At 50.0% G+C, this 115,551-nt stretch overlaps 2 protein-coding genes, 1 long non-coding RNA gene and 1 pseudogene across 3 annotated transcripts; 1 reads left to right on the top strand and 3 right to left on the bottom strand.

The window, feature by feature from the left end:
- Positions 1-15,807: 15,807 nt before the first annotated feature.
- LOC111768827 (platelet endothelial aggregation receptor 1-like) lies at positions 15,808-27,007 on the bottom strand. The gene is made up of 13 exons (XM_023622600.2): positions 26,083-27,007; positions 24,580-24,783; positions 23,808-23,957; positions 23,442-23,621; positions 22,678-22,794; positions 22,008-22,157; positions 21,618-21,770; positions 21,063-21,167; positions 20,312-20,453; positions 19,107-19,325; positions 17,629-17,735; positions 16,337-16,490; positions 15,808-16,129 (listed from the first exon to the last, which is right to left on the bottom strand). Exons 1-10 carry the CDS (start codon positions 26,219-26,221, stop codon positions 19,310-19,312), a joined length of 1,356 nt encoding a protein of 451 aa, XP_023478368.2. The 5' UTR covers positions 26,222-27,007; the 3' UTR covers positions 15,808-16,129; positions 16,337-16,490; positions 17,629-17,735; positions 19,107-19,309.
- Positions 27,008-32,983: 5,976 nt separating this feature from the next.
- Positions 32,984-50,087, bottom strand: LOC138918732 (uncharacterized). Its single transcript, XM_070241715.1, has 6 exons — positions 50,015-50,087; positions 44,352-44,469; positions 43,372-43,462; positions 42,467-42,575; positions 35,140-35,332; positions 32,984-34,732 (listed from the first exon to the last, which is right to left on the bottom strand). The coding sequence occupies exons 2-6, from the start codon at positions 44,465-44,467 to the stop codon at positions 34,591-34,593; spliced, it is 651 nt and encodes a 216-aa protein (XP_070097816.1). The 5' UTR covers positions 44,468-44,469; positions 50,015-50,087; the 3' UTR covers positions 32,984-34,590.
- Positions 50,088-51,690: 1,603 nt separating this feature from the next.
- LOC111768853 (uncharacterized) lies at positions 51,691-81,918 on the top strand. The gene is made up of 14 exons (XR_002801437.2): positions 51,691-52,394; positions 53,811-53,995; positions 55,801-55,905; positions 62,651-62,938; positions 63,054-63,294; positions 66,761-66,924; positions 67,006-67,085; positions 69,682-69,734; positions 70,493-70,580; positions 71,248-73,788; positions 75,574-76,476; positions 76,595-76,750; positions 78,161-78,278; positions 79,247-81,918. It is a non-coding gene; the product is annotated as an uncharacterized lncRNA (long non-coding RNA).
- OR7A215BP (olfactory receptor family 7 subfamily A member 215B, pseudogene) lies at positions 94,327-95,236 on the bottom strand (annotated as a pseudogene).

Raw genomic sequence — 115,551 nt, 5'->3', positions numbered from 1 at the left:
GGGTAGGTCCTGTGGTGACAGCTGGGCAGCCTTGGCCTCCGCCTCTTTTACACCCCAAGGATGAGGAACGGGCTGTTACCTGGTGGGCACTGCTGGGCACACAGCTGTCCCTGGAGACAAAGTGTCTGGGACTCCTTGGGACCTGGTGTCATCAGTTCAGAGGTCCCAGGTGGGCAGAAATAACCAGCAGGACATTTTCCCCACACCTGTCCACCTCTAGCAGCCAGAGAGAGGGGAGAAGAGTGAGAAGACCGGATGGACGGCTCCTCTGAGCCCAGGGCCCCAGCACCAGAGGGGCACCAGGCCCTGTGTTCAGAGTCTCCTTGTGACCCACAGTGTGACCTCTGCCCCGGGGGAGCACATAAATATATCCACGTACACGATCGAAGCAGGATGTTACACTTCACCCAGCAATAAAGCAGACGGGTGTGAGGCTCAGCCCCAGGGGTCCTGGGGCCAGTGCAGCGCCGAAGCCCCGGCCTGCATTCTCCAGGAAGAGCTGGGTTCCTGGGAGTCTTTCCTCCGCTGAGTTTGTGGAGCTCAGTGGATAAAGAGTAGGACTCAGGGCTGCCAACAGCAGGACAAGCCCCTCCTGGAGAAGGCGGGGGTGGGGGGGGGGTGGTGCGGGGGGCCCAGGCCACCCTGCTGCTCTCACTGTGGGAATGGGGAAGGAGGGGCTGGCAGGTCTTCCACCAGCTTCCTGCACGGCCTCCAGTGGATGCCTGCGCTTGCTGGGCCTGCCAGGTCCCTGGGCCTGGGCTCCGACAGCCCAGTCTGATCTCCATCTCCGCAGCAGGAGGAAGTAGGCTAGACCTAAGGATGGACTTCCTGAGCACAGGGAGACCAACCTCCAGAGGGAGCATCTGAGGAACCTCTGCTGTCACTTTTCGGGTAGAAAAGGATCTGCTCTGAAGCAGTTTTACCTCTGTGTGAAATGCAGAGCGACCCTTCTTTGACCCCCATTCCCCGTCTCAGGAAATTGTAGCTGTGCACCTTCAGCAAATCCTGGGAGCTGTCCCTGGACCACAGACCGCAGCGTGCTTTCATTTGGTCTGGCTACTCTGGGGCAGTCGGGCCCAGGGCCTGCCCCTAAGTTCTCAGAGGAGGCTCTGAGTCTCTGAATCCCAAATACAACATTCTTCCGGTGACTTCTGTTGCTCCAGTGAGCATGTCCCAATAGCACAGAAGCGGAAGCGGGGCACAAAGCACGTGTCTCATACACCCGAGTGGAATCTGGGCGCTCCGAGACCTGTTCTCTGATCATTCTGTTTATAGGTACCATTTATTGTCTTTGCAGCCCAATCGTTTACCAAGGCTATTCGTACTGTGGAAAGTTCAGGAAGACAGGGAGAAGGGAGGGTTGTCCATCTCCCCCAAGTGTGTATGGACCTTGGGGATTGCCCAGAGGCACAGAGGATCTTGCGTCTAAGGAACTTCCCTGCATTTTTAGGTGGGGACTGAGCAGAGTTTTTGTCACCTCAAACTGATGCTCTCTCTGTTTGAATGTATCTTGTTTATTTATTTTTAGATCTAAGTCTGTGCTGACTGTCCTGGCTCTCTTCACCTAATTGTCAGGCTTTTCCCTCCCTCTTCAGGCCTGTGCTGCTGGGTGGGGCTGTGGTCTGACAGGCGGCCCCTCACACCTTCGCTCCCCCAACATGGTGCGGGGCCTTGGGACAGGCCAGGGGGTCCGTGGGGCCTCATCACCCGCAGGGTGCACTTTGATGGCAGCGGCAGGAGGTGAATGACTGGGCTGTTACTAACCTGCAGTAGTGACCGGGGGGACAGACGGAGCAGTCACCCTCTTCCTGGAGGCCTGATGCATCCTGGGGAGTGAAGGTTCCTGGGGGACACAGACGAGGGGACCACGTTCCTGGAGGATGGGAGCAGTTAGTGAAGATGAGTGACTGGCCAGTGCCTGTGGACCCGCCTCCGCTATACCTGGACTGATGCAGAACGGGTTTCTGTGCTGGGCTCCCCACCCATCAGCATCCTGCTACCCCCGATGGTGCAGAGTTTTGTGATGCTTTCTCAGAGCCGAAGTAGTGATGAAATGGTAGTGGCTTCAGTCTCTCTCCCTAGGATTACTGTCCCTTTACAGCAGAGTAGCTCCCTCCTGGAGGATTCCCAGATAGCAGGGAAGCTACATGGGGCAAAGGCCATTCATCTGGCCAGTGAGGTGCCTATTGGGTGCCAGACACTGTGGGCTCTCTGGCACTAAGTTGGAACCATGTTGATCCACACCAAGCACGTCTCACGTGGGAGCCCCCTGGCCCCCTGCGCTGGCTGCCCTGCCTGGGTGTGCCTGTGTGGTCCCCTTGTCCTCCACCCAACCCCATCCTCTGGCTTTGGGGACCTCAGCACTTCCTTGAGCTCATGGGCTGTGCTGCTAGGTGCCAGGGGCACACAGGGCACACACCTTGAATGGGAAATAGGAGAAGAAATCCTCCAACAGGGGAAAAGGTTTAAAGGGAGCAGCTGGATCTACTGAAAAAAATTCTGACCAGGAATGGGAGTAGGAAGCTGAAAGATGGGAGTTTAGTCAGAGGAGGCAGAGAGTAAGAGAGTCAGCCCCTCAGCAAGGGTGGGCTGAGGGTCTGGGCGGTGGGCTGGGAGTGCAGGAGCACGGTGCTTCCCCGCAGAGGTGCCGTCCTCCTGTGTGTGTGCGACTAGTACAAGATGTAACCATGGGGACAACAGGCCAGGCTCTTTGCACTTGGAATGTTGTAAATGTTCTGGGTAAGAGGTCACTCATTTAAGGGGCACATAAACCTTTCACACCATAGTCACGGTAAAGACAAATGTATGGTCACATGTGGATCAAACACTTGCAAAGCTAATGCACTCAGAACTCCTGAAATTGACCAGATTTCCCCTAAGATTTACCTAAGATGTGACAAAGATCATGAACTTCTGTGGATACCTATTTGTTTGTTGGGCTGCCTGGGGACAGCATATGTGTGTGTGCATGTGAGTCTGTGCGTGCGCTGAGGGAGTGTGCCTGTGTGTATGTATCTGCATATGCCCGTGTGGGTTTCTGTGTGTGAGTGTGGGCTCATGCACAGTGTGTTCAGGGGGTCTGGACTCAGCTCGAGGCTGAGACGTGCGGTGGCTGCGCCACCACTGTTGGCCTGCGGGGCTCCGTTTCCGCAGCACCAGCCTCAAGACATAGCCTTCTCCCCGCTGTGCTCAGGAGGCACTCCCCGATCATGACCCAAACTGTTGGCACAGGCGATGACTCCTGTTTGCTGTCCTCTCTGGTCCAGGTACTCGCCCTGGGCCCCCAGGTGGAGTGGAGGGGAGAGGCAGGGCATGGAGCACAGGCCAGTCAACAGACAAAGAGAAGAGAAGCAGCAGGGGTCGGGGTGGTAGAGGCGAGCGGAGGATGAAGGCTGTGAGCGTGCTCTTCGCCGTTGGTGATCCTCATGCCAGCATAGCGCCCGGCACACAGTAGGCACTCCATGGATTTTGAATGAAGGAATGAAGGAATGAATGAGAGGGAGATGGGGGTGTTGGGGAGAAAGTAGAGGGCCCGGGAGGCATGGGGGATTGAGGATCCTGGGCATACCGGCTGGGCAGTAGGCATGTGCTGGGCAAAGCCTGGGCACTCCGGTGCCGGCGTGTGGGCAGTAAAAACCAGGTGGACACAGGAGGCAGGTGTCTGAGCCCAGGGAGGGCTGGTACTCCCCTCGGTGGCATGGGGCAGGCCGAGCAGCCCCTGGTTGGCAAAAGTGACCCTGGGCATTGGACACAAAGCGACATCTCTGAGAACCAGGCTGGCTGTGATTGGGGAGCTCAGGGCTTGGGACGGTCCGTGTGTGGTCCTGCCTTCTGGCTTGTTCAGGCCCTGGTGACTGGAGTGCAGGAGGCCAGGAGGCTGGGTGGGGCAGCTGGGGAAAGAAGGAGCCTGGGAGATGGGAGTATTGAGGGCCCTCCTGTGAGGCACTGAGAGCTGGCCTGAGGCCCACAGTTGGAGGGCTCCAGATTGAGCTCTGGGGGGGGGGGTCCCTGGCTTCTTGGGGACTGGGCTGCCTCCCACAGCTCCCAGGGACGTACCTGAGGACAGGGGAGAGCCGTGGGGCTGGAGGCCCTGGGGTCCGAGGGGCATTTGGAGAGGGTCACACAGGAACCGGTAGGAGAGCTGAGACCCAGGCTGGGGCAGAAGAAGCCAGCTGGGCAGGGCCTGCAGCTCCCCTCAGAGATGCCACCTGGATAGGGAGGACCGAAGTGCATGGGCTCTGTGTCCCCATATTGGAATATCAACCTCTGAGGACAGGGGCCTTTCACTGCTTGTCTCGCTGCTGTACCTCGGTGCTAGTGTGCAGCCCAGCAGAACGTGTGTTGAATGAAGCAGCCGCTGGCCAGGGCCTCCCGCAGGGCCCGTCTGCCATGCGTTGGCCAAGAGAACAGCCTGTGTTTTGCAGGCAGAGCCCAGCCTATGGGGTGGAGGAGTGAGCCCTGTTCTGCGTGTGGGAAGCCCTCACATCTACACCATGGCACAAGCCTATCGCCCGGCATCCTGTCCACCCCAGTGGGAGCACCAGAGGCCTTGACCACCCCTGCTCCTATTGTGCTGTTTGTATCCGCTCCATGGGGGAAGGAGGGGGGGCCCACAGCCATGAGGGGTGGGGGAGACACGGGGCAGGTGCTCACCTGGGGTGCTCCTCGTTGTCCCCACTGGGCAGGGCACGGGGTGGAGAGTCCCCTGTGGGCAGTAGTGGCTGTGGGGGCAGGGTCCGTTAAGGGGGAAGGCAGAGTCTCTCCAGGGAGTGGGGCTGGCAGCGCCCCCCTCACAGTAGTAACCAGCCGAACAGGGGCCTTGGATACAGGAAGACACGGCCCTTTAGGCAGCAACAGAAATCCGCCAGCTCGCGCTCAAACCCTGCGTGCACTAGAGTAGGCCCAGACTGTGCCCTCCCCGGGGCCCTGTTGCCATCCCTAACCTGGGGGAATCATGGAAATTCAAGTAGGAAGAAGGAAAAAGTCAGGGAAACAAGGAATTGCTGAGCAGCCGTGGGGTCCTTGCCTTGAGCTGGGGCTTCCACATAGAATGTGGGGTGAGGGTGACAACAGGTGGTCACAGCTGTGGGCACTTACTGTGCACCAGGTGCTGTTCTGAACTCCTGATCTGTAAGGACTGCACTCCCCAGAGCAGCTGTGGGGGTGTGTGTATGGGGGGGTACTGTTATAGTTCCCATTGTACAGGGGAGGAGACTGAGCCAGAGAGGTTAAGTGACTTGTCCAGGGTCATACCTGCATCAAGTGCAGAGTGGGGATGAGAATCCCGGTGGTGGCGACTGAGGCTGCTGTTGGCCCGAGCCTGGGGCCTCTTAGTGGAGGGAGGCAGGGAGGAGCAGGGCTTGAGGGAGGAGGTGGCAGGAGGCCACACTGAGGCGGGCAGCCAGACCCAGACCTATGCTGTGGCCCTGTGGAGGAGAGCCCTACGGGAGCCGTGCAGGGGGCCAGGACCCAGCTGTGCTGGGTGCTCGTACCTACCCTCAGGCTTCCCGTTGCCCTCCCCAGGGCAATACCTCCCTGCAAGGCAGGGCTGGCAGGCCCTGGGGGAGACAGCGCCTTCTCGCGGGTTCAGGGTTCCCTCTGGGCAGGGAAGAGCGGAGGGTGTTCCCGCTGGGCAGTAGTAACCTGCGGGGAAGGCCCGAGTGAGTGAGCACCGAGTGTCCAGGCCCCACAGCTGCTCCCTATGCCCCACAACCTCCCATCATTTATGGCAGAGAAGTGAGGGCAGCCCCAAGGGGGTGCAGAGAGCACACCAGGGAGTGTGGGAGGGGACGCTGGGCCAGGTGTTGGGAAGAGGGTGTAGAATTCAGGCCAGTGGGGTGGGGGCTCTGATGGAGGTCTGTCCGTGCAGCTAAGGTGTGCCTGTGTGTGCACATGTGCGAGTGTGTGTGCATGGATGTGTGTGTACATGTGCGCGCATGCGCCAGGGACCTCAGCACTGAGGTCTCCGGGGTCGTTATTCAGGGATCAGTAAGTGAGAGGTGTGTGTGGCTCTGTAGTGCTGAGGGAAAGGGCATTTCTTGTCCTGGAGAAAGTGAGGTCACGTGCTCCCCTGTAACCTCCAGAAGAAATGGCCACCCCAGGAGCACCTGACAGGCAGCCTGGCCACCAGGTGCTGACAGTCTCATACCAGACACGCTGCAGTGTCTGGGGTGTTTCCTGAGAGGGAGTCAGCCCCCGGGGGGTTCTCGCAGGCCCTCTGGCCTCGCTGTGCAGACAGGTGGTGGCTGCCCAAGGGCAGCAGCATCTTAGGATCAGGGCAGGACTGACCAAAGGCCCTGCCTCCCGGGCCTGTGCTCTTCCCTCCACAACTCGTGTCTGCTCACCTCCTGGGCACCCACCGCGAACCTGCGGTGAGCAGGAAGGTGTGGACGTCCAAGGCTGCTCAGCCATCATCTGGCATCCCCTTCCTTCACCCACTGGACAGCCGCAGGCTGAGGACCAGCCAGGTGCTGCCCAGTCACAGGCCGTGTGAAGGAGAGTGCTGGCAGGTGCTGGCACCTGGGGAGTGTGGGTCCCTGACAACCTTCACCTCATGTCCTCCCCATGCAGCATGATCAGCCCCCTTTATAGGCAGCTGCTGGCTGCCAGAGAGGGCCAAGATCTCGCCATCAAGCATGGAGTTCTGAGACAGAGCCAAGGAGCTGGGAGTGGTCCCATTTACATTGACCCCTGAGTTGCACTGTCCACTGTGGTCATGCCCAATGTCCCTCTGCCCCCGAGAGCCAGGGCAGAAGCCAGTCTGAGGGCATTCATTACCTTTGGGGCAGGTGGTGGGTTCTATGGTGGCAGCCTTTTGGCAGTAGGTGCCCCCTGGGCAGGGCAGGCAGGTGTCAGCCCCAGGCAAGGGGCTGAAGGTGCCAGGCTCACAGGGCAGCTCGCTGTGGGCCCCTGGGGGACAGCGGAAGCCAGGGGGACATCTGTATCCATGGGTTCCATCGGAGGGTGAGGGGACAGCACTGCCTGTCAGGCAGATGTACCTGAGGAAATGGAGAACCGTGGCTGAACCTCCTCTAGCACGACCATGGGGTCCTGGCCAGGGGGAAGAAGGCAAGAGAAAGGGTAGCCTTTGGAACCGTGGTCGTCAGAGTTGTGCTGAGGGTAAGGCCAGTGTGGCCACAGCCACGGACGATCCCTGGGGGGAAAGCAGTCCTCTGGTCCTCCGGGCTAACACATGCTCTGTCCCCTTGATAGGAAACTAAGTAGTAGGGGCTCAGGGAATCAGTTGTGGGAAGGGCCTGACATTTCCCAGAACAGGAACGGGCCCCTCTCCAAACTTTCTCTGTCTTCAGGGCCCCTGAGCGCATGGGCAAGTCTTCCTTCACACAGGACCTGGCCAAACTTCCTGGCGGCCATGGCCAGTCGTCCCTAGTCCTTTTGACCATGAGAGGAAAATGCACCTGTCAGGAATCTCAGACACCTGTTGGCAGAGGATATTGGCCAATGGGATAAAGGCCAAGGCCTGGTTGGGGCCACAGAGGGTGTGGAGGCTGCCCAGGGGCCAAGTGGGACACCCAGAGCTCCTTGGACCTCAGAAGGCCAGTGCTGAGAGGGCTCGGGAGGATGTGTTTGGTTAGGCTCTGCATCTAAGGGATGGCTCATCGGAGGCCCACCTGCCTGGGGGAGAGAGTCACCCTGGGCTGGGCTCCTTGGAGGGGCTAGGGAGAGCCTATGGGGATTTAGGATTAGTTTGCTACTTGTGGGGCCTGGCAGGCCTGAGCTAGGGACCGTCCTCCCTTCTCAGGCCACTGCTCCCCAGGAGTGCCGGGCCAGGGCCCCTCACCCTGCATGGCAGGGCTGTGCCTCCAGGAAGTGGCACGGCCCAAGACGGCTGCAGTAGTGCCCCCGGGGGCACGGCTGGCACTGGTCCTCGCTGGCCAGGCCAGGGGCAGAGGAGTAAAACCCAGGCAGGCATGGCATTGGGGAGCCTGTTCCCCTGGGGCAGAAGAAGCCAGGGGGACAGATGTCATTTCCAGAAAGTCCTGGGACCTCCACCTGTGTAGCCAGAAAGAAGGAAAAAAGGACTTCAAATCAGAGCTGTGGTCCCAGGCTACCAACGCCGCTGCTGGGGAGAAGCTAGGGACCAGGACTGTCCTGAATGAGGCTGCACTGCACACAAGGACGTCCCATGCGGAACCACCCCATTCACATGTGCTTTTAGCTGTGCCAGCTGAGACCTGAGGAGGATGAGCTAGGACAAGGCTTGGCAGGGGTCCCTACTTTCTAAATCAGAGCGCTGACTCAGTGGCCTCCCGCCCCTCCCTTCCTCGTCTCCAGGCCTAGTCTCTTCTCTGTGGCATTGATGTAGAACCGGTGACTTCCAGAAGAAGGGGCAGTGTCTGTTCTAAAAGGGAAGCCAGGGCCCAGAGCGGGCAAGGGGCATGTATGTTCAAGTTCGCACAGCAACTCAGTAACAATGAGAATCAGAGCCAGTCAATTAACACACCAGTGCCCATCTGTCCATCTGTCTGTCCAGCACTGGTCCGTGTGTCTATCCACCCAGCCGACTCTCCCCTGCACTGCTCTACGGTATAATCATCCAACGTGCTGAAGGTCGCTTTCTCGCTGTGTGGCCTTGAGAAAGTCCGTTACCCCACGTGCTCCTCAGTTTCTTCACGTCTAAAATGGGGTGGCACCGGGGCCTCCCACAGGGCTGTGTGGGGACTGCTGAATCAATGTGTATGCAGCACAGAATGCTGCCCAGCAGTAGTCAAGGCTCTGTATGTGTTTTCTGCTATTATTGCCACATGCATGTCATCTAAGCCAAGATGTCATCTCCTGGAAGCCGAATGACTTAAAAGAAAAAAATCACTGCCATTGATTGCCAGATGCCATGGATTATAAGATGCTGCTGACTTTAGTGATGTTAAATGTGAAAAAGATGCACATCTCAGAATCATTGAAATAAGATATCACCAGGCCCTGTGCCAGGCCTTGGGAACACGAAGGTGAGGAGACCCCTGCCCTCAGGGAGCTTCACCCCCAGCGGGAGCCCAGCAGGAACCCCTGGGCAGCTTTGTCCTGAGCCAGTACACACATGGGTGCTGCAGGGCAGACTCAGACGCCTGTCTAGGGTGCCCGGCCCAGTGATCTGTACCTTGTGTTTGATGGGGGTGGGAGACACTGCTCCCCCTGTGCAGTAGTGGGCAGAGTGGCAGAGCCCTGATGGCTGGGACAGCCCTTCTGATGAGCAGAACATCCCTAGAAGAAGCAGACCCAAGTGTCAGCAGAGCCACCCCTCCCACTTCCCTCCTGCTCTGGCACCAGCCCTGCCTCTCTTGGGCTACGCCCCACCTTCACCTCCCTCCCTGCCCTCCCCCGCTTCTCCTCCCTTCCCTCCCTCCCCGGGCTCTCAGACTAGCACAGCGTGCTGGTGTGACAGCCAGATGCCTGGGGGAATGAGGGGAGGAATGGGCTAGAGAGACATAGAGCTGCCTTGACCAGGCCAGTCCTTTCTCTCCAGCAACACCTGGTCTCTGAGGACAGTGTGAGATTGGTCTTGTCCTGAGCCCTAGAGGTGCATGGGGGGTGAGCTGGGCAACAGGGCATGAGGAGGCCCTAAAATCCAGACAGTAGGGGCTATGGGCCTGCTAGGAGGTTGATGGGACCCTGGTCCATGTCTGGACCTGACTTTGCTTTCCTTGTCCCATTTGCTGGACATGAGGTGCTGCCCTGACAATGTGGGTCCAGGGCCCAGGGCACATGCTCCCTCATGACTTGTTTCCTTGCCCTCCTTCTGCTTTTCCTCGTTCTCTCCCCAGCCTTTCAGCCTAGGCTCCCTGAGGGCCCAGGGTCCAGAGTCCACAAACCTGCTGGGCACAGCTCACAGTCCCTCTCTGCAGTGGCCCCTTGCCTGGGCCCGAATGTCCCCCAAGGGCATGGGTGGGCAGTGGCTGAGTGGGAGCCGGGGGGACAGAAGTAGCCCCGGAGGCACAGGATCGGGCCTAGGGGGCAATGGCAGGGTCAGCTCTAGCTTGTGGTGGGAGCCCCACTGTCGGAGACTCAGGACACCCCGGGCTCTGAACCTGCCCTGGCCCAACCCCACAGTCAAGGTGCGTTATTCTTCCCTCAAAGGCTGACGATCTGCCATTGCCTCGGAAGGTGCATTGCCCAGGAGACCTCTGTGGGCCCCCGAGACCTCCAGCCTCAGGGCCCGGCTGCTGAGCATAAGCCTCCCTCCCTGCAGGATACTTCGCTCGCCCACACTGGTCACATGGGGGCCACACCCCTCAGTCCGCTTAGGGGCCTGCAGACCCCACTGCCAAGCCAGCAGCCACTGTGTTTAGAGATGGCCAAGGCCATCTGCAAGCTTACGTGTGCAGCGTGTACCTTGGGGAAACTGAGTCAGGCCACAGCCAACTAGATTCTAGGGTCCTAGATCTCAGACTGTCCTGTCCTGCACCTTGTGCCTACTGTGCCCAGAACCAGGCTGGACACAGGGTGTCCTGATGGGTCATCATGCAATGCCCTGTCCTGGTTTAAGTCCCTGACAAGCCCTTCCCTCAAACCTGGCCTATTTCAGGGCCCACCTCCCTCTGCTCTGCTGTTAGTCACAAGGGCTACCTGTGGTTCATAGCGCTGACCTGTATGACTATGACAACCAAGCTTCTGGCAGAAGAATTCCCGAGATACATTCTAAAGCCAAAACTAAAGGGAAGGACCCCAGGGGTCTCGTGTGGCCCTGAGCTGACGCACTCTGCCACCTCAGGTTTGTCCCTCCCTCTCTCTAACAAGGCAGGGGACCTCCCGGTCGGCGAGGAGGCGTCGCTTCTGCAGGGGCTCATGGAGAGCTAGTGCTCCCACTTCTGGCACCTTGCCAGGCACCCAGCACCCTGTGGGGGCCTTCAGTTCAGCCCCAGTGAGCCCACCTTTGCCAGAGGCGTCACAGTAGAATCCTGTGGGGCAGGGCTCACAGGAGCCCTTTGCTTCCTGGGGCTGAAATGTTCCGTTCTCACAGGCCCTTGGCTGGGGAGATCCCTCGGAACAGTAGAAGCCACGGGGGCACCGGAAAGATATAGGGGTGGCTGAGGTCTGGCCAGGGGTGCAGTAATAACCTGCTGAGCATGGCCCGTCCGGGAAGTGTTTCCCAGCCCCTGTGGAGATGGGATGGAGACAGGCTTAGTTCACCACAGCGGGCCTGGTTTCAGATTAGAAGGAAAAGGAGAAAAGGGACCTGGAAGAGTGTCTTGAGCTGCTCCTGAGCTTGGAGCTGCAGTGTGCCAAGGAGCTCAAGTCTTTGGAGCCAAACTGTGTGTCCTCTCCTGGCTCTGCTGCTCACTACCTATGCAGCTGTGCAGAGGACCTCTCTGAACTCAGGCTTTTCATCTGTAAAATAGTAGCCTGGTTGCGAGGATAAATGAGTTAAAAGGCTTGTTTGGTCACATCCAATGGGGTCAAGCAGAGCCAGGGTGCGAGAGTGCTGACTTAGGATCCTAGAAATACAGGCCCGGCTGTGGTACTGAGGGTGTGCAGGGCTCTGCCGCCCTGGCTGCAGGTGATGGGCCGACGCCTCACATCCCCAGCCTTACTCTGGGGAGACACACTTGGGACCCCTGGGGGCCTGAGGACCATGTGAGGGAGCTCACATCTCCCTTCCTCTGCTTCCCAGCATCTGGCAGTGGTCTGCTTACTGCCCAGCTGTGTCTTGTTCTAGGTGACTTATAAATGGAGTAGACAACTAAAATGGACAAATGCACACCACACTCTCACCAATGCGGTTACTGCTACGTCCACTCGCTCAGCCTTGGGCTCAGTCATGGTGGGATCTCCCTGAGGTCCTGCCCCAGCTGCTCTGGGCGGAGGCCTGCTTCCTGAACAAGGCTGCACCCGCCTGCTCTCAGCCCACTGCCAAAGTCCAGCATCACCTTCAAAGCCTGGTGCTGTGCTCCACACACCCTCTGCCCGGGGGTCAACATGCCCTCCCCAGGACACCCAGAGCACCTGTCTGAGGAGACCAGTGTGTGCCTGGGTGGGGGCATTCATGCTCTCATCTGTCCCTATCCTTCCCTTCCCCACTGTGACCTCTCGGGGATCAGAGCAGGTCACCTTTGCCTCCTCCTCCCATCCCCAGGCCCAGGCTCAAGTAGTGCTCCCTATGTGGGGCTGCAGGTCTTATGGGATGCAAGGGAACCCAGGGTGTCCACCTGCAGGCAGGCTAAGTATGTCTGCGACAAGGGGTTCAATCAGGGACCCTGCAAAGTCCCAGAGAGATGGCTCTTGTCACCTGAATCTGAGCAGAATTGCCCTGCGGGACAGGGCCTGCAATCCTTGGTGCTGCGTGCCCCGGGCCTCTCTCGGAAGGTGCCCCTGGGGCACGGGTGCTGGGTGGGTGTCTGGGTACCCAGAGGACAGTAGTAGCCAGCAGGACAGTCCACTGGCCAAACAGTCCTGCCTCCTGGTCCCTAGATCCCGAAGGGACAGAACCTGTGGACACAGCCAGTTGGTGGTCAGGAGTGAAAGAGTCGACGCCTCCCATATCCTCAGACCTTCTAAGAAGTGAGGCTTCTCCAGAGGAAGGAAGCTCTGGGGACCTGGAGGATTTGGGCAGAAGCAAAACCCCACAGGGCCATCTGAGGTCAGAGGAAGTGAACGTTAAGGTGGACAATGGCCTCCTGTCTCATTGACACTTTTGCACAAAGCCTACAGCCCCCTAAGGCCCCTGTATGGACAGTGGAGTGCTTATTACAAGGGGCTCTCTAGGGTGACGGGGCCGTGGTCGCTGGTCCCTGCAGCATATCTGAGCCCCGGCTGCAGGGAGAGCAGGAAAGCCCAGTGTCACGCCAAGAGAAGAGGAGGCCCCCGCCAGCGACAGGTCCTCACTTTCCAGCGGGGCACGTCTTGCAGACACTCTGTCCAGGTTCATCCTGATACTGCCCTGGGGGGCAGAGCTGGGGCTCCGGGCTGCCTGGGGGACAGGAGTGCCCAACAGGGCAGAGCGTGCCTAGAAAAGCTGAGGGAGACAGGTATTTCCTCTTGGAAGATTCCCCATGTCCTTCCAGCCAGAGCCCAGAACAACCACTTCTTACTCCCTCCACGTAGGCGCTGAGCGGGTGGGTGTGTGATTTGTGGTGCCCGTGATGCATGACACTCCCAGGCCTGGTTCCTGACACCTTGGTCCTGCGGGCACCGGGAGGGGAGACAGCTCCAGCTGACAACCGGCCCTGTGTAGGAGGGTGGCGTGGGAACCTCACGGCCTGGATGGGAAGGGGCCAGGTCCGTAGTGACTGGGCCGAGCGGGTGCTGGGGCGGTGTGCTCCACAGGCTGGGGTCGGAGCTGGGAGCCTCACTGGGTACACAAGGCAGCCCCGGGCTTCCAGGCCAGAACATCTGTCACCAAAGGTGTTCCCAGGGGTCCTCGTCCTACGAGATGTTCCTCAAACCACAGCTTCTTTGGGCAGGTAAGTTTGGGAAATGCTGTGTGCGCTAGCCCGGGGGCCCCCTGTGCTCTTCATCACATGGAGCACTGGACTGGCCAGCGGGAGGGAGCCTGTCTCGGCTCACGGACCCGGCTTCCCAGGGCCCGCGGCTGATGAAGCCACAAGAAGCTGGGTGGCAGTGGAGCATATTTAGGAGGTGGACCCTGGGAAGGGACGGGGCAGTGTCAGAAACCTGTACTTTGTGTCCATATTCTGGGGAATGGAACAGTTTCTACGCTTTTATATACCAACTTTATTTCCTGGAATACTTCTAATGAATTTTTTTGGAGTTGCTGTCCTAGATCAACTGTGTTCTAAGGTTGGGGCTGTTCCACGCTGAGACCAGAGCTTCCAGGCAGGGAGGTAGGGGGACCCTCTCGAGAGCCTCAGTATCAGAGGGAGAGTCCCCTCAGGGCAGCTTTCCCCAGTGCCCAGTGGTCCCTGACACTTTATTATAATTACTTATAGCATCTCAAAACTGATTACAACCAACCTGTTGAGGACTGAGGCCGCAGAAGATGGAATTGTGCCGGCTCTGCTAGGACCTTGTCCTTGGGTCTGACCTCTCCCTTTTCTGCCAGGCCCAGGGTCTCGCATGAGGGGTGAAGACCCTTCCTGCTCCCTCACAAGAGGGTCCTGGCCCTTGGGAACCTGTATTCCTTCCCCCAGAGCACAGGATTCACCATCTTTGATGATTGCTTTTGTTTCAATGCTTCTCGTTTCTTCCCTTCCTCTCATCCTGAGCCTCTCTCCTCTCCCTGTCTGAGCTTTGGGTGCACGGGGAGCCTTGCTAACGCACAGGCTTGCGGCCCCTCCTCAGCAGGCCCCAGGTCACGAGGCTCGTCTCACTGCTGTTAGGCACGGGAGCCTGAGGGCAGAGGGAGAGCCCACGGCCTGGGTTTCCCTTCCAGGCTGGTCCCCTGCAGGTCCCACAGCACCCACCCCTCCCACAAGGTGAGGAGGGTCTGCCCTCACCTGGACCGTGCCCGGAGACAGAAGCCCTGGGGCAGAACCAGCCTTCTTCACACGGGGCCTCCGGGGAGCTCAGGCCAGCCTGGGAGCAGAACCAGCCAGCCGGGCATGGCTGGCCGTCCTCCAGTGATGTGGCCCCGGGGACGGGCAGGAGAGACCCTGTATGTCCACACATTGTGGCCACCGCCAGGAGGCCTCCCAGCTGAAGCCCCGCAGTGGCCCGTCTCAGAGGGCAGAGCCATGATCCTGCTCTGCCTGCTCAGGCTCAGGGCCCAGCGACTGCAAGGCCCCCTGCCTCCCGAGCCCACCTTCTACCTGGGGAGCCAGAGCCGGGCTCAGCTGACACAGGTGAGGGGCATCCCATGCCCCATTTCCACTGCCAGGCATCACTCCCTTCCCACTGTGCCTCTTCCCTCCACCCCTCCCTGGTCAAGCTTCCCCCGGGGGCCTGGTCATAGCTCTAAACGCCCTCAGCCCTCCACCCACGCCCCTTGCTGCATCGGGGCAGGACGGATGTCACTCTCTAAGTCCAATGCAGGGGTTTCCTCTGGGTCCTTCTCCAGGCTGGACCTCCACTCCTTTTCCTCCTCAAGGGTGCAGAGCAGACCCCTGCATTGCTGGGGCTCACGAATCGGTGACTCACCTGGGGGGCAGGGAGTGGGCCTGGGGCTACCCTGGGGACAGAAGTGGCCCAGAGGACAGAGGTCTCCTGTGATCCCGTCAGTGGGATTTGGGACAGATGCTCCCTGAGTGCAGTGGAACCCGGCATGGCAGGGCCCAGACACGGCCACCAGCCCAGGCAAGAGACAGTGGGAGCCTGTATGGGGGAGGGGAAGACAGGATCCCTGGGGCTGGGGCAGAGGGATTGAGTCTCATCCCTCCCTCTGGCCTGGCACCCCAGCCAGTAAACGCGGGCTGATCTAATGTGCGCTGTGGGCTGAGGAAAAGGGTTCCCCTCTGAGCCAGGCCTGAGTCTTGCCCTCGCTGGCCAGGGAGGATGTGGCCTAATGTGTCTGGGGTGGGGGTGTCCCTGCCCCCTTACCTGGCTCGCAGACGATGCAGTCTGACTGCTGGACACCGCCTCCCTGTGGCTTGTAGGTGCCCCTGGGGCACGGGAACTGAGAAGCAGAGGAGGTGGAGGCAGGGCAGTAATGGCCGGCTGGACACTCGTTCCCCACCACAGAGGAGGTATTTGCTGGGCAGAAGAAACTACAGACAGGACGAGGAGGGGGGAGCTCAGAGGGCTGTGTGACCCAATGGCCTGGGGTGTGTGGAGATGGCTTCCTGGGCTGGCCTCCCCACAGACCGCAGGAACAATCGCTTGGCTGGGCACAGCTCTGCTCCAGCTCAAGGCACTCAAGGGGAGGCTGACTGGCTTAAACTGAAGCAAAAGAGACCCAGGTCTGAAATTAGGAATGACTCAGTGATGCACAACGAAGAGATCAAGAGACGTAAAGCAAGCTAGCTAGAAGTCATGGAAGTTCTTCTGTGTCTTCTTGAAGTCACAGAATACTCAGGCAGAAAGGAATCTCAGCGAGATCTGCTCCAGCCACCTCCTGTGCAGGAATGCAAACCGTGTGCCCAGCTGGACACGTGGGGCCGTGGAAGGCCTCTCTGCACTCACCCCTCTGGACAAGGCTCACAGTGGCCTCGGGCAGCTAGGCCGTTGTGGGTGCCTGCCAGGCAGGGCCTGGGGACAGCAGTGCCTGGGGGGCAGAAGTGTCCTGAAAGGAAAGCAGAGCCACAGGTCAGGGCCAAAAGAAGTCCTACTCTTTGGCGCTTAGAGTGGCCCCATCCTAAACTCAGTTCCTGGAGGGCCCAGGGGACTGCTGGCAGCCTCCTGATGGCCCTCGGCCCCTGTCTGGGTGGCAGCCTTGGAGTCTGCTCGTTCCCCACCTCCCCAGCTCCTCGCAGGCCAGCCACCGGGGTACCTGTGGGGCAGGGGCCACCGGCCTGGTCTCCCAGGGAGCCGTTGGGGACGAGCGCCCCACTGAGGCAGAAGAAACCTGTGCTGCAGAGTCCAGGAGGGCTGGCAAGGCCAGCAGAGCTGCAGTAGTGGCCCGGCGGGCATGGGGAGCAGGAATCCTGTGGGACAGGGAGGGAGGGGCCACACCAGGAGGACTGAAAGGGGCCTCAGATCAGAGCTTCTTGTCCTAGCCCACCTCCCTCCACCTACAAGGCCCCTGACAGGCATCCGGCTGCTCTGCTGGCGTTCTCCAGCCGGCGTGCCCTCCAGGATCTGTCCCTCCAGACTGTTCCAGCAGAGTGTCATTCTGCTGGCTTTCTCTTCTGCTTGTTACTTCCATGCTCTTTTGTGGTTTGACTAGTAACACCAGGGGAATCTCTTCTCCTGCTTCACTTCCAGGGAAACACTTTCTGCTGATTCGGGCAAGGGGGACTGCACGCTCCAGAGAACTGGGATTCCTGGGGCCTTTGACAAGCCAGGAGTTCCGGGGAACATCCTTCTAACAGCAGGAGGCCCTCTGATAAGGGTAGTACAAACCATAATTTGGAGGAGTTCATGAATTGAACTAGACATTAAATTTGTTTTTGGAACCTGGCAATTTAAACAGAATTTTGTGCATCCTATAGTGGCCATTTATAAATTATTTATTAACGTATATTGAAAGTAATGTCCCATGTCATTCCTCAGCTCAAACCGTCCTTTGGCTTCCATCTCACTCAGGCAGCAGCTCACGCCTCATGGTGGGCACAGGTGCTGCAGAGCTGGCCCTCTGCTCCCTCCCAGCCTCCTCTGGCCCACCCTCACCCAGCTCCCTCGCTGCACTCCCTGCAGTCCCCACGGGGGGCTTGCTGTTCCCTCCGAGTTTCCAAAATTAGCTTGTCCTAGTTATGCTTGCATCCAGCAGACACGTGCTGGGAGGCTGCCACGTGCCAGGCAGGACTCTGACTGCAGAGCAGTGAGCCCGCAGATAGCTCCCCAGCTTTGAGGGCCTCTGTTTCCGTGGAGAATACAGAAAATCAGTAAGGGCAGCAAATAAACGGGATACTAGTCTGTGATAAGTGCTAAGGAGGGCCAGGGAAAGCCCTCCTTGGAAAGTGACTTTTGAGTAAACACCTGGGGGAAGGGAGGCAGCTGGTCAGGTGGCCGTGTTCTCCAATCTCCATGACAACCTTTGACCTCAGGGGCAGTGCTGTTTGGCTAGATTCAAACATGGCCCTCCCCACACCCAGCCTCCTCCCCATGCTGGGGTCCCCTTACCTCTGAACTGAGCTTGGCGCGTGAGCCGAAGGTGCCAGGTGGGCAAGGCTGGGGCACAGCTGAGCCCCTGGGGCAGTAGTGTCCTTGAGGACATGGGCCAGTCCCCTCTGGAACAGAGAGACAAGTCAGCCTGGCCCCCGGGAAGTGCAGGGTGAGCAGTGGATGCCCGGACAGCTCCCCCTGCATCGCTGGCACAGGCTGTGGGCCCTGGAATAATGGGGCTGCTGATTCTCATGGCCCACCTGGGAAGGGTCCCTCCTGTAGGCCACACCCTCTGCACCTGCCCTCCCCCACAGCCCACGTGGCTGTTACCATTGGCAAGAGGTCAGGCGACGCTCTTCTTGACATAGGGCAGTGGGGTCAGGAAGGGACGCCTGAGGGAGGCAGGGCCTTCTTAGAAGGCTCAAGCCCTGGGGTCTAGGGATGGACAGTGTCTGAGACTGAGTCAGGGGCTTGGCTGGACGACTACCCGTTTTGGCTCCTGCTGCAGAGGGCTTTGCAGACCTGCCTGCTCTGGCTTGTGTTTTCACATTGTTCTAGTTTCTGGAGACACCCAGCTGTGTCTTCATTCCTTCTCTCCCTCACGCTGCATGGGCCCTGCTCCAAGAGGCCTGCCACCAGGGCCGCTTGGTGACCGAGCATGGGAATCAGGGGTTCTGGGCTGTGGCTGAGCAGACCAGGCCATTGGTGGGTCAGAAGCTAGGGGATGAGCTGTACATCGGTGTCCTCACCAGTGCTCAGGCCTCCCTGAGGCTGGTGGCACCCTTAGGGCCCAAGGGCAGCTGCAGAGTGGCAGGAAGCTGGACCAGGGTCAGTGGGCTGGGCGTCCAACTTGGCTACTGACTGTGTGCCCTTAGGTAAAGCAAACCTTCTTCCTGAGCCTCAGTTTTCCCTTCTGCCAAAGACAGGGGTTGGACTGGACCATGGAATTTCGTCCTTCAGTCCCCGCATTTCAAAGGGGACTTGACCCCAGAAGATTAAAACCACCAGAATGATCCCTCAACTACACATGCACTTGGGAAAATTAGCAAATTGACCGTATCTTGCTGGTCCCCACGCCACATACTCTGATTTGATGGCCTATCCCTCGCCTCACCCCAGAATGAGTATGTACTAGGCCCCTGATCACTTCACCACGACCCCTAAGGCGAGCTTCCTCAGGCTGCCTGGTGTTGCCCTCAGCCTGGCCCATGTGGGATATAGGGATCCTTTGGGTGTCCCGCCCGGGGTGGACAGTGGGTGGAGGAGACAAATGCCAGAGCACTGTCACTTGCTGGGCCACGGTGTTCTGCCCACCATGAAGGAACATGGGTGGCCCAGGAGAGTTTCTTCAGGCTTCTCGGAGAGAACAGACTCATTAGTCTCTGTGGGTTGACCAGTGAGTGGGTGGAGAGCCCCTGAATCTGGCCTCTGCTTCCCAGTTTGGCGGCTCAGGAAATGGGGTAGGGGCTCAGGGTTCAGTGGGGAGGGTCCAGTACCTTCAGTGCCAGCCTCCGGGTTGGGCCGGGTGGACCCTCTGGAGCAGAAGAAGCCCTCCCAGCACTGTCTGCCCGCCTCCGTGGCACTGGCCCTGGGGCAGAACCTGCCTCCGTCACAGACTCCACATCCCGGCAGGCTGCCCAGTCCGGGCACTGGGCCTTAGGTGCCCAGGGGGCAGGGCTGCCAATTGAGCCCTGTCCCTTCAGGGCAGTAGAAACCTGTGAAGGGAGCAAGGCTGAGACTAGGGCCTGAGGAGGAAGCTGGAAGGAGGCTGGAGAAGGGAAGACTCTGAGCCCTGGGGGCCCGGCATGGAGGCCTGGCCTCTGCGCAGTGAGGGCTCCTGCCCAGGAAAGGTAAAGCTCCTTAAATGGAGGGGTTGCCACCTTATTATCAGAATATACAGCCAGGGCCTTTAAGGGAAGCGGGGGAGATAACTGCCTTGCAGGTGACTGCCCCCACTCCCCCTTTTTGCTTTGGCTCCTTTGCTTAGTGAGCCAGGCCGCTGGCAGGACACTAACCTCTTGGACACAGCTGTGGCCTCAGCCCTGGAACACAGTAGCGGCTATTGGGACAGATGTGACATTTCGTTGTGTGGGTACTGGAGGTGTAGGAGCCAGGAGGACATGGAGTGGGCTCAACCATGCCCAGAGGGCTGAAGGGCCCTGGGGGGCAGGATCTCCCAGAGACCCCTTCTATGGTGGTGGCAGAGACAGTTCCCTCAGTGCAGGAAATGCTGGAAAAATGTGGGCCAAGCAAAAGGGCCTCAGCTGAGGAGAGTCACTGAGGAACACGCAGCCAAGTGCAGTGGACGGGCTTCAAGCACGGGCCTGAGACCCTTCCTAGCCTGCTCACTCCCGACTCCTCCCGCTTTGTGGCCTCCCACCCTCCAAGCTGGACCCCAGGATCGTCAGCCTGGCCCTGCTCAGGGTGGGATGGGAGGTGGCAGAGATGAGAAGTACTGCCACAAGTCTGGACACTGATGTCCTTCCAGACCTCATCTGCAAAGCAGCCAGGTTCCAGCATGCTGCACCCAGTGTGGCCTGACTTTGCATGTCCGCAAGTGGCCTATAGGCCTTGCAGGCCAATAGGAATGGCTCCTCCTTCCCCGTGCTCTCTGCCCAGGTCCAGACCCTGGGGTAGAGCCAACTCCTTACTCTGTGGACACTGTTCCCTGTCTCTTAGAGGAGACAAACTGTTTGCTCACCCTGGGTGGCAGGGTGCTGGCCAGATTGATGGGTGGCTGCCAGAGCAGAGTTGTCCTCCATAGCAATCTTGACATCCTTCTGGGGTTTGGTTCCCTTCCTCAGACCAGGTACCAGGTGGGCATCGGGCTGGGACTGAAGCTCCTGCAGAAGTCAGAGCAGTGGAGGGAAAGAGGCCAGGCAGTCTTGCTGGCTCCCAGTGGTCCGGGGGAGACCCTGCACTGTGCTGGGCTCCCATCCCCTGGATCTCTCCCTCCCAGCAGACCAGGGTGGAAATGCTTTCCCCTCTTGGCTTCCAGAGGGAAGGGAGTGGGTCAGCTTTGGAGTCCTTGGGTCAACTTCACTGAATCAATGAAAGACGCTTGCAATCCTGCAAGGGAGGCCCAAGGTGGGGGAGGAGTGAGCAGGCCTGAAAAGCATCCTTGGTGTGGAGGGACCAAGGCCTGAGGGGCAAGGGAGGAAGGCCAGTTGCTCAGGTGAGGTCCCCGAAGTCCAGGCTGGGGGAGGGAAGGGTGAGGACTGCTGAGCAGTGCGGGGAGGGCGTCCCAGGAGGAGGGGGTGCTGGGGGAGGGAAGGGTCCTCTGTTCATCCCTGCAGGGCTCAGCACTGCCTGTCACTTTGGGCCACTGTGGTCTGTGCTGGGAGAAAGGCTCAAAGCCCTGGAGACCTGTCTTCAACCAGCAGAGGGCTGGAAGAAAGTCGACCCTATTCCACCCTGCCATGACTGGAGGGGCCCCAGAGGTGGTGAGGTACCCTCGAGGCAGTAGTGCCCAGCAGGGCAGAGGAGGCCTCGTGCCCCATCAGCGGGGTCCTTGCTGGTGGCTCCTCCCTTGCACCAGTGCCCTGCAGCACAGTCTCCTAGGACAGAGGACATCTTGTCAGCCACCCCGCCGTGCCCCTCACCAGAGAGTACAGCACGAGGCACCAGGTGCTCACGCTTCCCTGCACCCCTGTCCCTCACGACACACTGCAGGGGTCCCTGGCCCGAAGCCAGCTCGAGCAGCCCCGGGCCATGGGATGCCCTCCTCCAGGTTCAGTCAGTACCAAGCTCCAGGGTCAGAGCGGGTGTGGGGTCTGGGCCAGTTTGGGGTTTGTCCTCCTCTGAGACTGTCAACTGCCAAGCCTGGATTTTCCTTACAGATCAAACCATTTCCAGCCATTTCATACCAGAGCCGCCCAAACACCCCAAGAAAGTAACATCCTCCTTCTTTCCCCTACCCAAACCAGTTAATGGGGGTGCAGAGACGCTAAAGACCCTCCAGAGGAGTCCCCACCCACTGCCTAAGGCCTTTTCTGCCCCAGACACACCTGTGGGCGCTGCGAGCCCTGCCAGCGCACAGAACTTCCCAGCGGGGCACAGCAGGCACTCAGTGATGCTCCTCAGCCCCTTCCGAGGGCCGTAAGTGCCCACTGGGCAGCTGGGGTGTGTGGCCACGGCTGTGCCCAGGGGGCAGTAATAGCCTTGAGGACAAGGGTACAGGCTGAAGTTCTGGACAGGCCCAGCACTGGAGTCGCAGTAATAAACTGGCCAGAAGTGAGGCACGCTCAGGGGGGTGCTCGCCTCCCCAAGACGGTTAGTCCTGCTGGGGCCTCTGCCATGAGGGCCTTCTGAGGCCATGCTGTAGAGCCCAGGACCTCCAGCACTGCCCCTAGCCATGTCCCCTTTGTCCGCACCCCCAGGTCTTTGCTGCCTCTCACCTGCTGGGCACTGCCAGCAGGGGGCCTGGAGACCAGGCTCCTTGCAGTAGAAGCCGCGCGGGCAGGCCTGGCACGCAGAGGGCACCGTCTGCTCTGGGAAGCTGGAGAAGGTGCCGGCAGGACACCGCACAGGCCTGGGTGATGCTGCAGCTGCAGGCACAGGGAGGCAGCGCAGCCTGGTTGAGAGGAGGCCTCAGGGATGGGGAGCGGCTCCTCACAGCAGCAGGCAGGGACTCAGTCTCAGAGAGGGGGCGGGCCCAGCGTGGCGTCACCTGTAAGACCCACCTCTGCCCAGCCTCTCTGAGGCCTGGCTCTCGGTCCCTCTGCAACATATGGAGAGACCCCAGACCCTCCACCTGTAGCTGGAGGAGCATCATCAGGGTTCAGACCACTGGGAGCTAAGGAGGCTCCCCATATGACAAGGCCACTGCCATTGGCTCTCAGCTGTCCACACCATACAACCCAAACCACAGGAAGCATCCTGAGTGTGTTTTAACCACGCCTCTGTCACCCTTCTCAGCCTCGGGCTGGACCGCCTCGGGCAACTCTTTTCCCTCTGGCTTCCTTCCAACAGCCCCAGGGTCCAGACACACACTGAGGAAAAGGGTGTCAGCAGCCCCAGGACGGGACAGTGAGTGGGGCTGAGAGTGGGGCCCAAGGAGACACTCACGACAGAAGGTTCCTGGGGGGCAGGGGGCCCCTGTCAGCCCGTCCCGTGGAGCTGGGGACACTGCTCCTTCTGCACAGAAGTAGCCAGCCTGGCAGGGCCCACTGGGTGTGGAGAGGCCTAAGGGTGAGAGGGGAGCCAGGCTGGGGGCGCGTGGACTCATTATGAGAAGAGGGTGGTCCTGGTGGGCAGGCTGGTCCTTACACTGCGTCAGGCACCGTGGTCTCCTCCACCCAGCCGTGGGATGTGGGCACTGCTGTCATCTCACGGAGGCCCTGAGGGCTTCGTCAGAGTGGCAGAGCTCAGCTCTGAGCACGGTCAGCTGGCTTGGGCTGGGGTCTCGACCTTACTGCATGCCACAGTCAGAAGGAGCCTAAGCATCTCAGGGGCGGGGAGAGCCTGGGTCATGTCTGGGTACCTGGTGACCACCAGCGTCTGTCCACGATAGGTGCTTGGGAAGGGTGGTCACTTAGACGTGGGAGTGGTGAGAGGGGATGGGTGAGAGGCCGCTGAGCGCCCCCCAGAGAGACCTGCTGTTCTGTGGTGACCCACCTGTGCTTACTCCACCGCGATGGCCACAGGGCCTATTTGCATAGCACAGCCCTGCCAGGGAGCATGCTGACGCCAGTCCTCATGGTACAGGGAACACGGGGGTCGCACGCCCACAGCCATGCAGCAGGTGAGAGCGGGTCAGAGTTCACCCGGCTCTCACCACTGCTGGGCCTGGGTCTCAGCGTCACAGCCAGAGAGGGCTCTCAAGTCCTTACCGGAGGTGGCGCAGAAAGAGCCCGGCAGGCAGGGTCTGGGCTCCGGGCTGCCCTCGGGGCAGAAGGAGCCTGCCAGGCACTTCCCCGCTGTGGCCGCGGCCGGGCACAGGCAATTGGTGCTGGTGTAGTTGTCCAGGTCAAAGGGACGAGCGGTCCATGCTGTTGACACGCAGAACCAGCCTGGGGTGGGAATGAGCAGGGCGGGGTAGGCGGTGGGGCGGGAGTGCTGGGAGTGATCCCGGGGGGTCAGAGGCTGGGCTCACCCTGGCTGCTGGCCCACCCCTTCCAGTAGCTGCTCCAGGAGATAGTCTGCGTCATGCCAGGTCTGGGGACATAAGTGGGAAGCGCAAGAATAGGGACACGCACCTGCATCACAGGGCCCAGAGGCCTGGGTCAGGTTCTCCTGGCCGCAGTAGTGGCCTGGCGGGCAGGGCAGACAGCTGTCCAGGCTCTGCGTCAGTGGGTCTGGGTTGTAGTAGCCCCGAGGGCAGGGGAACTGGGTGGCGTACTTGGTGCCTGAGAAGCAAAGTTCAGAGGAGGGAGCCCAGCCTGCTGGAGTCCAGCTGGGCCCGGGGTTGGGGCTGGAGGCCGTGCAGCTCGCTGCTCCCATACCCTCTTGCAGGACCTGTCCTGGCAAACTCCTGACCTCAGCCTCGGGAGCGACACCTCACCAATTGCTTTCACCGGATTTCCCGGCCTGTGTGGCTCCAGGCCTGGGTCCACAAAGCCACAGAATATGCAGGACTCATCTTCCTGGTGGTCAACTTTACCAAAAGGCATGGGCCCAAAATTTGTAATGCAGTGGTCAAGTAATTTTAACTCTTTAATTTTTAGCCAGCGTGGATGTAGTATGGAGTAGAAAGTAAAACTCTCAGGAATTTTAAAGATAAAAGCCAAGGACTTGGATGAACTTCACTGCTCAAAGCCAGCTGCTTTGGGCTCTGCCCCTGTGAGGGCTGGTCCTCCCCTGGGCCTGTGGGACGGGGCTGGGAAAGCCTCGGCAGCAGAGGATGTACGTGTGCTCCTCGGTTGGCACAGTTGGCAGAGTGGCGAGTACACAGCCCCCGGCCGAGCCTAGGGCACCTGTATCAGCCCCACTGTCCAGCCTGGCCCCTGGGAGCTGAACGCAGGCACTCACCTCTGGGGCAAAAGAAGCCGGCAGGGCAGGGGTGCTCGTGGTAGGTGCTGACACTCTCAGGGCAGTAGTAGCCGGCGGGGCAGGGGAAGCAGGAGGCTTGGCCAGTCAGGTTGCTGTAGGAGCCAGCAGGGCAAGGCTGGGAGAGGCTGGTCCCCCTGGGGCATAAGTGACCTCGGGGACAGGGGCCCCCCTTCTCTGAGTGGCCTGAGGAGAGGAAGGAAGCTGAGTGAGGGGTTCAGGCCCCATCACAGGGGAGTGTGAGCAGCCTGGGCCGACTGGTGTGGCACTACTGGGACCAAATGCGGGCTTGGGTCTGGGTCAGAGGTTCGAGTGTTTTAGAAAGAATTCTGGTAACTAATGGTTGTATAGCACCTTCCAGATCAAAACCACGTTGTATCGTCTGAGCCTCCCAGAAGCCCTCTTTGGCAGCTGGGCAGGAATAAGCACCCACTTTTACTGGGGTGACGTTATGCCCAGTGACTCTCTGTGCCCAGACTCAGCTGGTGTCTGACAGTCCCCTGGCGCTCTCTCAAGGGCACGCTCTGTGATCATTTATTTTTTTAATAAAACATGTTCAGAGAGCGCTGCTTTCACATGTGGTTGTAGTAAGCCAGGATAGTCGGTTCTGTTTTTGGTGGATGGCCCTGGCTGAGCAGCCCCTTCTGCCCCCTGCATACCCCCAGTCCCTCGCTGGGGATGTGACTCCTGCTCCCTTGCTTCCCTCCTGACTCCCCAGAACTTAACCTGCCGTCTGGAGCTAGACTTTTGCCTGATGTTTGCTGGACAAATGAAAGTGTTCAAGAAGAGGGATTTTAAGGGCCCTGGCCCAGGTTCAACGCCCTCACCAGAGCTCAGTGCTGTGTGCCCCTCATCAGATGTTCCCCAGGAAATGCGAGCACCCTCTGGGGAAAGGTCAGCAGCCACTAGAGGGAGCCAGACATCCTGGACGGCCCTCCGCCCCACCTGTGCCTTGCTGGGCACACAGAGGCTCTGCCCTGTGAGCCTCTTCTTGCACCCCGCCTCCCCACAAGCTGTTGTCCCTGCCCCCAAGGGAGACGAGGTTCACACTCAGCTCACTTCTGGCTGGCCCACTGGGCACCATTCTGGTACCTGCTGACTGGTCTCTGGAAGACCCCCGGGCCTCCCTGCCCACCTCCCTGCCAGTCTGTGATGTCCCATCTTGAAGCCAGTGCAGCTCTGATTCAGGATGGACGGGGTGGGAGCTGCTGGTGTGACAAGAGCCCGATAACTGCAGGGCAGGAGGGCAGGGGGTCACGCTGTGAGCAGCCATGTGGAGGCCTGAGGATGGGGGCCAATGGGTCCAGGAATAGCGGCCAGACCACTAAACACTCTGGCTAAGGGTCACCTCTAGGCCCCCTTGCCCACGTGCTTCCCCTCTGTCCTGAGACCACCCCATACTCAGTCACTTCCCATCATCCAAGTGCCCGTCTACCTCCGGCCTCTGGCCAATGCAGGGCCCACTCCTGTCCTGAGAGGCCTTACCTGTTGGGGTTGGGGAAGAGACTGCCACCAGACAGAAGTAGCCAGGGGAGCAGGGTGCAGAGGGGGCAGCAAGGCCAGACACACCACAGAAATGGCCAGAGGGGCAGGGTAGGCACTCTGAGGCCGTGGAGAGAAGCATCCTGGGACACAGAGAGCGAGTGCGGGTCAGTGGGAAAGGAGGCCCTTAGGGTAGAGAGGCTATGTCCCGGCGAGAGACCCGCCCTTCTGGGGCTGCCTTCTCATTTCTCCTTGTTGAGGCTCCCTGGGCTTCCTCGCGCTCCCATGCGCGGTCCAAGGTGGCGTCTGGGTGTGCTGGGTCTCTCTCTCCTAAGATAGGCTCCTGGTTAGTTTCCTTGTCATCTTAATCCCCAGTTCAGAGTCAGGCTGTCCAGGGCCGCAGACCCCTGGTCTGGCAGCTGCAGTCAGAATGTCCAGCAGCCTTTCAGCCACGGGTTCCTCAGCTGCCTCATTCTGCGGTGCCCTTGCTTGGGGGTTGGGCAGTTCCTAAAGGTGGGAGATGGGGCTCTACTCTCAAATGAGGTGCAGGCAGACACACAGGCTTCTTCCTGGTTTGCTCCTCAGGCCTGACACGTTCTCAAGCGGCCAGCAGCCAGCACCGTCTGCCCTGATTCTGACCATCGTGCTCCCCGTCCCTCCGCTGCTGCTCAGGGGGTTCCTGCCCTTGGAGGCCAGGCAGAAGTCCTGCTCTCTGAGGTCCATGTTCCTCCATGGCGGAGGGACATCATTGGTGAGACAGATAGATGGTCACTGTGGGAAGGAAGACCAGGAAGACTGCCCCTTGGACCTGGGGCAGTGGCACTCACCGATCTGAGAAGGTGCCCACAGGGCAGGGCAGGGGCACCCCCGTGCCCTCTGGACAGAAGTGGCCTGGAGGGCAGGGCCCCCCTGCCGTGCCACAAAAGGCTCCATGGGAGTGGGTGACATCAGCTCCTGCCCAAAGTCAGGAGGGGGTGAGGTCACAGAGCAACTCCTCCTCAGCCCAAAGCCCCCACCTCGACCCCCCTCAACCACAGGACGTTTCCTGGAGATTGAAAACTGGAGTGACAGCACCCTCCACTGCCAGGGTGGCGCTCAAGTCCAGGGTGCCACCCAATCCTCACCTCCAAGGGACTTTGGGTGGGGCTCCAGGTGCAGGGTGGACCCTGAGATGGGTCCCCGTCTGAATTAATTAGAGGTTATCTGAGTGGGCCTTAGGACCCCAAAGGTGGGGAGAAAGTACAGGGGTGCCAGCATTTGGCCTATCTGGGTACAGGGCAGAACAGGAGAGTCTGGAGGTCAAATGCAGGCCCCCACAATGTTTGTTTTGGAAACCTGTTCCTATCTTGGCCAAGTCTGTCATTTTTATTTCTGCTGTCAGGTCCCCTTACAGTTTGCTGAAACCCTTTTGGGATGAGATGGGGCACATAATGATACTGATAATAAGCTCTAAGGACAAGTGCTTTGTCTGGGAAGAGAAAAGAGAGAGGAGTGTGTGATCCCATTTTTGTGACTGCCCCCAAACGGGCTGACCCGTCTGTGGAAGCACGTGCGCGCACACGTACGCAGGTGCGAGCCTAGGACATGTGTGGTGCCCCGCGCAAATGCATGTTGCCCCTCCTAAGCAGACTATGGAGACGGGAAGACGAGGGCAGAGTGACGCATCTTTAAACGTCTGTGATCTTGCAGTTTGCGTGAAAGTCATTTCCACAGCCCTAAGGACACTGATGTGACAAGGGAGGGGTGAGAGTTCACCTCACTTTACGGGCCCTCTTGGGACATGGGAGGGCTGGGAGGGGGCCGGGCCCAACAACCTCATCCCTGGTGTGTCCTGAACCTGTCAGAGGAGCAGATGTGCCGCCTGGCAGCGGCTTTGGGCTGGCGTTCGCCCCACGGGGCAGTCCCGGAGCTCCACACGTGAGCTGCGTCCCAGCCCCATCCACAGAGACCCTGCAGGAGTGGCCCTGAGGTCACACACGCAGGGCCTCAGGAGACACGGGACCTCGGCGGGCCTGGGTGGGGTAGCTCCACCAGCCATGCCCAGTCTGGTCATTGGAAGAAGGACATGGTGGGAAGTCCTGTTCCCTGAGGCTCCTCCAGCCCGAAGTTCTGTGACGCCTGCTCACAGGAGCCCCCTTGTTCAGCTGCGCACCGCACAGCTCACCCCCAGAAGGTCTGCTCCTGCCGACCAGGGGAGACAGCGTGGCTGCGGAGGCCCACGGTGCCCCGACTCTCCCAGGACGGATGGGGACAGGGCTGCCGAGGGACCCCTGCTCAGCCCTCCCCGCAGGAGGCCGGTCCCACCCTCCCGCTTCTGGGCCAGCGGCGCTGAGCCCCTTGTCTCCTGGCGGAACCTGCTCTCCCGTGTTAGGGCCCCTCCCAGCCCCCGTCAGGGTGGTGTTTATCCCCTGGCCTTTCCTGGCGGTGCTGACTTGATTTTCCCTCAGCACCACACGTTCCTGGACTCTTAGTATTCCTGTCAGGCACAGGGGAACCTGAGTTGGCGATTCCTCCCGGGAAGGAGTGGTGCCCCTGGGCTTCTGCCCAGTCCAAAAGCCCTGTCCTTAGCCACCATCCACAGGGCCTCCCAGGCGCTGGGCCGGCAGGCGGAGGAGGTCACTAGGGAGCTGTTGCCCCTCAGGCCCCAAGACATGGCCTTGACCTGTCTCCCCAGGAGAGCCACCATGTGCCCGCTGTCTCCTCACCTGCAGGAGATAGAGGCTTGGCCCAGAAAGCACAGTGGCTTTCTGGGGGTGGCCCTGCTCACCCCATCTGTAGATGGTTTCCACAGCAACTCTGCTCTGCTCTTGGAGCCAGCCCAAGTACCTGAGCCATTGCCGTGCTGCCCGGCCGGTCGCGGCACAGCCACCAGTGAACCTTGAGTGCAGGCATGGCCCTCAGGGCCAAGGTCTCCCCAGGGCCCACTGACGGGTCTTGGGGTCCGGGCTCCTCCTGGGCAATAGAATCCTGGAAGCAGAGAAAGACTCAGACTGGTCTGCTTTTTGGGGCTGGAGCCCAGCTGCTTGCCTCCCTTGTCCCTGAGGGTCCTGCCACACCAATAACAGCTTTGATGGAACAGACTCTGTGGGCGTCCCCGATGAGCTGATAATTTAGGCCCCTTTAAGGCCACGTCTTCAAACATGTGTGTGCCACCAGCATCCTGGAGGCCCTTGGGTGCAGTCACAGTATTGTCCCAGTCACCTTTGAAGCAGTGCTATCTCTTGAGGAGAAGGGCCCCTCTCTTCAGGGGCTGGGATAATCCAAATGGCTTGTGCACCCCCCCATTTAGGAGCCTGAGCCAGGAGCCTCCGGCCTGCCTCCCTCCTATCCAGCCCAGACTAGCCTCACAGCCCTGGCACACTTCCCCTGGGCTCTCTGACTCAGGGGCTGATGCTCAGGGGCTGAGGGTCCCGGGCCCATGCCGGCGTGGCAGGCCTGGTTGTGCCGTGCTTGGTGGTCTCCTGTCAGGCCATCGCGGGAGGCACAGGTGCCCTTACCTGGTGCGCATGGGCCCCCAGTTGCAGCCTGGCCCACTGCAGCACAGAAGAGCCCAGGTGGGCAGGGCAGGCACCAGCTCACATCTGGTGCCCCTCTCTCTGCGTTCCACGTGCCAACAGGGCAGGGCCACTGCCTGGGGTCCTGGGTGCCAGCGGGGCAAAAATGACCGAGAGGGCAGAGGTCACCAAAGGGGAGTCCCTCCTGGAGGAAGAGGGGCCTGTTGACGCTTAAGTGTCAAGAGCGAGGGAGTTCTCTTGACCGGGTTCCTCCCTGAAGCCCCTGTGCGGAGGCCGCCTGGCTCAGCCCGGCCTCTCCTGTTCGCTTACATGCACTGATCTGCACTGACACCTCCCTCTGGGGACCGCTCTGGGAGTTTAACGTTTCAGAAAAATGAAACAAATTTTAATGTTAAATACCCTAAACAGTCCCGACTCTCTGCCTATCTGCTAACAGCTCTGGTACGCAGCTTCAGCTGCGGCGAAGTCCATCTGTCTATCATCCACCCAGCCATCTACCTACCTACCCATCCAGCTTCTCTTTCTCACTACTGGCCACCCCTTCAGTCCTCTGTGTCAGGACAGTAGACCCACTTACGATAATAGATACCTGGTGTCCCATTGGGTTGATATGCCATATCTCTGCCTAGATATTTTCCTATTACGGGGCCTCTGTGGTGTTTGGTGTTTTTGTTTTGTTTTTGTGTTAAAAATCTGTGGTGTTTTGAACATCTTTACGTAAATGACTTTCTTTCCCCCCTCAGGTTCTCTCCAGGAATCATTGGATCACAGGGTGGGAACTGCCTGGCAGCTCCTGCTGCATCTGCCGACTGAGTCCAGCAGCCCTGGGCAGGGCAGTGGGGGAGAGGCCCTGTCCACAGCGGTGCCTTGCCAGGGCTTCCGCAGTTGCGTTTACTTTCAGTAATGAGTAGGTGCACGTCACACAAAAGTGGCTTCGCTTCACATGTCCTTCCTTGCCAGCCCGGCTGCGCCTTTTCCTAGTGATAGCAGATTTGTGTTTGGTCCTTTTTCAGGTGGGAGCCGGAAGCTGACATTAGAACTTTGGCGCTTTCCTTACTGTCTCGTGTTTTCATGGCCCTGTTTGATGGCTGAGGTTCCTCCAGCTCTGCCCCTGCAGTAGTGTCATCCTATCTTCAGTGGGAGCTCCCTGTCACCCTTGGGCAGTGAGCCCCAGAGGGCAGGAGCTGGGCCTTCACCTTCTGGTATGTTCCCCTGACCCCAGCCCAGGCCTCTGTGCCGAGGCCAGCCTTGCCTCTAGGAGGCCCAGTGGGGCCTGAACTCCCCGGGGTGGAGATGTTAGAACCAGGCCCACAGTGATGGCCAGGAAGGCACAGCCCCTGGGGCTTGGCCAGGCCGGCTCTGCCACAGAAAGCCCCAGGGTGGCACGGCTGGCAGTCTTCCACGTGGGCGGCCCCAGGGGCCTCTCTGAAAGTGCCCTGGGCAGAGAAAAGGACACCGCCAAGGTCAGGGTCCTGGAGGCCAGAATGAGGGCTCCAGGCCTGGACAGACAGGCTGCTCTGCCAGGAAAGGAGCAGGCAGGCCCTCCCGCTGTGCCCCGGACAGACAGGGCTGCAGGGAGGGGACAGCCTGCGCAAGGACTGAGCCCCCACGGCACTTGCAAGAACGGCGGTGTTTACTTTTCGAGAGACCAAAAGTGTTTGGCAGCAAAACACCCACCCAGAAGGGAATGTTGTAACCAGAACTCACAGCAGATTTTGATAGCAGGCCGGAAGAGAGAGTAGAGGACACCAGGTCATCTGAAGAGGGGTGTGTATCTCTGGGAGAGGAGGCTCTCCCTGGCTTGTGGGGGAGTGGAGAGAGAGGGGCTCCCGGAGGCTGCAGATCCAAGGCTGCTGCGCCCCTGCTGGGAGCCCCTCCTGAGCCTCCTCTCCAGCTCCCCAGCCCCTCCCTCCTCCTCCTGGCTTCCCTCCCACCTCTACACCCTGGGTCACTTTGCACCTTGTGGCATTCTGCTCTAGCACCACTCTCAGAAACCAGCTGCGGGAAAGTGAGTGGTTGGGCCGTCCTCTGAATGGGGACCAGAGGCAGAGGGCCGGCATGTAGTCATGTCACAGTGAAGAGATGTCACCCATCCCAACCACCAGTACAGGGCTGGTGGCTCCAGAGCCTTCCCATGCAGAAGTGAACAGATGCCAGAAGGCTGAGGGGAGCGTCTCACCACCGGGCAGGGGATGGACAGCAGGCCCCGGGCTGGGCAGTAGTGCCCGGGTGGACACGCCGTGGGGCCAGCCAGCTTCGTCTGGTTGCAAAGTGTTCCTCCTGGGCACTGCTGGCACCAGAGATGGCCTGGGCCCTGGAGAGGAGGGTTGGCCATAAGGTTGGTTTCCTTCCACACCTCTAACATTTGGTTTGGGCCTGGGCATAGCAGACACTCAGGAACCGTGTTGAATGAAAGTGGGAATGCTGCTGCCCGGGCCCCAGGCTCTGTGTGTGCACCTCCCTTTCCGAGGAGCGTGGGTCGGAGCAGGGCAGATGCTAGGAGAACTGAGGTGCTCTCTGAGCATCTGGCGTGGTCCACAGATGGTCAGTGCTGGGAGGAGGGGACCCAGGACGGAGGCTTCGCTAAGCCTCCTCACCTCCCTTTAGGAATTTAGGATCCTCCTACTTCCGGGCCCTCTGAGGGATGGCGTCTGTCCTGGGAACCCTTACTGAGAAGCTGCCAGCGCTGCATGGCCACGGAGTGGTGGTGCCGGGCTCAGGGCAGTGGTGGCCAGCGGGGCACAGCACACAGGCCGCAGCCAGCCTCGCACCTGGACTCTGGCGGGCGGTTCCCCTAGAGGAGGAGCAGAGAGCTGGAGGTGTGGCAGCCATCCTGGGGGAGAAGCCGTGACGTCCTCATGGGGTCACCATTGCCAGAGGCGGGGAGCCCTCCACTGCCCCCAGCCTCACCCACAGGGTCGAGGGCTGAGTCCCAGCCTGGCAGCAGGCCCCAGAGTCAGGCTGTGGATGAGGCTGCTGTGGCTCCAGGCGTGGCCTAGTGCATTGAGAGAGGTTTTAAAACCAGGCTAATGGGCTCAGAGTGCTGCTTTTAAAAGCTGTCTCTTGCCCCACTTTGCCATTTTCTCTGTTGGTGCGGTCTCTCTCTCCCTGTCTCAGTCTTGACTGCTTTGTAAGATGCTCTGTACAATAAGGTGGTAAGAAGACAGATGCTTTTCCTGTCAAAAGTCTCTCCCTGCTTTGCTGTTTGCCTGTTAACTTGGTTTATGGCACCTTTGAAGGACAGACGCTTGAGGCCCTGCATGCAGACGCCATGTTCTTTTCCTTGGTTACTTCTGCCTTTCATGTCATGCTCAGATTTTCCACATTCTCTTAGATCTCATAAAGATGCTATATTTTGTTTTTTACATTGAAATCTGTATTTGATTTGATTTTTTTTTGGTTACTGCTGTTTTCACTTTTTGCATGAAGAACATGTATTGCATTTTTTAATGTGGAAAACTCTAAGTTGTGTTTTTTGACTGGAGGAATAAAAGGCACATCTTCATAAAACAGTAAAATCACCAGAGAACCCCAGAGCTTAGGCCAAATGACCTCTATTGAGACCTCGGCTGGAATTAGCTTCCAGAGTGCTTGGGTTTTGGGGTGGGCTGTTCTGAAGCAGCTTCTCTGTGGAGGGGTGGGCGCCCTCCCCAGGTGACTCCAGCCCAGAGTGAGTTCTCTCTCTTTCAACACTGGGGCCCGTGGGGCTGAGGTGCAGCGCCCAGGCCAGCCCATCCCCCTGCAGCCCTGAGCCGGGCCCGCATCTCCTGTTCCTCCGTGTCTTGTCTGAACAAGCTGCCAGGTGCCAAGGGCAGGCTGGGTGGTTGTCTCTCTTTACACATCCCTCGGTGCCCAGAACAGTGCTGGGCTCTGGCATGTATTCAATAAACAGGTGGTAACTTAACTTCATGAACAGCTACACCCCTCAGCCTCTCTTACCGTGGGCAGAGCACAGGCTTGGGGCCCCCCCTGGGGCAGAAGGCCCCTGGGGGACAGGGCAGACAGTCTTCCACCCGGCCGTTGCCTGCCTGAGAGCTGTAGGTGCCCGCTGGGCAGGGGAACTGGGTACCCCACTTTGTACCTGTTTCAGAGAGAAGGGGAAGGGTCTGAGGAGGTAAGAGGGGTGCCAGAGCTGCATCATCCAAGCACAGAGCTCCCCATTCTGCTCCCTGGGGACAATTCCTCAAGGGAGGCCACTGGAGAAGCAGCAGGGGACAGGGGTGCCACTTACCTGGGACCCAACCTTTGTCTACGTGGAAACCCCCCGTGAACCCCCAGTTAGGATGCTCAGTGGCTGACCAGTCCGAGTCTGTCTCTCAGGAAGGCCTTCCTGAGATCTAACCTTAATCTGGGGAGGTGTGCAGGCTGGCCCATGTTCCCTTCTTGCACTCACCTGTGACCTTGCCAGGGCAGACCCTGGCCCCACTCACCTTGTGGGCAGTAATGCCCAGCTTTGCATGTCCCTGAGGGCACCTGGGCTCCGCTGATGCAGAACCAGCCCCTGGGGCAGGGTGCACACGCCCTGCTGGCGGTCAGTCCAGGCTGGTTACTCCAGGTGCCCGGAGGCACACTGGAACTGGGTTGGCTGTTTGGTGCCCCGAGGGCAGTAACAGCCAGCTGGGCAGGAGATGGGGGACCAGTTTGGACCCCCGGCTCCTGCACACACAGTCCTGAACTGGGCCCAGAGGAGCAGCAGCCCCTCTAGCCGTATCCCGCTGGCAAGTGGCAGGGACACGGGCTGGGGCTGGCATTGGGGAAGGGGCATCTGGGTTGGCAGTGGCCCAGAGGCTGCCCCATCTGGACAGCGGGGTGGGGACTCAGTGCTCTACATGCTCCCTTCCTTGGGCATCCTAAGGTGAGGTGGACCGTGCTCTTTGTGGGGAACAAAGGGGCTGCGGGCAAAGGTCTGTTTTTTTGGCCTCCCTGCCTTGCAGTGGAGCTGGGCTTTGACCCAAAGGTACGGTCCAGCAGGCAGTAAGCTTGCCTTTCTGCCTCCTCACTCACCCCTAGGACAGGCCAGTCTGGTGGGGCAAATCTCACAGTGCGACAGGTTGGAGAGGTTGGTGCGGTTGCTGAAGGTCCCAGGTGGGCAGGCGTGGCGGGGAGTGTGCAGACAGGAGCCCACAAGGCACACATACCTACGACACCCATGGAGTTGGAGCCAGGTATGTACCCACTGGATGGAGGCTAACATCTTGGAGAGTCACAGTCAAATCCCATTGTGTCCACCAGCCTGCTGTGTGGCTTTGGCACAGTAACCTGGCCTCTCTGAACTCCCTTTTCCCCACAGAAAAACCAGGATTTCCCTAGCTGCCTCCTGAGCATGCTCAGGCCCCAGTGCTCCTGTGGGAGGTTCTGGAGTGCCCTGGGCTGACATGACACTGAGCCCTGATCTGGAGGCAGGGCCCCTCCCAGGACATCAAGGGGGATGGATGCTTGGAAAAGCCTTGGCTGACCCTGAGAGTCTGACCCTCTGACAGAGGTAGAGGGAGGACTCTGAGCCCTCAGCCAGTCACCCCATTGTTAAGAAATCAAAGCCCCTTACCCTGGTGCATACTCCGCGTCTGGCTGAGGCAGCCCCGCCTGGGTGCAGGCCCTGCCTGCTGGGCATGGAGCGCAGTCTGTGGCTTCATCTTGGCCTGGGTGGGGACTGAATGTGCCTGGCTGGCTCGGGATGAGTTGGGTGGCCCTGTTGGGGCAGAAGTGTCCTGCTGGGCACTGCAGACATTGGCCAAGAACTGGGGAGAAAAGAACCCACATCACTGTAGTTCTCTCTGAAGGGCGTGGGCTGCTGGCTAGGCGCCAGTGCTGTCGGGCCCCTCTGCTCTCTACCCAGGGCTGGGGCCAGGGGGAGCTCCTGCTCCTCAGCGGCACAGCCCGTGGACTGCCGTGATGGGGAGTCTTCCAGCTTCTCAGGCCCCCATTTTCCTTTCTATAAAATGGAGATCATAACATGTCTTCCCAGGCTTGCTGTGAGGACTAGATATGACACTGATCCATGTGACAGAGTGCTGCCCAGTGCCGGGCACACGGCAAGCCTTAGCGAGTGCTAGTTACACCAACACAGCTGCCATGCCCCTGGGGGAAGGTGACACTTTCAGGCTGCCCTGGCTCATGCTAGCCCCACGTTCACTGTCCTTGGAGGCTCCATGACTTCTCAGTTCCTACTTCGCCTGTTTCTCTGGCCCTGAGAACTGCTGCCCTCACTCTGCCCTCAAGAGAGAACTGGGCTCTTGGTGAGAGAGGTACTGTGTGACGGCAGGTGGTGCTGCTTGACCGCCCCTCACTCTCCAACTCCTGGGACCAAGGAGGAAATGGCTGCTGCCTGCCCAGCTTGGCCCTCTCCTTCAGGGGCTGGCCCTGGGTGCGGGCTGGCTTTGGCCCTGGCCTCAAAGGAGATGCCAGCATTGGGTGAGGAGCATGCTCCTGCATGGCTCGGAGGAATGGCCCAGAGGGTTGGTGGCTTCAGAACTTCATGGAAAAGTAGGCAGAGACCTCATCACAGGAATCTATTTCTTTGAGCCGTTTACTCAGGACTAGGCCCTGTCCTTGGGGAACAGCCTGAGAACTGGGTGAAATGGAGGCTCTGAGGAGTTTGTCCCTGGGATCTCTTTCTCATCCTGTCAAAGCCTGGCCAATATCCACCCTTTTCCGGGGTGGGGGACTTCCAGGCATTTTGGAGCGGTGCAGGGAAATGGGACAGATGTGAGTCTGCACTGTGACCTCACACTGTGCGACCCAAGCCACTAAGTTGACCTCTGAAGTCCAGAGAGGATTATGAGTTCCAGCCCCTGGGCTCGTAGATGGCGCTACAGGAGCGAATACATGTGGTAACACTTGGTGCAGAGCCTGACATCCAGTAGATGCTCCAGCCCCATCCTACCAGCGCCTGGAACCCTGCCCCATGCTTGGGGCCCTTCCTCACTGCCAGGTCAGACATGTACTGTGTCACACAGGGTCACAGACTCAGAATGTCAGAGCTGGGTGGGGCCTCAAAGGCCATGGATGCTTTGACTAAACGAATGCACCTTCTCTTTCCCCAGACCCATTCTTCCAAGGTGGGAGGAGACATTGTTGATGGTGGTGATTGTGAAGACAACAGGAGCTCTTTGCTGAACACTCACTAGGTGCCAAGCTCAGTGCAAGGCCCTTTCCATAGGCTGTCTCGCCTGATGTTCACAACAGCCTTATGAGGCAAATATTACTGCCTTTCTTTTAAAGATGAGGCTCAGAGAGGTGAAGGAACTTGCTGATATTACACAGTCAGTAAATAGCAGATCTGGGACATCCCTTCCCTGCTCCCCACATGGTGGTTCTCTAAGCCCCTGCTCCAGACTACTCCCGCCAAAGGCCTCCCTTGTTCCTGTGAGCACTCTCGTTCCTCACTTTAAAACTGTTCATTTCTTTTTCTACATGTCCTTAGTGTTGGTGGTGCCCAGCCACATCACCCCTCTGTCTTTATGCTCTATGTTGTGTGCAAATGAATGAAAGAAACCTTAACTAAATTGGACTTGGGAAGGCCTGTAGGGGGTGCTCTCAGCCCATCACCCATCCTCAATTACACCAAACAGGAAGTACAACTACTTTACTATGAAGGAAGATTTTCCTCCACACCTGGCAACAGCTCAGCCAATGAGAAATGCTGCAGCCCAGCCAATCAGAAACGCCACAGCTCAGCCAATGAGAAATGCTTCAGTCCAACCCATCAGAAACTCTACGGCCCAGCCAATGACAAATGCTGCAGCCCAGCCAATCAGAAATGCCACAGCTCAGCCAATGAGAAATGCTGCAGTCCAACCCATCAGAAACTCTACAGCCCAGCCAATGACAAATGCTGCAGCCCAGCCAATCAGAAACGCCACAGCTCAGCCAATGAGAAATGACACAGCTCAGCCAATCAGAAACGCTACAGCCCAGCCAATGAGAAATGCTGGAGCCCAGCCAATGAGAAACACCGCAGCTCAGCCAATAAGAAGCCATTTCTGTCCTGAAGTGTTACTTCCCCCAATGGACTTTCCTTTAGAACAGCTGCTACCTATTCCCCTTCTCTATAAAAGCAGCTCCCCTCCTTTGTTTACTGGATTTACCTATGGTTTCCCATAGCATGCACATCCCCAATTGTAATTCTTTCTGCTATTCCTGAATAAACTCATTTTGACATAAAGTAATAGACAAATTTGCCTTTAAAGTTGACAGTTGAATAATTTGGGCTGCCTTTGAACTTGCTGAACAGGCCCTGATCTTCCCAGCTGAGCACAGAGAACTCTCAGAGCTGGGGGCCTGATGGGTCTGCTGGACCCAGGCTGTGGCTCTCCTGGTGTTTGGCCCTCACCAGTGCCTGGACACGCTGCTGGGCATAGTCAGCATTGTCAGTTCAGCTTCCGTTAGCCTTTGAATAAGCACCTAATTAGTAAAGTTAGAAGAAAGCCACTCTTCCCATTCCTCGCATTGTGCAAACAGCAGGCAGAATTCAGAACTGACCTGCTGAGCAGAAGCTGGCGTTGGAGTGCAGAGTCTCTCTCTTGTCCTTGAAGCTCCTGGCTGGGCACAGTGCAGCAACAGCACTGTCTGGGCAGATGTGTTCTGTGAGGGGAAGCCTCATGGGTGGGTCCCACCAGGGTGCAGGGCTGCATCTTAGGAGGAGCTCAAAGGCTGAGGGAGGGTGGGCTGGGAGTCCTGGACCAGGGCTGACCTCTGATGGGGTCTGCACTACCCAGGACGTGCCTGGGCCCCACCTGGGGCCCTGGGGTGGCATTACTGCCAGGTAGAAGGTCAGGGCAGCAAAGTCTTTGCTCTCTGCCTCTCTAAAAAGCTGCTGCTTCTGCTCGGAGGTCTCTCCCTGCCCTCCCTGACTGACTGAATCCTGACACCTTCCGGGCCTGGCTCCAATGTCCACTCCTCCAAGAACCCTCCCTTACCAAGCAGACTCTCAGTGGGGCCTCTGTCTGAGCTTCAATGGCACTGTCCCTACCTTGATTCAACCCTCTCCACAGCGCAGTGTAGGGACGGTTCAGGTGTCTGTCATTCCCCTGACGGGGAACTCCTAGGGCCTGGGTACTGGCCCTGTGCCTGACATGTGCAGGTGCTCAAGGAGAGTGTGCGAGGCAAAGCATGGGAGGATGGGGAACCAGTGGGGCCCCGGGTTGGCTGTGCTCCTCTTTCCACTGCCACCCCTCCAGCCCTCCTGCCACTGCAGTGTAACCTTTGGTCCCCCTCTGAGGCAGCCCGATGCTTAGCCGAGGACCTTGCCTGACTCTGGTCCTGCCATGTACTTCCCCAGGGTGCTTCTCACTGAGGGGCCCTCTTTGTCCCACAGGAGGTGGCTCTTTAGCTTAAGTCACTTCTCTCTCTGCTGCCCACCATTTACACAGTGAGCTTTCCCCTCAGCCCTGGGACCTGGCCTGCCCCACAGCACACACCAAAAGAGCAGGTGGGCACAGGAGAGGCTGGGTAACATTGAGATGGGGGCAGTATCCCCCACAGAAGGAGAGGGAAGAGATTAGAAGCCACGACTGCTCACACAGGTGTCAGCACCTGCCATGTCAGCCTTGCTTCTCTCCCTGCCCACGGATGCAGGTGCTTCCTCTCCATACCCCTCCCTCTACTGCCCTTTGGTCACTGCACTGAAGTGCAGACACATTTCGTTTTCAAGCTGAACAAAATTAACAGGGTAAATCTTTTGCTGCTGAGAGAAAAACTTACACAGTCCCAAAGTTAACAATAGTAAAAATAATGAATGCCTTGAGATGTCCTCTTTCTGGTCTTCAGAGCCCAAGTGTCTCGTGGGCCTGTGAGTGCTGCTGATGGCCAGAGAGGCACCTTGAAGCCCAGTTCCTGGTTTCCTCTCCTCTGGTCACCCCACTCTGAGGTCTGGGGCGCCCTGGTTGTTAGGGGCTTGGTACTCTCTGGTGTCCCCTCTTTTCTCCGTATGGATTCTCCTCCCTCTGGCCCTCAGTGTCCTTCATGGTCTTTGTCACTCCAACCCTATCCTTGCATGGCAATGGCATCATCTGTGCACCCTTGAGTGGGACAGGGGTTCCACAAGCATCTTCTCTTGAGAGGGAAGACAAAAGGATTGTAGGAGTCAGAGCAGTGGGGAGGGAAGGTAACTGGGTGAGAGGACCTCTTTATCCCTTTCCCCCTGACATTTCTGGGTTATGGGATGAAGGACAGCCCCACCCAGGCCTCTCCCTAGCCCACTCCTGTCTGTCTATCCTGCTCCTGCTTCTAAGAACATGGGCAATAATGGGCTTCTTGAACACTCAGAAGCAGAATAGAGGAACAGGGGAATAGAGAACAGAGGAAGGATGGGAGACTGTATGTGTTGGAGGCTGCATGGCTTGCAGAGAAGGCTCCATACCAATGGGAAGCAGAGCCTTCTGGGAAGTGACAAAGCTCTTGTCCCTGAGATGAGGCATCTAATTGCCTGTTAGTCATCTTTAGCCACAGAGTTCTCAGCTGGATGTGAGGAGCCTGGTTATGACCACAGGAGCTACCAGTTACTGAGTATCTACTTTGAGCTTTTGACATATGACTTTTTATGACTATTAAAGGCATATTTATGGGCCAGCCCTGTGGCCGAGTGGTTAAGTTTGTGCGCTCTGCTTCGGTGGCCCAGGGTTTCGCAGGTTTGAATCCTGGGTGCAGACGTGGCACCGCTCATCAGGCCACGCTGAGGCGGTGTCCCACATAGCACAAGCAGAGGCACTCACAACTGGAATCTACAACTCTGTACTGGGGGCTTTGGGGAGAAGAACAAAAAAAAAAAAAAAGAAGACTGACAACAGTTGTTAGCTCAGGTGCCAATCTTTAAAAGAAAAAAAGCCATATTTAGTCACTATTATTATCAACTCCACTTTAGAGATAAGGAAAGAGAGGCTGAGGAAAATTTAAATAGCCTTCTCAAATACACAGATGACCATAAAAAAAGCCTCAATAGATTTCAAAAGATTGAAATATCACAGAGTATGTTTTCTGACCACAGTGGAGTTAAAATGGAAATCAGTAAGATATATAGAAAAGCTCCAAATATTTGGGAATTAAACAACACACTTCAAAACAACCCATTGGTCAAAAAATGTCTCAAAGAAAATAGAAAACCTTTTAACTTGAATGATAATGAAAACCCAACATCATAAAGTTTGTGAGATGTAGCTAAAGAAGTACATAGATTCAAATTTATAGGCTTAAATGCCTGTAAATATTAAATGTCTATAAGTTAAATGCCTAGATTAAAAAGAAGAAAAGTATAAAATCAATGATCTGTTTTCACCTTAAGAAGCTAGAAAAAGAGGATCAAATTAAAACCAAGGCAAGTATAAGGAAAGGTATAATAACAGCAGGAATCAATGAAATAGAAAAATTTCAAGTAAGGAAAATCAACAAAACTAAAAGCTAGTTCTTTGAAAAGACAAATAAAACTGGTAAAGCTCTAACCAGACTGATCAAAAAAAGAAAAGAAAGAACACAAAGTGACAAAATCAGGAATGAAAAAGAGTTGGAGTTGTTTATGCTATCCCCTTACAATCCTTTTAGTGTGTCATCTGCAGTAATGTCTCCTTTCATTCCTGATATTGTCACAAACTAGAAATAGAAGAGAACTTCTTCAAGCCAATTAAAGACATCCATAAAAAACTAGAGCTAACATCATACATAATAGTAAAAGACTGAATGCTTTCTCCCAAGATTTAGAACAAAGCAAGGACGTTCAATTCTATTCAAAATAGCATTAGAGTTCATAGGCAATGTAATAAGGCAAGAAAATAATAAAATGAAAAGTTTTCATTCACAGGTAACACGGTTGTGTGAAGAGAAAATCCTGAGAAATCTACACACACACACAAGAGCCATGATAACAAATAAATGAAGCAGTAAGATTGAAGGATACAAGGTCAATATAAAAAAGTCAATACTAGCCAGGTTCTCAAAGAAGTATTTGTATACCCATGTTCACAGCAGCATTATTCACAACAGCTAAAACGTAGAAGCAAGCCAAGTGTCCATCAACAGATAAATGGATAATCAAAATGTGGTATATATGTAGAATGGAATATTACTCAGCTTTAAAAAATAAGGAAATTGACATATGCTACATCATGGATGAATTTTGAGGATATAATGCTAAGTGAAATAAGCCAGTCACAAAAAGACAACTGTATGATTCCACTGACATGAGTTACCTGGAGTGGTCAAATTCATAGAGACAGAAAGGAGAATGGCGGCTGCCAGGGGCTGGGGGAGCAGGGAGTGGACAGTTATTCTTTAGTGGATACAGAGCTGCAGTTTTACCAGATGAAAAGAGTTATGGAGATTGATGGTGGGATGATTGGACATTAGGAATGTATTCAGTACCACTGAACTGCACATTGAAAAATGGGTAAGATGCTAAGTTTTATATGTATTTTACCACAATAAAAAAAATTGGAAAAAATCAATATTAGCTACAAACAATTGGAAAGTGAAATAAAAAATACAACTCCACTTACAATAACATCTCGAACCATGAAATGCTTGGAGATAAATTTAACAAAATATACGTAGCAGGCCCTGCCCACAATAAACTGTACAACGCTGTCAAGATCACACGTCCAGTTAAAGAGCAGAGCCAGCTCTTGGACCATCTTCTGATGCTCACGCCCTTCACCCCTCTGCATGCTTCCATCCCTCTGCGTTGTCTCATTTCATTCTCCCCACAGCCCTTTGGGTGTGTGTTTGGGGCTCGGGGATAGCTGAACTCCGCCCCTCAGAAACCACCTGGACTCCCCGGGGCGCACAGGCCAATCCGAGCACTATGGACCCCCAGCACTCTCCTGGGCCAACCTGTGCCAGTTCTTCCCAAACGTCATTCAGGTCCCCAGCCCGCTCTCACCTACCTGTGGGGAAGGGCTGGCAGCTGGGGCCTCTGTCTGTGAAGAAGTAGCCCAGGGGGCAGAAGACGTAGCCAGCATTCTGCAAGCTTGGCTTCTGTCTAGTCAGGCACCACTGAGCGACATCAAGGGAAAAAAGATGAAAGGGTAGGTTGAGACTAACACTTGTGCCTCGATGCTGCTGACAGTTGGGATTTCAGGTCAGGTGCCTACTTTGCCAAGTCTCTTTGTAGCTCACTTAACCTTTCTGTCCTTCTAATTTCCTTGGTAAAAGAAACTCACCACCAGCACTGCCTCCCTGTGTCGTGGTGATGTGACCCACGGAGCTCCATGGCTAAGGGTGGTCCTCACCTTCTCATGGAACACTTTTTGCAGCTCCAGCACTTACCGCCTTGAGCTGTAGCCGCTGCTGGGGCACAGCTCTAAAGGGTGGCAAGCTCCCAGGGCACAGAGGTCTGCCTGACCCTTGTCCTCTGTACCCAGTGTGGCACACAGCAGGTGCCTGGTGCCACGTGGTGAGTGACTGAGTCATGAGGTGGCTGCTGTGGCTGCTTGCTTCACAGCCACATAGTGTCTATCTTAACTGCATGTCACATGGGAATGCTGGCTCTGAACCTTCCAACACTCCACATGCAGCTTCTCATTTGATCCCCACAGCAGCCTGAGAGGTGGGCCATGCTTGCTTCCAGGTTAAGCTGGCTTAGCCAGGCCCAGGTGCTGCACTGGAAGTGGCTGGGGGTGTCAGCCGTCTCTCCAGGGACAGCATCGCCACCTGGCCTTTACCCTGTCAGGGAGGATGAGGATTGTTCCTGATCCCAAGAGATTTAGCCTCTGCTGGGGACTTCGTGATAACCTCCATGCCCCCCACCCAGGAATGGTTGAGACAGGAGCCGCCCTCCCCTAAGAGTCACCTGGTACTCCTTGCTGTCTAGGAGTCCTGGGAGCTCAGTGCAGGTTCCGCAGGTGGGGCATGGCTGCAGAGTTGTCCTGCCGCCCAACCACCTGCAAGAGCCAAAGGAAGCTGTGCGACTGGGGAGAGGCCCCTGCATGCCCAGGAGGCCACCCGGCCAGGGGACAGTGGGGCCTTGATGGCATCAGAGGTGGCACTGAGGCCCTTCACGCCTGGCCTGGGTACATTCTAGCTGCCTCCAGCCTGGGTAGACCATTGCCTGGCTGACCATCTGGGCCGCTTTCTGCCTGCCCCAACTGCGACTGGCTGCACAGAGAGGGGAGACTGTCCCCGAGTGGATGACTCAGAGCTGATGCCCAATGCCAAGGGGCCTGGGGACAGGGTCAGCCCCACATCGGCCCCTGGGAGGCCTTGCCTCGGGCTGTCTGTGCAGGGTCCCCAGACCCGTCTGACCACTTAGGGCTTGCCCTGGGGGCTGAAAGAGAAGGGGTTGGAGCTGTGGAGTCATGGGCTGAGGCATGATCTTCATCTGGTGCAAGGAGGGACCACCAACAGCAGGAGCCACTAACAGTGAGCCTGGAGAGAGCAGACGGTCTGACAGCCTCCCCACTTCCCAGGTGAGGACTGGCCAGGTCACAGGACAGGTGAAAGCAGAGCCCGACCGGATCCCATGTCTCCTGCATCCACCATCCACCTTGGATGTGACTGAGATCAGGAGATGTAGGCATTGGGTCCCGGGCAAGCTCTGGGCACCAAGTGGTCAGGCTCACTGGACCCTGCCTCAGACAGGGCTCCTCCCCCCGGGAGCTCATCACACTTGGGGCCATCATAGAAGGGATCTATACAGGCTGCCCTCCACGAGACCCCTTTCCTCCAGGCAGAGGGCAGCCCCCAGCCTCCCCCTACCCCTCGCCCTGCAGCATTGCCCTTCCTGCCTTTTCCCTCCTCTCTGCCTGGGGTAGGAGGGTGTCTGCTCCTTACAAAAAGCCAAAGGGGCACGGCACGCAGCTTCTCTCCACGGAGTGCTGGCCTGGCGAGCGGGTGACGAGGCACAGGAGGATGCAGTGGGCCCCACTGCAGGGAGAGAAGGTGACCATCCCTGTGAAGAGCAGAGGGGAGGGGCAAGGTTGTGGTGAAAGCGCTGCTCCCCATTCTGAGCCGGGCCTTCTCCCATGATGATGTTACTTCAGCAAAAGCCTGCAACTACCGCAGACTGGTGTAACAAGTGGGCCTTCACTGAGAACGTGGCGGGGTGGCTGGCGCTGCGGATGATGGCTCTTCTGGACACAGCCAGCATGAGACACAGAAAGAGAAAAGCACGAAGATCGTGTGACAGGGGCCACGGGTTGGCTGAGAGGCCCCCTGATCACCAGAGGTCTGGCGCTGAGGCCCTCATGGCTTTGCTGTCACCTTCACCTCCTAGAATTTCCAGGCGCTCAGACCATCCTGCAGTGGGCAGCACAGAATCCCAGAGCTGATATTTCATCTGGGCAGCCCTCTCACTTTACATGGGAAGAAGCTGGGACTCAAAGAGGTTGCATGACTGGCCAGAGCCACCCCTGAGGCCCTGGTGGAAGGAAGGGCCAGAGTGGAGGCGGGGGGGGGGGGGGCGCTGGCGGCGGGGCGTGTACAGGGCTCCTGCCAGTGTCCACCTTGCTGTTCAGGGGCCCCCTCCCTTGTGCTCCTGTCACCACACTGCCCTCTAAGAAAACTCTGTTGGCCTGAAGACCCCAGGAAGGGCTTTCCCTCAAAACTGCTCAGCAAATCCTTATGGGGGAGCCCAAGGGGATCCAGGTGCTGGTGGGGAAGCCACAGGCTTTGGGGATGGACGGATCTGGTTTAGGTCCCAGCTCCTCCACCCACTACCAGTTAGCAACTTCTCTCCACCTCAGTCCTGTTGTTTCTTATTGGGACACAATACCCACCTCCGAGAATTGTGGACCATACGTGAACAGGGTTTCATATGTTCATGATTTATACATTAGATAAATAAATACATAAAAATTTATATCTTTATATATGTGATACATAAAATATAGTTATATACAAGATTTATATTTTAAATAAATATATAAAAGATATAAGATTATATACATACATATACATATATATATAGAAAACTTTCATTTGATAACATGTACTACAAGTAGTAGTTTCACATGAGGCCCAAAAGGGCAGACAATTCTCAGAGAAAAGCCAACACCCGTTAGGGCACAGGAGCCACTCAGGGCTGCATGAGATTCAGGCCCTGAGAGAAGGTGCAGGGTGGAAGGACGAGGGGACCAGAGAAGGGGGGACTCTGAGGACCCGGGAAAGGAGGGAGTCTGTGCGCAGGAGGCAGCCTCACCCGGGTCAGGGAGAGAGTGGAGGCCTGCCGACGAGAGGAACACGAGTGCAGGTTAGGGAACCCAGAAAAGGGAGGCCAGTGGTGGGCGCCCCCCACCCCCCTCCACCCCCGGCCCTTCCCTTAGGGCACCAACCCAGCCAAGATGAAGGCTGCAGGCTGAGTTCACACCTGGACCTGGCACTTATTGATGGCATGTGCTAGGCCAAGCGATTAGCTCTCTCTGAGCCCCGAGTGTTCTCATCTGGAAAGAGAATGTTGGTCATATGTATGCACAGAGCTGACAAGAGGTCTTACAAAGAATGCAGGTAGAGGCCAGAGGCCCCAGCACACAGCATGCACCCAGAAGTCACGGCCATTATTTCACTGATCTTGTTGCTGACTCACCTGCATCGAGGGCGGCTAGCAGAGGAGCCAGGGCCATCCAGAGCATAGGCTGCGGCATGCTGCAGCAGTGATGGGGAAAGGCTGGACAGAGAATGTGACAGATCCTTGGCCTGTCCAGGCTGGAGCATGTGACCCATCTGCTGTAACCTGACCTTCTGCAGCTGTCTTGGATCAGACCCAGTACACCTCCCACCAAGGTCCCCTGGGACCTGCAGCCTCCCTGAGAGCATCAGAGGAAGCGGGTGGGACGTGCTCTTTGCCAGAGCTCCCACCCCTCCTTCCAGGTGGCAACTGAGCAGAGCCAGACACCAGACTCGAGGGCCTTGCGAGACTTAGTGGCTGTGGGATCGGAGAAATAGCTTATTCTTTTTCTGTCTCAATTTCCTCGGCTATAAAACTGAGATGATGAGAGTACCTAGCTCCTAGGACTGTGGGAGGGCTGCAGGAGTCCTGAGGTGTCCTCAGAGCAGCGCACACACACACTAGCTCAGCATCACTGCTAACTCACGTTTTGACTCGCCGAGTGTTTCCAGAGCTCCGACCGCTTGTCCAGCAGCATGCACGGGGCAGAGAAGTGGGAGTGCTGGCTCATGTCTCTAAGTTTAACTTAAAGGTTACGAGGCTATTAAAACCTAGTCGTCATAAACCAGTTAGCATTATGTGGCCCTCCTGTGGGCCGATTTCATTTCCTTTTCTCAGAGCCCTGCTGGGAGGTGTAATCTCTGCGGATGCAGTGGGAACAGTGACTTGCTTGAGGTGGCCGGTGAGGGTGAGTGAGCGGCAGAAGCTGGCCCGTGTGGGCCGAGGCCTGTGCCGACTCAGCACACCTCCTGTGGTGAAGTCTGTGGCTCTGGTGACCCCAGGGGACAGCTCGGACATGGGTGTAGATCCTCCATTATTTACGGAGAGCTGGCCCCTCTGAGGGAAGGGACCCTCACGGCTGGGTGGTGGGGGCTGGGCTTTGCGGTTTTGGTTTGACTCGTGGGGCACGCTCCTCAGGTCTGGAGTACTGCGAGGTTGGGATGAAGATGTACCCCCACAGCGATCTCGGTGAGTATGGTGTTGGCTGTGACTGCTGATTTATGGTGGGGAGGGCCTCAGAGGACCTCAGATCCCTCCAGGACAGGACCTGCCCACCCCTCCTGCCTCCGGCACATGACTCTCCCTCACCCCTGTGCCCAGCCAGAACACCACCTTTATGTTCCTCATGCACTTAAGGACCATTTTGGATTTGTGCTTAAAGATCACCTCTTCCCTGTCTATCTGTTAACTTTTCCCACACCGCCCTGTTTGAATTCTCTGACTTGCGCTTGGTACCACTGGTATTTATCTTATTTGTTTCTTCACAGATTGTCGATCTCTCCCCGCTGGACTCTCAGCCCACGAGAACAGGGGCCCTGTCGGTCTGTCCTCTGTGGCCCCGATGCCCAGTGCAGGGCCCAGCTAGTGGCGGGTGCCTGGTGAGTCCTTGGGGCAGGGGTGAAGGCAGGACAGGTGCCCCGCCCCGTGTCTCTGTCAGCTGCAGAGGGTTATCTTGCAGTCTTATGCAGACAGCCAGCAAACAAAGCAGATCAGAGTGGAGCAGCTATGGTGGGCTTGAAGGGAAGTGGGGGGGCCCAGGGACCCCTTCTCTCCCCCGTTTGCCCTACAGGAAGCTCCTGAGCTCGTGTACAACCCCCATTGCTCAGTTTAAGAACTACTGATCTGGTCCAACTTCCTCATTTTCTGAAGGATAAACAAAGGCACGGAGAGGTGAGCTGGTGTGCCCAAGTTCACAGAGTGAGAGGCAGGCCTGGAGGAATGCTGGGTCCCCTGACCTTGGCCTCAGGCTCTTTCTACTGCTCTCCATCACAAACCCAGATGGATGCTGCCCACATTGGTCTTCTCCCAGCTGTCTGGTCTGGGGCCACCTTTAGGTCAGCTGTACCCACACCTGCCCGGTCTCCCGTTCTCAGACAGAAGCCCAAGGTGAGCCCCAGCCCCAGCCTTCTCCCTGGAATTTGCTCCAAATGGCATTTGACACTTGCCAGAGGGAAGGCAGGGCTCAGGTGCACTCACTGTCCTGGGGCTGCATGGGAGCACTGGGCCCTCGACAGGAGACCTGGCTGCTCCTGCTGTGGACATCTGCCCATGTTAGGAGGCCTGTGCACCTGTGCCCGCTGGAGCCCGCCGGCTCCATCCAGTGTGATGGAGCCTGACAACACGTCCTGCTGTGCATGTGCTTATGAAGTTCCACATGCAACCCCTCTTTGTACAATTGGAAACTGAGACCCAGAAAGAGGCAGGGACTGGCTCAGGGCATAGTATGTGGGCAGAGTCAAGAAGAAAAGTGAGAATGCTAGCCTCCTAGGCCAGGCCCCAACCCCTGCAATCATGTTTACTTTGGAAATGAGAGCCCTTAAGATCCTGGCGAACCCTCCCTACACTCTTCCAGTCTGGGCCATTTTCCTTCCTACATCCCCACGAGCACACAGGAATGCACAAACAGGGCCAACTTCATAGTTGGGGACCACAGGAGGGTGGTTAAGGAGAGCAGATGCCCTGTAAGTGACAAGGGAAAGAGGAGAAAGGGGCTGGAGACAGCTCTGCAATGCAGTAGGGGCATCCATTCTCCTGGAAGATGTCCAGAGGTCCATAACATGAGGTCGACCCTCAATTTCCCAGTCTTACTAGGGCAGGGCCATCTCCATAGTAGCCTCCAGAGGACAGGGCCTGGGGGCCTGCAGTCCACCCACTGGGCTCCTGGAACTGGGCTAAGCACACCCCATCCCCCAGTACAGAAGTACAGGAGAGAAGGCCTCAGTTTCCTTCTCCACAAATTGGACGCTTGCAGTGGCTGACCCCAAGGGCTCTGCATGCTTGGAAAGTCTGTAGACCTTGGCTCTCTACCAATGACCCACTGTGCTCCGAGGACATGTGAAGATGCTTTCCACTCCATGAAGGTCCTTGAGGGCAGAGAGGAGCTTGGGGAATGAGGCCTTGGGGTGGGGCAGAAGGAGGCAGAGCCAGGGGCTGAGAGTTGGGGGTCCAGGAACAAGGCCACTCACAGTTGGCTCCTCGGGGTCCTCATCTGGAAGTAGGGGGAGTCATTGCCCCAGCTGAGGTTGAAACTGAGGATGAAGGGGTTAAAATGTCCCTGGACTAGGGTGAAACCATGCCTGTACCCACAAAGTTAACGTGAGAAACAAAATTACCAGGGTTTCTGAACTTGCCTTCAGAACAGCAGGAGGACCACTTAGAAGAGAGGAACTTGCTGACAGCCCCTGCCTGACCAAGCATCTCACAGGAGCATGGGGAAGCCACATGAAGCTTTAGCCACATGCCCCGCCTCCCCCAGCTAAAACCCCAAGTAAAAAGCCTTGCTTGTAGCTTTTTGAGGAGTTTGGGATTACAGCATTAGCTGCCCATTCTCCTTGCTCAGAATTTCGCAAGTAATTCCTACTTTCTTCTACTACACCCAGTGTCAGAGATTGACTTGCTTTGCGACAGGTGAGTGAACCCACTTCAGGATGGCTTTTGAGCAAACTAGACACCCCAGAGGCAAAGGTGGGGGCAAGAGTATCTTCTGAGGTCTCTTCCAGGGCCCTGAAACCCTGCAGGTTCTGCTCCTTTACCCCTGGGGCTCTGGAGACCTTCTGCCTTGAGGACAAGGTTCCTGCCTGGGACTGCAGTGCTGGTGCTGACCACCAGGGGGCAGGCAGCCTCCTGGTTCAGTGGTGCCCACTGAGCTTTGTTGGAGCAACTGGAGCAGGAAGTCATGCAGAGGTCATTGTGGCCATGCCCCTGCCTCAGAAACAACGTGCACCTCCTATGGTTAGTGATCACCTCTACAGAATGAGCTGGTCAGAGGCAGGAAGAAGAGTGCCAGGATCTCCCCATTTATTTATTCAGAGATTGTGCTCTGAGAGCTCACCCTGTGCCAGGTGCCTCGGAGGGTCCAAGTCCAGAGCTGAAAATGGCCAAGTGGTCTCTGTCTTCCAGGAGCTTTCAATCTGGAGGAGAGAAGGACAAAAGCACAGAAGGAAGACATGTGGAAGAAAGAGTAAGTGCTAACCCCAAATAAAGCAGGGCATTGTGAGGGAGGACCTGGCAGTCACTGGGTGGGAGGGTCTGAAAGGCCTCACTGGGTGACATCTGCTGGGACCGGGATGACAAGATGGAGTCAGCCCTGCATGAGTCTGAGAGCTGTGTGTCAGGGAGGAGGGACCACGGGTGCAGAGACTCACAGGCAGAAGTGAGTTTGACCAAAGGAGGTTAGAAAGGTAGCTAGAGGGAGCCTGGGAGGAGAGAAGAGCAGAGGGAGGAGGGCAGGGCCAGATCTTGGGACCTGGTAGACTGTTAGTTACCCCTTTTTCTCTGAAAACATTGCCCCAATATCTTGTATCTTAAAATTACAAATATTTAATGTAAATTTTGTGGTGAGGAATCCAGGCATGGATTAGCTTGGTTCTTCTGCTCAAGATGTCTCAAGGCTGGGGCTGCGGCCTCAACTGAGGCTTGACTGGTAGATTTGCTCCCAAGTTCACTCACTGGATTCAGGATGCTGACTTGGCTCAGACCGCGAGTTCCTTTCCATCTGTTGGCCTGGCCACTGCCTAGGTTCTCTCCTGTGTGGGCCCCTATGTAGGGCCGCACAAAACGTCTGTGCTTGGTTCCTCAGCTCAGGGACACTACAGTGAGAGACAGAGACAGAGAGACACACAGGGGGAGAGAGAGAGGTGGAACACAAGAGAGGGAGTAAGAAGGAAGTGAGAGACTGTGTTTAAAACTTAGACCTGGCATCCCATCCCATTGGCTGTATTCTACTGGTCAGAAGCCAGTCACTAACCACTCAGTGGTTGCACAGGAATGTGGAAGGGAAGTGTATACCATAGGTGGGGTCACTGGGTATCACTGTGGAGGCTGCCCACCTCATAGGCTGAGGTGAGGCACTTGGGTCTCACTCTAAATAAAACAGGAAACAATTGAAAGGTTTTAATCCAGAGGATGACAGTGTCTGAATTTTGTTCATTAACCCCCTCATGGTTCTGACACTCAAATGAGGCCAAGTTAGAAGTGGCTGTTCCAATATCACACTGCTGGAGCCCAGGCCTGTTTTGAGTGGTGTTCCACGCTACATCCTATCTCCTCTTGTAATTCTCCCATCTCTAAGTTTGTGCCTTAGATACACATGACGGCAGCCCACAGGTGTTATAGATATTATCTCCCATACACCTGGTGACTAGGAAGTAGATTCCAGTCTGATCTCCATTGTGCAGGTTGGGAGACTGGGGAGGCCCTGAGAGGCACAATGAGTTTTCTAGGACAGAGAACTGGTAAGGAGGTGTGAACTCGGCTATGTCTCCTCGAAGCTAGGACCCTAGTTCCATTTCCAGGGAGCTGTGGCTAGGGCTGTGCTGGCTCATTGTGTAGTTAGGAAGAGGACATGGGGAGAAGGGTGAGCAGTAACAGCTTGTGGTGGGGAGGAGGTGGCTTTGGGTAAGTATGTTTGAAGGAAGGGGACCAGGTAACAGAATCTTGAAAAATTGACGTCACTTCCTGGTGATAGGCCCCAACAGAACTTAGAACTCTGGTCACCAGGTACCCAGAGCCCCCTATCCAACTCATTTGACCAGAGACATTCCAGAGAACAAGGTATTCTGCTGTTGTGTCCAGACTTTCAGAGGCTCTGGGCTGAAGAAAGCCCAGAGTGAGAAGTTTTTCTATTGCTGTAGATGTGGGCTCAGCCCTCATCCCTGATGCCACTGGCCATTTGGCAGGAGGCACCCAAAGGTAACACAGGGCAGCCTGGGGCAGCCCAGGGCAGGGTGGGCCACAGCTGTGACCCTACCTGAGCAGCCCACACCCCATTCCCTTCGTGTTTATGTGTGTGTGTTGGGGGAGAAGGCAGGGGATGAGGGGCGTGCTCTTCTTGGGCAGGTTGTTAGGTGTCAGAAGCCTGGTGGGCCCGTCATGTTCATACCCCAGGTCACGGCTGGCAGCATGAGAAGGTGAGCTCCTCTGCTCACGTTGCCTGAGTCCTAGAGGTTTCATCTCCTTCCCTCCCTGACTAGAGTTCTTTGCAGATGCCCCTCTGTGCCTGAATTGAGGAACAGAATTTCTCATGGGAGTGTCCCACAGTGACAATATCCAGGCAGGCCCCTGATGCCTCCTGGCCTGGCTCCTGGGCTCTGTCTTTGCAGAACTCCACTCAGGAGATCATCGAGAAGCTGGCCAATGGGTTCAATTACTCCAACTCCCTGGACAAGTGGCAGGTGCCCCAGGCCACCAACCTCATCCAGTGATTGTCTGAGGTGAGAACAGGTGCAGAGGGGTCTCCACACCCAAGAACCTGAGATGATGATGTTGGGCCCAGAACCCAGAGTCAAATCTAGGGGCTCCCCTGGGGCCCTCCCAGGCTTTTCCACATGAGTGTCCCACAGGCCTGCTCCCAAAGGAATCTGGACCTCCACATGTAACCCAACCACTATGTCGCAGGGTAGAAATACACTCTTCACATATTTGTTGGAATAATAGAGAAAATATTCAATGTTGTTTTCCCTTTTCAGGAGGCCATGAGTACGTTAGCCTTTGGCTACTGTTTTGACTGTTCTGATGACCCACCCCGGGTATCCTGTGGAGCAGTCATCTCCACTCTCCTTGAAGAGCTTCTCCAAGGCTTACTAACCATTGAACTTGATAGGGTGGTTTATGCACAGAGTGGGGGCGGGATTGATTCTATACAGTTCTCTGCAACTTGTCATCTTACAGGACACATCAAATCTTTGCAGGCCTGTCATGTCAGGAGCTGTGGCCTCATGTGACTTCATAATATCCCATAAAGGAAGTCAATTGCCACCACCATTCAGCCTTTCAATGTTGTTAGACCTTGGCATGATTCAATTCTGTTGCCATTTCAGCAATGCTACAGGGAATATCTTAAGCGTGTCCTAATAGATTGTATTAGTTTGCCAGGTCTGCCATAGCATAGGGCCACTTCCACTGTGGAAGGCTCCTGATGCCTTCTGGCTCAGTGACAAGCCCTGTCTTTATAGAGCTCCACCCAGGATGTCCTGGAGGAGCTGGTCGATGGGCTCAACTATTCCATCTCCCCGGACAAGGGGCAGGTGCATCAGGTGACCAAAAACAGGCAACACTGGTCTGGGGTAAGTGTGGGCACATAGGGGTCTCCACATTCAGGACCCCAAGATGACTGGGGTGGACCCAGAGCCCAGACTGGAATCTGGTGACTCCCCTGGGGTCCTCCCAGGAATATGGTTTTCCCAGAGCCTTCCCCTTCATGTCAGGAGCAGGCCAAGGTAATTGAGAGGGAATGTCATGAAGCCAATGCTACGTGCTATTCTCAGTTCTGACCTGTGTGATCTTTAGCAGCCACTTGAAATCCTTAACCATCTGTTTCCCAATATCTACAGTGGGGAAGTTTGTTGATGACTCATTGGGATAATGCTCTTAACACAGGCTGTTAATACAGGGAGGTGCCATTGTTTCTCAGCTGACAAAATGCCTTGAAGTTATATCATTCACTCCAAAATCAAATGATACCTTTAAAGCCTAGAATCTATATCTGTGTGGGCATTCATATCCCTCCTCTTGCCCAAGTTCCTGGGGTGGTGGGAGTTTCCAGTCTGAGCTCCAGACACTAATCCTCCTCATGGCTCATGGTGATGCCACTGACTCCATATCCCACCTTCCCCCCTTGATGTGAAAAGGAGTCGGTCATGTCCCACGGTGAGGCGTGCATGATGCTGACCCCCAAGGCAGGCACAATGGAGAAGGTGGCAGAGTCTCTGGTACCAGCCTTCCTGGATAGAAACATCTCCTACATCACCACCTTCCCATGTGTGTATCTGGCCTTCACCACCACCCAACAGGTCCTGGACAAGCTGTTCCATAGGTGAGTGATGCCCCCTCCACAGTGCAGTGGTGAGCCTCCAACTACTAGCTGTGTGTCTGGGGAGTGTCAATGTACCTCTCTCAGCTTCACTTTGCTCTTCTGAAAAGTAGGGTGGTAAGAAGATGAACCCATAATGTTATGGTAGGGAATCATAGGATCAGCCATGGCAGGCGCTTACCTGGTGTCTGGCTCTGCAGAAAGGGCTGTGGGATGTGCTGTGGTTGTTCATGGTACTTCCTCATAAAAAGTAGCCTGCCTCACCCATTACTGGGATGTGGCCTTTCTGAGTTTGGAAAAGCACCTGGAGAGCACCCTGTCAAACAGTTTGAGATGCCATCCAGCTGGTCCTGGTCCTTGTCCTTGGTGTAGCCAATTAGGGGTCTCTGGGGCAGCAGAGGGGCCCCAGAGCCACTCAGATATCTAGGATGGTTCTGATTGGGGTTCGTTCATTCGAACATGTATATTAAGCACCTGCAACATACAGGACTTCTGGAGTCACTTAGCATAACTCAGTGAATGAAGCAGACAGCATCCCTGAGCCTCAACTCTGGTCTGAGAGTCAGACAGTCACACTCGACGTCATCCACAGGTCCTATCCACCATACATCCCATGCGATGTCCTCATAGCCTCTTTGACATCTGCAGGCATCTTCCTATATTCTGACCAGGATGACAGACCACAGGACCACCTAAAAAAGTGGGTGATGTTTGGGTCCTGAAGGAGGTCTTCCTGTCTCTACAGAACAGGGTGAAGGGAGAGTATGGGGGCTGTGATTGTGGCGGGCCTGGCAGAACACTGCTTCTCACTCATCTTTTGATTCCCATGGGAGGGAAGAGGTCTGGTGGCTTCCACTCCAAGAGTACAGGAGCCAGAGTGAGCTGTGGATGGGTCCCAGGCCCCCTGGGAACCAGAAGGGAGGCTGGGCTGAATTATCCCCTAGGGACGTTAGTATCGCAAAGATAACAAGGGTTAATGCAGAGATACTGTTTTGGAGAAATGATAGATTATATTATTTGTTCACATTTACTTGGTCACTATGTGCTTTTATAATTTCTTCCTATAAGTAAAATATATACTTCCCCATTGCCTTGACTCTGGGCTTGGTGATAAGCCTGCTTTGGTCCATGAAACATGAGCAGATGTGACTTTTGCTACATTTCAGTAGAAGCTTTAAATGCACTTGTGTACAGTTAGATTTTGTCCAGCCACCCCATACACTGTCCTCAGGCTACTGTCTCTTCCCTGAGATCAGCATGCCGCAGACAGCAGCTGTTCCTTCTTCCTTGAAATTAAAGTAAAAGAATATGAAGCCCATGCCCAGCTGTACCACAACAAGCCAAGCTAGGCCCAGAAAGTTCAGCAGACCCCCGTGGAGCTGCAGGCATCCCTGAGAACCCACGGGGTGTAAGCGAGAATGAATGTTTGCTGCTGAAAATCACTGAGATTTGTAAGGCTGTGTGTGGTTACACCGAACCTGAATAATACAGGTTGGAATATTGTAATAACTCAGCCCAAAGATGATGGTGGCTTGGGCCAGGATGGTAGCAGTGAAGATTTTAGATGTATTTTGAAGGTGGAGACAACAGGATATGGGGGATATTTTTTGAGAAAGAGATGAATCAAAGATTATTACAAGTGTTTGGACTTCTTGCTGGACTATGAATTTATGATTGCAAAAATATTCAAATATATTTCAATTTACAAAAATTATTCAATATTAATAAAAGAATTTCAGGCAAAAAATGTATATTTAATTAGGTTATAATTTTGTGGGTGACATATTTGGAAATATCTCTACTTTCAGAATATAGCCTGTTCATGATTGAAGACAATGGGCATCAAATCTTCGCGGTATTCAGATCCTAATGAGCACTTTTGAAAGAATGATGTGGCAGTTACATGTTATAAGGTGTGTGTTTATAATATGCTTAAAATTACCTCCTTCGCAGTTAAATTTTCCAACATTTTGCATGCATAAGCAATAAAAGCAATTGGAAGCTTAGACTATGTTTTATAAAAGCTTTACAAGATCCCCTTCTGTTAAGCATCTATGTCTAGAAATGAAGACAATTTTGGTTACTTTCTATAACTCCAAGACAATATTTCCATGCCACAAACACTTGATATTTCATCGGAGTAAATGAGAAAGTTGTGCTGTTGTCTTTCTTTTACTTTTGTACTCTGAAATAGTTTATAAGTAATATCTAAGTAAATGGGGCTTCTTGGGAATATTGCCATATGTTTAATAAGAAATATAAAAATGAATTAAGAATCTGTCCTTGTCTCTGTGTTCTCATTCTATGACAAAACTCACTCGGAGACATCATTACTAACAGACCGATCGTTTTACTGAAGCATGGAATAGAAAACATTCATTAACGTTTAACTACATGTATACCCTGAAAATATACATTCACAAAATTAATGTGGCCTTCACTAGTCATATTTCTGAAGGAAAGATCGCTAAAGTTATATTCCTAAAAGAAGATCTCCCATGTTTCCCCCAAAGTAGGACCTCTGACATAGCACCATTGTGAATTTAATAATGCTTTTCATTTTCATATTCTATACAGGTCTCTTTACTTAGGGCAAAGAAAAGCGGCTGAAAATGTACTCTTATCTTTAGATTCAGTAAATTCAGTGAATTATTCTTCTAGAAGCATCTGACATAGAGTGAGCCAAGTTCTTATTAAACAATCTCACTTTGTTTTCATTTGAATTAAATGGTTCAATTTGTCAGGTTTTTAGAGAGTGCTTGCCTCCTGGTCACAGTGATCTATGTTAGTGGTTTTCTAGGCTGAACTTCATCTTTTTCCTTGACTTGTCGGTAGTGTGATTGCAATGGTAGCAGAACGTTTCCAGACCGTGACTAAGGGGCTGTGAGAAAACATGCCTCTTTTTTTCTGCCCATAATGTCCACATTGCTAACCACTTCCAACACTGCTTCAATATGTTAATATGTGTATGTATGTGTGTGTGCGCGTTGTGTGTGTGTGTGTGTGTGTATGTGCACGCATTTGGTTAACTTTCTGTGGAATATCTTCAAAATAATTGTGGATATAGACTAGTTGGTTTATGAAGTTCAGATAGCAAACGATTTCCTCAAAACAAGAGATATCATGCTAACAATGATTTTAAAAGGGAAGAGAATGGAAACATTTTTTTAAACCACTTCCTAAGTCTCAGTTCCACTGTATGTGCTGTACATACACTCACATGGATAGGGGAGTAACGTGTGATAGCTGTCACGAGCTTGATTTTTCAAACAAGGCAGGCACCTGCATTTTAGAGACATTTATTAGTTCTCAGAACTGCACAGCTTGTAAGTGGTAGTCCTCAGGTGTGAACAAGCCCTGACTGGAACTTCTGCTCTTTTCAATGAGCTGCAGTCTAAAGAGATAGCAGTGCAACACACATTTCCAAATTCCACAGAAATCAGAGCCACCCAATTGGCTGTTACATCTTTTGCGGGTGAAAAATCTATATGGCAAGCAAAACGTCTTCCCTGGGGACGGTTTGTAGTCTATAGCTCGTGTGTACTTTCTAAGGGTCTAAACATGAGAGGACATTTTATTTGTTTTAAGTGGTTTAGTTTTGGAGACATGGATAATGAGCACGGGCGAGACTAGGAAAAGGCTGTCATTGGTGATTTTTCAGAAGGAGCACTGACAGTGCCTTGCCAGCAGTCGGCCCATAGCTCGCAGCAGAAGGCCGACAGAGTCTCTCATAGGTCCACTCCCAGAAGCAATGTGAAAGCCTAGGTGGGAGAATCTGACGGCCAAGGCTGGAGCACCCCCTTTTTGCATTCTGTATGCTATTTTGTGATGCATTTATTTCCCAACTTGGCTCCATTACACAGCATCCTCACAAATAAAATTCTTTTTTGCATTTTGCTTTTTTGAATTAATAAGACCAATTAAAATATCATGACGCAGTCCTCCGACTCCTTCCCAGTGAAGTGGGAACTTCAGTGGAATTGCTCTGTAACTGTTGGCCATACCAATATATTCCTCCTTTGTCCTTTTTCTTTTCTATTTAATATATTAAATTCAATCCACTGCTATTTTCAAGGACATTTAATTTTCCCCAAATATCATGAGATGATTATCACTCTTATTCTATTCAAAAGTAAGATTACTTTTACTCCTTGTGTGTTGACCATTCCAACTTAACAACTTAGAATCAAGATAAAACTTTGAATGAAAAAGAAGATCCTTTGCTCCACTAATGATTTTAAAGGTAAAGGATTACAAGCAGTATTTCAAATCGCTTTATCCGTTTTTCTGTAACTGTGGACTAGCTGTGAGGTTTTGCAGTTTTTGATTTTTAGTTTCATAATTTTTTTGCATGGTTGGCTTGCTGGCATTTTCCATTGTTAAAAAAGTGTGGATATGAGAATGAAATGATATTCAGGATCATATTTTTAATTATGCTATCTCTATAACTCAAATGAAATAAAATATTTATTATCTGGTCCCTGATTTCCCCAATGGTTTAATGGTTTCTATGGAATACTTGTCCTCTGGATGAGTTAAAATATAGCAGATATCCCGAAGGTTAATGCTTGTAAAAGTGGTAAATTAAGTTAAATGAACTTCTTTACTGAGCAATTATCAGAAGTCTTTAATGTGCTGTGAATTTCTTCTAGATCACCTCTCACTATGATCGAGCCCACAATTTGAGAAACACTTTTATTTTCAGATCGATCTATATCAGGCAATTCAGATAATACATCTTATAAAAAGAATTAGTTGGCTTTAATATTTGACTGTGAAATTGAAATAAATCTTTTTAACTTAAATTTCATTTATTAATTTACTATCCATTCATTCTGTGTACTTTGAGGACCTACACATAGTCTGCACGTATAGATACTGAGACATATAAAGGTGAATTAGACTGAGTCCCTGCCAAAAGGCACACATGACCATGATGAAACATTGTGCAGGTGCCAAAGAACATGTAAGGAGGAAATATCTCATACCAAAGACTGCATCTAAGTTGTCTTTTAATAAATTAATAGTAGTTTGTTAGGTTTAGAACATGTTGAGGAAAAATATCTAGGAATAGAAAACACTATGAGGAAAGAGAGAGAGGGAAATGTCCATAATCATCATCTATTTCAGAGAATTTATGGAAGAATGGCTGGCTTTTTCTTGGATGTTTTGACATCTTAAGATGGCTTATAGTAGAGGGTTAAAGGCTGTAAGATATCTATGTTGTCTTCTAAATCATCTGGAAAATAGTTGAAGGTTTGTTTAAAAATCATTTTTCTTGGATGCAGCAAGGAATGCTTAGGAGTGAAGCATCCTGCTTGTTCCTTTCCTGAGAATCAGCAAGTGCAAGATATTTGAGCCTTGTGTTTGTGGATTTTTTCCCCTCCCGTATTGCATTGCCAAGAAGCTATTCCTCTCTTCCAGTATAATGAAGTTCCATAAGCGGAAACCTTCCATCTTTTTTATAAGCGGGTAGAAAGAGAAAGTCTGGAAATGAAAACAAGGGGGGAGATCGTAATGCTTCGTTAGCAGTTTGCTGTGGCAAGGAAGTGTATAGATACTAGCGGGGAACACAAAGGGAAGCATGAGAGACATTATAGAAGTTTTCTTGATAATTTTCTGATTGTCCATTTACGTCTTTAAGACTTTAGAGACCCTCTACTGAGAAAAAAAGCACATTCAGCACAGGTAAAATGCACTCACTTTCAGAGTGCTCCTGGGTCTCCTGAAGGCCTTTCAAACTTAGGGGTTCCTTGGATCTCAGGTTAAAAACCCCTGATGTAGAAGAAGAGGAAAAAAAAAGAAAAGTATATAAGATGTTATAAGGGGGGAAAAAGCAGTAAAAACATTCTGGGTAAGTGCAAAGAGAAGGAAACTTCTACTTGAAAGTTGCTCTGCTTCTGTGAATTTTTGAGTCCCCGATGCACTGTTTAGACAGCGTTCAGATATTGCTGCTCCAAAGGCTGTCATGGGGTTGGTGATCATAAATGACCGAAGAAAGTTAATGTCAGTATCCAGAAGCAGAGATTCCTTTGAGGATGGGAGGAGGTTTAGGAAATGCCTGGTGAGCACAGTCTCTCTAGTTTTGGATAAAATCACAAGAATTGGAGATGAGCTCCTGCATCCTCATTCTGGGCCCTTGTCTTGAGACACCAAGCTTAAAGTGGACACGGCATGTGTCAGGGCTTATGTTGGTGGTCTATTTTCTTCAGGGCGCATGGTTCCTCTTCTGTTTGGGGAATGAGTCTATCACCTGATCGCCAGCGTGGGGTTGCTGTGAAGGTGGCTATGCCCTGGCTGCAGATTCTCCATGAGGGGAATCTCCGTGGGGCCTTAGCTCTCACCAGCATGTGGGCTGGGTTCCCCGAGCGAGCTTCCTGAGAGTGGCTTACCCTCAGAAGTCCCATAACATCATTTCCACTCTATTCTATTGATTGAAACAGACACACGCCTGCCTGGATTCAAGAGGAAGGAACTTAAACCTCACATCTTTACGGGCTGTGTCCAAAAATTTGTGGCCAGTTTTTAAAACCACCATGAATTAGATACCAGAATTGATTTATCCTGTCTATTGTAGATGGATATTTGAGTAGTTTCTACTTTGGAGGAATGATGGAGAATAGTGCTGTAATCATTCTTGCTCCTTTCTCTAGGTTCAGGTATGTTTGCATCTGAGTTGAGTGTATATCTAAGAGCGGAATTGCTAGTCACCTTGTATGTGTATCTCCAGCTCTAATAGATAGATCCCGCCAAGAGTTTTCCAAAGTGGTTGTATGAATTCATACTCCTACCAGCAATGTATAAGCCTTCCAGTTGCTCTGCAGCCTCCCTCCACTTGCTGCCGTCAGCTCAGCATTTAAAAACTGTTTTTAACCGTTGCTGGTTGTGTAGAAGATCTCAGTGTGGTTGAATTGTCATTTCCCTGATAAGCTGTGCTTTGAGCACCTTTGCCTTAGCCATTGGGACACTCTGTGTTGTGAAGTGCCTGTTCAAGTCTTTTGCCTATTTTGAACCAGTTGGGCTGTCTGTCTTTTTTCTTATTGTAATACTGAACCTTTCATATATCCTGAATATGAAGCCTTCATTGAATATTGGAATTGGAACAATCTCTTCCTATCCTGTGGCTTGTCATTTCCCTTGTAATGTGTTTTTTGACAAACTGAAATTTTAAGTTTTAATGAATTCCAGTTTACCGTTCTTTTCTGTTTGGGAGAGTGTTTTTGTGTGTATGTGTGTCTTCTTTAAGAAGTTTTTGCTGCCCTGTGGTCATGAAGATGTTTTCTTATGTTATCTTCTGGAAGCTTTATTATTCTACCTGTCACATTTTGGTCTAAGTGTCCAGGAATTGATTTTGATGTGTTGTGCGGTAGGGGTCAAGGTTTCCTTTTTCACCCATATGCTTATCTCTACGGGTAATAACAGGTAGCACTGGGTCAGGTGGACGCAAGCCTGGGAGTTAGGGGTCCTCAGGCTTAACCTACCTTTAAAGCACCCTCTGAACTTGGGCATGTTATCTTCCCAGTTATCCCTCCTCTCAGACTCCTTCCTTCCTTCCTACTTTTCTTCTTTCCTTCCTTCCATCTATCCATCCAACCATCTGTCCAAATGTTGATCTGTCCAGCCATCCTGCATGTTCACTTGATGGTCCTACTGTCCTTCCATCCTCTTTCCTCCCATCTCTCCAACTTCTCCTCCCTGTCTTTATTCTTCTTGCTTTCCCTTTGACCCACCATTTGCCCATTCTTCCTCTGTCTATCCAGGTATCCTCTCTGTCTGTCCATCCATCTACCTGTCCTCTTTGTTCAGTCTCTCTCTTGTTCACCACACTGCTTCTTTTGGGTTCATCTCATTCACAGGCTTGCCCATCCCCCTACTCGCACAATCACTCCTTCCTTCACTCTCATTTATAGTTCACCTGTGAAATTAACAGACTATTATAACACAAGGTGGGATGTTCTGAGGTGAGGCATCTGGCATAATTTGGAGGGGAAGGGCTTTCTGGAGAAAGCTTACCCAATTAGGCTCTTTAAGAATGAGTGGGAGCTATTTAGGAAAATAGGGTATGGAGTGTGTTCCTGGCAGAGGGAATTCCATGAGCAAAGGCCAGTAGACACAAACACCATAGTGTGTGGGGAGAATTGATAGGAATTTGGTTTGCCTGAAGCACAAAGCCTAACTCAGAGTGAATGGATCAATGATGCTGAAGAGTCAGCAGGAGCCAGATTTGGAAGAGCCTTGAGTGCCAGGTCAAGAAGCTTGAACTTAACACTGAAGGCATTAGGGAGCCATGGGTGGTACTAGAGCAGGAGTGCTCCTAATGAGATTTTCATTTCAGAAAAATTTTTCTAATGTTCAGTGCAGAGAACACCCTTTAGACAGGGCATTCAGTAAGCATGTTAGGGTGTTGGTTCAGGTGAGAAAAGATAAGACCTGAGCTGGGACATGGATGGAGAGAAGGACCATTCTGCAAGTGGAATTGGTGTTACTGGGAGGTGAGAGAGGAGGAGCAGAGCAGATATGCTGTTTTCAACTTGGATGAGCACATTAGTAGGTGGTGGTGCCACTGGGAGAGAAGTCATCACATAATGAATGCAGGACTCTGACCTGGTCGCCGACCAGCTCTCGGTGATGGCCATCTCTCCTCCTCTCTTCTTGCAGCCGTGGGGCACAACCTGAAGACCTTCACACTCAACTTCGCCATTTCCAATCTCCAGTATTCAACAGACATGAGCAAGGTCTCAGTCGCATTCAACTCCAGCGAGAATGTCCAGTAGCACCTGAAGAGACTGGTCCCAACAGCTCCTGGTGGAATGAGTCCCAGCCAGCTGCTCCCCACCCCCTGTTCCTCCTGCTTGTCCTCCTTCTCCTTCCTCCCCAGCTTGGATCCTTGTTCAAGAAGAGCAGCCTGGGCCCCTTCTGCTTGGGTTGCAGACTGATCTCCCTCAGGTAAGACCCTTTTCTGAGCATTTGCCAGTCATGACTACTATCGGTGACTGCCCCATTTTCAGTCTTCCCACTGACTGCCAATTTATTCCTCCCTCCTCCTGGCCCCCATTATCAGAGGATTCAGGACGTCTCTCTAGAGTTACACATCCATCTCTCCCTGGGCCTGAGAAAGATGGGGCAGCCACCAGTGTGGATGCTGTCTGTACCTACCACCCTGACCCTGTGGCTCATGGCAGAGAGTGTGACAGAGATCCCATGTGACAGAGAGCAGCAATACTGGGACCTGAACCAGCTGATGCACCGTGTCACCCAGAGGGGCCTCTACTCCCTGGTCAGGGACAGCCTCTTTGTCAGTGGTGAGTGTTTATGCTGAGTTTGGATTGACAGTGATCATTACTTATACCTGTTCTATTTTATTTCCTCTCTAACAAGTCAGCCCAGGTTCTGGTTGAGGGACACCCTCCTCAAATCTCCACAGGGAGGGTTTCTCCTGTTATTTCAGATATGATTCACATACTGCGTGTTTGCTTTTCTTTCTTAGGGTTTTCTATATGCAATATCAAGTCATCTGCAAAAGGAAATAGTTTTACATCTTCCTTTCCACCTGGATGCCTTTTATTTCTTTTTCTTGCCTAAGTACCCTCATGAGAACCTCTAGTTCAATGTGATAAATATATGCGATGAGGGCAGACATCCTTGTCTTGTCCCTGGTCTTTGGGGAAAATTTTCAGACTTTCACCATCGAGTGTGATGTTAGCTGTGAGTTTTCCAAGGATGCTATTTATTAGATTGATAAAGTTCCCTTCTGTTCCTAATGTGTTGGGTGATTTTTTTTAATCATAAAGGATGTTGTATTTTGTGAAATTCTCTTTTGTATATGTGTATCAAGATCAGGTGGTATTTTTCCTTTATTCTATTAGTATGGTGAATTACATTAATCCGCTTTTCAGATATGAAACCAACCTTTCAGCTAGAGGTGAGAGGCTGACCCTTCTCCAGTCTTTCCTGGGCATGCACACTACCCTGCGCACTTGTGGCCTCCTAGATCCTCACAAATACATTGGAGCTTTTCAAAACCCTCAAAGACATCTCATTCTCCAAATTTTTATTTTATTTTCAGTTTTTGACTCACCTCTCAACTGCCTCAACTGGTATGGCTCACCCAGGCAGCTGCAATGTAAAACAATTACTGTTGATTGTTCTGGCAAGTACCCTAGGGAAAGACTTTCCTCACTGAGTAAGCTCTGAGTTAAATCAAGACAAGCCCTGACAAATGGGACATTTTCAAGAAGCTACCAGGAAGGTCAGATGGTGACAATTCAGTGGAGATGGGTCTTTTGGGAACTCCAAAGCCATTATGGCTGCTAGGCTGCTGGTTTTCACAGATGCCATGGTTCTGAGACTGGTGGTTTTCAAAGTTGCTGAGGGTATTGTGAGAGCAGGATGGGACTCCTGAAAAAATTTATTTTGACTGTTTTTACCAGTGTTCTCATTGTTTGTATGGATTTTCAGAAGTCCTTACTCCAGCATTTCAGAAATGTTCTCCCTGTGGCTATTATGTATAAATTAATTATGTTAAATTAAATGACATGAGAGATTTAGCTCCTCATTCACACACGTTAGCCACATTTTTTTTTTTCTAAAGATTGGCACCTGGACTAACAACTGTTGCCAATCTTTTTTTTTTTTTCTGCTTTATCTCCCCAAACCACCCCCTGTACACAGTTGTATGTCTTAGTTTCAGGTCCTTCTAGTTGTGGGATGTGGGATGCCGCCTCAACGTGGCCTGACAAGCGGTGCCATGTCCGCGCCCAGGATCTGAACCCTGGGCCGCTGCGGTGGAGCGCCCGTACTTAACCACTCGGCCACGGAGCCAGCCCCTTTTAGCCACATTTTAAGTGCTCAAAAACCACATTGGGCTAATAATGACTTTATTGGATAGTGCAGAAACAAATGTTTACATTCTTGCAGAAAGTTCTCTTGAACAGGCTCCAGAAGTAGGGCATCTAGAACCAGGGTAGACTTCCAGACACCCTTGTTCATCCCTTGTGCCCTTCCAGGTCTGTCCCCTGCAATAACCACACTAGGGTGGCCTCCCCGTGTAATTTCTCACCATCGGCACAGAGGCTACATAGAGTTGCCATCTGTGAGGAATTCCTGCAGCTGACCCAGAATGGTACCCAGCATAGCTTTGCCCTGGACAAGAACAGTGTCCCTGTGGATGGTAAAGCTCCCTGGTCAATGGGGTGGAGTGGGGTTTCCAATTTCCACATCTGGGGTCTTTCCTGGGAATCTGGAGGCCTGGGGATGGGACAGAATTCAACTTTCTCAGGCTGGCAGGAGGTGGCATAGTCCCCCAGGCTTTGCCCATCATTGAGGGAGAGAAAAGGACTCCCAGTGGGATATAGCAGGCACTTGCCTTCTCCCAGAGAGCTCTGTGATCTCAGGCCAGTCGCCTCCCCTCTCTGGACACCTGCTTCATTATCTCTGCATTGAAAGCGCTTGGCCAGATGGTCAGTGAGGACCTCCAGCTGTGTGTGAACCCACGTTGGCAGGTGTGGTGGGATGGGCCTGTTTTCTGATCCACAGGCTGTATAAAAATAGGAATGGGTCTGACTTGACCCACAGGCTGTAGTTTGCCAAGTCATGCTCTAGATCAGCACGATGCACTAGAACTTCCTGTAATGATGGAAATGTTCTATATCTGAGCTATCCAGTGCATACACACATGTGGCTATAGAATACTTGAAGGATGGAATTGTGACTGGTTTTTATGGTTACTGATTTTTAATGTTACTGAGGTACCAGATCTTTAATATTATTTCATTAAAATTAATTTTAATTTAAAAAGGCACTCGCTGTTCCATATTGGACAACACATCTCTATGCAGTTGCCTGGAGAGAGGTTGCACAAGTAGGGGGACCTACAACCCTCCCTTGGTACACAGTGAGTGCTCTGTGTCCCTACCCCTTGGAGTTGATGGTGTAGTTGGCAGTAACAAGAACAGGCAATTAAAAATTATAAATTATTTGATGCAAACCAGTCCATACTTGGGAGTGTTAATCAGAAAAGGCTTCCTGAAGGAAATTCCATTGTAGGTGAATCCTGTAATATGAATATAAAACAACTTGGTAAAGGAGAGGGGGATAAGTGTGTCTCCAGGCTGAGAAGAAATTGTTTGGGAATTTACAAATTTAGAGAGATCGCATCGGCTTGCCAACTGGTGACCCATGCTCCCCCCACCATCATAAGATGGTCCGGCCCAATTTCAGTCCTCTGTGCCCAGAGGTATAAATTTGATTTAATTTGTTACACTATTGTAGTGTGATAGTGGCCTTGGATTACGTAGCAAAGCGTCCTAATTATTCAGAGATGCAAACTGAAATGAGGTAAAACATCAGAATGTCTACTCAACTTTAATATTTCAGTGAGGGGCCATCCCCATGGCCAAGTGGTTAAGTTTGTGCATAGCAGCCCAGGGTTCACTGGTTCAGATCCTGGGCACAGACCTACACACCACTCATCAAGCCATGCTGTGGCAGCCTCCCCCCTAGAAGAGCTAGAATGACCTACAACTAAGATAAACAAGTATGTACTAGGGCTTTGGGGAGAAAAAAATATTTCAGTGAAAATATGGGAGAAAGCAGGGATGGCAAGTGTGAGTAATTTACACATTGGATTAAACATTGTTTTAACTGAAGTTTACATTGTTAAATCTAGGGGATGGATGTTTCCAATATTGTTCTACTTTTCTGTGTGTTTGAAAAGCTTTATTTAAAAAAGTAAAACATATGTGTATTTTCCACTTTATTCACTTCCAGGGTACTCTGCCAACAGAAATGGTGCCTTGACTGAGAATTCTGGTAAGCCTCAAGGAAGCCCCAGCCTGCACTCGGGAGGGAATATCTCGATGCTCTGCCCCATCAAAGATAACCACGCACACAGGGTCTTAGGTGATGATGAAAACTGGCCAACCCATGTCAAGGTGTGTTGAGCACAGTGGGGGGACAGCAGGAACCCTGGGGGAATGACAGGAGGTGGCTCAGCCCAGCACTTGTCTCCCCAGACCTCCCCTTCTGGGCGATCATCCTCATCTGCTTGGTGGGGCTCATGGTGCCCATCACATGCCTGATCTGCTGTCTCCTGGTAAGCAAGGAAGTGCCACTTGTTTTCTTTCTATTGGGTTGTAAGAGCTCTTTAGATATTATAAATATGTGTGCTTTGCTAGGGATATGTTTTGCAAAAATTGTCTCCTATTGGCCACTTGGTGTTCATTTAGAGCTTTAGAGCTTGAATCAGTAGTGACATTATCATCTGCCCAACTCTGAGTGACTCACTCCCCTGTCCCAGACATTTCCATCAACCCAAAGGATCGTGTTCAAAAATAAATAATTCAGAAACATATTAACCCACCACAAATTCTTGATGACCAATTTTTACTCAAACACTCGTACAATAGATACCGGTTCCTCAAGATCAGAAGTGATGCCACATCACCATGTCCTCAGCTTAATTTCTCTTCTCTTATTCCCATCGTTCCTGGATTTCTTAGCCTATGATCTCAGTAATTCCTTCGGAATCATTCAAAATTTCTTACCACTCATCATATCTGCCTTGTAAAACTTAAACCCCAGAAGATCATGATCATCTGCCATGACTTAGCTGCTGCTGGTCTTAGGATTTTATGACGCAACATGCTATTTTGTTACCATTGTAAATCCAAAATCAGCTGAATCAACTGAGAAGCATCCCTAATGCCTGGAAATTCTACTTTCTTTTCATGTGTTGGCATATTTACTTCTTGATTTTCCACAAAGCTTGTTTTAAATACTCCCCACATTTCTTTTTCCTTCATACATATTCAAGGTCCCTTAACTTGCCTGATATTTCATAGAGAAGTCACTGTCTCTACTCCTTCCCCTTAGCCATGAGCCATTGAGAAAAGGTCATCTACGTTATGTGTCTGTGACCTCACCTCCAACTACCTCCTCAGAAAACCTCACGCTCCATCTGCCCTCACCATTCTATGTGTGCTTCCCTTGTGAGGCCACAGTGATTCCTTTCTTACTAGACCCACTAGGGACTTTTCATCATTCATCTGACATGACTATTCAATGGAAAACTTTTATATGTTGGGAGCTCCTTAGATATGCGAATCTCATGTTACAACAGTGACCACTATAGTATCTCAATGTAGAAGCTGCATATGTGAAAAAATTCAATGTACAAATGGAGACTGTGCTATAAATGAATTTGTAGATCCCAGTAAAAGAAAAAAAGAACATAAACTATTTCATTATTAATTTTTATATAGATTGCATGCACTAATGATAGTATCTTGGTTATAATGTGTTAAAATATACTATTAAAATTAGTTTCACCTGTTTATTTTTACTTTTTTTAAATGTGGCTACTAAGAAAATTTTAAATTCCATAAGATAGAGTGCTAAATTCTACTGTTGGACAGTACTGGTCAAGCCATGAAAATAAAGCCCAGAGAAAGTGGTGAGGGACAATTTTTCCCACGGAAAGGAGTCTGTCTACCCACATGGCAAGATGCAGAAAACACTGTCATGCACACACACAGACACACACACATATACTTACAAAACAAAACAAACATCGTCCTAGAGTTCCATCACTACTTCTCAAGTGGCAAGAGGATTGCACTCCTACATAGTCTTAAGTGGACTAACCTCAGGAAAGAAGTCAGAAGTCAAGATAATTTACCAATCAGGAAGATCTAAAACTGGAGACTCAAGGTCAAGATATTTTGTGAGTTTCCCATTGACGCATTCTGTTAGTAATTCAACACATTAGGAAGACTTTTCCAAGGAGGGTTGTTTTAAAACTCACCTTTCCTTTAGTTTGTAAAAATATACAAGATATGTAAAGAATAATTACTCTAGCCCATCAATGAAAAGGAGATGATAGAACATGAATATCACTGTCATGAATCACTCTTGGATTGGTGAGCCAGTCGGGGAATAGATGACATTGGATTAATTTGGACCTCATTAGGCCTATTCTGACTTCATGACCATCATATTGATTGTCTCATGCTAGGACCTATGAAACTTGCTGGCCCCACCACTATTTAACCACCAAGCTCCACCAAGCAGGCCAGTCCTTTCCGACAAATCCTCGGACTCCACCCCTCTGCCAACACCTGGAGCATTTCCCCCAAATCCCACTCCTTCACAGCGCTCTTCCACCTGCCACCGGCCAGGGAACATTTCCTCCAAGGCTCACACAGTGTGGGCCCAGTCCTGGGCAAGACACTTCTCCCTAAGTGAAGAAAAGGATCAGAGTGCAGCCCCTGTAGGCTGCAGCCGTTAGGACAAGGACTGGCATTTGTGACAGAGAGAAGAGAACCTTTAGTGGGTGTGGGTACCAGTGTTCCAGAAGCCCCAGAGATTCCTGGATAGAACCAAAGAAGACAACGCAGGACAGAGCAGGTATTGTTGGGTGTGATTCTGCTTGGGAATGCCCATAGGAAGACATATGTGACATTGATAATGCACTCAACAGTGCTGTTCATTCATCGATTCATCTTACCTCATGGAGTGCTTTCTATATTCATTCCGGCACCAGCCTCACCCTCTGGAGCTTACAGACAATGTCAGAAGAATTTTTAAATTTTATTTACAATATATAGTTACAGTGCTTGTGATGTGCGAGGTGTTCCAAGCATTTTCCAAACATTAACTCCTTTAATACTCTCCGTGTTCTTACAAATTAGGTACATTTGTCATTCTTGCCAACAACAGATGAAGAAACTGAGGCACCGATGAGGTAAGTACTTTGCCCTCTACCAATAAATATCTAGGAAGTGACTGAGCTGGAATTTGAACATAAGATGTTGCTCCATATTCTCTGCTCTTAACCATGATGTTTACCCTCTAAGACTTCACACCACGAAGACACTGGACCAGCTTATCCATTTTCTTGTTACATCAAGTAGCCCCATTCTTGGATCTGTGTCTGAGAAAGATACTATTTGCATCGAAACTGTTGCACATACACACCCAAGTGACTTCTAGCAGTATCCTCTGTCCTCGAAAATTCATAGAGAACATTTCAAAACCTTTCTTGCCCAGGCTGGGAGGCCTTCTAGGGAATCCCACTGTTCCTCTAAGAAGCCAAGGGCAGGCTGGGAGTTGGGTCTCAGGGGAAAGGCAGCCTCAGGAGTTACCATGGAATTACAAAATTGATGGGATGGTCTCAGCAGTAACTGAATTCAGGATCTGGTAGTGTTTCAGGCTGGGTGGCAATTTTCTGGCTGTGGGTATAGGGGCTGGTGCTGCATTACAAGGAGAGGGGATGGCTCTCTGTGTTCTTGGGGAAACCAGGACCCATGAAAGAGCGAGAATGAGAGTTTCTTTTCACAATGGACTTGTGATGGCAAAGATTCAGCCCAGAAGAGACAGTTATGTGCCTGGGGTAGCCAAAAGAAGCTGCATTTGCTTCCACCAAAGCAGAAAGCCCTTCTTCACGGACTCACTTTATCCAAATGAGACCAAGAAGGAGGAAATAATGTGATGCTCTTGCAGGTGTGAGATCCCTGACAGTGGAGACTGTGCCTGGGAAGTTCTGAAAGGCCTCACAGAGATGCCATTTGCTGCAAGCAGAATGATAAGTGTAAGCCATGCCTGCCTATGTCTGGGAAGAGTTAGTGTGTCAGGGAGAAGGCACCACTGGTGCAGACTCAGGAAGAAGTAAGTTTGACTAGAGAAGGTCAGAAGGTGGCAGTGTGGCTGGAAGGAGCCTGAGAAGAGAGAGGAGGGGAGATGGGGACAGGCAGGGCTGGATCATGGGACTCGGTAGACTGATAGTTTCTGTTCCTCTCTGATGACATTGCTCCAAGACCTTGCACCTAGAGAGTAAAAATACTTAACATCTCACAAATTCCGTGGGCCAGGAATGAGGCACGGCTTAGCTGGGTGCCTCTGCCTCAAGGTCTCTCTGAAGCAGGGCCTGCATTTCTATTGAGGCTTGACTCGGGGAGGATTTGCTCCCAAGTTCACTCACACACATGTCGTCAGGATTCATTTGGACTGAAAGTCTGAGTTCCTATCTGTTTGTTGGCTGGGCATGGCCTCCGTTCTCTCCTATGGAGCCTCTACATAGGGCAACTGAAACATGGGCACTTGCTCCCCCAGTTGCAGAGATAGGAGAGAGAGATGGAAACAGGAGGAGGGAGAGAGGGAGGGAACTCAAGAAAATGAATAAGAGGGAAGGCATGGGCTTTTTTTTATTGAGCCTTGGATGTGACATCCCTTTCCCTTGGCTGTATTCTGTTTTTCAGAAGCCAGTTACTAACCACTTAGAGGTTGCACAAGGATGTGCACTAGAAGACAGCAAGCCCGTTGTGGAGGCTGCCCGCCACATAGGCCAACATGAGGCACTTTGGTCTGATTCTAAGTCAAAAGGAGACCATGGAAGTTTTAATGCCAGTGAATGACAATATCTGACTTTCCTCTAATTTCGGCCCTTTAAAGGTACAGACCTAAAAACAAGGCCAAGAGGGGCAGTGACTTTCCCAAGATCACAGAGCTGGAACCCAGGCCTGCTTTGAGAGGTATTCCACGCTACATCCCACCCCTTCTTGTCATTCTTTCATCTCTAAGTTTGTGCATCAGACCCATGTGACACCAGCCTGCAGGTGTTATCGGTATTATCTCTTAGACACCTGACAATGTCCCTGGGAAGCTATTTCTAACATCGTCCCCATTGTGCAGGTTGAGAGATTGAGGAGGCCCTGAGAGGCACAATGATGTTTTCAGGACACAGACTTGGTTGGAAAAAAGAGATCTGGACTCAGCTGTGTGTCCTCCAGCTGGAACCCTGGTTCCATTCTCAAGGTCCTGTGTGGGGCGCTGTGCTGGATATTTGCCTACTGCTATGGAGATGACATGGGCAAGGAGGGTGAGAGTCAAGAGCCGAGAGGGGGTTTTGGGTGGGTGTGATTGATGAAAGGGGACCAGGTAATGGAGCCTTGGAGAAGTGTTCACCTCCTTGGTGACAGGCCCCAACAGAACTTAGCACTCTGGACTCCAGGCACCCACATTAGACATAGCTTCCTATTGAGCTCACTTGAGTGGAGACACTCAACACAACAGGATGTTCTTGTCTTGTATCCCAACTCGTGGAGGCTCTGGCTTCTGGAAAGCCGAGAATTAATGAGAGTCTTTTCAGTCACTGTAGACATTGGCTCAGCCCTCACCTGCAACACCTCTGGCTGTTTGGCAGGAGGAGCCCTCAGGTAACACAGGACAGGCCACTCCAGGTCAGGCCACAGCTGGATCCCACCTGGAGACCCCCACAAACCTTGACCCTCATTTTATGTCAGGGGAGTAGAGTGAGGGACGGTGGGGCTGAGCAGGGACCCACCCTGGGCAGGAGCAGGTTGCTGGGCGTTGGAAGCCTGGCAGTGTCATGTTCCTAGCCCAGGTTGTGGCTGCCAGGATGGGAAGGTGAGTGCTGGGGACCAAGCTCCTCTACCCGTATGTTAATCCTGAGCTCTCTGGGTGTCATCTCATTCCCTCTCTGGCTGGAGGTCTACGTAGATGCCCCTCTGTACCTGATCTGTTGTGGGAGTTTCCCCCTGTGGCCAAGTCGAGGCAGGCCCCTGAGACCTCCTGGCCCGGCTCTTGGGCACTGTCTTTGCAAAGCTGCACATGGGAGATGGTCAAGGACCTGGCAGATGACTTCGGCTACTTCCTCTCCCCGGAGAGGGGGCAGGTGCACCATGCCACCAAGAATGACCAGGGCTGGTCTGAGGTGAGAGTGGGCACAGATGGGTCTCCCTATCCAGGACCCTGAGATGACCAGGGCTGGCTCAGAATCCAGAGTCAAACTGAGATTTCCCCGGGTACCTAACAGGGCTGTCCCACCTGAGTGTCCCATGTTCCCATTCCCAAAGGAATCTGGACTTCCGCTCCTCCCCACCAGCTGCCTAGGAGGGTGGGAAGTCCCTCTTTGCACATTCCTAGGAAGATTAGCAGAAACATTAGCCTGGTTTTCACTTCCCACTAGGATGTGAGTATCTTTGAATTTTGCCTTTTTCTGAACCTGGGACCCCCATAATGAGGGTCTCAAAACTCCCTTTAATGTAAGAGAAAGAACCATCAGTGTCTTTTTGAAGTCAACAGGATTCTCACAGGGTATGTCTGCCCTCTACATTGTCTCCAAACTAGGGAGGGGTGGGCCTCCCACAGAACATTTCCCTCCAGGGCGAGGGCAAATGAAGCCTCGGGCAGTTTAGAGGGATGGTCTGTCAGCCTTCATTTGGGGCAGTTCTCAGTTCTGACCCACAGGACCTTGAGAAGCCCCTTGGCATGCCTAAGCCTCTGTTCTCATCTCTATAGAGGGGGTGTCTGTTGAGGATTCACTGGGCTGGTGATCATCATACAGGGAGGTCTGTTGTTCCTCAGTGAACAAATGGCCTTGAGGGAGCTCACTGGAGAATCCTTCCCCGCCAAACTCAGATTGTACTTTGAAAGCCCACAACCTTGTTCAGTGTGGGAGCTCCTGTCCCTCCTATAGCACACGTCCCTGAGGGGCTGGGTGTTCCTGGGTGAGATGCAGACCTCCATTCTCCCGGTGGTTCATGGTGGTGCCACTGACTCTATGTCCCTCCTTGTCCCACACAATGTGAAGATGAGACCACTGTGTGTCTAAATGAGGCTTGCAGAATGGGCACCCTCCAGGCAGGTGTGATGGAGAAGCTGACAGAGTCCATGGTCCCAGCCTTCCCGGGTAGACTCATCTGCAATGTCACCACCTTTGTGTGCAACTACTCAGCCTTCAACACTTCCCACCAGGTCCTGGACCAACTGTTTACCAGGTGACTGCCCGCCTCCTCCTCAGCACAGTGGTGACTCTGCCCATTGCCAGCTGTGTGTCTCGGGAACGTCACCACATCTCTCTGAGCCTCAGTTTGCTCCTCTGAAAAGTGGAGTTGGGGAGGATGAACTTCCTAGGGTTCTCCCAGGGATGAATGGGCTCAGCCATCCAGGTGCTTCCCTGGTGGCTGGCTCTGCAGAGAGGGCCATGGGCCATGCTATGGCTGTTCTTGGTGAGCATTTCTCTGTCCTCCATGAAAAGTAGTCTTCCTCTCCCTTCACTGGCTTGTGGCTTTTTGAGTTTGGAAAACTACCTATAGAGCACCCTGTCAAGGAGTTTGAGATTCCATCCAGCTGGTCTTAGTGCTTGTCCTTGGTATAGCCAATTAGGGATCTCTGGGGCCACAGAGGGGCCCCAGACCCACTCAGATACCTGGGGTGGTTCTGGTTGGAGTTCATTCAGCAATTAAGTGCCTACTCCACTCAGGACTTTTGAAGACACTTAGCATAACTCAATGAATGAAGCAGACACCATCCCTGGTCCTCAATTCTACTCTGAGAGTCAGGCAGTCACACTCGAAATCATTCACAGGTACTGTCCATTATACAAACCGTGTGATGCCCTTGTATCTTCTTAGACATATGGAGGCATCTTCCCACATTGTGAGTGGGATGATGGACCACAAGACCACCTGAAAAAGTGAGTGGTCTTTGGGTGAAGAAGGAGGGCCTCCTGTCTCTAGAGAACATGTTTGAGGGAGAGTATGGGGCTGTGGCTTTGGCAGGCCTAGCAGAACCCTGCATCTCACTCATCTTTTGATTCTTATGGGAGGGCTGAGTTCTGGCGGCTTCCACTCCAGGAGGACAGGAGTCAAAGAGAGCTGTGGATGGGTCTCAGGCCCCCTGGGAACCAGAAGGGAAGCTGGGCTTAGTTGTTCCCTAGAGACCCATCCCCACCAGAGTCTCATCTCACTCTGCCTCCCTTTCTCCACATCCACCCCTTTTGGCCACCACCACCAGGTCCAGAGCAGGAGGTGCATGATAAAGTTGCTCACAAATCTGCCTGAGTCTTCAGTCTAGTGGCCCTTGTGCATGGAGGGCTGGGGTGGGCTGTATCCAGGCCCTTTGGGAGAAGAGTGTCAGTGGGAACAAGAGACTCCCACAGACTCTGTGTTCAACCTGCTGGATGAGCAGGCCTGCCACTGCCAGGACAGCCACACAGGGTTCAGGGCTGGGATGGGGCCCTCCTCTGGAGGAGAAGGGGCAGGTACAGGGGTCCAGATCCAAACAAGGGTGCTTCAGGAGGGCAGTGTGGAAAGAAAGGCCAGGTCTCTGACTCTGCTGCCCATCTGCTGCCCCTCAGTGCTATCTCTTTTATGGTGGGAAGCTGGCTGGACCAAGGGCAGGATTTCTGGGAGCGCCTGCACTTTCCCTGTTTGACAGTGAAGCTGGCCATTGTTCATGTCAGCTTGGGTGGCTGAAGGGAAATGGAGGTACTGTGGACAATCAGACTGGAGCAGCTTCAGTGCAGATGTGACTCAGCATGTCCCCTGCAGGCAGTGCACGCGCCAACCATGTATGTAAACACCTTACGTAACCTGCATAATGTAAACATTGTGTGTCATCTGCTGGCTGTATGCCACTTTTGTCTAGTATTCATTTAAAAGTGGCCACAAGGGGAGCTGCTGTGCTCCCACCATCTGTGGGCCAGAGTAAATAAAGAGTATGTTTCCCTTGCCGTTGGCTGCTCTCACCTTTTTTCTTTTCTGTTCTTTTTTTTTTTTTAGTTTTGAGGAAGATTAACCCTGAGCTAACATCTGCTGCCAATCCTCCTCTTTCTGCTGAGGAAGACTGGCCCTGAGCTAACTTCTGTGCCCATCTTCCTCTACTTTATATGTGGGACACCTACCACAGCATGGCTTGCCAAGCGGTACCGTGGCTGCACCCAGGATCTGAACTGGTGAACCCTGGGCCGTGGAAGCGGAACGTGCACACTTAACCACTGTGCCACTGTGCCAGCACCTTGCACCTTTTTCAATTCCCCAAGCCCCATAGTCCAGTCCTCGGCTGTTTTTCTCCTGCTTACAATTGACCTAGTCAGACAGATTCTGGGGTGAGTGGACCTATGGCTCCTAAGGCTGACGGGACGGACATGTGGCCACCCACTAGTATGTGGTTCCTGGTGGTGGAGGTCCTGTTGAATTGGGCTCCTGCAGAAGGATGGGAGTCTGTGGATGGTACCCCAGTCAGCACTGAGACGGCTCTGCATAGCCTAGGGGAGCAGGTCCCAGAGAAGGCCCAGCCTGCCATGGGGCCGGCTGGCTGTTTTTGACAGCGTTATGCCGCAACATGGATTCTGCCCTGCAGTATGCAACCTGCATACAGGAACTCCAAGCCAAGGAGCATGCCTTGGAGGTGCAGGTGTGGCAGTCGGAACTGGAGCTGGAAATGGTGCCTCGCAGTGAGACAGCGGAGGACATTGAGGTTGGGGACTGCAGAGGATGAGGACGTGGAGGAAACATGCCCTCTCCATGCTTGGCCAGTAATCCAGCAAAAGGTAAAGCATGAGCAGCCCTTGGGTCTAGGAGGTGTCGCCCAAGGAGCCTCGATCGTGACAGAGTTCATGGCATAGTCCCCTTATACGCCAATGGAACTGTGGGACCTGTGTAAGCAGTGCAGGCAACAGCCAGGTGAGCCCAGACTGGCCTGGCTCCTGTGGCTATGGGATGAGGGGGCGGATAGTATAATCTGTACTTCTGACGAGATGGAGAAGCTGGCCTCCATCATGTTGCCCCCTCCCTTTGGCAGTGGTTCCAGAATAGCTGCCAGCTAGGCCAAGGGCAGGGAAATCACTCCATGATGGAGTGGGTGACAGCTGCCGCCCGGACTGTGTGGGATAACGCCGGGGAGCTCCTGGAGACAGTGAGCCGATGGCAGACCTATGCGGAACTGGTGCAGTTATCCGTGAGTTGGAAATGTGGCAAGCCACTTTTAACCTTCATACCCGGGGGCCCAATGATGAGTGCTTTACGTCCAGGATGAAGGACTTGGTCCTTAACTCAGCCCCGTCTAATGCTTTTGGGTCCTTGGTGGCCATGAGGTAACCACTGCAATGGCCACTTTGGGGGATGTAGCAGGCTGACAGAAGGAGAAAACCAAGCGTGTTGCATGGTGAGTGGTGCCAAAGCTGAGAGCAGGCTTGGCAGAGAAAGGGCCTAAACAAGTTACCTGCATGTAAAAGTGGGTAGACCTGCTAGCCTCAGGCATTGATCAGATGAAAATAACTGGCAGCCGAATGCTGTCTTGGTGGTGCTGTGGCACCAGTTGAAGCCTGAGCAACAGTTCTAAAAGACTGTGGAAAGGCGAAAGAATCCCAGCAAGAACAGGCAAGTAAGCCTCCAGGACTTTACGCAGCCCTGAGGTGAGGAGTCCATGTACCTCTTTGACTAGGGGAAAGGCCGGAGTGCCTGGATTGGGGGATCCCCGGAGGACTGGAAGCCACGTGTGGAACTTGCGATTTACCGGTCCCCCACCAATGTGCAGCGTGCACTGGTATTGGTAGATACTGGAGCCGAGTGTAGTCTGATTTATGGCAACCCGGATAAATTTCCAGGGAAGCCGGCATATGTTGATGGCTTGGAGGCCATACTGTGAAATTGAAGCCAGTGTCTCTGTCCCTTGGCATTGGCTGTTTGCTGCCCCTAGTGTACACAGTGTATGTGTCTCCTATCCCCGAGTATGTTCTGGGGGTAGACGTCTTGCCAGGACTGCGCCTGCAGATGACCATGGGCGAGTTCTGCCTACGGGTGCATGTGGTTAAAGTCCGTCATCCAGGGGCATACACACCACCCGCTGCAAGTGTTGCCGGTGCCACGACATGTAGTGACCACCCGACAGTATTGCCTCACAGGTGGACATGAGGAGATCGCACAGACCATTGCAAAAGTAGAAGAGGATAGGATCGTGCAATCCACCCAAAGCCCTTATAATTCCCTGGTTTGGCAAGTGAGGAAGGCTGACAGCACATGGCGTATGACTGTGGATTACTGGGAATTAAATACAGCGACTCCTCCATTGCATGCTGCTGAGCCCTCAGTGCATGACATAATGGATAGACTGACAGTCCACTTGGGACAGTACCACTATGCTGTGGACCCTGCTTTTCCAACGATATTCCCGCTGAGAGTCAAGATGAGCTTGCCTTCACCTGGGATGGCAGACAGTGGACATTTTGTGTGTGGCCACAAGGGTACCTGCCTAGCCCCACTATTTGTCATGGCTCATGGCTCAGGATTTAGCTGCTTGGACTCACAGTGATACAGTGCTTGTATTTCACTATATTGATGATGTTATGTTAACCTCCGACTCTTGCAGATCTACAGCAGGCTCCTGATTCCCTGTGGAAGCATCTGGCAACGTGGCTGGGCAGCCAATGATGCCAAAGTCCGGGGACCTGGCTTATCTGTCAAATTCTTGGGGGCTGTCTGGTCAGGTAAGACTAGGGTGATACCTGAAGCAGTCATTGACAAAATACAGGCGTACCCCCTGCCAACAACTGTAGCTCAATTGCAAACATTTCTGGGCCTGTTGGGGCACTTGCGAGTGTTTATCCCTCATTTAGCCCAGGTGGTGAGGCCCCTAAATGCTGTGGTAAAGAAGGGAGCCCTGTGGGACTGGACAGATGCTGCAGACCAAGCGTTTAAGGCTGCCAAGAGTGCTGTGCAGCAGGCACAAGCTTTACAGGTGGCTGACCCAGGACAGCCATATGAATTGGACGTCCATGTTACCAGGAGGTTTTGGCTGGGGCCTGTGGCAGCGGCACCACTGGGTACGAGCCCCTGTCGGGTTCTTGTTCCAACTACGGGAAGGAGCGGAAATACAATGTTCTCTAGTGGGGAAACAGTTGGCAGCCGCCTATGCCACCCTGATAGTGTGTGAGGCTATCACACGAATGGCCCCTGTTCAGCTTAGAACCATGTCCCCTATTCCAGGATGGCTCTGGTCATGGGCTACCCGTCCACAGTCTGGCATGGCCCAGACCCCTACCTTGTCACAGTGGGGGGCTTATTTAGAACAAAGGAGCTCGGTGAGCTCCAGCCCCCTGAGTATGGAGCTACAGCGGGTGTTAGGGTCGATTGAGTTCCTTGCTGTGGGGGAACAGACTCCTATGGCTCCTGTAGGCATAGAGCCCATGCCCTGTGCTGAGGGGAAGCTCCCATCCTGGAGGATGCTTGGTACACTGACGGTTCTAGTAGAGGACCGGCTGCTATGTGGACAGCCATAGCTATGCAGCCAAGCACTGATACCATTTGGTTTGATACTGGCACCGGCCAAAGCAGCCAGTGGGCAGAATTATGGGCTGTCTGGATGGCTATCACCCATGAACCAGGGCCCTTAGCTGTTTGTACAGAGAGCTGGGCAGTGTACCGAGGATTGACTCTGTGGTTATCCATGTGGCAGGCTCAGCAATGGTTGTCCAGAAACCGCCCCATGTGTGGGCAGGCCATGAGGCAGGAACTGTGGGCCTTGGGCCATGGAAAAGAGGTGACAGTGTATCATGTTCCTGGCCATATGACTCTGACTGCTCCTGGGAACGATGAGGCTGATGCTCTGGCCCATATGAGGTGGCTGGAAAGGGCCCCGTCTGCAGATGTGGCACACTGGCTACATCAACGCCTAAATCATGCAGGGAGCAAGACCGTGGGAACAGTGAGTAACACTGGGGGGTACCCCTCACGTGGCAACAAATAATGACAACATGTAAAGAATGTGCTGTATGTGCCCAGGCCTTTCCTAATAGAAGGAAACCAGTGTCCACACAGCAGCAAGTAGCTGGAGGGCGTGTGCCCTTGGTCTGACGGCAGGTGGACTACATCGGACCATTACCAAAGACCAAAGGCGCTGTGTACGCCTCTACGGCTGTCGATAAGGCCACCGGTTCCCTCTTTGCATGGCTCTGTGCAGCCACAGATCAGAGGCAGACACTTCAGGCCCTGCAGGTACTCTGTGCCTTTTATGGTTGACCCTTGGTCGTGGAGAGCGACAAGGGGACACATTTTACAGGACAAGAAGTCCAACGGTGGGCCAGCACCATGGATGTTCAACGGCTTTTCCATACTCCTTGTAACCCGGCTGCTGCCGGGATGATAGGAAGGTATAAGGGGCTTTTAAAGCAGGGCTCAGACACAGCCATGCAGCCTTCCTCCCTGGGAGGCTGGGCAACTCGGTTGCGGCAGGTGCTGATGGTGTTCAATGAACAGCCTCAAAAGGGAGGGCCAACTCCCATAGAGGCATTGCTGTGTCACAGCCCCCACACAGCTGCAAGCAGTGACCACGGATGAGTTACCAAAGCCTGGCTACAGCCGAAATGGAAACATTCTTTTGCCGGCCCCAACATGTCTCAACATGGGGGAAGAACGAGAATGGGAATGGCCTTGAAGATAAAAGCCCCTCACGGCAAGCAGCTGGCGCCTTGAGCACCCTGGGGACTTGGGGAACAACAAGACTTGTCACCTTGTGGGTGACTAGGACTTGGACCCCTCAAGTAACTGTCAGGCTGCCACAGACCGATGCCGGTTCTGTCCTGAAGGGAACATATGTGATTTCCATGTGGCCAATAACGAGTTCCCCTGTCCTGCTGCATGTGGAGCCAGCTCTTGCAGTGCCTCTGCAGGCAGGAAAGGTGTGGTATCATCGGCTGGGACAGCCCCCGTTGGCAGCCACCCTCTTGTCTCAGGATAAGTGGCTAGCCTGTGTTCTGACTGAAGGACGTGATTGGCTTCTCCTAGTTCCTATCACTGCTTTGTCCTTTCGCCCATAGACGGAGTGTGGCGAACAGTGTTGTGGAATGGGCACACACCTAGCTGAGGTGACCAACATATCTAACTGCTGGGTGTGCACAGAACTGCCCACCAGCATGGCAGAAGGCTCGCTGTGACACATCCACCCTGCTTCAGAAGGGAACCGGACCTGGCTGTGTTCCTGAGGACCTGCTGATGCTCAGTGGGACCAAAGAAGGCACCAGGTGGACCAGTAGCTGTGCTGACAACATGGACGAAAACGGCCCTGGGTGACCCCGAGCCTCTGGGATGACTATGGGTGGTTATGCGGGGAGGCTGTTGTGCTCTGCGTGTCTGTGCCCCCATGCATAGAGCAACAGAAGGGGGATGTGATAGCAGGATAGGTACCCAAGGAGCTGTGTCAGAAGATCCAGGGAGTGACCCAGCCCAAGTATTGGTGGAATGCCCATCCCTATGTAGGGACAATCCCCATGGACAGAGTGCCCACGGGCAGTCTCTGGGTCTGTGGTAGTTATGAATGGCCTTATCTCCTGGCCAACTGGACAGGGTGATGCACTTGGGGGTGGCCCTACCTCGCAGCTGCTGTTCGGAGAACTTTGGATGTGCGACCCAGCAATTGGGAGAGGGTAAAAGGGCACTGTCACTGGGAGAAATGAATGCCCTGGTGGGTTTACGTCCTGGCTGTTCTTAGTCCGCGGGGGCTATTGCTATGGAGTGGCAGGTTACTGCCTTGACAGAGCAAAACGCCCGAGCCCTCAGTCATACAGCCTGGGCCCTGTCTCTCTTAACTGATGGAGTAGACCAGACCCGGAAGGTCGTGCTGCAGAACCGCATGGCTCTAGACATCCTTACTGCAGCACAAAGGGGGACCTGTGCAGTTACTGAGGTGCAACGTTGCACATTTATACAAGATAGTGCAAGGAACATATCGCAAGCCTTGCGATAGGCCAGGCACAAGATCTCGTGGATCCAGATGTTGACAGGAGACCCCCTGCAGGAACAGTGATCTAAGTTGTCCTCCTCGTGGCGGTGGGCTCTGACCACATTAGGAGGTATATCCTGTCTCCTGATGGTCATTTGCTGTTCTCTGTATTGCTGTTGTGGAATGTAGGTCCAAGGCATTGGGCTGTGTGCCCGTGCCTCCTGCAAACTCCCCCCACTGCTGAGGTCTGATGGGGGTGGAGGGAAGGGAAATGGAGGTACTGTGGACAATCAGACCGGAGCAGCTTCTGGGCATCTGTGACTCAGCATGTCCCCTGCAGGCAGTGCATGTGCCAACCATGTATGTAAACACCTTATGTAACCTGCATAATGTAAACATTGTCTGCTGGCTATCTGCCACTTTTGTCTAGTAGTCATTTAAAAGTGGCCACAAGGGGGGGCTGGCCCCGTGGCCGAGTGGTTAAGTTCGAGCGCTCCGTGCAGGTGGCCCAGTGTTTCGTTAGTTCGAATCCTGGGCGCGGACATGGCACTACTCATCAGACCACGCTGAGGCAGCGTCCCACATGCCACAACTAGAAGAACCCACAACGAACAATACACAACTATGTACCGGGGGGGCTTTGGGGAGAAAAAGGAAAAAATAAAATCTTTAAAAAAAAAAAAAAAGTGGCCACAAGGGGAGCTGCGGCGCTCCCTCCATCTGTCTGCCAGAGCACATAAAGAGTATGTCTGCCTTGCCACCAGCAGCTTGCACTTTTTTTCAATTCCCCAAGCCCCGTGGTCCAGTCCTCAGCCGTTTCTCTCCTGCATACAGTGGCTCAGACCTGGAGGGCCATGCCTATCTTTTCCCAGTTGAGCTGGAGCATCTCGAGTCCATTGAGGCAGAGTGGGTAGGTGAGGGGACTACAGACTGGGAAGACAGTCTGTGCAGGGGTTCATGGGCTGGAGTTCTCTTAAAGGCAGTGGAGTCTTTCCTGTCTTTGGAAAGGCACAGGAAATGTCAGGTATGTGGGTGAAACTTTCTCTTTATCCTGCTCCAGAGCCAGCTCCAGAGCTCCTGCCACTTCCAGAGCCAGAGCAAGGGCCAGCTCCCGGGCTAGAGACAGGTCCAGCTCAAGTCCCACCACCTGTGGGAGAGCTGGAGCCAGCATCACCTGCGTCGGCCCTTCCAGGACTGGAGTTAGGGCCACCGTTAACTTCAGCCCCAGAGCCAGCTCCTTTGCTGGAGCCAACTGGACTCCGGGCTCTAGTGACATTTCCAGTTCCATCTGCACAAATAACGATCATGCTGGATCCAGCCCCAGAACCCGCCTGGCCCTAGGCTGTGACCACCAAGAACCAGCTGAGGGAGGAGATGCCAAACCTCTTGGACTTCCCTCCCCAGCTGGTGGCAGAGCAGCTGACGAGGATGGCTGTGGTGAGCAGCGGGGCTGGCAGTGGGGGTGGGACCTGCTGCCATGTGCCTGAGCTGCCCCACACCTGCCATTCCCTGATCTGGAACCCGATAATCTGGCTTCAAATCCCTGCTCCCTCCCTCACCAACACTGTGACCTGGGCGGCTTTCTTTACCCCCAAGCACTTGCTGTCCCCGCGGGGACAGTAGAGATGGACACTAAGAGCACCTGCTGCACAGGGTGGAGGCAGAACAGAAGAAGTTGGGCACAGTCTGGACCTTTGGTGGGGGAGGGGAGCTCACTGAAGTGCTGCCAGGTCCTTGGGTAGATCCCCCATCTGCCCAGGTGGCCTCAACAGTCTTAGCACTCATTAGGCACGTGATGCGAATTGACTCCAGGGGAGACAAAAAGCCAAAGCTGGTGGCTGTCCCTGCCTGACTTAGCACTCAGGACAGGGCTGGAGCACAGAGTGCAGTGGGGGCGGGGAGGGGAGGGCGGGCTGTGATTCTGGGGCAGGCCGCCAGGTAATGCTTCTCTTTATCCAGACACCAGGCCCTCAACAAAGAGCCCAGTGGCGGTGGCAGATGACCCTCCTGAGACCAGCTGAACTACAGCCTTTTCCTCAGCAGGGAACACAGCTGGGACACTCAGGGTGCAGAGGGCCACCTCCTTCCATTCTGATGGGGAGAACTTTGTGAACCTTTTCCCAGGGGTCCCCTGAAGGCGACAAGGGAGGCCATGACCCCCCTATCTCCCTCACACCTTTTCCCTAGTGCCTATTTACCTCTTTGGAGGGGCCATATTTCTGTCGTCAGTTGTAAATGCTGCGTTTGAATGTTATATTAAATGCCTGTTTCCTTCTCAGCCTGGGAGTGCTGGTGTGGTTCTTTGACTCTCTGCGCTCCTGGAAACGAGATCCAGAATCTCACATTCCTCATTGATTTAGGAACCTCGCGGAGTCATCAGCTCAGTGTATGTGGAGAAGGGAGAAGGGCCAGTTTCCTCCCTGCCTACTGAAGGACACCCATAGGCCCTCTTCCTCAGAGGACAGGTTCATTGCAGTGAGGTGCCCCTGGTCCAGGAGCAGAGACGGCCCCGCAGATCTCCGTGGACTGAGAGGTTGGAAGGACTTTCTCAGGCAAAGCAGCAAACACTGAGATAGAGGCATCTTTAAAACTAGCACCTGCCTGGCCCTGGCACATGTCCTGCCCACGACGGTGACGGCCTTTCTGCACTTGGAGGAGGAGGGAACATTGTCCCGGTTTCTCTTTTGCAAAGATTAGGAACTTGCTGTTTTCTGATTTGGTCTCTGAATTTGCATCAGCTTTAAATGGGGAAAATAATGTAAAAAGCTCAAAATGTGCACGTGGAGAGGACGAGGCCAGAGGAAGGTCCTGCGCAGATGGACGAAGTGTGGGTGGGACTCTGCCTCCTCCAGCCCCTCTAGGGGCTCCCTGTTCACCCTTGACCTAGACTTAATCCTGCTGGGATTCTGGTCTGTGACAGATTTGTGATGCAGCTTTTAAGGCCACAGCCGGGTCTCCCTCCATAACCCTGGTGCTCCCTGTGAGCTAGGATTTTCAGCATAACTGTACTTCTTCATACAATTCTTTCTCAGAGCAGACATTCTCTAGACGCCCCTAGCCTTTTTGTCAGGTCCCTCATGGCCACTCCTCCCTGGCTGGGCCTGATGGATCCCAGGTGAGCTCTGGTTTGCCAGCTTAACAGACCATAGGCTGACCAGTGTATGACCCCACAGTCTCCCTTGCTGCCCAGGGTGACATCTGGGTCTGGGTGGTTCTGAGATTCATAGTCTCAGACAGTCACCAGTTTACACACTCTGGTGTATTTTTACTGACGTTTCCTAAAGTGGTAGCTGGTAGCCCCTTGGCTGGCTGTGTTCTTTTCCACAGTCTTGTGCTGTGGTTCTGTCATGGGAGTGTGCGACTTTCCTGTTGGGAGCTGTGAAAGAGGAGGCCTAAGAAGGGTGTGAGCTGGAGGTCCTGCAGGGAATGCCGCCAAACTGATGATCCATGGACGTGCGTGGACACAGCTTTACCAAGTGAAAGCTAAAACATTTCCCATCTGGGTGGCACACAGACACGCTCTGAGCTCAACCTGAGAACCGCTCCAGAACCAGGAGCTAAAGGGTTACCACCCAGCCATTTGAACCTCATCCCCTGGAAACACCCTGAAAGACAAGGGCCAGATGAATCGCTTGACACTTCTGAGTTATCCCCTTCTTCCTGACGGCTGCAAGTGTCACCTGGACACACAGCCAGCTGGACTCTGCCAGGGAGGGCTTGTGAGGACAGCCAGAAGCTGAGGATCAATCCTGGTTCCCGACGGTCCAGGGCCTTCCTGATGCGACACAGCCAGCCAGGAAAGAGACTTGCTAGAGGAAGGTGGGGAAGGCTGTGCTGTCCCTCCAGGGAGAAAGAGTCGTGGCAGGTCTCAGGGCTAGTCCAGGGCCGGGATGAAGGCATGGGTGTCCCAAGAGTGTCTCCTCCAGCACTGGGATGCTCCTGAGAGCCGACCCGGCAGGTAGCAACAGTTAGTAAGTCTTGTGGATATAGCTGTGGCAGAGGAGGGACAATTTAATGCATCTTTGAGCTTCCACTGGCCAAAAGTGCAGATAGTCACCCAGAAGAGACCCATATTTGCAGTGAGGGTCACATTTCAATCTTCTGTTTTTTACACTTTTATCTCCAAAATTTGGGGTTTTTTTTTAATGTTTTTATGTTTCCTGTCTTTGAACTTTTTGTTTTGTTCTTGTCTTTTCCCCCTCATTTCATTGAGTTGTTCAGCTTTCTGAGCTGCTTTTGAATGATTATTTTGATCCTTTTTTCTTCAGCACACCAAGGACGTTCCATGTTATCTTGTGCTCTCCACATTTTGGTCCACGTTAGAGCCAGTCAACTCATCAGACTGTTGGAACTCCTTGTACCCCCTCAAGACACAACATTGAATAGAGAACCTCTGCTGAGTGGGGCCAAATCAATTCATTCCACCGAATCAACTGTGTGACGTTTCCACCATATCCCAACCCTCTAATAGCCCACTTCTTCACGGTTGTCCCAGGTTTCTGTCTGTGTGTACTAGGAAAAGGATGTGGTAATTTTGGAGTGTAGCACAATTCCTCATGGGTCCCCTTTTGTAGCTCATGCTTTGGGACCTGCTAGGAGTCAAGTTCACCTCGACTGAGTCTTGCTCTAGAAGCACCAAGGCTGGTGGGTATAGGTCCTGAGGAGGCTCAGCAGTGTCTTGCCAGGCAATGACCTCAGGGGACATGATGACAGGATCCTCAGGAAAAGCAGAGTTCACGTCCTCAGACAGGAGGAGGAGGGCTGCTTCCACTGACAAGGCCAACTCTGTGCCATGTGGGAGTGAGTTAAATGTACCAGGTGAATCGGGAGCTGACTTATGTTCCCTTTCCAGTTTTCAGGACCCAATTACTACTAAATCAATGCCATCACTTTCACCACTGTGCAGATGGGGATTCAACCTGTGTTGTAATTCAGCCGCTTGCAGGAAGAGACTCCGGGTTAGGTTTTCAGAAATCTCAGCTCTGAAGCTACAAGAAATAAGGGTTTGTTTCAGGGAAGGTACAGACACTTCAGGTCAGTTATGGTGGTTGAGCTGACCTGGGAATTTGACACCCTGTGCTCATCATTTTCTTTTCTCATTTAATCAAGTGCAATTAGGAACAGCTAGCCGATTTCATTACATTTGTTAATTTGTCAAGAATGATTAACGTATCAAATACATGATCACTGAGAACTTTCCCTTTTATAAACATTTGGTTAGGAATCTCCGGTGCTGGTATTTTGTGTATCTCTGCTGCCACAGCCTGCCATCAATTGTCAGCATCCTCTTTAACACTGGAAATAGGGTCTCTGGTGCCTTTCAATATAATCAGATTAGAGGACCAATTCCAGAAACCCGAGAACCATTTCAGAAAACACATCTTTAAGATTCTATTCCTCTAGAACCTTCCTTGGAACCAAAATCTGTATTAGAGTCCTCCAGGGAAAAGAGACATATTTATTTATAACGTGAACATATACATTTGTGTAAACATACATACAGTCGTGTCTCACCTAATGATGGGGACATGTTCTGGGAAATGCCTCATTAGGCAATTTTGATGTTGTGTGAACATCATAGTCTGTGCTCACACAAACATAGATGGCATAGCCTACTATACACCTGGGCTGCAAGGTACTAATCTTATGGGATCATCATTGTGTAAGCAGACCATAATTGATGGAAACATCATTATGCAGTGCATGACTATATGTATGTGTATATACACACACAGAGAGACACATATACACACATTTCTTTCTAGAGATTTATTCATGGAATTATTCTTGATTATGGAGGCTGGCAAGTTTGAATTATAGGGAAGGCAAGCAGACCAGGATGTCTAAGGCAGGATTTTTTCTTGAGGAAGATTAGCTGTGGGCTAACTACTGCCAATTCTCCTCTTTTATATGAGGAAGACTGGCCCTAGGCTAACATCCGTGCCCATCTTCCTCTACTTTATATGTGGGACTCCTACCACAGCATGGCATGCCAAGCAGTGCCATGTCCACGCCTGGGATCGGAACAGGCAAACGCCAGGCCACCGAGAACCAGATTGTGCACACTTAACTACTGCACCACCGAGCCAACCCCTAATGCAGGATTTTAAACTGCAATCTGAGGCATAATTTCTTCTTCACCAGGAAATCTCAATTTTTCCTCTTATGGGTTTCAACTGAGTATCTGAGACCCACTCACATTTTCAAAGCTAACATTTTCCAAAGTCAGCTGATTTTAGATGTGCTTGATTAAATAACTGGGTACTGTAACCTAGCCAAATTGACATGGAAGACTACCCATCACAAGCGGTAAGAGTTCTTTCTATATTCTGAATATTCCATCCCTAGCAGATATGTGATTTGAAAACACTGTCTCCCTTTCCATGGTGTAGTGGGCTTCCTAACATTTCTTTCTTTCTTTCTTTCTTTTTTTGTAATGCAAGTGCCTGGCTTAAGCTTTGATTGTGGAGGCATCCATTTCAAAGAGGTGTCCACCTCACAGATGGCCATCCCCAGTAACACAGTGTCAGCCCCAGGGCCAGGTAAAGAGCCAGGCCCCCTCTGCTCCACTGAGGCTTTTTTGTTTCAGAGAAGCTGGTTGATTTAGATAACTGGCCATTTGGACCACTTGGTTCTTTCTTTCTTTTTCTCTCATCTCACACTTTGTATTCCCACTCTTATATTTTAAATTTGCCAATAAAGAGTGAGCCCTTGAAGCCCTAGGCTTCCACTCTCTGCCCCAGTAAAAGCAGAACCCCAGGCCTGTGCCCTCTTTTTCTCTCTGTCTGCAACCTTGCTGTGTGGCCTAAGGCCTGTGAGTAAAAAGCCTTTATTTTTTCAAGGTTTCCTGAGAGTTATTGCTGAAGGGCATCTTGCAAATAAGAACCCCAAGGGCTAGTCCACCCACAACACTGGTTATTGATGGTCTGAGACTGGCACAGAAGAGCTCATTGTTAAGTTTTAGGAGTTCTGTACATAGTCTAAGTACAAGGTCTTTATCAGAGAGAGGATTTGCAAATCTTTTTCCCAGGTTTTGACTTGTGTTTTCATTCTCTATATAGTATCTTTCAAAGAGCAGAAGTTTTTAATATTGATAAATTCTAATTTATTAATTCCTTCTTTTTTGGATTGTGCTTCCGGTGTCATATCTAGGACCTAATCCAAAATCATAAGGAATTTCTCCTTCGTCTTCTTGTAGAAGTTTTAGAGTTTGCATCTAGACCTATGGTCCATTTTGAGTTCACTTTTTTATATAGTTCAAGGCATGGATTGAAGTCCATGTTTTTGCACATGGATGTCTAATGGTTCCAGCACCATTTGGTCAAATAACTATCTTTTCTCCATTGAATTGCCTTTGCAACGTTTTTGAAAACCAACCTTCGGTATATGTCTGGCCTATTTCTCTCCATACGTGATGTAAATATCGCACTGTCCTGAAAATTGTCTTCATAATAATTTCAAATCCAGCGCAGTTAGTCCTCCAACTTTGCTCTTCTTCAAAGTTGTGATGGCTGTTTTAGATGCTTTGAATTTTAATATAAATTATGAACAAGCTTTTCAATTTCTACCGGAAAAAGCCTGCCAGGATTTTGATTGAGGTTTCCTGGAATCTGTAGCTCAATTTGTGAAGAAACGACATATTAAAAATATTCAGCCTTCCAACCCATGAGCAAGAATATATATATGTATTTATTTATTTAAATTTTGGGGGCAATGTTTTGCATTTTTCCATATACAAGTTTTTCTTAGAGTCATCCTTAAGCATTTCATACTTTTAGATACATTGTAAAGGATATTTTTATTTCATTTTTTGATTGCTCATTGCTAGTATATAGAAATAGGACATGTTTAGAACCTTCAGATTAAAGGAAAGTCAATTTGGGAGAGAGTATAAAGCATGAATTTGGTGACAGCTTTCATAAAAATCTATTTTTAGAGTTGCATGGAGCTAACAGAGAACAAGTCTGTGTTTGACCCATAAACTGCATTAACAACATTAAAAATCCATGGTTCCATCTTCAAAGCATCAATGAAAATATTCCATGACCAATCTATTAGTGAAAATTAGAGTGAGTTTATTATCAGCTAGATCTGAGGACTAGTTTAGCCCAGGGTCTCCTTTCCCCAAAGAAGGAAGGGAAGCAAAGAAGTGGGGTGTACAGAGTGGTTATATACTGTCAAAGAGCATGGATCACATTTGACTGAAATGTCTCTTTTACAATAGTCACGAGATTGCTCTGCCAGCACAGTGATTAATAATGGACACAGCAGCTAGCAGGTCTGCTGTCTCAGTGGACACAGCAGGTAGTCCAACTGCTGTCTTGAGCTGGGTGGTCACAGGTGGGCACAGCAATCACTTCCTAGCCTAGAGAGAGGTGCTAATCCTTAAGGAAATGCCAATGTGGGGGAAGTTGCATCTTTATCTTAAGACCATTTGTTCTTGTCTTTGGGGCATAGCAAATGCTTAAAGCAGATATACAATGCAAGCCACATCAGGCCCTTCTGGAAAACAAAGTCAGGCTGAATTAGGGGTACACCAAAGGGCTTCCTCACGTGCTCCCATATATCCTACTGTCTGCCATTTGTTTATCAGAAGGATTTTTCTAGAGCAAGAAGATTGTGTAAGCAAAAATGGGCAATTTTTCAAAGTGGAGGAAGAGTTCTAGACACAAAATAGGAAAACGAAGCATGTACTTGAAGCCACCTTGCTGCACTCTGCCCAAGCCCAGAAACCAGCCCTGCCTGGTGGGTTTGTGCCCCTCCCAATGCATCTTCAGGTCTTGCTGTGCAGTTTTCTTAGTTAAGCACACACACATACACCTACACACATGCATACACAAGTGCAAACACACACAGGGAAAATAATGTTCATAGAGCCGTGCCTGCAGAACTTCCCCAGAGGAGCAAGATCAATGTTTCTTTCCTTTAGTTCTTACTTTTGAGAAGTCCAGACTCCTCTCTTCCAGCAAAAAGATACCATGACGCCAAGTACCTGCCAGCCTCTACTTTCTGTCCTGTTTCTTAGAAAAATGACCAAATTAAATGAGGAAATTTGGAAATCACTTTTGCAAATGTATAAGGCACTTTGTCTAGAGTCTGATTTTCTATTAAACTCTCCCCACTTCTGTAGGTGATGTGGCGGTGTAACCAGACATCCACTCGCTCCACCGACAGACCTCAGTTGGTGGAGGGTGTTGAAGCTGGGAGAGACCTAGATAGTCATCTACTCTGGAAGTCAAAAGCCAAATTTGGCTTCAGAGACTTTTTTTTTTTAATTCTGGTCATAATAGTTTATAACATTGTGAAATTTCAGTTGTACATTATTATTTGTCAGACACCATATAAATGTTCCCCTTCACCCCTTGTGCCCACCCTCCAAACCCCTTCCCCCTGGTAACCACTGGACTGTTCTCTTTGTCTGTGTGTTTGTTCATCTTCCACATATGAGTGAAATCATGCAGTGTTTGTCTTTCTCTGCCCGGCTTATTTCACTTAACCTAATACCCTCAAGGTCCATCCATGTGGTTACGAATGGGACAATTTTGGGTTTTTTTAATGGCTGAGTAGTATTCCATTGTATCTATATGCCACATCTTCTTTATCTAATCATCAGTCGATGGGCACTTGGGTTGCTTGCACGTCATGGATATTGTGAATAATGCTGCAGTGAACAGAGGGGTGCATAAATCTCTTTGAATGATTGATCTCAAGTTCTTTGGTTAAATACCCAGTAGTGGGATAGCTGCGTTATATGGTATTTCTATTTTTAATGTTTTGAGAAACCTACATACTGTTTTCCATAGTGGCTGCACCAGTTTGTATTCCCACCAGGAGTGTATGAGGGTTCCTTTTTCTCCACATCCTCTCCAACATTTCCTGTTTTTTTGTCTTGGTGATTATAGCCATTCTAATGAGTGTAAGATGATATCTAAGTGTAGTTTTCATTTGCATTCTCTGAAGATTAGTGATGTTAAACATCTTTTCATGCGCATATTGGCAATCTGTATGTCTTCATTGGAAAAATATCTGTTCATATCTTCTGTCATTTTTTGATTGGGTTTTTTTTTTTTTTGTAGTTTGGTTGTGTGAGTTCTTCATATATTATGGAGATTAACCTCTTGTCAGATACATGGTTTGCAAATATTTTCTCCCAGTTGGTGGGTTGTTTTTGCATTTTGATCCTGGTTTCCTTTGCCTTCCAGAAGCTCTTTAGTCTGCTGAAGGCCCACTTGTTTTTTTTTCTTTTTTCCCTTGTCTTAGTAGACATGGTATTCAAAAAGATCCTTTTAAGGCTGACATCAAAGAGTGTACTGCCTGTATTTTCTTCCAGAAGTTTTATGGTTTCAGGTCTTACCTTCAAGTCTTTGATCCATTTTGAGTCTCTTTTTGTGCATGGGGAAAGATAATGGTCTACTTTCATTCTTTTGCATGTGGCTGTCTAGTTTTCCCAGCACCATTTATTGAAGAGGCTTTCCTCTCTCCATTGGATGTCCTTACCTCCTTTGTTGAAGATTAGCTGTCCGCAGGTGCGTGGTTTTATTTCTGGGCTTTCAATTCTATTCTATTGATCTGCGTGTCTGTTTTTGTACAAGTACCATGCAGTTTTGATTACCGTAGCTTTGTAATATATTTTTAAGTCAGGGATTGCGATGCTACCAGCTTTGTTCTCGTTTCTCAGTATTTCTTTGGCTATTTGGGGTCTTTTGTTGCTCCATATGAATTTGAAGATTCTTTGTCCCATTTCTATGAAGAATGTCATTGGGATTTTGATTGAGATTGCACTGAATCTGTAGTTAGCTTTAGGTAGTATGGACATTGTAACTATATTTCTTTTTCCAATCCATGCGCATGGAATATCTTTCCATTTCTGCATGTCATTATAGATTATATAATTTATTACTGAAATCATTACTGATTTATTTCAGTAACGTTTTCTAGTTTTCTTTGTATAGGTCTTTCACCTCCTTGCTTAACTTTATTCCTAGATATTTTATTTTTTTTTTGTTGCGATTGTAAATGCGATTGCATTCTTGGGTTCTTGTTCTGTTCATTATTGGAGTTTAGAAATGCCGCTGATTTTTGTACGGTGGCGTTGTACCCTGCAACTTTGCTGTAGTTGTTGATTATTTCTAACAGTTTTCTGGTGGATTCTTTAGGATTTTCTATACATAAAATCATGTCATCTGCAAACAGCAAGAGTTTCACTTCTTCATTACCTGCTTCGATTCCTTTGATTTCTTTTTCTTGTCTAATTGCTCTGGCAAAAACCTCCAGTACTATGTTGAATAAGAGTGGTGAGAGTGGGCACCCTTGTCTTTTCCTGTTCTCAGAGGGACGGCTTTCACCTTTTCTCCATTGAGTATGATGTTGGCTGGGTTTGTCATATATGGCCTTTATCATGTTGACGTGACATATCTATATCCATTTTATTGAAAGTTTTTATCATGAATAGACATTGGATCTTGTCAAATGCTTTCTCTTTGTCTATTGAAATTATCATGTGGTTTTTTTCCCCTCATTTTGTTAATGTGGTACACATTATTGATCAATAATGTTGATTGATTTGTGGATGTTGAGCCATCCCTCTGTCCCTGGTATGCATCCCACTTGATCATGGTGTATGATCTTTTTAAGGTACTGCCATATTTGGTTTGCCAATATTTTGTTGAAAATTTTTGTATCTATGTTCCTCAGCAATATTGGCCTGTAATTTTCCTTCTTTGTGTTGTCCTTGTCTGACTTCGGTATCAGAGCGATGCTGGCCTTGTATAATGTGGTAGGAAGTGTTCTGTCTTCTTCAATTTTTTGGAATAGATTGAAGATAGATAATAAATTTTCTTTGAATGTTTGGTAGAATTCTCCAGAGGAGCCATCTGGTCCTGGACTTTTATTTTTGGGAGGTTTTTTATTACTTTTTCAATCTCTTTATTTGTGATTGGGCTATTCAGATTCTCTCTTTCTTCTTGATTGAGTTTTGGGGGTGGTAAGAATCTAAGAATTTATCCGTTTCTTCTAGATTGTCCAGTTTGCTTGCATGGATGTAGAGCACACAAAAAAATTAGCGTGGTAATAAAACATGTGATTTAAAATTTTGCTTCCTCATTTTAAAGGTCGTTTCTGATACTAAGACCATATTACGTCAATCTGTGTATGCAAATTTGTCTTTCCATGTAGACTCCACTGGAAGACATATACTGGATAGTCAGTTTTTGCCAGGGACCATCATGGGCATTGTGGACACTGAGCTGAATAAGACAAAAACCAGGAGGCCAGTTATAAGACTGTAGCATGTTAAAGTCTATGTCACGAGTAAGAGGTAAGAAGGGAGTGAAATTCGAAAAAAAGGTGGACCCAAAGTGAAAACTGCAGTTTCATATTTTGCTGAAATGAATTGTATAAATGCCCTTAGCTGTCATGTGTAGGGTTTTTTCGTATGATTAATACAACTAATGACTATCCGTTCAGGAAAACTAAAGAAAAGTTACTTGAGATGATAGGTGACTTGAGAAGAAATTATTATTAAGCAACCCACATTGTCCCAAGAGATAAATGAGAATTTCCAAATATGACTGACCTAAGGTAGGATAGTTTGTGAAAGTAAGAAAATGGTCAAGGGGGAGAACTGCCTATACATCAGAGAGAGCAGAAAGCTTCCAAAAGTGAGTTATGCAAATTCTATAAATGGCGGAAATCAAAGAAATGGAAATTCCAGGAAATAATTAGAATCTGATCAAAGAATAGTAATTTCTGGTTCTGAGGCTTCGAGGTCTGCAATCATGGACAATTCTTCATCCCCTAAACAATTTGCTTTTCTATACCTACCATTCAATTGACTCTTTCCAGAGCCCCCATGTGTTTTTGTTCCTCAGAATGTAGATGAAGGGGTTCAGCATGGGTGTGTCCATCGTGTACATCACCGAGGCTGTTGCACTTGAGTGTGACCTGTGAGCAGAAGCAGATAAATGTACACTCCTAGTCTTGAACAATAATATAAGGAGAGGATTGAGAGGGGGCAGACAGGTGGAAAGTGCTTTATCCTTCCCCTGAGCTGATGAGATTCCACATATGGAAGAAACTATCAGAGTATCATTAATGGATACCAGTGAAGGGACCACCATCCAGCAGCACTGCTGTAAAATCGAAAATAAAAATGTTTAATTAAGAAAAGTGTCAGACCAGGCAAGTCGGACCACCTGTTTGATTTCCCAAAGATATGGAGGATTTCCACATTGGTGCAGAAAGACAGCCACAATGCCATTAAGCTTTCTAACAACGAATGCAGGGAACTTATGAACCAGGACACCAGAACCAGCAGCTGAAAGAGCTGGGGGCTCATGATGACCATGAAGTGCAGGTGGTGGCAGATGGGCAAGAAGTGATCACAGGCCATCACCGTCAGATGAAAATTCTCCAACACTGCAAACAGAATGTAAATATACATCTGGTCGATGCAGCCTTTATGAGTTAGAACTTTTCTCTGTGTCTACATATTCACTAGCCTCTTTGGCATGGGGACGGAGGTGAAACAGAAGTCTACAAAGGGCACTTTGGAGCAGAAGAAGTACGTGTGTGTGGAGGTGGGAGTCTGAGATGGTGGCCAGGATGATGAGCAGGTTTCCAAACACGGTGATCCAGTATGGAGAGGAAAAGTGAAAATATGAGTGGTACCATTTCTGGTTCTTTTCATACTTCTGAAAGAACACATTTTGAATTTTGAGTATCATTGCCTGGGACTATGTAATAAAGGTTATGACTAGGAATGAAAAAGTAGCATGATTAATTTTCACACAAATGGGTATCAGTAATAGTGAAAAATGCTACAGTTATATATTACAGTCAAGAAATCAATACATATTCTTTGTATGGACCTCATACCATTTAAGGTATCTCCCCTGACATGTCTGACTATAAATTCCTGTCCCACTCAAATTTTTCCCCAAGAGGTCAAGTATTATACAATTTTCAGTACATATTATTTCATGCCTTGAGGAATACTTGTTGAGTACTGACTGTCTTCTAGGCAAAAAGTATAGGATGCTGAGAAACAAAAACCCAAAAACATGATGGTTGTGACAGAATATAAGCAAATAAACATCTTATATCATGTCACATGGTTACAGATGCTATGAAGAAAAAAAGTAGGTATTAAAAAGAGTCAATTGAGGTGTTACTTTTTACTGGGAATTCAGGAAAATCTGCATAAGAGGAAGACAAATGGGAGAAGGTTGTCTGGGGAAGTGTGTACCCTGCAGCGGATAGAGCCAGAGGAGAGACCCTAAGGAAGATGCTTCTCTCAGATCTTCAAGACTCAGATGAAGCCAGAATGGTGAGGGGAAGGAACAGGAGGGAGGGCGATGGGAGGTGGTGTCAGAGGATGCTGGGAAATGAGGTGGTCCCCCAGCACAGCTGGAACTGCAAGACGCAAGGAGTCACTTATTCACATTGTTCCCTGTACTTCTTAATTTTGTTCCGGAGGAATTCTCTGAGTGGAAATTATCCCCTCATTTTTCTCTGTTGGCTGACATTCTTGCGTCTGTATTTTCAGGGTCACACTTTGGAATACATGGGCTAGGTGCCACTCCACTGAGAACTGCTCACGCCTCGCAAAATACACAGGCATACACACAACAAAAACACACGCAGTGCACTATGACCTCCAGGGAACATGTTACTACAAGGCTCTTCTCTCTCCAGCCACAATAGGTAGGAAATAAATGAAGCAAGGAAGCTGTCAACAGTAGATTATCTTCACCTTAGAGAATTAAAAATAGTACCCAAATTCCAGTTATAAATCCTCCCATGAACATGTAAGCATGAGGCTCCATAATCATATGACCATTTTGTTTTCTGTATCTAAGAAAGGATGAAAAGCACTTCACAACCATAGAGAGGAAAGAAATAGACACGATTGGAAAAAGAAGATCTAAAATGCCCAGGTGACTCTGAGAGACTGTGATGTGGAGAAAGCTTCCGTGGTTCGGGCAGCATTCCAGCACTCTTATATCCCTTTGACGGCCAGAACAAACAATACAGCAGAAAAATCAAATAATTCTCAGAAGAAAGGAATGGTATCTTACAATGTTAAGACACTTACTGATTGAACATCCCACTCGAAAAAATAGGAAAGGGAATGAACCCTCCTTTTATAACAAAAAAATACAACATTAAATAGTAGGGGATTTTTTTTTCCGCAAGGATAGATTCATATCTGTTGCCAATCTTCCTCATTTATTCTCCACCTCAAAGCCCCAGTGCGTGGTTGTATATCCTATTAGTAAGTCATTCTTGGTCTTCTATGTGGGCCACCACCACAGCATGGCACCCGACAGACGGGTGGTTCTGCAACCAGGAAGCAAACCCGGGCCGTGGCAGCAGTGAACGCCAAACTTTAACCACTAGGGCATCAGGGCTGGTTCAATAGTGGGGGATTTTAAAAGATGAAATGGTAAATGACTTTCTAAATAATATTAAATGCAAAACATTGGAAATGGAAAATGGAGGTTTGAACTTGGATCTACCACATACTAGCTGTTTGTCAAGGAGACCAATCAGACCATTCTGAGTGTTAATGTTCTCACTCCGCTAGTGGGGATGGCAGTGTCCTTTGCCTGGAGATGGTCAGCAAATTTAGTCAATACATATAACATGCTTGGCATAGTTAACAAATGTTGGTTAGTGAATGATTATCACTGGTGATGAGCTGAAGCCAAATTTTTCCTTTTACCTCTCAGATGTTTCCATTGCTCCTCCAGGTCTAGGTAATGAAATACTTTTAAAGTAAAGCTCGTTAGCATAATTCTTTTTGCATACTAAATATAATTTTTTATGTGAATACCCAACATGCCAGACAATAATACTGTGAAATGCATGCCAAGACTGCTGTTGCAAAGTAACATCTACCTTCCCGATCTGGGATTCCTAGTAAATACAGAACATGCTCAAATGCATTCCGTCTTAAACATTTTTAAAAACTGCAGTCAGTTCACTGCACAGGCCTTAAAACCTAACACTCTATTTTACAGCTCCTCTTCTGTGCAAAGCTCCTCAGATAGGTTTTAATTTTACTGGAACCACTTTACACCTCCCATTCCTTTTTCGTTCTCATCCACCCAGATGTCCTTTCCCATCACTTAATTACAACAATAATCTTTATACTTCTGAGTCCAAAAGACACTTCTCTTTTTATTATACTAAATAAATTAATTGTAAATTAGTCAGTCTACCTAGCAAACAAACATGGCAATCTCTCAGTTCTGGGCAAGGCTGCTTTGGCTCTCAGGTGACCTGAGATAAAAGCTCTCCTCCCCCACTGTCTCTGAACCTTTCATGAGGTACCTGCTGAGCTCTCAGACTCACCTGGATGGAGTCTCGGAGAGGAAGGGGTCCATGTGGAAGTCTGAATTCCTTCCTGGATGGTTGACGATGGAGACTGAAGCTCTGTTCCAAGAGAGGACAGCAGAAAGGAGTGAAACATCAGTTCCCCTGCAAGACTTAGGCCCCCAAAAGCAGCAACCATGTTGATTCAGCTCAGCGTTGCACACGTTCACGGCCTGCAGCAGAGGAGATGTTTACAGCTCTCTCCATCTGCTCACTAGGCACTGTTTCCAATGTTACTCCCATCTCCGAGCACATCATTTTCTGTGGGACACTGATATGGACACAAAGAAAATTATTCCTGCTGACTCTCTGTGCTCAAGAGACCAGATTAAAAGTCAAGGTAAATCTAGTTTTTATTACAACTTCTCCAAGAATTTCCCTGTCTTCTGGAGGTCTAAACCTCCTTGCATCTTATCCCAATCTTGAGTTAATGTTTCTTCCAAATCTGAGACTGATGAATCTGTTTAGACTAGATCCCTTGGGTCTCCAAAGTATTGACTTGTGGCAGGGAACAATTCCTGATTATCTCCTGAAAATTTCTCTTCCCCTCTTCAAAAAGGGAGGGAGGTGTGTTTCTTTGATATGAAACCATGGGTACTATAACCTTTGGCTTCATGATACTTTTGACAAATCAATTATGAGTTTCATGCTCTTAACACAAATTAAAGCTGTCTTTTAATCCTTTATTTACAAATATCTATTAGTTATAAGATATGTTTAGATCTTTTTATGCACCATGGACAGAGCTTACATTCTGGTGTGTTTGCTCATTTAAGTTTTACTAATGTCCATTCTCTGCGGTCAGTACTATCATAAACTTGTCTACTTTTGCAGAAACAGAGCTCAGAAGGTTAAAATGATTTTCCCCAAGTTATGACTGAGTAAGGGGTGAGATTTCTTGGAATTCCAAGTTATTTCCGTTCTCATGCTCTAGGTCGGTGGTTCTCTACCAGGGGTGATCTTCCCAGCAAGGACACTTGTCATTGTCTGGAGACATTATTGCTTGCTATAACTGGGGAAGTACTACTGCCACCTAAAGGGTTGAGGCCAGGAATGCTGTTCAACATTCTATAACACACAGGACATCCCCACCACAAAGAAATTCTCAAGCATAAATGTCAACAGTGAGAAGATTGTGAATACTATTGTAGACAAGAATTTCTCCAACATTAATGGGTATGTGAATCACTTGGGATCTTGTTCAGATGCAAATTTGGATTCAGCACATCTAACGTGAGGCCAGACTTTTTACATTTGTAACTAGTTTCCCATTGATCCTAATGCTACACGTTTTGGTCTGTGGTTGACTCTAAGTATCAATGTTTGGTCCAGTACAGGGTCAGATGTAGATATTTTGAGGGCTTCTCCACCAAGAAGCCTCCCACACACCTCAGGTCTGACATTGTCATCAAATGGACTCAATAGTTCAGCTTCTGTATGCACACATTTACACACGCCTCTTGATTATTTCCCTCATGGCAGGAAATAAAATTTTAGGCCTCTTTTTTTTGTCTATAGACTCAGGAAATTCCATCTACATTATGGAGTGGATATGAGAAGTAAGTAATGTTTTAGATCTCAGCTAGAAAGATTAAAAATGCAGATATTCTTTAGCTGAGAATTTCTTAGACTCAGTATGATTTGCATCCTGGGACAGATCATCCTCTGTGGTGGGGTCTGTCCTGTGTGTTGTAGGGTGTCTAGAACGTCCCTGGCCTCCACCTACACCTCTCCAGTGTCACAGCCTAAAATGTCTCTGGACACTGGTCAATGTCCCCTGGGGGACAAAATTGCTCCTGGTTAGAACCACAGTTTAAATTTAACCACTTCAAAATATTTTTGTTGATTGGGATAGTATCAAATGTGATAAGCAATATGAAAGACCATCAAAAGTGCAAACAGCACAGCAACACCATGAAATATTATGAGCCCATCAAAGTAATGAATCATTGTTACAGCTGTTGGTTAGAGGGATGTCCGTAAGGTAACACTGGGTAAGAAGGAAGGGGAGAGACAAGCTGGAATAAACGATTGTCCTAAAATGTTAAGAGTACTTATCTTCTGCACAGGATCCTATTTATGTATTTAAATTAAAAGTATGTAAATATGTATGGATGTATATACAGAAAGAAAAGTTCTAAAAGAAAGTAGGAACTTAAGGAAGGAAGAATGACAGTAAGAGTGAAATTAGGTTAAGTTTAGTGCTTTTAAAACAACTGTAGAAAACAAAATAGGTTAATAATTTCAAACTAATTTCATTTACATATAAACTATTAATACTCCAATGGTATCAACCTGGGTCACTAATTCATGATTAAATTGCCAAAGACTTGGAAATAAAAGAATATAATAGAAAGCCTTTTAAAAATGCAGAGAGGAAGCAGTGTCTAAAGTTATAATTTCTTCTTATATAAAGATTCAAATATGCTCATGGAAAATACAGATAATGGTCAAATGGTGAAGAAGAATGCCTCCAGATGATGGCTAAAGAGCATGCAACTTTGAGAAATAAATCTAATCACAAAACACCAAAGTAAGAAATAAAGACTAACAGAGATGTGAAGCATGTTGCAAATATATATGAAGGGTGATTTATTAGCACAAAGTATGCAAAAGAAACTTCACTTTGGTTTTTGTTTAAAGCAAGGACTTGCATGCGAAGAATATTAAAGTGACAGACAGGTCAATTCTTTCAGTAAAGACAGCAAAGGAGGAACACAATACGAGCAACTGATGCATTGGACCACAGACAATTTTGTTCTTTTTGATGAAATTGTAAATGGGGACTTTTTTTTAACAATTTCTCATTCTGAGAGTTTCTTGTTAGTGTGCAGAAACATGATAGATTTTGTATATTTATTTTTTATCTTGCAACTTTATTGAATTTGTTTTATTATTTCTAATGGTGGTTTGGTGGAGTCTGTATGGTTTTCTATATATAAAATCATGCCATCTGCAAACATTAACAGTTTTACTTCTTTCTTTTCAATTTGGATACATTTTATTTCTTCCCCTTTTTTGCCTAATTGCTCTAGCTAGGAATTTCAATAGTTTGTTGAACAAAAGTGACAAGACTGAGCATCCTTGCCTTGTCCCTGATCTTAGCGGGTAGGCCTTAGGCTTTTCACCGTTGAGTAGGATGTTAGCTGCGGGCTTGTCATTTATAGCCTGTCTGTTGAGGTAAATTCCTCAATACACACCTTGTTGAGAGTTTTTATTATAAATGGAAGCTGCATTTTGTCAAGTGCTTTTGTTTGCATCTATTGGGATGATCATATGATTTTTCTCCTTCATTTAGTTAATCTGGTGCATCATGTTGATCGACTTACAAATGTTAAACCACACTTCCATCCTGGGAACAACTCCCACTTTGACCATAATACATGATCCCTTTAATGTATTGTTGAACTTGGTCTGCTAATAGTTTATTGAGGATTTTTGCATCTATGTTCATTATGGATATTGACCTGTAATTTTCTTTTTTTGTGGTATCCTTGCCTGGTTTTGGTATTGGGGTAATGTTGGAATTGTAAAATGACTTTGGAAGTATTCTCTCTTCTTCAGGTTTTTGGAAGAGTTTGAGAAGGATTGGTATAATTCTATGTTTAATATGTGGTCTTTAAATTTTTTGTTGGTTTTTGATTACCATATCAATCTTCTTACTAGTAATTGGTTTATTGATATTTTCTATTTCTTTATGCTGCAGTCTTGGAAGGCTGTATGTTTCTAGGAATTTAACCATTTCTTCTAGGTAGTCCAATTCATGGTGTATAATTGTTCATGTAGTGTCTCACAGCACTGCATTTCTGTGGTATCACTTGTGATGTCTCCTCTTTCATTTCAGACGTCATTCAGTCAAGTCCTGTCTTTGTTTGTTGCTGTGGAGCCTGGCTAAAGGTTTATAAACTGTGCTTGTCTTTTCAAAGACCCGGCTTTTAGTTATATTGATCTTTTTTGTCTCTATTTCATTTATTTCCCTCTCAGATCTTTATTTCCTTCCTTCTACTACCTTTGGGCTTCGTTTGTTCTTCTTTTTCCACTTCCTTGAAATGTCAAGTTAGATTGTTTATTTGAGATTTTTCTTCTGTCCCGAGGTATGTCTGTATCACTGTGAACTTCCCTTTTAGAAATGCTTTGCAGAATACCATAAATTTTGGTATGTGATATTTACATTTTAATTTGTCTCCAGGTATTTTTAAAGTTCTCCTTTGACTTATTTTTTGGCACGTTAGTTGTTCAGTAGAGTGGTGTTTTATTTCCACATATTTGTGGTTTTTAGTTTTCTTCTTGTAATTGATTTCCAGTTTCTCACCACTGTGGTTGGCAAAGATGCTTGATGTGATTTCAACTTTCCTAAATTTATTGAGACTATATTTTTGGCCTATCATATGATCTATCCTGGAGAATGTTTCATGCGTACTTGAAAAGAATGTGTGCTCCATTGCTTTTGGGTGGAATGTTCTATATATATTGATTAAGTCCATCTGGCCTAGTGTGATATTTAAGGCTGAATTTTCCTTCTTGTCTTGATGATTTATCCATTAATGTAAGTGGGGTATTAAAGTCCTCTACAATTATTGTATTGCTGTCAATTTCCGCCTTTAATATTTGCTTTTTATATTTAGGTGCTTTTACGTTGGCTGCATAAGTATTTATAAATGGTAGACCTTGTTGTTGGATTGACCCCTTTATCATTATGTAACGCCCTCTTTGTATATTACTGCAGTCTTTGTATTAAAACATTTTCTATGAAATTAAGCATAGCTACCTCAGCTTTCTTTCGGCTGTAATTGGAATACAACATCTTTTTTCCATCTTTTAACTTTCAGTGTGTGTATATTCTTACATCTGAATTGAGTCTCTTGTGGGCATCATATAGATGGGTCTTATTTTTAGATCCATTCAGCCACTCTGTGTTTCTTAACTGGAGAATTTTGTACATCTGCATTCAAAGTAATTATTGACAAGTATGTGTTTATTGCTGTTTTTAAAATGATTTTCTGGCTGTTGCAGTAGCTACTCTCTGTTACTTCTCCTCTTGGTCTCTTCTTTTATCGTTTGATGACTTTCTTCACTGTTATGCTTAGATTCCTTTCCCATTATCTTTGTTTATCTACTATAGGTTTTTGCTTTGTGGTTACCATGAAGCTTACATAAAACAACCTATATTTATAACAGTCTACTTTATATTGATAATAACAAGTTTGAGCACATTATAAAACTGCATTTTTGCTCTCTCCTCGTGTTTCATGTTTTTGATGTCACATTTAACATCATTTTATTCCGTGTATCCCTTAACCTATTATTGTAGTTACAGTTATTTTTACTACTTTTGTCTTTATCTTCATACCAGCTTTATATGTGATTAATTCACTATCTTTGGTATATATTTACCTTAACAGTGAGATTTATAATTTCATATGTTTTGTTGTTGCTAATTAGTGCCTCTTTTCAGCTTAAAGGTGTCCCTTTAACATTCCTTGTAAGGCTGGTTTAGTGGTGATGAACACTTTTAGCTTTTGCTTGGCCTGAAAATTCTTTATTTCTTCCTCAATTCTAAATGAAAACTTTCCCAGATAAATTATTCTTGGTGGAAACCATTTTTTTATCAGCACTTTGAATAAATTGTGCCTCTCCTTTCTGGCTACAAAGGTTTTGCTTAAAAATCTGCTGATAGCCATATGCTGGTTCCCTTGCATGTAACAAGTTGGTTTTGTCATGCTGCTTTTAAGATTTTCTCTTTATCTGTAATTTTTGACATTTTAGTTATACTGCATCTGAGTGTGGATCTCATCGGGTTCATATTATTTGGAATTCTCAGGACTTCCTGGATCTGGATGTCTGTTTCCATCCCCATGTTAGGAAAGTTTTCAGTCATTGTTTCTTCAAATATAAATTTTTTGTCCCTTCCTCTCCCTCTTCTCCTTCTGGTACCCCTGGAATGTGGATGTTCTTCTATTTCATGTTGTCTCAAGGTATGGCAACTTTTTGTAATTCTTTGTTCTTTTTGCTGCTCTGTTTGGCTATGTGCCACTGTCCTGTCCTTGAGATCACTGATCCTTTCTTCTGCTTCATCTACTCAGCTGTTGAACCCCTGGAGTGTATTTTTCAGTTCAGTTATTGTATTCTTCAGCTCTGTGTATTCTGTTTGGTACTTTCTTATATTTTATACCTCTTTGTTGAAATTCTCAGTGTGTTCATCTCTTCTTCCTGAGTTTGATGAGTATCTTTAGGACCATTATTTTGATATCTTTATCAGGTAAATTACTTATCTCTGTATTATCAAGTTTTTTTCTGAGGTTTTAACTTGTTTTTCTGTTCTTAACATATTCTTTTTTGTCCCCATTTTGCTTGATTATCTGTGTCTTTTCTATGCATTAGGTGAAACAGTTACTTTTCCCCATCTTGAAAGAGTGGCCTCATGTGGAAGATGAAACTTATTGTTCATCCTTGCCCTAATTCTTGGTTTTCTCTCAAATCTTTATGATGTCCAATCATCCTGCTTTATTTTTCATAGCTTCCAGTTGTTGTGGGTCCCCTTCACATGTGGGTGTGCCAAGACCTGTCAGTGTTCCAAATGGCAGAATCTCAGTCAGCATCTAATTTCAGGCCAATTGAAATAGGACCTCAGAGAGCAGGTTTTAAAATATGCACGTGTATAGAGTCCTGTGGGACCACCATCACAAACCTTGCCAGCCTCCAGGCTAGGTGATCTGGAAGTGTCTTTTGTGCAACAGTTGGGAAAACCAGGACTCCAGACGCCAAATGTATAAGCTCCTTTCTGGGAGGTACCAGTGAGCTGTGGTAAGACAGAGAGAGTGCAAAGAAGGCCCCACCAGTCGACACTGTCTGAGAGCCGGCCGACCAAGGAGAGTCCCTTGTTGAGCTGCAACAGAAGCTGAGGTACTAGATGTAAACCTGGGGCATGAGACATGAGGAAACCCCTCCCAGAGACACTGGAGGTCCAGATGCAGTAGACAGAGTGTTAGATAGGGTCCATCTTCTGAGACCTCTCGGTAGGTTTTGGCGAGCCCTTAGATGTGTGTTAGAGTAGAAGCCTGCCCCTCAGGCAGCAGCTGCAGTGATAAGCTGTAAGCCTCTTTCACAGAGAGACTGAGCTCCTGGGCCTCTTGCTCCTTGCTGCGCCCTGAGGGCAGTTGCTGTTTAATGACACATTTTCTGTTCTTTATATTCTTGAGGTGCCAGTGCACATAAGATCTGCTGGGCTACAGAGCCAGGTGATATAGAGATGTCCCTGGCAGCAGCAGCAAAAAATAGGGCACCAGACAAGGGTATAAACTCCTTTCTGGGAGATACCAGAAGGCTGGAGCAGGGCAGAGGGAGAGCCCAAAGACTATATCCATGGCCTCTGTTCCCTAGGAACGCCTCCCCTGGCCTTTATGAATATGGCAGACCAGAATTTGTCAGACTAAAGCTCCTGGACAAGTAAATAGGGCTCTTTTCTGGAAAAAATAAGTGCTATGTTTCAGTCTGCCATCAGTGAAGTGTCATGGGGTGGCTGCCAGCCAAGAACTGTCTCTCTGATGGTTATAGTCCATCGGACCCAAGAGCGCAAGCCCTCCTGGCCTCGTCAGCCAGCTTTCCAAGTGGTGCCCCCTAGGCTGCTACCATAAAAACTGGGGCTCTGTATGTAAGATAAAAAGCATGGGTACCAGGCATATGTACAATCTCCCCTCCATGAGACACTGGCACTGTGAGTGTGGCAGAAGGAGAGCTCATGAAGTGCACCTGCAGGCGTTAGCTAGGCAGTGGGGGTTGCAGGGATGGCACGCACTGGCTTTAGCAAGGCAGAGGGGGAACAGGAGGGGTGCCTGACGTTTTAGCGAGGCAGAGAGGAGATCAGTGAGGCAACTTAAGCAAAGAAAGGGAGAGCACAAAATTGGTACCCACCAGTGCCTCCTTCCTCAGAAAGAACCTTGACAGAGCACTCCCCCTCTGGTGGATGCATTAAGGTTGGCAAATTATTCCCCTTCACATATGGTCTGGGCACTTTTCAAACTGCTGCTTCTGCGTTGGACACTGAAGCAAGTGAATACTTGCACAAACTCCTTAAGAGCAGTTTCTCCATTTTCTGTATCCATTTGGGCTCTTGGTCATAATCTCCAATTGTTTTCAAAGTCAGATGTTTTGGGGCCTTGTCTTGCAAATACAGATCTTCAGAGTTGGGGTGCTTGAGTTGGGTTGTGAGTCCCTCACTCTTTGAGGAGAAGCGCCAGGTTTGTGAGGTCCCCCTGTTTGTGGGTTGCTGCCCCAGGGGTGGGGATTTGAGTAAGACTAAGTCTCAGCTGATTTTAACAACTACTTTAAAAGGCCATTAAAGTTTATTGTGAACTTTCTTAAATTTTACACAAATGGAAATGTAGTGTGTACCATAATTTTTGCATGCCTCTTTTAATTCAAGTTATACATGTAAAATATGTGCACTTTGTAGTATGTAATTATTCTTCAACAAATTACTTACGAAGAGAAAATCCTAGAGGTGCCGGCATCAGAACAGGATCTGGAGCACAAGCAGCTGCTTCACACTGAGCAGCGGTAGGAGACATCTCTTCTATCTGGGCAGAAAAAAAGTGTCATCAATGGATACAGGGACAGTAGAAGTAAATTAAAGCAGTTTACACTTGATCCACTTTTTTTTGGGTAAAACTGTTTCGGTGGCCTTGGGTTCACTGATTCGGATTCCGGGTGCGGACATGGCACCACCTGTCAAGCCAGCTGTGGCAGGCATCCCACATATAAAGTAGAGGAAGATGGGCATGGATGTGAGCTCAGGGCCAGTCTTCCTCACCAACAAGAGGAGGATTTGTGGGGGATGTTAACTCTGGGCTAATCTTTCTCAAAAAAATATATATATATAGAAACAGAGTTAACTGATCATATATTGGTTCAAGTGAGAAGAGCACCATGGCCTCACACCATATCATGGATGAGCCTTAGAGACACAATGTGGAGACTCACAGCTTGCAGACCCACGATGAGAGCAGCAGAGCTCAGAACAACTCCCCACCATGCAATCCCTTTGGTAATAGAGGTAATATATTAAATCTTTTTCTTTCAGGGTGGCTTGTTATGCAGCAACAGGTAACTGATTCAATAATCAAATTGAACAGAAGGGAGGATAATTATAATAATCTGCTTGATTATTCTTGGCATTTGTTCTTATCTTTGAAGACAGCATTCATAGTTACTCTATTTCAGACAACTGTATTTTAAACCTCTAGTAAGGGTTCATTTCCAGGTAACCAGAAAAGACTGAAAGTACATGCATGTTTGTTCAGGAAAATTGGGACCCAGATTCACATGGCTGGACAGGAAGTCAAGCTCTCTTTTGAGTCATTCTTTAATCATAAAAGATAGATATCCTGAGCATAATGGATGACAATGATAATGATCATTCAACATCCCTTTCATCGAAAGTGTAAATGGCACAGCCACATCATGAGAAATTTGGGGACCATCAAAATAATGAATCAAGGAGTAACACAAGATAAACGACTGATAGAATCGACCACAGAATTTATAAACTCTTACCCGTTCTCCTCAATAGATCTACACATGAACCAGTGAACCGAAAGGAAAACAGCTAGTTGGTGAAAAAAAATCCTTTTACTTTTTGAAGGAATAAATACAGAAACAGGAATAGAAACACTGTGACCTCATCATACAAAAGCTGAGGACTCCCATGGACAAGAGAAGCACAGGGCTACTAGCAACTTAGGGAAGGAAGAATCTCAGTGAGAATGCTACTGACTGAATAGAGTACTTTCAAAACAACTGTAGGAAACCACAGAGATTGAAAATCAAAACACTGGCTACCAACCCACAAACACAGTCAGGTTCACGGGTAATGAAATAACTGGAAAGTAAAGCTCATAAGCATACCTCTTTTCACATGTTACATAATTTTCTATCATGCGAATACCCAGAGTGAGAAGATAGCATGATTGATATGTCTCATGACCTGGCTGATGTAAGATAATATTTTCAAGCATTCCTTAGTCTGGATCTTTCTCATTAGGGAAATACAGTCAAACACGCTTCACTTCAAAAATAAAGACAGAAACACCCTCACTTCACTGTACTTCCCTGCTCAGTTGATACGCTATTTTTCCACACTCATTAACTGCAAAGATCCCCAGAAATACTGAAATTTGTGTACTATTGCCTGGTTCCATGTGGTGGAAGTGACTTCTAGGAAAGAAGGAAATAAAATGACTAATTTTCACACAAACTCGCATTACTAACACACCTGAAATGCTACAATTTATCATTTGTGGTAAAAAAATTAATGTTAATATTATGTCTATGGATATGGCCCCCTTTGGGGATCCCTCATGCTACATCTGATATGGTCATCAAGTATAGTTTGTTTTTCCATACAAGTAATACAATTCATGACAATTCTTTTAGTAAAACAAAAGAAAAATTATTTGTTATGATATATGCCATTTGAGAAAAATTATTCTAAAGAAAATCCATGGTGTTTCATTAAGCTAATGGGAATTTACAAATTTTATGATCCATGACTGGAATAAATTTTGAAAAGTAAGAAAACAACAAAGGGAAAAAAATGTTAGTTATCGAAGAGAGCAGAAAGCTTAATAAAGGGAGTTACTTGAATAGAGAAGTTGAGGTAAAAGAAGTAGAAATACCAGGAAATAAATAGAAAAACAATATCACTTCAAATGTCTGATCAAATGATCATATCTTCTGTCTCTGAGGTTTTGACCTCTGCAATGATGGGCACTTCTTCAGTGCTGGGACAATTTTGTAGTTTCCTTCACAAGGAATGATTTCAGAGCCTTCTTTATGTCTTTGTTCCTCAGGCTGTAGATGAAGGGGTTCAGCATGGGTGTGACCACAGTGTACATCACTGAGGCTATTGCACTTGAGTGTGAGCTGTGGGTGGCAGCAGAGCTGAGGTACACTCCTAAGACTGTACAATAAAATAAGGAATTTTTGCGCTAATCAACTTTTTTTCTTAAGGGTCATGTATTCTACAGTTTTAATGACAACAGAGAGGTGAGACACACAGGTGGAAAATGCTTTGTACTTCCCCTGAGCTGATGAGATTCCACAGATGCAGGAAACTATCTTGGAGTAAGAGTAAAGGATACAAGCAAAAGGACCACCACCCAGCAGGAGGGCTGCAAAATACATCACCACTCATGGAGATGAACATGCAGTGTAGGCAAATGATAAAATTACATAGCATTTAAGATGGTGCAGGTGGCTGAGGAAAAGGAAAGCAGGTGTAAAGGAGAGAGCAAAGAGAGTGTTCTATTTTTCATGCGTATTTAGTCAAGACCTGAAAACAAGGCGACATGTGAACAGAGACCTCAAGTAGGACAAAGAGGGAGATGCAAGTTTACGTGGGGAAGTGTGTGTCCGGCAGAGAGAATGGTCAGTGCAAAGGCCCCTGAAAGGTTCTTCTGCATATTGTGCTAATAAATCACTCAATACATATTTCCAACTTGTTTTAACATCTCTGTTAATCCTTGTTTTTTTCTTTTCGTGTTTTGTGATTACATCTATTTCTAAAAGGTGTATCACTTTTGCCCATAATCTGGAAGCCAATTTCCTTTACATTTGATTAAAGATTATCTGTATCTACAATAAGCATATTTAAACTCCTATATCTTCATATGAAATAAAATTATAACTTTAGATACTGCTTCCTCTCTGAATTTTGAAAAATCCTTTTTGTTATATTCCTTTTTTCCAAGTCTTTGGTAATTTAACCAAAAAAAGTGAAGTCAATGTTGCAAAGTGCATGAGGCCGAGAGAGTGATGAGAGATCGTGTCAGAAGTGTTATGGAGCGAGGTGGCCTCTCTGCTACAGCTGAAACCTCAGCAACTCTACATCTTGACCTTTTTTAATCTTCTGAATTGAAACAGATCCTGTCTTAATACTTTCTCTTGACTGAATACTGGCCCATCTATTGTAAGAGTCACCTTAGAATATGTGAGTCCTGCTACCCCTGTTCTGAGGACTTCCCACACTTCACAGGTCACACAGACACACGCACCTGCGGCACACCACGGCCTCCTGGGTTGTGTTATTCCCATGTCTTTCTCAGCTCCACGCATACTGAAAATTCTAGGAATGAACACAATCCAAGTTGGCCAGATCAATGATCTCTTCTTCTGTGTAATATGGATGTGGTTCCCAGAAATTCCACTTCTTAAGCCCAAATAAACTTGGGCTCCATATTGGGGTGGCCATTTTCTGCCATCCATTAATATAAACATTAAAAAATCTACTCAATAAACAGAGAGAGAGAGAATAAAATGGATGAGGAGGAAAAGAGATCTCATAAGCTCAGGTGTCAGCTGAAATTTCAAGACATAGAGAGCCCCACATTCAAATGCTCTTTATTAATTTTGTTTCCAAGAAATCCCGAGGGTAGAAATGATCCTGTCATTTCCATCCATTAGTTAACATTCTGGCATCTGTATTTTAAGGGTCGTATTTTGGAGTATGTGGGCTAGGTACTACTGCCCCGAGAACTGTGTTAGTCTCGCAAAATGCACAGGCACACACGCACAACCAGCACACACACACACACGCACACTGTGCTGTGACTTCCGGGGGCCGTGCTAGTACCAGGCACTTCTGACCCCAGCCACAATAATTAGGACAGAAATGACACAAGGGAAGAAGTCAACATCAGATTATCTTTACACTAAAGCATGTAAGTATACCCAAATTCCAGCTTGTAAGTCTCCCATGAACATGTAAACATGGGACTCCATATTCATATAAACATTGGGTCCCGTATTTAAGAAAACATGAAAAGCACTTCAAAAACAGAGAGAAGAAAGATACAGATGAAGTGAAAAAAAATCAAATATGCTCAGTTGGGAGAATTTTATACCTCTCATTCCCTTTTCTAACTGAGCGTCCGTTACTCTAATTTAACTGTCAACATTGGACCCGTGTATTGCTGAATTCAACATTCACTTTTTGTTTTGACACTACAAATGAATACATTAATTACATGATAAAGCAAGCAAACAAACACATTGAGCTCTGCAATCTGGGTTAGACAGGATTGGCGCTCAGGTCACCTCAGATAAACCTTCTTGGTTTTCATGCTCTTGAACCTTTCCCACAGTGGCTACTCCCAAATGCAACACTTCTCTCACAACCCTTGTTGAAGACTGGAAAAGCAATTTTCTGGAGACGTCAGGGGCTGTGTCCCCATCAAAAATTAATACTTTGAAGATACAAGAGGCCTAATCCCCAAGTTTCTCTGTCTTAGCTATTAGACAGAACTTAAACTCAGGGATGTGGTAATGTACTGGGAAGTTACACCTCTGGAAGGCAGGAGGGTTAAATGAAAAAGAGGAAGCAAAACTGGCTCCCATTGACTTCTAACCCGATCTCCAAGAAACAGAGAATCAGTGGAAAAATTTCCCTCTTGAACAGACCAGTGTCTCTCAGGGAAATTATGCACTCAGGGGTTGGAATAACCAGAGGAAAATGTACCAAATGAGCAGATATAGGCATCTGTAAATGTCCCTTCTGCTGTAACCCCTCAGCATGTGCCACCTTGGACTGGGTGGGACGTGGCTGTTGCTTTTGGAATCTAAGTCTTGTTCATAGCTGAGGTTTGACTCCTTCTTGCTCTCTTGTCTGGTGACAGACCTTCCGTCTCCGTCCTCTACCATCCGAGCAGAAATCGTATTTCTACTCAGAGACCCTCCTCTCAGAGACACCATCCAGGTCATTCCAAGTGCAGGTTTCATGCGAGGGGACAGCCGTGACCAGGTCTGCTCTGTGGAAAAGTCACCCAGGTCAATGTGAGCAACAGACTGTTGCTGCTTTCAAAGTGTGAGAGAGACTGAGGGACGGAAACAGCACGGGAACCCTGGGAGTGGAAGGAGAGGAGCGGGTCTCTGAGGGGTGAAAAATAATGTACCCAAAAATTCTGACTACTTTTTCTATTAGCTAGTGAATTTTTACTTGAAACAATGCCAGAAATGTTATATTCATTATTTAAATCTCCCAGAAACTATGAATTTGGTATCATTATCCTATTTCATGAAGAATGTGACTGTAGTGACAGTGCTTGTGCAGGGCACATCATGGAGTCTGGAGACATGTTCAGAACTCATGGTTTCTAGGTACTTTGCATTTCGCTAGTACTCTAATATTTAATTAACTTTATTTTTTGAACAGTTGTACACTTAGAAAAACTTGCTGTGATAGTACAGAGAGTTTCCCTCAGCTCCATTCCCAGTTTCTGCTCTTCTGAACGCATCCCGTCTGTTATCCTACACTACATTTAGTCCTTTCTGCCTAGCCTCCCCTGGCTGTGACAGGTTCTCGGGCTTTCCTTGTTCTCGAAGAACTTGGTAGTTTTAGGGAGTAATGGTCAGGTGTTTCATAAAATGTTCTCCAACAGAATTTGTCTGTTTTATTCTCATGATTAGATTGGGATTATGGATTTGTGGCAAGGAGATCAGAGAGGTAAATTGCCGTTTTCATCTCAGCATTTCAAGGGTCCATACTCTCCCTGTGACTTCCCCCCATTGATGTTGATGTTGGTCACCTGGCTGAGGCAGCGTTTGTCAGATGTCTCCCCTGTGCAGTTACTCTGTCCCCTCTGTCCTCACCGTCCCCTTTGTAGGGACTTTTGCCTGTGCAGCCCATGCTTAAGGAGTGGAGAGTTAGCCTCAACCTCCTTTAGAGCAGAATGTCCGAGTGAATCATTGGTATTCTCCCGCACAGGAGATTTGTGTCTTTTCATTTCCTTATTATTCAGTTATTTACATTGGTACAGTCATTGATATTCATACATTCTTCGGGTTATAATCCAACAACTTTATTTATTTTGTTGCTCAAATTGTTCCAGCTTTGGTGATTGAGAGCTCCTTCAGTTCGCTGATGTGTCCCTTTGGCGTACCCCCATCATTCTTGGCTTTTTTTGAGCAGCATTTCATTACTTTCTTATGTTGAATGACACTTTAGTCTCATTTTCCTACATTTCCTTCCCGGATCCTAGAAGCGGTTATTTCTACAAGGAGCGCTGTTTCCTTTTGTTGGAATATGGTATTAGAATTAAGATCTGGGTACTAGGTGTGTTTGCTGCTGTCAGGGTATTAGATCCTTTCAGCGGACATAGCAGGGAAATATATCTGTGTGTAGTGGCCTGTGTGTATTCAAACACCTATAAATATATCTACACACAGCCTTCTGTGTCTACGTTCAGCTAAAGTAAGTTCACACTGATGTCTCCAACTCTATCACCACGTGGATCATTCTAGCCTCTTCTCCTTGCTTATCTGTAAACTCCTACTCCAAATAATAACCTTGTGCCCACTGTTCACCATCCATTTACTTATCTGCTCATTTTCAGTCCACATGGATAGAAGTTTCAGCATTGTTATCAGTACCCCCTGGGTCACAACTTTATCAGCTGCAATACAGTGCGTCTGCACAGTTTCTTTCATCTTCACTTTTACAGACTCGACTCACTTCCCAAATTACATATTTCTGCACCTTTTCACCCACTCCCTTCATTCAGACTGTTTCATACATTTGTAATACAGTTAGATTTTTTCACATTTTTCATTCACTTCTGGGATTTTCTTGGACACCTACGTGGCTTTTTGTTTGCACACATTTTTTCACTCTCTGTGCTGTAAAATTCAAGGTTTTGATAACTACCTAAGGTTTTGTCCATATTTACAGTATTATGCAGAATAATTTCACTGCACTAAAAAAGTCCCTTGTGCTTTATCCATTCGACTCTCCTTCCTCTTCCATGAAGACCATGCTACCACTGACATTTTATTGTCTCTATGTATTTGCCTTTCCTGGAATGACATAAAATTGGTGTTATACAATAGCCTCTTCAGATTGCTTCTTTCACTTAGAAATAAGCGTTAAAATTCATTCATGTCTGTTTGTCACTTAATGCTTTGTTTCCTTTTGTCACTAAATAATAATAATGCATTTTATAGCCGTACCCCGGTCCTTTCTCCACTCACCTATTGAAGAACATCTTGGTCATATCCAGTGCTTAGAAAGTATAAATAAAGCTACTATCTATATTAGCCCACAGGTATTTTGTAAACCTTTTTCCAAATTACTTGGGTAAATACCTAAGAATGCAGTTGCTGGATTGTGTGGTAAGACTATGCTCATCTTTGTAAGAAACTGCCGAACTGTCTTCTGATATGGCTGTACCATTTTGCTTTCCAGATCACAATGATTGAGAGTTTGTTTTGCCCCACATCCTCACGGGCAGTTGGTATTGTCAGTTTCCTGGATTTATCAGTTCTGATAGGTGTGTAGAAGTGTCTCACTGAGGTTTTAATTGAAATTCCCGAATTACCTGTGGCGGTGGTCATTTGTCCTCAGGCTCATTTGCCGTCTGTATGTCTTCTTTGGTGAGGGATATATTCAGGTCTTTTGCCCATTTTTCAATAAGGTTGTTTATTTTTTTGTTATGGTTGACTTTTAAGAATTCTTTACATATATCTTGGACATATTTTCTTTATCATGTATCTGTTTTGCAAATATTGTCTGCCAGTCTGTAATTTGTCTTATGACTCATCGGTTTTGCCTTCCACAAAGCAGGAGTTTTTAATTCAATAAAGTCTAACTTGGGGCTGGCCCACTGGCGCAGTGGTGAAGTTCACACACTCCACTTCGGCAGCCTGGGGTTCACAGTTTCGGATCCTGGGTGTAGACCTACACACAGCTTGTCAAGCCATGCCGTGACAGCATCCCACAGGCCAAATAGAGGAAAATCGGCACAGACGTTAGCTCAGGGTCAACTTTCCTTACCAAAATAATAAATAAAGTCTAACATCAGTTTTTCCTTTCATAGATTATATTTTCAGTTTGTATCTTAATAACATAATTCCAGGTTCGAGTCCACTTAGGGTTTGTTGCATAATCTTTTTACAAGTTTTATTGTTTTGCATTACATTTAGGTCTCTGTTCCATTTTCTAAAAGTCTGTGAAAGTGTAAATTCTGTATCTAAGTTCATTTTTGTAAGAGCTTTAATGAGGTGCAATTGATAGAGAAAGAACCTCACATACCTAATATGTACTATCTGATGACTTCCCCCCCATACCAATTGCCATATTTGTATAAATTTCTCCTTTAGCCTGTGACATGGTGGATCACATTGATTTGATTTTGGAATGCTGATACAACTTTGCAAACCTGAAAAAATTTCCTCTTTGTCCTGGTGTATGATTGTTTTACATTGTTGGCTTCAGTTTTCTAATATTTCATAGAAGATGGTACCTGCTCATTTACGAGAAATGTTGTTCTCAAGTTTTCCCTACTTTTAAACTCTAGTTTTGCTTTTAGGGTACTGCTGGCCTCATAAGATGAGTTGGAAAGTGTTGTCTCTGGTTATATTTTCTGGAACAGATTGTTGGGGATTAGTATGATTTCTTTCTTAAATGTTTAGAAGAATTCACTAGTAGTTTTTGTTGTAAACGAAGAGTTTTTATTATAGCCACATATATGTAACATAAAATTTACCATTTTGACAATTTAAGTGTAAAACTCACTGGCATAAAGTACATTCACATTTTTGGGAAGCTTTCACCACTGTCTTTCTCCAGAAGTTTTTATTATTATTATTTTTTAATTATCCCAAACTCAAACTTTATG

Source organism: Equus caballus, chromosome 18, assembly GCF_041296265.1.
Source record: "Equus caballus isolate H_3958 breed thoroughbred chromosome 18, TB-T2T, whole genome shotgun sequence".
Classification (NCBI taxonomy): domain Eukaryota; kingdom Metazoa; phylum Chordata; class Mammalia; order Perissodactyla; family Equidae; genus Equus; species Equus caballus.
The sequence above is the reverse complement of the archived record's forward strand: the minus strand, read 5'-3'. Positions and strand labels throughout refer to the sequence as shown.

Coding starts and splice junctions, on each gene's coding strand:
- LOC111768827 (XM_023622600.2), bottom strand. CDS start 26,221: ATGCTTCTCTCCACGGCCTCAGAGTGCCTACCCTGCCCCTCTGGCCAT. Junction 22,158..22,677: donor CCCCCCAGGAACCTTCTGTC/GTGAGTGTCTCC, acceptor CTGTGCCTGCAG/CTGCAGCATCACCCAGGCCT. Junction 21,168..21,617: donor AGGGCTCGCAGCGCCCACAG/GTGTGTCTGGGG, acceptor CCTCTGTCCTAG/GAGACTGTGCTGCAGGGCAC.
- LOC138918732 (XM_070241715.1), bottom strand. CDS start 44,467: ATGGTCACCTTCTCTCCCTGCAGTGGGGCCCACTGCATCCTCCTGTGC. Junction 42,576..43,371: donor TAGACAGCAAGGAGTACCAG/GTGACTCTTAGG, acceptor GATGTCGCTCAG/TGGTGCCTGACTAGACAGAA. Junction 34,733..35,139: donor GACGCGGAGTATGCACCAGG/GTAAGGGGCTTT, acceptor TGGGTGTCGTAG/GTATGTGTGCCTTGTGGGCT.